This window comes from Cibotium barometz, chromosome 60 (genome assembly GCF_041138505.1).
Source record: "Cibotium barometz isolate CiBa-2024 chromosome 60, ASM4113850v1, whole genome shotgun sequence".
Classification (NCBI taxonomy): Eukaryota; Viridiplantae; Streptophyta; class Polypodiopsida; order Cyatheales; family Cibotiaceae; genus Cibotium; species Cibotium barometz.
The window spans coordinates 28,500,303-28,644,481 of NC_141105.1; the positions used below are offsets into that span (position 1 = coordinate 28,500,303).

The 144,179-nt window shown below is 43.4% G+C and overlaps 2 protein-coding genes across 5 annotated transcripts; one reads left to right on the plus strand and one right to left on the minus strand.

Annotated features, from left to right (window-relative positions):
* The first annotated feature begins 1,039 nt into the window (after positions 1-1,039).
* Positions 1,040-41,432, plus strand: EMB3113 (Ribosomal protein S5 family protein). The gene is made up of 3 exons (XM_086793848.1): positions 1,040-1,726; positions 40,815-41,067; positions 41,162-41,432. The coding sequence occupies exons 1-2, from the start codon at positions 1,146-1,148 to the stop codon at positions 41,062-41,064; spliced, it is 831 nt and encodes a 276-aa protein (XP_086649974.1). The 5' UTR covers positions 1,040-1,145; the 3' UTR covers positions 41,065-41,067; positions 41,162-41,432.
* A 5,352-nt stretch (positions 41,433-46,784) lies between these two features.
* LOC147605210 (Putative thiol-disulfide oxidoreductase DCC) lies at positions 46,785-84,978 on the minus strand. 4 transcript variants are annotated; one of them, XM_086793849.1, is made up of 6 exons: positions 84,644-84,967; positions 66,066-66,123; positions 65,915-65,974; positions 47,807-47,914; positions 47,400-47,492; positions 46,785-47,283 (listed from the first exon to the last, which is right to left on the minus strand). In XM_086793849.1, exons 1-6 carry the CDS (start codon positions 84,846-84,848, stop codon positions 47,166-47,168), a joined length of 642 nt encoding a protein of 213 aa, XP_086649975.1. In that variant the 5' UTR covers positions 84,849-84,967; the 3' UTR covers positions 46,785-47,165. The 4 variants fall into 4 exon arrangements, with proteins under 4 accessions (XP_086649975.1, XP_086649977.1, XP_086649976.1 ...); XM_086793851.1 differs by lacking the exon at positions 47,400-47,492 and having other exon boundaries at positions 84,644-84,978; XM_086793850.1 differs by lacking the exon at positions 65,915-65,974 and having other exon boundaries at positions 84,644-84,962.
* Between the last annotated feature and the right edge of the window lie 59,201 nt (positions 84,979-144,179).

Here is a 144,179-nt window from a genome sequence, read left to right on the forward strand (position 1 = left end):
ATGGCTAAGCAAAGCTGCCATGAAGGATGATAAACCAGCTTTATGGTTGAGCAGCAAATTGGCTAAGAAGATAGAGGCTAAGGGTATTGCCAGATTCAAAGACATATGGGATAAGCAAGCACAACAATGGTCAATCCAGCCTGACAAGTGGAACCTTTTATGTAGCAGGGAGCAGTTACATATGCTGCACATAATGAGTAACATCAAGGACAACTGGCCCACAGCTTCCTTTTGCACAACTGAGCAAACAATAAAAGAGTGGGAGATCAACAAAGTGAGGCTTGACAAGAAGATTAGAAGAGTAAAGCACACTGACAAATGGATAGAATCTTTGGTAGAGAAATGGGACAAGGCAGGATGCAAGCTGACAGCACAATATTGCAGGAAGAGAACCAAGGCTACATGGAAATCCACAGGTTCAAGCAGACTGGACCTGTTATTATGGAGAATTCTTCACCTGAAACTGCCAGTTAGAGAAGTCACAAGTAAATGGAAGGATGGCATTCCATGGTGTCCACTATGCAAATGCTAAAAGGAAACTCTCAAGCATGCATTGTGGGAGTGCAAGGAGGTCCACCCTCTTTGGTCAAAGGTCAAGCAAATGCTATATGAGTGTGGAGTTGTGGACAACCTAAATTAGAAGCAAGCACTTCTTGGGTGTAAAGGAAGGATGAACCCAGCAATGTATATGCTATGTCCTGAATGCCATATGGGAAAACAGGAATGCAAGAGCCCATCAAGGCCCTGGTAGGATCATTTCTAGCTTAAGACCATTTGTGAAAGAGCTCCTTTTAGAAGCTTGCAAGCTAGCCACAGATAATGGTAGTAAGATAAGATTAGTCACTTCTAAACTTCTTGGTAAGAAGCTAAGTAAACTGAAGATGTAACCCTTGGGTGCTGTATCTTATTGATACTAATAATACAAAAACTCCTTGCATTAAAAAAAGCTTCTACAGTTTTTGGCTAGTTGTCTCTCTCCTCCACATTCCATAATGGGCTGAATCTCTCAACACCTCTCTTCAATCAAATTTTGAGGCTTAGAACCCAATTGTACTTGAAGACAGTGTGAAAGACCAATTCCTTGTTTACCAAGTGGAAGCCGGGAGGTCTATCCAGAGGGAGCAGCAACAAGAAGCTTTGTGGCTATGGCGGCCTCTTTCTCCTCTGCGACCTTGGCTCTCTCCTCCCTCACCCTCTCCTCAGCTTCCACATCATCTTCTTCGCTGGCGTTGCCGAAGTCCTCTCTATTCGGCGCTCTGCCCAGCCGCTTCTTGGCCTTGCCTGCAAAACCGGCCATCAACAAGCCCTTCCTCTGCACGCCCGTCGCCTCCAGCGCCTTTCTCACAGAAGAAGAAGAGTCCCCCGAGGAGATCAGAAGGGCCTACGAGGCATTCTACGGGCCTGCATTTTCAAAGCTGTCCGGCAAGAAGACGCCCAGCGGGGGCGAGGGTTTTGGCGAGAAGGCCAGAAGGGGGGCCAGAGAGAGGAATGTCAGAGACAACATGGAGGAGAAAGTGGTGCAGATAAGGAGGGTAACGAAGGTCGTAAAGGGGGGCAAGCAGCTGTCCTTCAGAGCTATCGTCGTGGTTGGAGACAGGCAGGGCAAGGTTGGGGTCGGGGTCGGTAAAGCCAAAGAGGTCATCACTGCTGTGCAGAAGTCGGCTGCAGATGCCCGCAGACACCTCGTCTCTGTCCCCATGACTAAGCACAAGACCTTCCCTCACAGGTAGGCATGTCTCCTCCGATATCTTGCATGTGTAACCATGTATCCTCTGCTCTCTTGCATATACCATGGCTGCTCCATACATGATCTACCAATGGCCTCACAATGTGCTTCTTTGATACATGTTTGATGATACAGTATGTGCTTCTTGATACATAATTGATGATGCCCTCACAATTTGCTCCTTAATACATGATCAAAATGTGCTTCTCAATACACGATCAATCATATCCTAACTATGCGCCTTTAGATAGATGATTTATCATGCTCTCACAATGTGTTGTGTTAACTTAATGTGCTTCATTGCGGGATGGGCGCTGCAGGAGGGCTGTGGGAGTGTGCTGGAGTGGGGGAGGGAGGGGGGAGAGCGGGCTCTAAGGAAGAGGGTGGGGCAGGGGGGGCTGCTACGGGAAGAGTTGGAGGCGAGGATGGGGGATGAGGAGGAGGGGGGGGGGCAGGCAGAGAAGAGTGAGATGGGAGTGATCCATTGGAGAGGGAAGGTGAAGGGAGGGGTTCGCCGGGGGTTCAGTGGGGCTAGTTGGCGTCACTAGAAACTGAGAACCGGAGGAGTTGTCTTGGCGAGGTATCGGCGGCCACCAAACCGAGGGAGCCAGAGGAACCCTCGCAGTGAATGGAGGGGGCCCATCGTTGATTGGTGGGTGCTGTGATAAATGCTTGAAACGGCTCTCTGATAAAACCGAATCCTCTTGGACTCTATCAGCCTTGCGAGCAGAGCGGCTGCACTCAGCTCTGGTAGTCGGTTGACGGCCCTTGCGCAGGCCAACGGTGTGCCACACTCCGGCAGTTGAGTCATTCGCGGTCAGGTCCTGGTGCTCGGCGGCCTGAGAGCCTGCCTCTCACTCTACCCCTTGGTGAAGATCTGAACGGGGATCCCACCGGAGGCGGTCTCCTGGATTGGTGTTGAGGGCAAGCTTTGGCGAGGTGACCCATTTGCTTGCAAATGAAACACTAGCCAGGAAGGCCTGAGTACTCCACTCGTTGAATGATGGGGTCTCCCTGAAGGCATGGAATGGATATAACATGAGGCAGTGTCTCTGGCAAGGCAATACAAATGCGAAGGGATGGAATCCCGGCCGCCCGTGCGAGGGACGAAGTGGCAGGGGGGGTTCCATCACTCTCCCAATGGCTCCTGCGATCATCGGGAGAAGAGGAAGGTATTCCTTCTTGAGGCCTGGGAAGTAGACTGTCATTGGAAAGCCGGACACGCCAGCTAGTGGGTTGGATGCAGGGTTGAAGTTGTGCTGCCACTGCACAAAGAAGGCCTTGGCCGTACGCAATGCAACAGGGCTTAGCTGCAGAACTCAACTTGATGCCGTTGGCAAGTCGAACTCTACTTGGTAGTAACCACGCGCCAGAGGATGAATGTCTATGATCTTTGCAGGCCCACCAACGAGGCTAGCTTGCAGAAGATCTCTGAGTTGTCTGCACACTAGGCGGCTACCGAGACAATCTTGCATACCAGTGCGGATGCCTCTAATGATGCCACCGAGAAAGATAAACAAGCAAGGGCGGCCTCGGTTGGGGATGACGGAGCGGCTGCCTTCTTGGAGTCCTCCTGAAGAGTGAAGACCAGAAGGGGCCGAGGCTTTGCCAAAAAAGAAAAACCCGAGAACAAAGAGACTGCCACTGCCACTGCGAGGCGGAACGGGGGGGAAAGGATAAACCCGGAAACCAGAGGGAAACCCTGGGGGGGGGGGTGCGAGAGGTGAAGAGGATAGCGCTGAGGGGAAGGGGGGCTGAGGGGCAGTGGGAGGGGAGAGGGAGTGGCGAAGGCTGAGCGAGGGGGGGGTGAGAGGTGAAGAGGAGAGCGCTGAGGGGAAGGGGGACTGAGGGGCAGCGGGAGGGGAGAGGGAGTGGCGAAGGCTCGCGGGGGGGGGGGGGGGGGGGGGGGGGGGGGGGGGCGCAGAGGACAACAAGGAGGAGAGGGCGGGGTGCTGATAGAAAAACTGGGATTAACCCTTGTGTACAAGTGTTCAGGTAGCTTATTAGGCCAAGAGTTGGGTTCTAGACGTAGGTGTGAACAAGTCTAGGACCCACAGGACGTTTTGCAAGCTGAATGGGCAAGCTCCAGGCTGGTAATGCACATCTAGCATGTTTGGGCAGCTCCCAAGCTTGATGTAACTAGTGGTAGTTGTCATGTCCATCCTATAAATGGAGGCCGTGGACATACTACACCAACTCAACAGGCATTTTGTGAGCCCTTGTCCAGGGAGGGACAAGTCGTGAGTGTACCGTTTCAGAGTCGTGCAGGTCCCGCACATGGTTGTCATACCCATCCTGCACACCATTGTAACCCTCTTGTATGATGTAATGTGTCGTGTCATCCCGGGCACTTATTAGGCCACTGGTCGGGTGGGTCAGGTGCCCGTCATCATGTCAAGAGTCAAGTGTGTCGTCCTTGTGTGTGCAAACCCATGCAAATGGTACTAGCAACACAAACCATTTGGGGTACAGGGATAAATCCATGTTTGGAACCTTAGGCAGGCCATTGACCACATATTTTGGGTGCCCATAGGCAGGGGCCCATGGCCCAAAGGGCCAGGCTCCTATGGGAAAGGGCGAAAAGAAGGGTTTTCATCCACCATGACCAGCCTAGCAGGCAGTCAGACTCTGTATACAGCAGTTGTCCCCCCCCCCCCTCCCCCACCCGTCCCCCCAGGGGGGCCAAAATTTAAGGGTTCTGAGCTCTAGCACAGTGATCTCATAATCTTGCACCCACAGGAGTTGATACCACTGCCCGAGGTAACCCTCAGCCCTAAATGCGAGCCAGAAAGAGGTCAACAACAATCCCAAATCTGCGTAGAAGCAAAAACGCAGGCAAGGCAGCCTTTAGAAGCAAAATGCAGCACATCAGAAGAGGCAACTTCAAGGGCCAGCATTCAGCCCAAGACACCCGCCCTCTGCAAGTCATATGGTCAGTATTTCAGGCCTACAGGTCAGTCCATTTGCTTATACAACAATACAAGCAAATACACCAATGGGTGGGGGCCATTTTGAGGGTTATTGGGACCCAATACTATGTAATTCTCTCTCTCTCTCTCTCTCTCTCTCTCTCTCCCTCCCAGCCCCTACACGGCAGGGAATTACTCTCCAGAGAGCAGAGACACTTAGAGCCCGCAGGAGACAGAGGACACCTGGCTTTCGGACACCACGCCTATACCAGAGAGAGATGACAGAGATCAGAGCTCAGTTTCACAGAGAGGGTGCGGAGCGACTGGCTCGCTTCAGAGCACACCCAGGCATGTTCTTCAGGGAGCTGTGGACACCCCCTTCACTGATGTATACCATTTTATACCCCCAGTATGGTACAGGATGGAGCTAGCTAGGTTGCATATCATGATTGTATACTCCATGCATATAGCTTTGCATTCTCCTAGTAATAGAGCTCCATCCCCTGCACACCCAGATTCAGCTTTTTTATTCAGTACTTTTTCATTTTGTTGGGATGACAGAATATACCCCATACATGTACTCCGATTTGTCTCATAGGCCGAGTTCGGTCTTTTGGAAGACGTTAATCAAATCTTTCTTTCTTTCTTTCTTTCTCTCTCGCATATAGTCTTTTGAGGGCTCTTTTGTGTCTGTTTACCAGTTTGGTTTTTGGGCTCTTTTTTGTCTGTTTACCAGTTTTTGTAACACAATCTTTGTAATTCCTTATGTCTTATAGACCTTATGGTCTTTGGAAGACATTTAATATAACTTTCTTTCTTTCTTTCTCTCTCACATTGTACCATTGTAGCATTGTACCCGTGGCACTTACGTGGCTGTTTTTTCTTCCAGCTCTAGTTTTATTTTTTTCATGTTTTTTCCATGATTCAGTCTTGTTGTGGACACATTGTGACACCTTTTGTCACATAAACTCTTTGGTCTTTTGTAGACGTTAATAGAACTTTCTTTCTTTCTCTCTCTCTTGCATAATTTCATTTTTGAAGTTCTCCACATACCAAATAGGGCTCCATAAGTGGTTGCATGTAACAGTACAGACCATGAGGGTAGCACACTGATTATTCTCCATTTTTTGACTATTTTACCCCAATTTTCCTTAGTTGTGGAGTGTAAGGCTGGTTGACTTGCACATGGGAGCTCCCAAAATCCATAGGATCAGTGGGTCTCCAACAGTCCTCATCTCTCAAATTTGCAAAACTCAAGCATCTCAAGCAGCAAACAGCAGCCAGCCGGTGTCCAGAATTCACGCCTGCCAAGGCAACCCACCCAAGTGCCACCACAGTCGGGGTGAGCATAGACTATGTTGTCATCTAGCTTGGAACTCAGCCAATGCTCAGTCTACATAGGTTTGTCACACAGTTTTCCATCATGCACTTAATCTCATAATACAAGAAAATGTGCTGCCTGTGGTTGGGGCCCTTAAATGGGTGTAGTTGGGACCATAGTCACATGAAACGGGAAGAATGACCATTCCTTGGAACATAGAATGGCTGAAAACTGGAATGGGTAGGAAACGACAAATCGAACGCCATGTTATAATATCATTTAGAAATAGCAAAAATGTGAAAAGACCAACATTACAGGTACAAGAATAGACAACGTATGAATTCTTAATTGCGTTTCTAAAATACCTCCAAGTTGCATTACTAGAATGAAATAAAAATTACCTATCCTCGGCATAGCGTTAATTTTAGTGGCATCACAGCAGATGCAACTGGTTCTTGATCGGTACAGCTTCAATAGGCCTGGTCTACTGATAGCATCAAATAACAAAGACTCAAGACTAAAGAGGGGGGGTCCAAATGGCTAAAGCACACACTTGCATAGTTGCAGCATGGCAAGAGTAGTAGCTACATTTTTCATGAGGAGAAGCATGTGCTGAATAATACAACATGCATGAGAGAGTGTAATATCAACATGTGGGCTCGAGCTCTCATCTACTGTTCTTGAGGTAGATGGCTGGCCATGACCAAATGGGCTACACAATTACTCAAGTGGAGTGGAAGAAGATCTGTCACGTGCACACCCAGTTGGTGTACAGGTGACATGGCATTCTAGGCACTCATAATTATTAAGCAAAGCATTCTCAGCATGTAGAGCATACTACATAGCATCAGTAGTATCACATAAGCATAAGGAACATCATCATCTTTAGCACCAGCCGACAGCATTTCAGAACCAGCCAACAGCATTTAAAGAGGCCTTTTTGAAGACTTAACAGGGTTAGGGTTAGGGTTTACAGAAAGAAAACAGGCGTGGAAACCAAGGTGAAGGAGTGAACACGACTGCAGTACACTTCAATAATAAAATAGTGAAGTACAAGCCACATGATAGTGACCCCTAAAGGATAAGTGTTCACATGACCGGCCATAAATGTGCTGGGTGGACCAAAACACTTATAAACTGCATATAAGTGAAAATGAACTAAACTGGGGGAAAAAACCTCCACTAACTGAAGTAAAAAGTGCCCCAGTAACCTACTGATGATCACTAGCACTCCTCTGGGTGCATACACAGCATAAAACCCAACAAACCCCCCTGGAGTGATATGTGATCACTGTACATCATCCACCAAAAGGAAACAAATTCAAAGCATTGCGGAATGCTTCAAATTTCGGACGTGGTAATGCCTTGGTGAAGATGTCTGCCACATTCTGATCTGTAGGACAGTAGATCAGACTGATATCTCCTGCCTGGAGTCTCTCCCGAACAAAATGATAGTGAATCTCAATGTGTTTCGTGCGAGCATGAAACACAGGATTCTTGGCCACAGCAATGGCACTCTGACTATCAGTATAGATAGGTGTAGGCTCCTCCACTGAAATATCCATATCAGTCATAAGACGACGCAGCCAAACACACTCAACAGTAGTAGTGTAGGCTGCTCTGTACTCTGCCTCACAAGATGAAGTGGCCACTGTGGTCTGTTTCTTGCTTAGCCAAGAAATGCATGAAGCGCCAAGGAAGAAACAATTCCCACTAGTGGAATGTCTGGTATCAAAATCACCAGCCCAATCTGAATCACTGTAAGCATGTAACTGCATGTCACCCCCCTCAGGATAAAGCAAACCAAGAGACGAGGTACCCTGCAAATAACGGAATACACGCTTCACAGCTTGCCAATGTGACAACCGTGGGCTGTGCATGAATCTGCTCAACTGAGAGACTGCATACTGAATATCTGGCCTTGTATTACACAAGTATATGAGGCACCCAACAGCCTGAGCATATGTAGTGGCATCAAAGGAAACACTGTCATCTTGTAGTGACAGTTTCATCCCAGGCTCCATAGGAGTACTAATAGGCTTGCAATCCTGAAATTTAAACTTCTCCAGAAGTTTAGTAACATAACGTGATTGCAACAACCCAATGCCTTTGTTATCCTGCACAAACTGTATGCCCAAATAGTAATGTACAAGGCCCAAGTCAGACATGTCAAATGTCTGTTGCAGTATCTCTTTAAATGCTGCAATTTTGTCATCATTTGATCCCATGAGCAAGAGATCATCCACATAAAGACTGATGACCAGCAGATCTGTCTCTTCTTTCTTCACATACAAAGTGGTCTCTGATGGACTGTTCACAAATCCCTGAGTGAGTAGAAAAGCATCTATTTTTGCATACCAAGCTCGTGGAGCTTGTTTCAAACCATACAAGGCCTTTTTCAGCCTGCATACTTTCCCCTCATGACCATGTTCTGCAAATCCCATGGGCTGAAATACATAAACTTCCTCCTCGAGGTCCCCATGTAGGAATGCAGTCTTTATGTCCAACTGGTGAACAACCCAACCACGATGTGCAGCCAATGCAATGACACACCTAAGTGTCGACATACGGGATGTAGGAGCAAATGTCTCCTCATAATCAATGCCCTTTTTCTGTGCATAGCCCTTTGCAACTAGACGGGCTTTGTACCTGTCAATGGATCCATCTGCATGTCTTTTCAACTTATAGACCCATTTAGTACCAATGGCTTTCTTGCCTTTGGGCAGATCAACCAAATCCCATGTTTGATTCTTTTTAATAGAATCAATCTCATCCTGCATGGCTTTGTTCCAATGCACATTATCTCGTGCATCCACAAATGAATCAGGCTCATCATCATCCTGTAAACTGGCTGCCATAACCAGATTCAAATCCATGATGTGTGCATGCTCATTGGTCCTTGTCTCCCTACGAGTACGACCAGCAAGAGGACCTTCTAAATGGCTGTCCTGTAATGTCCTCAAATACCATCTAGGTATATGTCTGACCTGTGGTGCCTGCTGTCCCATATTTGGTTAAGCTTCTGGCTCATTTGGCTGCTGAATTTCTGCACCACCTACATCATTTGCTGGCTGTCCAGTACCCTCATGAGTTGGATCACCAACTGTGGAATGAAACTCCATGGGTAGTAGACCTTCAAACACATCATTTTCAGCCTGATTTGCCTCATAACCAGCCATGGATAATTCTGATTTTTCATCAAAAATCACATCCCGACTGATAAATATCTTCCTGGATAGTGGGTCATATAACCTGTAGCCCTTGCTCTCACGGCTATACCCAACAAAAATGCATTTTGTGGCTTTATCATCAAGCTTCCTCCTCAACTCTTTGGGTATGTGTGCATATGCGAGACACCCAAAGATACGAAAATGTGATACAGAAGGCTTGCGGCCATGCCAAGCCTCAAAAGGAGTAATAGAAACCAATGCCTTTGTGGGACATCGATTCAAAATATGACAAGCACACATTACTGCTTCCACCCAAAAGATATGTGGTAGTCTTTTTGCCTTTAGCATACATCTGGCCATCTCCATGAGTGACCGATTTTTCCTTTCTGCAACCCCATTCTGCTGTGGAGTGTAAGGAGTAGTATACTGATGTTTTATACCTCTACTCCCAAGAAAGGAATTCAGCACATGTGACATATATTCCCCCCCTCGGTCAGAACGGAGAGTCTTCACCTTGCATCCTCACTCTGTCTCAGCAAGTGCTACAAAGGCCAAAAATGCATCATATACCTGTGATTTCTGTGTCAAAGGATAGACCCAGCATATACGAGAGAAGTCATCAATAAATGTTGCAAAATAAAAGCAACCACCTAATGACTTCGTCTGCATGGGACCACATAGATCACTGTGTATAAGTTGCAACTTTGCAGTTGCTCTTAGAGCCTGATCACGTGGGAAGGAAAACCTGTGCATTTTTCCCAAAATACATCCTTCACAAATGTGATCTGGAGGCTTCTCCATAAGAGGTAGATCTGTAAACATATTATGTCGCTGCATAAGCATAAGACTGCCAAAATTTACATGCCCCATGCGAGCATGCCATAACTCCGCATCAACCATAGCTGGAGTAAGAGTGAATGCATGATAAGCAGACTGATCCACTGGCTGAAATGCATCCAACTCATAAAGTCCATGACATAATGTACCAGTAAGCATCAAGGTCAAGGCATTTGCTTTGTCTCTGACCATGCATTTATCATCATCAAAGTGGACTTGCATTCCACAATGTGCTAAAGAAGAAATGGACAACAAATTCTTCTTTATCCCTGGTACATATAAGGCATCTGTAAGGCGGAGAATGGAGCCATCAATGGCTGTAAGCTGAATCTCCCCAATGCCACACACTGGATATGAAGCATTGTTGGCACACTGAACAGTTTTGCCAACAGGGGCAGGGCCAACATGACTAAACAAATCCCTGCGAGATGTGATATGCTTTGAGGCACCACTATCAAAATACCAAGTACATGCATGCTCTGTCAAACTGAGTGCCTGTGAAGACCAAGAGGCATCATAGCTGCATGTAAAAAAACAGTAATCCCTGTCCTCAACAAAAGAAGCAGTCTCTGGAGGAGCTTTAGGAGCATCATTAACAGACATCCCAGCTTCCTTTGCCTTCTCTTTGGCAATCCTCTTCCTACATTCCGTGATGTAGTGACCTGGCTTCTTACAGTAATGACATTTGCCCTTCTTCTTGGGCTGTCCATCACTTTTCTTGGTATCCTGTGAAGAACCACCATCACCTGAATTTTGATTTGCACTCTTTGGCTGAGATTTTCCTTTCCCCTTTTGACCTGTAGTAAATGCTTGTTCAGCATTTGTGTTCATATTCATATTCTTCCTCATTTGCTCCTCTTGTAGTAAGAGAGCAACAAGTTCCTGATACTTGAGGGGTTCAACAGCATTCCTCATGCTGAGGTTCAAAGAGGTATGGAAAGCCAAGTAAGATCTTGGCAAAGAGTGCAAGATGGTGGACACAAGCTGTGTCTCAGGAATAATCTCATCCACATTGATGAGTTGCTCTCTCAAATCCTGCAGCTTGTTCAAGTGGCTAGACATATCATCTCCTTCATTCATTTTCTGATTTTCCAGCTCTCTTTTCAAAAATGAGATCCTAGCCTCATTACGAGCAGCATACATTTGCTCCAAAGTCACCCATGCATTCTGTGAAGAGCCAGCTGAACGAATATGAGGTATAATGGACCTCTGAACTGACAATGCAATGAGTGACAATGCTTGTGCATCCCTGGCATCCCATGTCTTTTGAGCATTTGTTCTCTGAACAGGCAATGGCTGTCCTGGAGCCTGTACCTGTTGTCCTCGTCCACGAGCACCCCCTTGGGGAGGAGTCTCTGGAGCCAATGGACCTGGACGTGGTTCATCACCACTAACAAAATCCCACAGACCTTTTGCCACAAGCACATTTTTCAGCATAAAACTCCACAAGGAGTAGTTCGTGCCATCCAATTTGTCTTCCTTAGACAAATATGTGAATACATCACTTTGCTGTTGATTTGCCATTATGCTTTACGCACAATGTTGTACCTGTTTACCAAAAAACCCAATAGCAAAAACCCTGATAACAACTGTACTCCACTGAATACAGTTCACCCAAATCTGCCTGCACTCTCAATCCTCTGAATGTGCAGCTTAATGCACCAATGACTGAGTAGAGCAGCAAATGACGTACACAATGCCAAAATGCCCCAAAAATGCCCAAATTTGCTGCACCCAAACTTCGCAAAAATCTGTGTATTTTCTTGCTAGAAAATCTGCCTGTTGTGCCTGTATATTTTTCACAAAGAAAAATAAGAATGCCCAAAACTCAAAACCTGTAATGCTTACCAGCTGAGATATGAGTTGATTGTTGTACTCTGCAGGTACTTTACGAAACCAGTCCTCTGTAAGCAAGCAGGTACAGTCCTCAAATACACAGCAGTGAATGCTGCACTGAAAGTACACAGTGCACGTTTCTCTGTGCAGGTGACAAAAAAACGCTGACTGTACAGAAGCTAGTCGAAGGCGGCGCTGTACTCAGCTGGTATATACGGGCAGGTACAGTATTGTGTTGGGCGAGCAGGTTCACTGAAGACACGTCAGGTACAGTCGGGCGAGCAGGTTCACTGAAGACACGTCAGGTACAGTCGCCAGGTGCAGTCGCCAGGTGTGTATAGTCGCCAGGTACAGTCGCCTGGTACGGATGCAAGTGTACGGGCGGCAGGTGATGGTGGCTGCGCTTGACTGTACAGTCTGAAGGCGGCGCAGTACTGTAGTTGTAGGCAACGTGCAGTCTGGATGTACGGGCAGTAGGCGCACAGCTGAAGCTGAAGGCGGCGCACTATGGGTGTATGGGCAGCAGGCGCACAGCTGTACGACGCTCAGAAGTACGGGCAGAAGGTACTGAAGCTGCTGTACGGCGCACAGATGTACGGGCAGCAACAGTACTTGTACGGCGCAGTGTACGGGCAGTGCTAAGCAGAGCTTCAACAGCTCTGATACCAATTGAAGACTTAACAGGGTTAGGGTTAGGGTTTACAGAAAGAAAACAGGCGTGGAAACCAAGGTGAAGGAGTGAACACGACTGCAGTACACTTCAATAATAAAATAGTGAAGTACAAGCCACATGATAGTGACCCCTAAAGGATAAGTGTTCACATGACCGGCCATAAATGTGCCGGGTGGACCAAAACACTTATAAACTGCATATAATTGAAAATGAACTAAACTGGGGGAAAAAACCTCCACTAACTGAAGTAAAAAGTGCCCCAGTAACCTACTGATGATCACTAGCACTCCTCTGGGTGCATACACAGCATAAAACCCAACACTTTTGGCGCTTATGAGTCATGGAGGATCAGGCCGACAGCAGTATTCTGCCCGACCAGCAGCAGCATTTCATATATAAAGCATAAGCGCACCATCCATTCATTCATCTTCTTCTTCTCAGCGTTTCTGGCTTGAGGAGCAAGGGCATCGTTGGCAGCATTCAGTCATAGACAGTAGTCAGCATTCGGCCAGCCTCCTGCCTCCTACATAGAGGAAAGCCAGCATCTCAAGGGTGGACCTCAGCATTGGAGAAAGGAACATTGAGTTGTCATCTTCATTCAGCATCTCTCTCTCTTCGCGAGAAGGATATTCATTTAGGACAAGGATAGATCTATTCATAGATCTTAGTTGTAACCATTGCATATAATATAGTTGCATTGCATTTGCATCAAAACCGTTTTTTTCTCTTAAGTGTTTCTAAGTGAAGTTTAGTTTAAGCCTAAGGTTGTTTTACTACGATCAATCCCTTGCATGTCACATTGGTATCAGAGGGTTACAGGGTAACCAGCCTTAGTTCATGGTCATTCCATAAGTCATTCAGTAAGTCAACATGTTAGTCGCTTCCGCTCAGTTAAATCCAGTCCTCAAGATCTTGCAGGCCATCCTTAGGGTTTTCCCCCTAGTCACAAGGGATGGGGGACGGCCATAAGTAGGGAACGGGGACGGGGGAGGGAACGACACTCAAAAAAAAAACTTTTTTTAAAAAGTTTTTCTACTCTACACTTATTCTACTTTGGAAGTACATCAAAATGAGCACAAATTTACACTAAAATGGTAAGCTTTTGAGTCATATTAACAAAATACGCCAATCAAAGAGGGAAGGCTTCGACGGTTGATTGTATTAATAATTAAGTAGATACAAAATGCGTCATGACTCAAGAGTCAGGACTAAGCCTTAAGGAGGCACAATAACAATACATGGAAGGACTCAAATAAGTCAATGACAAAAAGTGCTAAAGCCTAGAGGCTAGAGCTAAGTAGTAAGGCCCATGAATCATGATCCATGAATGATCATCCACGTGAAGTGCTCGCCTCATAGTCATGGGTAGCTTGTGCCCAAGGAGCATCAAGCTCATCCTCACTCTCATCCTCACTGGCATGTTGCTGGTGCACCTCATCCTCTTGTTGCTTTTCTTGTTGACTCATCTCCCATTCGGTGAAGGGATCTGTCTTCTTGGTCACGCTCTTGCAAAGCATTCGCAAGTTCGCGCTGACGAAGACAAGGTCATTGGCACGCTCTACCTCGAGTCGGTTCCTCTTCCTAGAGGCAATGTGGTTGTACAATGTAGGTGCTCCAAAGTTGCTCCAAGCAAAAGGAGTTGACGGCCTAGCTAAGTATATGGATGGCTAGCTACTGTAGCTCTGGTCCATCTGAACTGAAGTCCTCCCACCATAGAGCAGCACCAACTTTGGAGCAGTCAATCTGTGCATCATGACAGCCATAGGAGCCATGAAATGACCTGTACATGGAAAGCTGGTCCCTAATCTTGCGCCTAACTGATGCATCATGCACAAGACGGTCCAAGATGATCCTCCATCCAACGCTCACCTCCCGGTCGCTCTCTTGCTTGTTGCATTGGAATTCTGGGTTGTCCATATAAGCTACTGCAATGGAGAGTAGTAGGAATTCTGGGTTGTCCATATAAGCTGCTGCATGCAATGGAGAGTAGTAGGAATTCCACCTTCCTAGACACAAGGTATGGATCTTCTCGTATTTGTCTTCGTTGTGCACGAAGTCTTTCAACTTCTCTATCATGCGATCCATGGCCTCGTAGACCTTGCCTATGCATGGTTGCATAGTGTCTACAATCCTCAATAGGTGGACTATGGGCCTCACCATAGCATCCTTGGTCTTCACACACTCCCACCAAGAGGCGCCATCCGCCCGTAACCTACACTCTTGGCCAATGTTTGTATGAGACTCTTGCATGTCGACAAACTCGTCGCTAAGGAAAAGCCCCCTCAAAGCACTGTTAGAAGTCATCTCCTGTCCAGTTTTATACACCAGGGCCTTTGTTGTGGGTGTGCCCGCCCTTATGAGGTGTTTTCCCATTTTTCCCCACTCTCCGTATTTTCCCCCTATTTTTTCCCATTTTTCTGAGGCTTGGGAGGGCTGCCAGGTGATGCCAGGAGCACCCTATTGCTGGCCGACTGGATCTACATCAGTCGTGGGCTTCAGGGTTGCTAGCCGACTGGATTTGATCAGTCGTGGGCACTTGTTTTGCTGGCCGACTGCATTTATGCAGTCGTGGGTCTTTTCATCAGTCGTGGGCATTCCTGATGCTGGCCGACTGCCCTCTAGGGGGGTATATATAGGACCTCAGCCCCCATGCCTTATTCTGTATCATATCTCGGGATCTTCTTGTGTATATAGAGCAGAGTTACACGCCTACATCTGTCTCTCTCTTGTGCTGTTTTTCTGCCTGCGTTTTTGCTTTTGCTCTTGTGTTCCCAGACTTGGTCATCATCTCTGCTGCATATTCTGACAAGCACCGCTACAATCCTTCAACCGGCCCAACATGAGGAAGTTGTAGGCAAACCGGGTGTCGGAATATTTGAGGAGAGAGAGAGAGAGGACCTCTTGTTGAACTCATGCTGAAGTCTTTGGTGGTTGAGGACAAATGAGACCATGGTGTTGGCCTCCTCAATGAGCGGGTTGATCCATGGCAATGCCCCTATGTCTTTGAGGAGGTTGTTTAGGCAATGAGCCATACAAAAGGACACCGTGACATGTCCATACAACATACCTGAGGATAGCTCCCGCCACTCTAGCAATTCAAATGCTATGCTGTTATATGCAGATGTGGAGGGTGCTCTCCTTCAAGAGGAGATGAACAGGAAGAACAACTCTGTTGGAAAGTCCAATGCAATGAATGCACGTGGGAGATCCCAGCAAAGGGGTAAAAGCCAAGAACGGGAAAGGAGCAAGTCCCGCTCCAAAAAGGACTTGGAATGCCATTATTGTGGCAAGAAAGGACATTTCAAAAAGCAATGCTACAAATGGAAGAATGATCAAAAGGAAAAGGGCAAAGGAAAAGACAAAAACAAAGATGCAAAGCCAAAGGGCAAAAGTGGAGTCAAGATTGAAGAAGTAAATGTGTCACATGCAGCTGACAGTGAGGATGAAGTCCTATTCACGTCTTCACTTGATGCCCATTCACTCCTTGCAGGAGATGGTCATGGTATGCACTCGTGGATCATTGATTTAGGTGCCTCCTTTCATGTCACAGGTTGCAGAGACTTGTTTGTCAGGTATACTGCTGGCAATGAAGGAGTAGTTTATTTGGGTGACAACCATGCATGCCAGATTCTTGGCAGAGGTGATGTGAGGCTTGTGTTTTCAGATGGCTCACAGCTTATGCTCCACGATGTCAGGCATGTGCCTGAGATCAAGAAGAACCTGCTTTCTACTGGACAGCTTGATGATGCTGATTATGTTACCACATTTGGTCGTGCAAAGTGGAAGATTAGTAAGGGCTCACTGGTTGTTGCCAGAGGCTCTAAGGTGGACACTCTTTACTTCATGCATGCTGGTGTTTGTCACCATGTTAATGTAAATGCAACCGAGCTGCCGGAAATCTCTATGTGGCATAGCCGGTTGGGACACATGAGTGTCAAAGGAATGGAGCAATTGTCTCATTTTGGTTACTTGCCTTCTCTAAAGTTCTCAAGTTTTCAGTTTTGTGAGCATTGTATATATGGCACGCAACTCCAGTGCCCCCACAAGAAAGCTCTTGGACAGAAAGATGCTCAGTTAGAGCTTGTGCATACAGATGTATGTGAGATGCCTCAGCTTTCTTTGGGAGGGGCAAAATATTTTGTGTCTTTTATTGATGATTCCACACGCAAGGTGTGGGTTTATCCTCTTCGTTTGAAGAGTGATACATTCTTAGTGTTTGAGAAGTTTGTTGCTCATGTTGAGAATCAAATTGGCAAAACACTGAAGGCTTTGCGTTCCGACAATGGTGGAGAGTATATGTCCAAACAGTTTCAGGACTTTTGTGATGCTAAAGGCATCAAGAGGGAGCTCTCTACTCCTTATGATCCTCCACAAAACGGGACAGCAGAGAGGATGAACAGGACCATTCAGGAGAAGGTCCGTTCTATGTTGTCACATGCTGCGTTACCTCATGGTTTTTGGGCTGAAGCTGTTATGACAGCCGTTCATCTTATAAACAGGTCACCTAACACGAGGCTTGGTGGGAAAGTGCCAGAGGAAGTATGGACAGGGAAGCCTCCGTCATACAAGCACTCGAGAGTGTTTGGTTGCGTTGCGTACGTGCACATACGCAGGGAAATACGCACCAAACTTGATCCTAAGTCTCACAAATGCATATTCCTAGGATATGGTGACAGAGGTGAAATGGGGTATAGACTTTGGGATCCAATGAATAGAAAGATTATACGCAGCAATGATGTCATTTTTGATGAAACATGCATGTATAAGGAGCCTGCAAGGCAACAGGAGCCTGGCAGAGTCATCTTTGATGATGATGGACATCATGGACAACAACCAAGGGCTGTAAATCAGCCATTACAGCAACAAAACCAGCCCTTAAATGGTGCTGAAAATGGTCCAAATGGACAGCCACAGATGGCAGAAGATATCCCTATGGATATCCCACAGTTAGAGGAGATACCGGGCATGATCTTTCAACCTTATGGCATGGAACAGGAGCCACCAATAGGTGATATGCAGGCTGGACAGCAACCTGCAAATGATGGTCATTGGGTACGGAGGTCCACAAGACACTCCAAACCCCCTGACAGGTTTGTTCCAGGGGTTGACTACTTGATGCTCACTGAATGTGGGGAGCCCTCTTGTTATAAGGAGGCTTTACAGAGGGCAGACAAGGCTCTTTGGGAGCGTGCTATGAAGTCAGAGATGGATTCTCTGCACAAAAATGGAACATGGAAGTTGGTGCATTTGCCTACAGGCAAGAAGGTTTTGCCATGCAAGTGGGTTTACAGGCTCAAAGTTGCACCTGATGCAAAGCCAAGATACAAAGCCAGGTTAGTGGCTAAGGGCTTCAAGCAAGAATATGGTGTGGACTTTGATGAGATCTTCTCTCCAGTGGTCAAAATGACCACACTTAGAGTTGTATTAGCTTTGGTTGCTCATGATGATCTGGATTTGATTTAGATGGATGCGAAGACTGCTTTTCTTCACGGTGATCTCCATGAGGAGATATATATGCAACAGCCAGGGGGTTATGCAGTGAATGGAAAGGAGAAGCTTGTATGCAAGCTGAAAAAGAGTCTTTATGGGCTCAAACAGGCACCAAGGGAATGGTATCATAAATTTGATACATTCATGAAATCCCAAGATTTCAGGAGGAGTGACATAGATCACTGCTTATACACCAAGAAAGCTTTGGATGGCAGTCTATTGATCCTCATCTTGTATGTTGATGATATGTTGATTGCCGGGAAATCTCGTAAAGAGATGGATGCCTTGAAGAAGAGGCTGCATCAGACCTTTGATATGAAGGATTTGGGTGATGCAAATCACATTTTGGGTATGCGGATACTTCGGGACAGAAATCAGCATGTGTTGTATTTGTCTCAGAAGGAATACATTGGCAAAGTTTTGCAGAGGTTCAATATGGAAGGGGGGAAGAAGACTAGTACTCCTTTGCCTCCATATGTGAAACTGAGTGCTATGGACAGTCCACAGTCGGATAGTGACAGGGCTGATATGGCCAAGATTTCGTATGCTTCAGCTTGTGGCAGTCTCATGTATGCCATGTTTGCTACCAGGCCGGACATTGCATTTGCAGTGGGAGTGGTTACTAGATACATGGCCAAACCTGGCAAGAAGCATTGGGAAGCAGTGAAAGGTGTCATGAGATACCTGAAGGGCACACAGGATATGTGCATCTGCTTTGGCAAACAGGATGCATTAGTGCATGGTTACACGGATTCGGATTATGCCGGTCATCCAGATAACCGGAAGTCTACTACCGGTTATGTGTTTACATTCACAGGAGGTGCTGTCATGGATATCCAGGATGCAGAAGTGCACTGCCTTATCTACTACAGAGGCCGAGTATATTGCAGCCACAGAGGCTCGCAAGGAGGCATTATGGCTATCTCGGTTAGTGGTTGATTTGGGTTATACAGGGGATATTCCATTGTTGCATTGTGACAGTCAGAGTGCCATCCAGTTGGCAAAGAACCCTGTCTTTCATGCAAAGACGAAGCATGTGGATGTGAAGTATCACTTCATCAGAGAGGTGATAGAGAACAAGCAGATTCAGCTTGTCAAGATTCATACGGATGACAACCCGGCTGATCTGTTGACAAAGAGTTTGCCTCCAGAGCGGTTTGCTCATTGCAGACACTTGATGGGCATTGGATGAGGCCAGTTTCAGCCTTGATATGGCCTTGTATATTATCATGTACATGCTGATTTTTTCTTTTCCTTCATTTAAGGGCACTTTGCCTTTAAGTGGGAGGTTGTTGGGGTAAAGGCATTATGCCCACCCTTATAGTGTGTACTAGTCCATAAGTTTTATAGTACATAGTACACTTAGTACTTTTAATGTACTAAGTGCACTATGTGTACTAGAGCAAATATACATGTGTGATAGGGGAGTCACACACTCATACTTTGTGAGTTGACTTATCCCCACATATGTCTCTCTCTCTCTCTCCCTTCTTCTCTGTGTATGTCTCCCACATGAAACCCTAACACTCTCCCTTCAGCTGACAGCATTTAAAGAGGCCTTTTGGCATTTATGAGTCGTGGAGGATCAGGCCGGTAGCAGTATTCTGCCTGACCAGCAGCAGCATCTCATCTATAAAGCATAAGTGCATCATCCATCCATTCATCTTCTTCTTGTCAGCGTTTCTGCCTGAGTAGCAAGGGCATCGTAGTAGGCAACATTCAGTCATAGACAACAGTCAGCATTCAGCCAGCCTCCTGCCTCCTACATAGAGCAAAGCCAGCATCTCAAGGGTGGACCTCAGCATTGGAGAAAGGAACATTCAGTTGTCATCTTCATTCAGCATCTCTCTCTCTCTTCCTGAGAAGGATATTCATTTAGGACAAGCATAGATCTATTCATAGATCTCAATTGTAACCATTGCATATAATATAGCTGCATTGCATTTGCATTGAAATCATTCTCTTTCTCTTAAGTGTTTCTAAGTGAAGTTTAGTTTAAGCCTAAGGTTTTTTACTACGATCAATCCCTCGCATGTCACAAGATCCTTGGCTAAGAATACGTATTGCTAGTTGTTGCAGCTCAAGAGTACTTGCACCATTATCCTCCTGCCAAATAGCTCAACCAATTTGAAGCCTACCATTTTGTGCATCTGTGGAGCCAAATCTGCCTTGTCTTCCCCTTTAAAAGGAAAGCTGCTTTCTTGCCATCCTCCTGTGAGATGCATTTGGCACCAGGTTTTCCAAAACCTTGTCCCATCCAGCACATACTTCTTGGGTCTGACTCCTCTGTCCACATCCTTGAAACTCCGGATGTAGCATGTATAAAGGGGAATGATAGCTCTCTCATCTTTCTTGACAAAGCCTTCTCAAGCATTAAAAACTCTGTGCAACCTTCTCCACTTTCTCAATGTGCTCAACCATCTTGTCTAGCATGGACCTTCGCCTTGGCTGCAAGTTCTTTCCATTGTTACTTGTAACCACATAACAATAGCTAATCTCATGCCGTGGCAAGTGAAGAGAGTGTGTGCACACACGCTTACCCCTCCTGTCCTTACAACCCTAATCCTTGGTTAGCACACGTCTGTAGCCCCAGGTTAACCTAACTCTAGACCTGTCAGGACGTAACACTGTGGTTTCTGAACCTGCATTTACTCTGCAGAATCGGACAGCAGGGCCTCTTGGTTAACCTTGGCTTGCAGCATCTAGAATGTCCCATGCTTGTTGCTGAATTCCTGTGATGTTGGTCTTCCATTGGGTCACAATCTTGAATAGCTTCAGGTCTTTGAAGCTCTCTTTGCATTCCAGCTGGTTTTCCCAACACTTCCAAAAAGTGCCATCCCACTTTGAAGCATTGCTTTTTAGATTCCTGCATCCAAGAGTGATGAATCATGGTTGTTTGCGTCCAACTCTCTACGGTTTCCTAGTAAAAATCTTGAGATTTTGTGCCATGTCTGCCATGAAAAACAGTGATTTTGCTGCCTACTAGCTAGACTTAGACTGACTTACTCTCCCTAGCATATATGGCAGAGAACCTAAGGTACATGCGTGATGCCTAAGCTTGGAACTTTCCCCTTGCACATTGCTCCTGAGAGATGCCACTGTTCTCCACTGTACCTTGTGGATGTGTTGGGCCTCCGCCGCCTACAAGAGAGTATGCCAGATTATGTCCACATGCTTTTACAAATGTAGCCAACCAAGGGAAAGAAGACCAGTTTTGAGGTGAAGCAGAACTAGCCCAAAGGAGCACGCGATTGACCACAAAGAGGAGCAACTAATGCAGATCAGTTCAGGGCTTGCTAATAGTAGCCTCCAGAGTTTGATGAAGAAAAACACATACTATTCTCAAAACAGCAATATGCATAGAAAAAGCAGCAAGCTTTTCTAACACATACCTTTCTTCGACCTCATCTTCTCTACCTACTGACTTGCTCGTTCACGAGGCATGCTCTGATACCACTGTCAAAACCCCACGGATCTCCTCGTGATCGTTCTTGGTACGAGACTCGAATCCTGCAAACAAACAAACAAACAAACAAGTAAGGGGGTGCATGCCTGGCTCACCTCCCAACCATGACAGCCGTGGGCAAGCCCACAGTCTTGGCTGTCCCCACCAAGCCACGAGCTGAGCTAACTAGGACGACGTACCGACCAATCTCCTCCTCGCGACGTCCCATACCGCCACGAAGCTACCCTCGCGGGCCTCGAGATTGCTGCTTGCCTCGACTGCACAAAGCAGGTGCACGTCTGCACTAGATCGAGGCTCCAAGACCATAGAGCTCTCACAAACTCGCGAGACTCTCTATATCCCAATAACTAACCTTGGCCACCCTTTTATAGGCTCTTGGCCGGTCATCGGGCGTCCACGGTTGATGGGGATGGTAGATGGTAGGGTCGTTTGCTTTGCAAAGAAGAGGAGAGATTTGTTTGTGCAGTCGCATGAACGTAGAGAGAAAATAGAAACAGAAAAAGCAAGAGAGAGCACGTGTGTGTGTTGTTTGTACTGCTGGCCGGGTACTAATGTACATGTTGCAGGCGATGGGCTACCGGCGGCTACAGTCGGGCAGGTGTCTAGGGCTATATAGCCAGGCGGCCAGGCCTGCGTAGCCAGACAGCCAGGCCTACGCAACCTAGCGCAGGCGCCCAAGCCACGTGGCCTTGTGGCCAGGCCTACGCCAAGCTGGCACAGGCAGCACCGGCCGTTCAAGTGGCGACAGCTGCACGGGTGACGCACACAGGTGCCAGCAGGAAACCATGTATCGGCAGCAGTCGACGACGGCAGCGCAGGTTGACGTCAGCAGACAGCAGCACGCCGGCGGGGTTAATCAAGGGGGAAAGAAAACAAGGAAAGCACACGTCTTTTTTGGGGCTTTCGTTTTTTTTAGTTTTACTTTAAAAAAAAAAAGTTTAAAACCCCCTCCCCTCCAAGGTTCAAAAGTGTTTATTTTTTTTAAGAGTTTAGAATATATATATATATATATATATATATATATATATATATATATATATATATATATATATCTATACAGGATTAACCACAACCCCACCTCTCTCCACATGGGCAAAGGAGGTGGGACTATTTCAAAATAACCACTCCTCCTGTAAGCGTGAGGAGGAGCCAAATCTCACCAAATCTCACATCTTCCAATGCAATTTTGAATTTAAATCTAAGAAGATCTCATCTCACATCTTTCAATGAAATCTTTGTATACATGCTTACATACCTATAGATACACACACTTATATATATTATGTATGTATGTATATCTATAGGTATGTAAAGCATATATATATAAATAGTGTGCATGTGCATGTGCATGTGTGTGTGTGAGAGAGAGAGAGAGAGAGAGAGAGAGAGAGAGAGATTACATGTAAGATGCAGTGAGCACACCTCACCACTCATCCCTACCATTAAAATTTAATTAATTAAAATTATATATGTGTATAAATCTATTTAAGTGTGTGTGTGTGTGTGTGAGAGAGAGAGAGAGAGAGAGAGAGAGAGAGAGAGTTTCTATGTGAGAGAGTGTGCGTGAAGACAGAGAGAGAGTGTGTCTGTGTGTGTGTGTGTGCATGAGAGAGAGAGAGAGAGAGAGGCTGAGAATTTCTATGTAGGAGATAGTTTGTGTGGGAGGAGATAGTGTGTGTTTTCATTAGTGTATGTGCGGTGTGTACATGTGTGTGTGTGTGTGTGAGAGAGAGAGAGAGAGAGAGAGAGAGAGAGTACAGATAATTTCTACGCAAGAGATAGTTTGTGTGGGAGGAGAGTGTGCGTTTAGAATAGTGTATGTGCGGTGTGTACATGTGTGTGTGTGTGTGTGAGAGAGAGAGAGAGAGAGAGAGAGAGAGAGAGAGAGAGAGAGTATATGCATGCATGTGCGTACATCTGCATCTATGTGTAGAATGTGCGAGAGAGAGAAAGAGTGAGATGGGGCAGACCTGGAGAGAGAGAGAGAGAGAGAGAGAGAGAGAGAGAGAGAGATGTAATGAGGGAGGGTGAAAAGTGAATGGGAGAGAGAGAATTAGGGTTAGAGTTCATGTGGGAGACATACACAGAGAAACAAGAAGGGAGAGAGAGAGAGTTGTGGGGATAAGTCAACTCACCAAGATGAGTGTGTGACTTCCCTATCACACATGTATATTGCACTAGTACACATAGTGCACTTAGTACATTAAAAGTACTAAGTGTACTATGTACTATAACTTATGGGCTTGTACACACTATAAGGGTGGGCATAATGCCTTTACCCCAACAACCTCCCACTTAAAGGCAAAGTGCCCTTAAATGAAGGAAAAGAAAAATCAGCATGTACATGATAATATACAAGGCCATATCAAGGCTGAAACTGGCCTCATCCAATGCCCATCAAGTGTCTGCAATGAGCAAACCGCTCCGGAGGCAAACTCTTTGTCAACAGATCAGCCGGGTTGTCATCCGTATGAATCTTAACAAGCTGAATTTGCTTGTTCTCTATCTCCTCTCTGATGAAGTGATACTTCACATCCACATGCTTCGTCTTTGCATGAAAGACAGGGTTCTTTGCCAACTGGATGGCACTCTGACTGTCACAATGCAACAATGGAATATCCCCTGTATAACCCAAATCAACCACTAACCGAGATAGCCATAATGCCTCCTTGCAAGCCTCTGTGGCTGCAATATACTCGGCCTCTGTAGTAGATAAGGCTGTGCACTTCTGCATCCTGGATATCCATGACACAGCACCTCCTGTGAATGTAAACACATAACCGGTAGTAGACTTCCGGTTATCTGGATGACCGGCATAATCCGAATCCGTGTAACCATGCACTAATGCATCCTGGTTGCCAAAGCAGATGCACATATCCTGTGTGCCCTTCAGGTATCTCATGACACCTTTCACGGCTTCCCAATGCATCTTGCCAGGTTTGGCCATGTATCTAGTAACCACTCCCACTGCAAATTCAATGTCCGGCCTGGTAGCAACCATGGCATACATGAGACTGCCACAAGCTAAAGCATACGGAACCTTGGCCATATCAGCCCTGTCTCTACGCGACTGTGGGCTGTCCATAGCACTGAGTTTCACATATGGAGGCAAAGGAGTACTAGTCTTCTTCCCCCCGTCCATATTGAACCTCTGCAAAACTTTGCCAATGTATTCCTTCTGAGACAAATACAACACATGCTGATTTCTGTCCCGAAGTATCCGCATATCCAAAATGTGATTTGCATCACCCAAATCCTTCATATCAAAGGTTTCATGCAGCCTCTTCTTCAAGGTATCCATCTCCTTACGAGATTTCCCGGCAATCAACATATCATCAATGAGGATCATTAGACTGCCATCCAAAGCTTTCTTGGTGTATAAGCAATGATCAATGTCACTTCTTCTGAATTTCTAGGATTTCATGAATGTATCAAATTTATGATACCATTCCCTTGGTGCCTGTTTGAGCCCATAAAGACTCTTTTTCAGCTTGCATATAAGCTTCTCCTTTCCATTCACTGAATAACCCTCTGGCTGTTGCATATATATCTCCTCATGGAGATCACCGTGAAGAAAAGCAGTCTTCACATCCATCTGAATCAAGTCCAGATCATCATGTGCAACCAAAGCTAACACAGCTCTAAGTGTGGTCATTTTGACCACTGGAGAGAAGATCTCATCAAAGTCCACACCATGTTCTTGCTTGAAGTCCTTAGCCACTAACCTGGCTTTGTATCTTGGCTTTGCGTCAGGTGCAACTTTGAGCCTGTAAACCCACTTGCATGGCAAAACCTTCTTGCCTGCAGGTAAATGCACCAACTTCCATGTTCCATTTTTGTGCAGAGAATCCATCTCTGACTTCATGGTACGCTCCCAAAGAGCCTTGTCTGCCCTCTGTAAAGCCTCCTTATAACATGAGGGCTCCCCACAATCAGTGAGCATCAAGTAGTCAACCCCTGGAACAAACCTGTCAGGGGCTCTGGAGGGTCTTGTGGACCTCCGTACCCAATGACCATCATTTGCAGGTTGCTGTCCAGCCTGCATATCACCCATTGGTGGCTCCTGTTCCATGCCATAAGGCTGAAAAATCATGCCCGGTATCTCCTCTAACTGTGGTATATCCATAGGGATATCTTCTGCCATCTGTGGCTGTCCATTTGGACCATTTTCAGCACCATTTAAGGGCTGGTTTTCCTGCTGTAATGGCTGATTTACAGCCCTTGGTTGTTGTCCATGATGTCCATCATCATCAAAGATGACTCTGCCAGGTTCCTGTTGCCTTGCAGGCTCCTTATACATGCATGTTTCATCAAAAATGACATCATTGCTGCGTATAATCTTTCTATTCACGGGATCCCAAAGTCTATACCCCATTTCACCTCTGTCACCATATCCTAGGAATATGCATTTGTGAGACTTGGGATCAAGTTTGGTGCGCATTTCCCTGCGTATGTGCACGTACGCAACGCAACCAAACACTCTCAAGTGCTTGTATGACGGAGGCTTCCCTGTCCATACTTCCTCTGGCACTTTCCCACCAAGCCTCGTGTTCGGTGACCTGTTTATAAGATGAACGGCTGTCATAACAGCTTCAGCCCAAAAACCATGAGGTAACGCAGCATGTGACAACATAGAACGGACCTTCTCCTGAATAGTCCTGTTCATCCTCTCTGCTGTCCCGTTTTGTGGAGGATCATAAGGAGTAGAAAGCTCCCTCTTGATGCCTTTAGCATCACAAAAGTCCTGAAACTGTTTGGACATATACTCTCCACCATGTCGGAACGCAAAGCCTTCAGTGTTTTGCCAGTTTGATTCTCAACAAGAGCAACAAACTTCTCAAACACTGAGAATGTATCACTCTTCAAACGAAGAGGATAAACCCACACCTTACGTGTGGCATCATCAATCAAAGACACAAAATATTTTGCCCCTCTCAAAGAAAGCTGAGGTATCTCACATACATCTGTATGCACAAGCTCTAACTGAGCATCTTTCTGTCCAAGAGCTTTCTTGTGGGGGCACTGTAGTTGCCTACCATATATACAATGCTCACAAAACTGAAAACTTGAAAACTTTAAAGAAGGCAAGTAACCCAAACGAGACAATTGCTCCATTCCTTTGACACTCATGTGTCCCAACCGGCTATGCCACATAGAAATTTCCGGCAGCTCGGTTGCATTTACATTAGCATGGTGACAAACACCTGCATGCATGAAGTAAAGAGTGTCCACCTTAGAGCCTCTGGCAACAACCAGTGAGCCCTTACTAATTTTCCACTTTCCACGACCAAATGTGGTAACATAATCAGCATCATCAAGCTGTCCAGTAGAAAGCAGGTTCTTCTTGATCTCAGGCATATGCCTGACATCATGGAGCATAAGCTGTGAGCCATCTGAAAATACAAGCCTCACATCACCTCTGCCAAGAATCTTGCATGCATGGTTATCACCCAAATAAACTACTCCTTCATTGCCAGCAGTATACCTGACAAACAAGTCTCTGCAACCTGTGACATGAAAGGAGGCACCTGAATCAATGATCCATGAGTGCATACCATGACCATCTCCTGTAAGAAGTGAATGGGCATCAAGTGAAGACGTGAATAGGACCTCATCCTCACTGTCACCTGCATGTGACACATTGATTTCTTCAATCTTGACTCCACCTTTGCCCTTTTGCTTTGATTTTTGGCTTCATCTTTGTCTTTGTCTTTACCTTTTCCCTTTTCCTTTTGATCATTTTTCCATTTGTAGCATTGCTTTTTGATGTGTCCCTTCTTGCCACAATAATGGCATTCCAAGTCCTTTTTGGAGCGGGACTTGCTCCTTCCCCGTTCTTGGCTTTTACCCCTTTGCTGGGATCTCCCACGTGCATTCATTGCATTGGACTTTCCAACAGAGTTGTTTTTCCTGTTCATCTCTTCTTGAAGAAGAGCACCCTCAACATCTGCATATGACAGCATAGCATTCGAATTGCTAGTGGCTGTCCTGAATGTGTCCCAACTCTCTGGCAAAGTGCATAAGAGAAAGGTGGCTTTGAACTCATCGTCCATTGCCAACTTTTGATTTATAACTTGGCTGACAATACCATTAAACTCATTTAGATGGGCTGCCATAGATGCCCCTTCCTTCATCTGAAGACCTATGAGTTTCTTCAACCAATACACTTTGCTTGAGGCACTTTGCTGGGTATACAAGTCCTGCAATCTCTGCCACATTCCCCAAGCTGTCTTCTCTTCACGAATGCTGAAAAGTAAAGAGTCTGACACAGACAACATGATAGTAGATCTTGCCAGCTCATCCATATCTTCCCACTCTTCAGCAGTAAGAGAAGCGGGCATTACACCCCTTTCTTTGATGGGCTTGTGCTGCTTCTTCTGGAGCAACACATTATAGCACTGGGTTTGCCAAATATCATAGTTATGTGAGCCTTCAAGCTTCTTGATGTGAAGCAATGAAGAGCTCTCACCTGTGGTTGCCATAGCAATATGCAACCTGTCAATGCCCGACTCCCTGCAAAATGTGCAAACACTGCACCAAAAGCACACAAAGTGCTCACAGTTGTTCTCCCAAGCTTTATCTCCCACTGCGGAAGCAAGAATGCAACTTTTCTCCCACTGTATGTGATGAAATCACCAAAATCTGGTTGCTGCAGATTTAGGACAGCACCTTAAATGTGCTCTGTTCCCCTTCCAAAGTACTGTACAGCAGTACTAAGTGCTCACCAATGATGTACCAAACCTGTACCGGCAAGTACAGCAGCTGAAATTGAACCTTTTCCTCACTCAAATCATTGTACAACCATGCCAAAACTTGCACAAAGTTGTGCCAAATCTGTACCAGCAGGTACAGTAGCAATAAATGCTCTCCTGGCTGTCCAAATGAGTGAAAATCAGACTTTTACAGTCCCGTACACTGCATACAACAGTCCCGAACAGAAATTGGGCAAAAGCCCTTTGACTGCAAGCTGATTTCTGAGGATTCAAGGCATAAATGTCTTGCCTGCTGCTTTGCCAAGCTCAACAAGCATAAAATCTTGAAAGGCCCCTTGATTTAAGATCAATTGCTGATCATACATGGTACATTGACGCACATGAAGGCATCCAAAGTCTTCACGATGCTTCCCCCTGGCCACATATATATCCAATACATGAAAGCCCCTTGATTTACAGGCACATTGAGTGCTTGTAAGGCATCAACACATTATCCACACCATCAAATGCGATTGCCTGCATGCAAATCAATCCAATCGGCACAAAAGCCCCTTGATTTGCACTGCAATTCGCTGCAATTTTGCCCGAATGTGCGATTTCTCACATCATACAGCATGTATGAGTGCTTAATTGCACAATTACATCAAAAGCCCCAAATTTCGACATCCAATTTCTTGCAAATTGATCCTGATTTAGGACAGCACCTTAAATTTGCTCAATTGATGATTGTACCTGCTCAATTCGGCACCTGACCTGCTCAATTGATGATTGTACCTGCTCAATTGCAAATTGGACATGCAAATTCCAAAAAAATTGAAGCAAATACCTCAGGTTTCTGATTTCTGTTGCAGGAAAGGGGGGAGTCGTATTTACACGTGAAGGAGATGATGCTTCTGTCACTGTGCAGGTACGGATTCAGGTGTGCAGGCTGGGAGCTGGCTGCGCTGCAGATTTAGGTCACCTGCAGGTACTGTACGGGCTGGGCTGCGTAGCTCTCCTCAGCGGGTGACGTGGAGCTGAGCGCCTACTTACGCGGACCAGAACCATGCAGGCGTTGCAGCCTTACGCTCCTTATCGCTGGTAGCGGGGTAGCTGGGTATGCGCCTGGTTCTGGTTCGCAGCCAGTTACGTGTCCACGCTCACGGCACCAGGTATGCGCCTAGTTCTGGTTCGCAGCCAGTTACGTGTCCGCCTGCTTCGCCTAGCGCAGGTAGCCAAGTTTGAATGCGCTGGCCTCCTCGCTACCTCATGTCTTGCTGCCCAGCGCTGACACCTAGTCGATGTATTGCTGCCCAGCGCTGACACCTAGTCGACCTGCTTGCTGGCGGCGTTTAGCTCCTCACCTGCTGCGAGCTTACGACTGGCTGTGGGAAATCCTTTGCACCTTTTCCTCGTGGTTGCTACTTCTCCAGCAACATGGGCCTGCGAAGCTATGAGCACCCTTGAGAACAAAACCCTAAAACCAGGGCTCTGATACCAGTTGAATGGGAGAGAGAGAATTAGGGTTAGAGTTCATGTGGGAGACATACACAGAGAAACAAGAAGGGAGAGAGAGAGTTGTGGGGATAAGTCAACTCACCAAGATGAGTGTGTGACTCCCCTATCACACATGTATATTGCACTAGTACACATAGTGCACTTAGTACATTAAAAGTACTAAGTGTACTATGTACTATAACTTAGATGCATTTATTTGAGAGTGAGCATGTGCATGTGTGTGTGTGTGTGTGTGAGAGAGAGAGAGAGAGAGAGAGAGAGAGAGAGAGAGATTACATGTAAGATGCATTTATTTGAGAGTGAGCACACCTTACCACTCATCCCTACCATTAAAATTTAATCTAAAATTTAATTAATTAAAATTATATATATGTGTGTAAATCTATTTAAGTGTGTGTGTGTGTGTGTGTGAGAGAGAGAGAGAGAGAGAGAGAGAGAGAGAGAGTTTCTATGTGAGAGAGTGTGCGTGAAGACAAAGTGTGTGTGTGTGTGCATGAGAGAGAGAGAGAGAGGCTGAGAATTTCTATGTAGGAGATAGTTTGTGTGGGAGGAGATAGTGTGTGTTTTCATTAGTGTATGTGCGGTGTGTACATGTGTGTGTGTGTGTGTGTGTGTGTGTGAGAGAGAGAGAGAGAGAGGGAGAGAGAGAGAGACGACAGATAATTTTTACGTAGGAGATAGTTTGTGTGGGAGGAGAGAGTGTGCGTTTAGATTAGTGTATGTGCGGTGTATACATGTGTGTGTGTGTGTGTGTGTGAGAGAGAGAGAGAGAGAGAGAGAGAGAGAGAGAGAGTATATGCATGCATGTGTGTACATCTGCATCTATGTGTAAAATGTGCGAGAGAGAGAGAGAGAGAGAGAGAGAGAGAGAGAGGGCAGACCTGGAGAGAGAGAAAGAAAGAAAGAAAGATTTTATTAACGTCTTCCAAAAGACCGAACTCGGCCTATGAGACAAATCGGAGTACCTGTATGGGGTATCCTCTGTCATCCCAACAAAATGAAAAAGTACTGATCAAAAAAGCTGAATCTGGGTGTGCAAGGGATGGAGCTCTACTACTAGGAGAATGCAAAGCTATATGCATGGAGTATACAATCATGATATGCAACCTAGCTAGCTCCATCCTGTACCATATTGGGGGTATAAAATGGTATACATCAGTGAAGGGGGTGTCCACAGTTCCCTAAAGAACATGCCTGGGTGTGCTCTGAAGCGAGCCAGTCGCTCCGCACCCTCTCTGTGAAACTGAGCTCTGATCTCTGTCATCTCTCTCTGGTATAGGCGTGGTGTCCGAAAGCGAGGTGTCCTCTGTCTCCTGCGGGCTCTAAGTGTCTCTGCTCTCTGGAGAGTAATTCCTTGTCGTGTAGGGGCTGGGAGGGGGATGGATCTCTGAAAAAATGTAGTAATCTGTGTCTGTCGCCCCCCCTCTGGAGCTGTCTGAGCCTGAAATAATGTCTCTCTGTGGCGTTGTATGTCTAGAATGTATCTCCCAGTATGCGTTGGTTTGCTGCCTCAAAGATCTGGCGTAGGGAATGTGGCTCTCTGAATAAAATGGGATATCTCTCTCTGATGGCTGTATATGCTCTGCATCTGCATACATAATGCTCCTCACTCTCCACCTCCTCTCTGCACAATCTGCATACCCTCTCCTCTCGGGGGATCCGTGCTGCTCTGCCAGTCTCAATCTCCAATCGGTGTGATGAAACTCTGAGCTGACCAATAGCCACTCGGGAGCCGTGTGGTAAGAAGCCCTCCATGTATCCAGGCCTCTCTATAAATCCATCATCAGTGATACTCATGAAGTGATCTCTGTAGTATAGCATCTTTGGTGGAAGAGGTTGTGTAGGCGATATCCATGTCTCTCGTGTATAGAGCTGCCATAGATCCTGTCTCAATACTCTGTTCCTCTCACTATGAGAGAGACGGATATGTGGTGCATCCCTGTCATACTGGAATGGTGGTAGATGATCCATGTCTAGGCCATGCTGTGAGAACCAATGTGTGACCTGTGCATACCATGATCCTCTGTCTCCTGCCTCAGCCAACTGTCTAGATGCCTGAAAAGCTCTGTATGATAATCTGTCTTGTGGCATCTCTCTGAATCTGTCTAGCAGGCATATAGTCTGAAATATGGCCTCTACCATCATAGGAGGCGCAGCAAACTCTGCTCGGATAATGTCATGAGGTACTGACGGTTTGCTGCGTATCATGCGTGCCATCATGAGGGCTTGTGTCACCAATTGGCCGACCATTTGGTCCATTCCTAGTTTTTGCGTCTCGTTCACTTGAGGCCAGGCCGGTGTCTCATGTGAAGAGGCCAGTATTTTGCTGACATGGACGGGAGCCAGACTGGTGCCACCCGTGTGTTAGCAGGATGGTGTCGTATGGACGGGAGCCAGATCAGTGCCACCCGTGTGTGACCTGGACTGAGTTCGATCCATGGGACTGTCACGCCATGGAAGAACCAGTATTCGTGCCGTGTTTTACCTATGGGACTGTCACACCTTAGGGAAACTCGTGCCTGGAACTGTGTCTTACCTATGGGACTGTCACTCCATAGGAAGACCAGGTTTTTATGTTTTTATGTCGTGCCAGTTTTGTGCCGACAGATATTTTGTACATGTTCCATGAACGGGAGATATGTCCATGTTACTATTTGCACATGCACACATAATTTGCATGCTTGAAACTGTTTTCGCATGACATGTATTTGTGTGTTTGCCTGCCTGACGTGTTACTTACTGAGCGGGGACGCCTGCCAGTGAGTCGTGAAGTCTGCTCTGTATTCTGACAAGTTTCAGTGCATGTGAACAGGTGGTAAGTATGTTGCACATGTAGTTTTTAATATTTAATTCTAACCCCTTTGTTTTATAAGGTTAGGGGTTCACACTTATTTAAAAGTGGGCACCCCCTTTGGGCACCCACTTAGGGGCCAAGGTGGGGAGCCTCACTTTTAAGTGAGTGTGGGGGTGGGCATGGTCACCTACCCCCACTAGCCCCCCACATGCAAACGTGGGTATGACCAAGGTTATCTCCACATGATTATTATTAAATATGGCTCTCTCCATCAAGCGTAAAAGAACATCGCTTCCTTCTAGCGTTGAATCCATCAACCGGCTGCTCTTCCTACGCAAAGGTGGTTGCCATCTCTCCTTTACTACTGCACACACTCTCTCATCCAGGCAACAGCGCTGCAGGCGGCTATCCTCCCCAGGCGGCTGGCTGCAACTACAGGCGGCTGCCATCTCCTCCTGTACTGTTGCGCATACTCTCCCAGGTGGTTGGTTGCATCTGCCCTACAGGCTGCTGCTCATACAGGCGACTACACCTGACTGCTGGCGGCTACTTCTCCTTCCCTGCACAGTGGCGGCACTTCCTCCATACAGGTGGCTGCGCCAGTTTTCTGCAGGCTGTTTTGCCTACACCAAGGCGGCAGCTACCACCTGAAGGCTCTGCTATAGCCGGCTGCTCCTTCAGGCGTATCACCTCTTCAGGCTGCAGCCAGGCGACAGTATCTGCAGGCTGCCCATCTTCTACCGGTTGCACCTTCTCATGCTCCCTTGCAGGCGCTTGTAGTGTTCATCTACAGCCAGGCGACTGTGTGTGAACTCCTATAACCAGGTGGCTACATCCTTGATATCCTCCACTGGTAGCTACACACAGACAGATACCTCGGGTATTGATTTTCTATCAACCATTTACAAGTAAGTGATTTTCAGATTTGAGTAAAGTATTATATGTTTAAATCTGATAAGGGATTCATCCCTCTACGGCCACACCTGTTCGGTGCCGGGTTGTCCAAGCTGTATTGGCGAACCTCGGTCCAAAGGTGCTGAGATCGGGAGAGCCAGGCGTTAGTACGAGAGCGCCTGTTTGTGCGTGGTCTCGGAACACCAGTGAGGCGCTCTCCGCGGAGTCCAGTGAAAGCACAGGACCGTAGAGATTGAACCACACTAGTGGTCGTTCTGCTTCGAGTTTCTACATCGAAATCCGAGCCTATTTGTTTGGTACTGTTTTCATATGTACATGGACATTATCTGGTTCTCAGAACCCATGGAGCATTGTATTCATTAAAATACTCCCAATAAATATATCATATATTGAGGGGGGGGTCGGCCCGTTCCGGCCCCAGTGCTGGTGTCCATCTTTCCATTTCTGTTCATTTAAATTCAAGTTGTTTTAAAGTTGTCCATTTCAAATTTGTGGTTTTAAAGTTGTGCTATTAAGCGTGTGGGTGTCCAACGGAGTCTTTCCCACTTGACGGGATCGGTTTCAGCCTGTGGTCTCTATCTGTGTCCACCAATGGGTAGCAAGGCCTGGCGCCCATACTGCTGCTCCATACATCAATGCCGGTGTGACTAATGTGTCAAATAGCCACCCCTTCGTCCGGGGCTCCTGAAAATGCGCCTGGTGGCACTGTCTCTCTAGCATAGCCAATCTGCATATCCCTGTGTCAATCTAGCTCTGGCTGCTGAACCCATGGTGAAGCGTGTGGCTGCTGCAGAGAAGGTAACCCCTAGGTACACGTATGATGTCTCCACCTCCACCTGGCATCCTGCGAGAGTGAATGTCAGCTGACTCCTGCCCTGTCTCGATGTATGAAAGACCATAAACTTGGTTTTCCCAAGGTTCACAGTAAGACCCCTCTGTGTGCCGAAATCATCGAGTGCATGTAGATGCTGCTGTAGACCACCTAATACAATATCATCAGCATAGAGCATAATATGTACTGAGGTACCTGCTAAATCAACTCCATCTCCGCCTCCCCGTGTAATGAAGTCAGCCACCTCATCAATGTATAACCCAAATAGCGTGGGGGAAAGTGGGCATCCTTGCTTCACACCAATGGTGCTAGCAATAGTCTCGGACATACCTCCTGGACATCTGACTCGCCCAAAAACCTGCTCATATAATGCATAGATGCCCCATGTCATATCTGCTGGTATGCCAAGAGACTGCAGGCGCTGAAAGAGCCTCTCTCGTGGTATTGTGTCAAATGCCTTGCGGAAATCCACAAAGCAGCAATAGAGCTTTCTCTTCCTCACTCTGGCCTGATCAATCATACACCTCAAAGTGAATACATGGTCAGTGGTAGAGAAAGCTCTCCTGAAGCCTGCCTGCCCTGATGAGCGTAAACCTGCTCGCTCAGCATATAAGCTAAGTTCTTGCTCCAGCACTGCACCATAGAGTTTGGCCAGCACGTGGCCAACCATAACCGTCCTGTAGTTGCTCGGATCGAGCATATCCCCTGTTTTGTGAATCGGCACAATGGTGTGCATCGTCCACTCCGCAGGCAAACCCTCTGCTAGTGCCCTGTTAAACAGGTGTGCAAGAAAAGGAGCTAAAGAATCTACTGCATATATGAGATGCTCACCCTGTAGGCCCATACGGTCGGCGGCCCGTCCATGCTGTAGGCGGCGGATAGCTTCCTGTACCATCGAGTGGGTAAAGAAGCTAGCTGTGGTAGGTCGAGGCTCCTGTGGCTGAGGTATAGGTGGCTGCTGTGGGGCATGGTATAGACCCTCTGCATATGTGTGCCATGTCTGTGGGTCTGCAATAGGTGTCGGGGTCCGAGGCTCTCTGAAGTGCCGCCATGAGACAGGGCTATCTCTGCTCATGAAGAAATGAAAGATCTCTAGCTCCTGTATCTCTGCGAAGGCCCGCCTTTTGCGGCGAGTAAGTCTCCTCATCTCTCTCCTCGACTCCTGCTCTGTGATGGCTCCCAAGGCTCTCTGTATGCGGAGCCGTGAGTATAGGGCTCTGCACTCGTCATCATACCATCTGTTCTGGGGCATAGTCCCAGGTCTCACAGGCTCTCCTGAGTGTACACGATGTGGGAAGCTCTGTAATGCAGCCGTGTGTAGGAGTGATGCCAGCTGGGCTGTAATGGTATCCATAGATGCCAGGGGATCCATGAGTAGGAGCCCATCCTCTACTCTGCCAGTGTATATGTCTGCCATGTCATGTGTGAAGTAGATGGTAGTGTGTGGCGTCCGTATGTGGGGGGCTGGTGATACTGGTGATCCAGCTAGTGAAAATGCCAAGTATGTATGATCTGCCCCAATAGGACGAGGTGGAATGGAGAATGAGGTGACAAGTTGTGATGCCTCCAAAGACCCCATAATGTAGTCTACCACCGTGCCTCCGGTCCGTGTATGACCCCCATGTGGGAAGCATGTCAGTCCTCCTGATCCCGGCCACTGTAGCATCCCGTTATAAATAACGAGACGATGCCTGGCTCCCAACTCTAGTAAGTGGTCCCCATAATGTCCTCTGTCTGGTCCAGTGTCCTCTGATGCCCGACTAGCTCCTATCTCCTCTAGATCCACAGGATGGAGGATCTCCATGTTATCATAGTCATACACCTCACACTGTCAGCTCTGTGTATGGGCATTGAAGTCGCCCGTAAGAAATACTTCCCCTAGTGTAGAATAATGCATAATCTCCTCTGACAGACAAGTGTATGGCGAGGCTCTTGTCTCCTCCTCCTGTGGCATGTCCTCTGTAATGACATAGGAGGATCCTGATGGAGAAAAGTAACATAGAGCTATGTATATAACCCTGTCCTGTGAGAGCTATAAGCTGATCCACATGTATCTGGCCTTTGGATCCTGTGCTACCACTCTCAGTCTCCCCTGTAGCTCCCGTTTGAATAGGACTGCTACTCCCCCCGACCCTCTCGAGGTACCCTGGCGTGTGGTCCTCCTGTATGCTGACTCCCACTGGAATCCCTCTACTCGAGGTAGCCCTCTCTCTGGGCTCTGATGTGTCTCTGTCAGAAGTATGATGTCTCTCCCCACCATAACATGCTCCAGTCGTCCAGGCTGCACCCATAGTGAACCATTACAGTTCCATACTGCTATGTGTATCTCTGTCAGTGGCATGGTCTGTGTCCCATAGGCCCCAAACCGCTAATCCATGGGCCGGCCATCAATGATGACCCGACCATCCCGATAGAAGGCCTTCTTGCCTTCTCTCCTCGCGTGTAAGACTCGTGGCATGCAAGTTCTCCTATGCTCAAGCTGCATCCTCGTGAGATCATCATCCAAGAAAATAGGAGCTCCCTCTAAACCCCGTAATATGACCCTCTTCCTCATGAAGGTGACCCTCTCTGTCTCTCCTGCAAACTGTAGGATGAGGGCTCGCTTGCGTGTTGAGTCTTTCCCGGCTCTCCATGCTTTGGTGAAGGGGAGAGGGTGCTCTTCCTTGTAGCCGAGCTTCATGCATAGAAGCTGTCCATCTTTCTTGGGAGTGGAGTCGGGTGTCTCGGCTATACCTGTGACTCGAATGTTGAGGCGGCGGGCATGCCTCATCTTCTCCTCCTCAATGGTGGTGTGAATGATTTGGTGTTCTTCCCTTTGAGCCTCCTCCCTCACTTCTTTACGGATGTTCTTCTTCACCACCTCGACCCATCCTGACTGCTTGGCTTCGAGCTTTCCCTCCATGTCCTTTGTGATCTCCTTGGAGATCTCTTCTTTGATGGCCGTGAGAGTGTTGTCATTGATCTCCCCTTCTTCCTTCTCAGCATTCTTGATGGCTACCATTTCCACTTTCAATGCACTCACCTCCTCCTTGAGTGCCGTGTTCTCTTGTTCGAGGTTCGTGACCCGTGCTTCGAGGGCTATGATGTGCCTGTGTAGTTTGTTTTCCACCTCATTGAGGTTGGAGTCGGATGTCTTCTTGTTCTCCTTGATTAGTGCCTTCATTGCCATCTCGAGGGCCTCGAGTTTCTCTTGGAGACTCGGGGCCATTCCTCCAGATCACTCTGCAGTCCCTTCCCACAGGCAGGGAGGAGAGAGAGAGAGAGAGAGAGAGAGAGAGAGAGAGAGAGAGAGAGAGAGAGTTATGTTGCTGCCTTGGGGGCCTGAGCAAGGGTGGGTGGGCAAACGGCGGCAGAAATGGAGAGAGAGGGGGCAGAAATGGCGGGCAGAGGGGCAAAGTGGAGAGAAAGGGACAGATAGGCGAAATGGCGGGCAGAACAGAGGCGAAAGGGGGCAGAGGCGAGATGGAGAGAAAGGGGGCAGAAATGGCGGGCAGAGAGGCGAAGTGGAGAGAAAGGGGCAGGCGGGCAGAACAGAGGCGAAAGGGGGCAGAGGCGAAATGGAGAGCAAGGGGGCAGAACAGAGGCGAGATAGGCGAAGAGAGAGAAAGAGATGTAATGAGGGAGGGTGAAAAGAGAGAGAGAAAGAGAGTGAGAGATAGAGAATAAAAAGTATCTTTTAATAAAATATAAATTAAATAGAAAACATATATGTATATGTGTGTATACATGTGTGTGTGTGTGTTTTTATTTACATTTATATATACATACATACATATGTATATATATGTATATGTATATATGTATATGTATATGTATATGTATATGTATATGTATATATATATATATATATATATATATGTATATATATATATGTATATATGTATTTAGATGTGTATGATATATCTATCTATATATTTAAAAGTGACCACAACTTATCACCCTCTCCGCACATTAAAATTTAATCAAAATTAATTAAATTATGTCGATGTTTGTATTTATATTTTTAAATACATGTATATATGTATAAGTATATGTGTCTATGTATAGGTTTATGTATCTAAAACATAATATTGTATATACTATATATTTACATATGTGTATGTGTGCGTGAGAGAGAGAGAGAGAGAGAGAGAGAGAGAGAGAGAGAGAGAGAGTGTAAGTGAGAGAGAGAGATTGAGAGAGAGAGAGAGAGAGAGAGAGCGCTTCTATGTGTGGGAGAGTGTAAGAAGAGAGAGGGAGTGTGTGCATGTGTGTGTGTGTGTGTGAGAGAGAGAGAGAGAGAGAGAGAGAGAGAGAGCAGGTGTGTATATGTGTGCATGTGAGAGAGAGAGAGAGAGTTTCAACATTTGAGAGTGTGTGTGTGTGACAGAGAGAGGGAGAGGGCCTGTGTGTGTGTGTGTGTGTGTGAGAGAGAGAGAGAGAGAGAGAGAGAGAGAGATGGTTGTAGAGAGGGAATAGTTCTTTTCTGGAACCTTGGTCGGCCGCAGCAACGCGCGGGTGCAATACTAGTATATATAAATATAAACACACAAAAGCAAAAGCTAAGGATAGCTTTTGGAGATTTTTAGCTTTTGGGGCTATCTTTATAAACCCCTTAAGTGGGCTTCTTGCCACACATCTCTCAAGTTTTCAAGCTCTCAAGCTCTCAAGTTCACTCGCACTTTTGTTGTGCAAAGATCGAATTTTCTCCTCTTACCCTCTTCACGATGTCGACCCAAGAATCGGAGTTGGAGCCCCTTGTGGAACGTGAAGGCTTGTCGGCTACGGAAGATACCCTGATCTTTTTGACGATTTTGTGTCAAAATCAGATTTCCAAGAGTTCAAAGTAGCTCTCGAAGCTTCTTCGTCGGAACGTCAGGCACAAATCGCAGCCCAGATGCAAGCTTTGCAGAACTCCATCGCTCTATTGACCACTACCCTCTCTACTCTATCGGGTATAGATACCTTGGCTTCTGCTTTAGGCTCCAACATTACTCCGGAACCGTTCAGGGGCGAGCAAAAGCAGCGCACCAAGGAGATCGTGGACACGTGGCTACATAAGTGGCAAGTTCACTTTCAGTTTCATCCATATGATGATGGAAAGAAGATCCAGTTAGCAGTTTCCTGTCCGGCAAAGCTTTGCTTTGGTGGAAGGAACTCAACCCTAAGCCAACGACTTGGGCACAATTCGACGATGTCTTCAAGAAAGAATTCCTCTAGAAAGCGAATGATTATGATATTGTTGCCCGGTTTTCACTTTGACCATGACCTCGCAGCATCTCACTTATGAGGTCTACCTCCAGAATTTTAGGGACTTGCAGATGAAAACTACAAAGATGGATCCCACTACTCGTTTTGGGTTCTTCGTAGCTGGTTTACCAGACTCATACCGTTTACAGGTTAAAAATAACAAATGTAAAACATTGGACGAGGCCATTCATTCAGCTCATATCTATGATGATACAATGGTCTCTTCCAAGTCGAAACCTGTTACCGAGCAGGGGAACAAGCATAAAAGAAAATTCTCCGCACTTATGGCTAACACGACTGAAGGAAAGTCTTCGGACCAACCTTCGAAGAAATTAAGTTCGACACCAGCGAAGAAGAAACGACTCCTTAGGGCTTTAAAGCTCAAGAAGAAAGGACGTTGTTTTATCTGCGAAGAAAAAGGACACATGCGTAACGAGTGCCCAAAGCAAAAGGGTACCAAGACAAACGCAGGACCCAAGCCAAAGGCAGCTAACTAGTTGTCTTTGACAGGTACGTCAATTACTGTACTTTCTCGCCCTAGTACTTGTTCTGATTGTCTGTTCAATTCTAAAGTATTTGGCTTGCATGATCTTCTCCGAGTTTATGGAGAAGTGAATGGCCATAAGATTCACATTCTTTTAGACCCTGGCAGCTCACACAACTTTGTTAACTACAAACTTGTGCAGAAATTGAGTCTTGATACGACACCCAGCGATCATACCTATGAGGTACGCCTACCTACGGGAAGGCAAGTATGGGATCGAAAGGTGGAGATGCTTCCAATCCAGATTCAGGACTACAAAGATACTCTGGAATGCTTTGTAATGCACCTAGAGAATGTAGTCTTGTTATTAGGGATTGAGTGGTTTAAGACTCTGCAAGTCCAGATAGATTGGTCTAGTCATATTTTTTCTTTTTAGTATAGGGACACCCAGTATAGTATTTTAGGTGATTGTATTCATCCCTCTCAGGGACCTCTTGTAAATACAATTGATCTTGGAAATATAATGGATTCTTCTTTGTATACCGCTTTCCATTGTGTCTTGATTCCACTTTAATTTGGCCTTCCGTAGACGTTAATATGTATTTTCTTTTATTTCTTTCTTTCTCTCTCTCCCTCCTATTTACAGAGTAGTTTTCTTGATTTAATTCATAGCTTGCTAAGTTAGTAGCTACTCTAGCAGTTGAACCTCAAATTCTCTTAAATTTGTACCTCATCTCCATGTCCTTGTATTCTTTCCAAATCTTTTTCTAATGTTTTCCTTGTTTGTGTTTAGTGGTTGTTAAATAAGTGCAATCATAGGTTGGATACATTCCAATCTTATGAAGTATATAGGATCCTTTGTAATATTGTAAGCTACTGTAAAAATGATCTTTGGGTAACTAAGCTTTTGTGGAACCTGTAGAGCGGAGGGCAAATATGGAGCTGCAAAGGTTATGCTGCGACCTGCTGCCCTTGGAACTGGCGTTATTGCTGGTGGGTCTGTCAGGACAGTGTTAGAGTTGGCTGGAGTTGTCAATGCTATGGGGAAAGAGTTGGGAAGCAAAAACCCATTGAACAATGCACGCGCTGTTGTTGAGGCGGTTTCGGGTATGAAACAGTTCCGTGAGGTTGCTGAGAAGAGGGGTATCCCCATGGAGGAGCTTTGGCAGTAAACAGTAAGTGTGCACCCTTGAACTATGCCCCCTATATGTCGGCTGGTGTCTACTTGTGAAAAGCCTTGACTAAGGATGGTGAAACTGATGAATGCAGGTACCTCAACAATCTTCAAGAAGCTAAATGAAAAGCCATGGATCATGCATATATCTTTTGGTGCACCCTTTTTGCAGTGTGCTAGAGGTCGTCCAGCCACATGTCTCTATGAATGTGTTTTTGAAGAGTCAAATGCCACATGACCAACATGAGGGCCTAGGAAGAGCATTAGATTCAGCCCACCTAACCATGTAATGTTGGAAAATGTGCCACTTTAATGAGAACCTTGAGGTGGTGATTGCATGTGCTCAAGCATATTGAGGTCATATCACTTAAGCTTTGTCATTGTGATTGTTTGCCCTCTCATTTGCTGTGTACTCATGCAGGTGTGAAGTCATTCTTGCAGTGTAACTTTGCTAGAAATTACATGCTTTTTACTTGGATCGCTTGGGTTAAGAAAAGATCTCTTCGGTTCTTGTCCCTATTTAAGGAGTGCTAAAAATTCAGTAACACTAGTCATATGGAGGTCACATTCCTGTAGATGTACTTTTGTGGAGGTCTATCTCGGTTAGGGAATGGATTGCTTGCTTTCTCCATTCTAGCTATGGTCTGTCTACCGAGGGACTTTATTTAGGCTTTTGCTTGTAGGTGAAAATCTCTCTTTCAGCTAATTTTTTGTTGCTAACCGTACAATGCCTTGACTAAGGATGGTGAAACTGATGAATGCAGGTACCTCAACAATCTTCAAGAAGCTAAATGAAAAGCCATGGATCATGCATATATCTTTTGGTGCACCCTTTTTGCAGTGTGCTAGAGGTCGTCCAGCCACATGTCTCTATGAATGTGTTTTTGAAGAGTCAAATGCCACATGACCAACATGAGGGCCTAGGAAGAGCATTAGATTCAGCCCACCTAACCATGTAATGTTGGAAAATGTGCCACTTTAATGAGAACCTTGAGGTGGTGATTGCATGTGCTCAAGCATATTGAGGTCATATCACTTAAGCTTTGTCATTGTGATTGTTTGCCCTCTCATTTGCTGTGTACTCATGCAGGTGTGAAGTCATTCTTGCAGTGTAACTTTGCTAGAAATTACATGCTTTTTACTTGGATCGCTTGGGTTAAGAAAAGATCTCTTCGGTTCTTGTCCCTATTTAAGGAGTGCTAAAAATTCAGTAACACTAGTCATATGGAGGTCACATTCCTGTAGATGTACTTTTGTGGAGGTCTATCTCGGTTAGGGAATGGATTGCTTGCTTTCTCCATTCTAGCTATGGTCTGTCTACCGAGGGACTTTATTTAGGCTTTTGCTTGTAGGTGAAAATCTCTCTTTCAGCTAATTTTTTGTTGCTAACCGTACAATTTGACCGTAACTCGTATCTACCATGTGAAATACTGTATTGAGGCAAGCTGTCCAAGGGCATTATGCTTCAACAGATCGGCATGGTTGTAAGTCAGCAGCGTCGTCTTAAACAAGTGAAGGCAGAAGGTTAATGCATGGGTTTTGAATTTCCATATTTGATCATTACTCATCGTGAAGGCACTCAGCTTCAAGATATAAAATGCTCATTTGGAGATGAATTTGGTAAGCGACAAGATGCTAAGTAAGATTGGAAGTAATTGTTGGTGGATTAGCACTGTTTACTTGTGTTAAGAACCCCTGAGGTTTATCAGGATGTTGTATGTGTGTATCATGGAGGGGCTACATTGAGCAAGTGCTCGTTTAATAATATCCTAAAATTGAGTATTGATCTTCTCTTCGTAAGTATTAGTGTGCATGTGCAATTCAAGAGCTTCCTTAAATTAATAAGAGAATATAAAAACATGATACAGGATACAGTTACACGAACATATCATGTAGCTTGTACATGAAGTACAAAATTTGTTTTGAGCTCATTGGTAGATAGCCAGTGGAAGGTTTAAAGGAAATTATTAAGCCTATTCTTGAAATGCTGTAAAGCATAATTAATGAGTATGTAGCAAGGCTAAACGTGAACACTGAATGGAGAGGACAAGGACGTGTTATGATATGGTAGAAGTCCTTATGAGCGATGAAAGGCTAAACTTGAACAATGAATGGAAATGGTAGCCTATAGTAAAAGATTGAAGGCTACTTAAGGTTATCAAAGATGCAATAAAACATGTAATAGTAGTTATTGCATCACTAGCCCAATTTCTCAACCCATTGCTGCCAAAACGGATTAAATGAAGTTTGAGAAAACGTGCAGGACTGCTCAACAGGTCGATGGTTTTTATCCAAGCATGGTTCCTAGAAAACTGAAAGAAGTAACGAGTGTGTGAGATTCAACAAGGTTGCTCCCTATTGTGTCATGATGTCCAATATGCCTATTTCCTTTTGTGTCACGTGTCCAATTGACAGACCTACACAATTCACGTGCATAGGATGAGAAAATAGTGAAGAAAAATTCGATTCGCCTTGGAGATCGTGCACAAGCTTATGTTATGGGTGGCACGCGGTGGTGAGGAAACAAAGGTTGAAACCTTATAATCTTTCGAATTACTCAGTTTTGTAATGAAAAACCCCACTCCTAGTTAGTAAAGAATAGAAAGATTTCACCATGAAACTCATCGTCCCCATCCACTCGTTTTTAATCTTTCCGAAGTTCTAAAACCCAAAGTTGATAATGAGAATTGATAAAATAATTACCTGGAGGGGAGGGGTGGATTTTGTGCACATTTATATAACGTATGTTTAAAAATTATTTTAATAAACTTTTATTTGTGAATTTTGACATTTTAAATGTAAATTTGAAGATAATAAAAGCACTTCTTTTTGTACCAAATTAACATATATTTTCTCAAAATTTTAAATTAAAAACCTTCTTGTGGATGCAGATCGTTTTGTAAGTCAGATGCCATATGCTTCCCATATTACTAACTACTAGACAGGCTTCAACACACAATTCCCCATTTTAGAGCCCTTTCAGGTGTAAAATCAGGGGTGCTTACAATGCATATTATGCCTATACTCGGATCTTTTTTACAGGATAATCTACAGAAAAGCCCAACTGAAACATTAATAGTTACCTACACCGTAGGACTTCGAGTCCACTACATATCATTGAGCAAGAAAAGGCCAAGGGGTTTTGGCCAATCATGGCGCTCCATCTACAGCACCCTTGAGCGCTTGAGGCTTGACCGCACATCTCACTGAAACCCTGGTGAGCTCCCAATAGTATGGCTAATAATAAAGGAGCTTGATCATGGCTTGATCTGGAAGGCAGAAAAATACAGAACGCATTTGGAGAAAAAGAACTTGTTTGACTATATGATATCCAGTACATAGAGAACAAATCTTTACAGTGTGGCTGGATTGAACCATTAGAAACCTTGAAGGAAGAGGAACGGATGAGCATATGCCACAGACGCCCGTCGTCTCAACACATGCTAGGATTGCTTGCTTTCTCCGTCTAGGTATGGTCTATGGGGACTTTATTTAGGCTTTTTTGCTTGTAGGTGAAAATCTTTCAGCTGATTTATCTACCATAACTCCTATCTACCATGTGAAATACCGTATTGAGGCAAGCTGTCCAAGGGCCTATTATATGCTTCAACAGATTGGCGTGGTTGTAAGTCAACAGCGTCTTCTTAAACAAGTGAAGGCAGAAAGCTAATGCATGGGTTTTGAAATTTCCATATTTGATCATTACTCATCATCATGAAGGCATTCACTCAGCTTCAATATATAAAATGCCCTTTTGGAGATGAATTTTGCAAGCAACAAGATCCGAAGTAGGATTGTCGGTGGATTAGCACTGTTTACTTGTGTTAAGAACCCCGCGGGTTTAGCAGATATGGTGCCGAGCCATTATCAGGATGATTTATGCGTGTATCATGGAGGGGGAGTCCTTGTTTAATAATATCCTAAAATTAAGTACTGATCTTCTCTTCCCAAGTATTACTGTGCATGTGCAAGTCGTGCTTTTCTTAAATCAATAAGCCAACATAAAAACATGATACAGTTACACGAACATATCATGTAGCTTGTACATGAAGAAGCACAAAATTGGTAGATAGCCAGTAGAAAGTTTAAAGGAAATTATTAAGTTTATTCTTGAAATGCTGTAAAGCATTAATTAACTAATGAGTAAGTAGCAAGGCTAAATGCAAACACTGAACGGAGCACAAGGATGTATTCTGATATGGTAGAAGTCCTTATGAGCAATGGAAGGCTAAAAACTTGAGCAATGAATGGAAATGGCAGTCTATAGTAAAAGATTGAGGCTACTTAAGGTTATCAAAAAAGATGCAATGAAACATGTACCAGTAGCCCTTATTGCATCACTAGCCCAAGTTCTCAACCCATTGCTGCCAATACAGATTACATGAAGTTTGTGAAAACGTGCGTGACTAGCTTGACAGGTCTCAATGGTTTTGCAGTATCCAAGCATGGTTCCTAGAGAATCGAAAGGAAACAAGGTTGCTCCCTTCTGTGTCATGTTCAATATATATGCCTATTTCCTTTTGTCACGTGTCAATTGACAAACCTACATGCATATGATGAGAAAATAGTGGAGAAAATGGATATGGAGAAAGATTCTGCCCCTGCCCTATTTGCCCTGGAGATTGTGCACAAGCTTGGTGGTGAGGAAATAATCTACTCTTATCTCGTGGGTTGAAACCTTATAAGCTTTTGAATTACTCAATTATTTAATGAAAAACACCACTAATGAATCACTCCTAGTTATAGTGAAGAACTCACCAATTATTTGATGAATACACCATGAAACTCATCATCCCAACCCGTTTATATTCTTTCCAAATTTCTAAAACCCAAGGTTGATAATGAGAATTGATAAAATAATTACCTGGAGGGGTGGGGTGGGTCTTGTGCACGTGTGCTTTAAAAATTATTTTATTGTGAATTTTGGCATTTTAAATATTTCTTGTAAATCTGAAGATAATAAAAGCACCTCTTTTTGTACCATATTAACATATTTTCTCAAACCTTTAAATTAAAAACCTTCTTGTGGATGTAGATCGTTTTGTAAGCCCATGTGAAAAAAAACCCTTGTGTTTCACGTGCTATCTTATACATTCCTAGGTGAACCTTGCAAACAACAGATGGAATTAAATTTCAAAAGAGGAAGCAGAGGATTGTGTTTAAAATATTCCATAAAGAAATCATATGGAATTGAATTCCTAAAGAGGAAGTGGAAGAGGATGCAAAGAAAGAAGAAAAGAAGAAGACGGTTGACAATCGAAGGGGTTGTTGAGGATATACAACGAAACAAGTTGTACTCTGAGATTATTTTACACCCCTATTGTGACCAAAAACATTAGGAGCTAATATACACGCACAAATGTAAATAGTGCTAAGAAGACATGAGAAAAATACTTCTCCTATGGATACTAGACATCTTACCAACAATGTGTGAGCCATGCTTCCCATATTACTAACTACTAGACAGGCTTCCCATATTACTAACTATTAGACAGGCTTCAACACACAATTCCCCATTTTAGAGCCCTTTCAAGAGAGATCCCAATATAATCAGGGGTGGTATGATGCATGCCTATACTTACCTTTTTTTACAGTAGGACTTCCGAGTCCATTACCTCATTAAGCAAGAAAAGGCCAAGGGGTTTTGGCAAGCTCACCACCCGGGTAATCATGGCTCCATCTACAGCACCCTTGAGCTTGAAGGCAGAGATCGCATTTGCAGAAAAAGAACTTGTTTCACTATATGATATCCAGTACAGAGAGAACAAATCTTTACAGTGTGGCTGGATTGAACCATTAGAAACCTTGAAGAGGAACGGATGAGCATGCCACAGCAGGGCAAGGGCGCCCGTCGTCTGAACACATGCCAATTTTACTTACTAAATATTTTTTGAAGTTTGCTTAAAAATAGATTATTAGGTCCGAACTCACACCCTCTTCTGGGCACGTGCCACAGGCAAGGGGCTTGGCCCAGCCAACATACATATATTTTACATACGGAGATGGTTGATCATGATTCGTCAACGCAAGGAGCACACTAACAGTGGGCAAAAAATCACCTTTGCTTAAATTACATTTATTACTAAATCTGTACACATCTCACTGCTCGATAAATCTCTGCGTGTATGTTGCATCCGACATACGACATACATTTGTTTGTCCGAAAATGGTGTAGCGATTTGTTGCCACTGTATCATACACCGTATCCCTCAACAACCTACACCAAAATGACCCACATGAGTAACAAACTATGCCCTCCGCCACATCGTTTTTTGGGACATTGCCTACTAATAAACACCCCAAAACAAATATGGAAGAGATCCGTCCACATACAAAGGAAATTGGTTTAGAAGAGCTGCTATCAGTGGGAAAGGCACACGCAAATAGGTCGCTATACGCAGCACTGCTTCTGATTTGATATATGACCTGTTATGCAAACAAAATAACTACGCATGTGAGTACATGTGTGTATACACATACATACTTTAACATACATACCCACGCACGCATGCACATACATATATGCATATGTAACCTAAACCTACCTAAATGCATACATATATACATGTGTGTGTGTGTGTGTGTGCGTGCGCGCTTTTATTCACATGCACACATATAGTGTGTGTGTGTGTGTAATGTATGTATATATATGTGTGTGTATGTGTGTGCACATATATATGTATGTATAAAGGTTTTTATCTGATGAGAGTCTACAAAAACATCACGGTGAATGTCCATACCTATTTTTATCGACAAGAACAATACTGGAAATGTCATTTGGAGAACGCCCAGACCTTTGAAGCAATGCTCTCCCTGCTTCGCTTTGTAAAGAAGCAAACCTTAGAGTCCTGCCCATTTGTAATACAGAAAAGCAAGTCTCACAATCGTTTCCAAAGAGGAATAGATGCAAGAAAGGAGGATAGAGTCAACAATAAAAATTTGCGTGCACACAAAAAAGAAGAAAAAAAACTTATGTCCCACCTACCACAAATTGATGGTCTGTTGGACCAGTTAGTAGGTGTGAAGGTGGTGGTGAATTGGATTCGAAGTCACAGTATCATCAACTCGGGCTTCACCTAAACGATATCCAGAAAGACAGTTTTCCTAGATGAAACCCAGGAGAAGCGTGGATTTCCCACTGGTGATGCCATTGGGATTGACTAATGCTCCAGCCACATTCAGCACGATGATGTCTCCATGTATTTCAGCAGGTTTGGGTGTCTTCATCATCGTTGTGCTCTTGGATGACAACTTGGTCTACAGCAAGACTTTTGTTAAGCATGATGCGCATTTGAAGCTTGTCATAAAGTTGATCAAGAAGAGCAGCCTGTTTGTCCATTTTAGCTGCTGGTGAAGCAATTGAGACATGTGAGGGTTTTGACCGTCGTAACCACAACCTTAGGCTGACTAAGCTGCACTTAATGATGCTTAAGAAATAGACAGATAGTGTCAATGCAATGCAATGCAACTATATTAGATGAATGGGTTACAATGAGATATGAATAGATCTATGATGCTGTCCTAGATGGATATCCTTCTCGGGATGAGAGGAATAGGCTGAATGCTGATGCTGAGGACTGTTCCTTGCTCCAATGCTGAAGTCCACCCTTCGATGCCGGCTTCCCTCTATGTAGGAGATAGGAATGATGAACTATATGCTGAATATGCTGCCTATATGCTGAATATGCTGAATGGACTGCTGTCCCACTGTCTTTCCCTTGTCTCCTGGAAGGAAACGCTGAAGGGATAGCTTTGGAACTGATGCTATGCTGATCTGATGATGCAAACGCAGATGCTCTCCTGTTGCCTAGGAAGGAAACGCTCGGGAGATGGATGCGTTGGCTGAACTGAACTGGATTGAACTATGCGCTGAACTGGGATGCGTTCATGGACTGAAAACGCTGATGTGAGATGCGATGATGGACTGAATGGTATGCGCCTCTATTTATATGAGTGCCTGGTGCTGGTCGGCCCGCCTTGCTGCAGTCGGCCAGCCCTGAATGATCACGAATGCATATGAATGCCATAAATGACATAAAATGCCAATCAGGTGGTTTATAAATGCTGTCGGCTGAGTAACATTGCTGTCGGCTGATGCACATGAATGCCTTACAATGCTCATGATGACTAGAGTGCTGATGTTGGTGATAAACATCTCCATATGATGCTATGCCTGAATGAATATCCTGATTATATGCCTGATGATGCCATGCCACTTGTACACCTCATGGGTGTGCACGTGACATTCCCCTTTGCTAAACTGTTGCTGGGTGGTATACCTCGCAACCTTTCGACTCCTCTGGTGATCCTTCTCCACCGAACCACTGCCCCCTTTTGACTTCTTCTGTCGGGACTGAGGTCGTTTGTAGGAGTGAAATCCTTTGAGCCAAAGACTTATCTACTGCGGGAACTGAATGGCAAATGCTGCTAAAACTGCTTGGAAATACCTGAGTCACCCTTAACCTGTCTGTGGAAACCTTTCACCTGCCATCTCTATCGTTCCTAAAGCTTTGAACCTCCCGAGGCGATGTTGGAGCAAACTTCCGTCTTCTTCTGTGGAAGAGAACCCCCTGCTGCTGCCAGTTGAAGCCCAAAACTTATGTCCTCCTTTGATGATGGATGTCATTCTTCCCCAGAGAATGCATGCGTAAACATGTATGCCTTGCAGACTGACTACTAAGATGTGTGCTATGCAAGCCATGTGCAACCCTATATGCTGTGCAAGAATGCACATGGATGGGTTACTAATGCATACCTAAGGGAAAATCCCTAAGGGTGGCCTACAAGATTTTGAGAACTGGGTCTGTGCGGAAGCGATTAACATGATGTCTGACTGAATGACTGATGGAATGAAAATGATCTAAGGCTGGTTACCCTGTAACGCTCTGATACCAATGTGACATGTGAGGGTTTTGACCGTCGTAAACACAACCTTAGGCTGACTACGCTGCACTTAATGATGCTTAAGAAATAGACAAATAGTGTCAATGCAATGCAATGCAGCTATGTTAGAAGAATGGGTTACAATGAGATATGAATAGATCTATGATGCTGTCCTAGATGGATATCCTTCTCGGGATGAGAGGAATAGGCTGAATGCTGATGCTGAGGACTGTTCCTTGCTCCAATGCTGAGGTCCACCCTTCGATGCCGGCTTCCCTCTATGTAGGAGATAGGAATGATGAACTATATGCTGAATATGCTGCCTATATGCTGAATATGCTGAATGGACTGCTGTCCCACTGTCTTTCCCATGTCTCCTAGAAGGAAACGCTGAAGGGATAGCTTTGGAACTGATGCTATGCTGATCTGATGATGAAAACGCAGATGCTCTCCTGTTGCTTGGGAAGGAAACGCCGAGGAGATGGATGCGTTGGCTGAACTGAACTGGATTGAACTATGCACTCAACTGGGATGCGTTGATGGACTGAAAACGCTGATGTGAGATGCGATGATGGACTGAATGGTATGCGCCTCTATTTATATGAGTGCCTGGTACTGGTCGGCCCGCCTTGCTGCAGTCGGCCAGCCCTGAATGCTCACGACTGCATATGAATGCCATAAATGCCATAAAATGCCAGTCCGCTGGTTTATAAATGCTGTCGGCCGATGCACATGAATGCCTTACAATGCTCATGATGACTAGAGTGCTGATGTTGGTGATAAAACATCTCCATATGATGCTATGCCTGAATGAATATCCTGATTATATGCCTGATGATGCCATGCCACTCATACACCTCATGGGTGTGCACGTGAAATTCCCCTCCGCTAAACTGTTGCTGGGTAGTATACCTGGCAACCTTTCGACTCCTCTGGTGATCCTTCTCCACCGAACCACTGCCCCCTTCTGACTTCTCCTGTCGGGACTGAGGTCGTCTGTAGGATTGAAATCCTTTGAGCCAAAGACTTATCTACTGCGGGAACCGAATGGCAAATGCTGCTAAAACTGCTTGGAAATACCTGAGTCACCCTTGACCTGTTTGTGGAAACCTTTCACCTGCCATCTGCGTCGTTCTTGAAGCTCCGAACCTCCCGAGGCGATGTTGGAGTAAACTTCCGTCTTCTTATGTGGAAGAGAACCCCCTGCTGCTGCCAGTTGAAGCCCAAAACTTACGTCCTCCTTTGATGATGGATGTCATTCTTCCCCAGAGAATGCATGGGCAAACATGTACGCCTTGTAGACTGACTACTACGATGTCTACTATGCAAGCCATGTGCAACCCTATATCCTGTGCAAGAATGCATATGGATGGGTTACTAATGCATACCGAAGGGAAAATCCCTAAGGGTGGCCTGCAAGATTTTGAGAACTGGGTTTAACTGTGCGGAAGCGATTAACATGATGTCTGATTGAATGACTGATGGAATGAAAATGATCTAAGGCTGGTTACCCTGTAACGCTCTGATACCAATGTGACATGTGAGGGTTTTGACTGTCCTAAACACAACCTTAGGCTGACTAAGCTGCACTTAATGATGCTTAAGAAACAGACAGATAGTGTCAATGCAATGCAATGCAGCTATATTAGATGAATGGGTTACAATGAGATATGAATAGATCATGCTGAGGTCCACCCTTCGATGCCGGCTTCACTCTATGTAGGAGATAGGAATGATGAACTATATGCTGAATATGCTGAATGGATTGCTGTCTTAGTGTCTTTCCCTTGTCTCCTCGAAGGCAAAGCTCAAGGGATAGCTTTGGAACTGTGCTATGTTGATCTGATGATGACAACGCAGATGCTCTCCTGTTGCCTTGGAAGCAAACGCTGGGGAGATGGATGCATTGGCTGAACTGAACTAGATTGAACTATGCGCTGAACTGGGATGCGTTGATGGACTGAAAACGCTGATGTGAGATGCGATGATGGACTGAATGGTATGCGCCTCTATTTATATGAGTGCCTGGTGCTGGTCGGCCCGCCTTGCTGCAGTCGGCCAGCCCTGAATGCTCACGATTGCCATAAATGACATAAAATGCCAGTCGGGTGGTTTATAAATGCTGTCGGCTGAGTAACATTGTTGTCGGCTGATGCACATGAATGCCTAGAGTGCTGATGTTGGTGATAAACATCTCCATATGATGCTATGCTTGAATGAATATCCTGATTATATGCCTGATGATGCCATGGCACTTGTACACCTCATGGGTGTGCACGTGACATTCCTCTGCTAAACTATTGCTGGGTGGTATACCTGGCAACCTTTCGACTCCTCTGGTGATCCTTCTCCACCGAACCACTGCCCCCTTTTGACTTCTTCTGTCGGGACTGAGGTCGTCTGTAGGAGTGAAATCCTTTGAGCCAAAGACTTACCTACTGCGGGAACTGAATGGCAAATGCTGCTAAAACTGCTTGGAAATACCTGAGTCACCCTTAACCTGTCTGTGGAAACCTTTCACCTGCCATCTCTGTCGTTCCTAAAGCTTTGAACCTCCCGAGGCGATGTTGGAGCAAACTTCCGTCTTCTTCTGTGGAAGAGAACCCCCTGCTGCTGCCAGTTGAAGCCCAAAACTTATGTCCTCCTTTGATGATGGATGTCATTCTTCCCCAGAGAATGCATGGGCAAACATGTATGCCTTGCAGACTGACTACTAAGATGTGTGCTATGCAAGCCATATGCAACCCTATATGCTGTGCAAGAATGCACATGGATGGGTTACTAATGCATACCTAAGGGAAAATCCCTAAGGGTGGCTTGCAAGATTTTGAGAACTGGGTTTAACTGTGCGGAAGCGATTAACATGATGTTTGACTGAATGACTGATCTAAGGCTGGTTACCCTGTAACGCTCTGATACCAATGTGACATGTGAGGGTTTTGACCGTCGTAAACACAACCTTAGGCTGACTAAGGTGCACTTAATGATGCTTAAGAAATAGACAGATAGTGTCAATGCAGCTATATTAGATGAATGGGTTACAATGAGATCTGAATAGATCTATGATGCTGTCCTAGATGGATATCCTTCTCGGGATGAGAGGAATAGGCTGAATGCTGCTGCTGAGGACTGTTCCTTGCTCCAATGCTGAGGTCCACCCTTCGATGCCGGCTTCTCTCTATGTAGGAGATAGGACTGATGAACTATATGCTGAATATGCTGCCTATATGCTGAATATGCTGAATGGACTGCTGTCCCACTATCTTTCCCTTGTCTCTTGGAAAGAAACGCTGGAGGGATAGCTTTGGAACTGATGCTATGCTGATCTGATGATGAAAACGCAGATGCTCTCCTGTTGCTTGGGAAGGAAACGCCGAGGAGATGGATGCGTTGGCTGAACTGAACTGGACTGAACTATGCGCTGAACTGGGATGCGTTGATGGACTGAAAACGCTGATGTGAGATGCGATGATGGACTGGATGGTATGCGCCTCTATTTATATGAGTGCTTGGTGCTGGTCGGCCCGCCTTGCTGCAGTCGGCCAGCCCTGAATGCTCACGTCTGCATATGAATGCTTCAATGCCATAAATGCCATAAAATGCCAGTCGGTTGGTTTATAAATGCTGTCGGCTGATGCACATGAATGCCTTACAATGCTCATGATGACTAGAGTGCTGATGTTGGTGATAAAACATGTCCATATGATGCTATGCCTGAATGAATATCCTGATTATATGCCTGAGCCATGCCACTTGTACACCTGATGGGTGTGCACGTGACAGCAATGGATCCAGCTGAGGTGGAGACATTTTGCTTTGGCAGGTACCAATGATGTGCACGAGCTTCCAGGATTCTTGAAAATGACACTGTTCTACTAGAGGTTTGTGGAACAATATGCACAAGAATAAATCCTCTCACGGATGCAGTCAAGGAACATGGGGTGTTTTTCTAGACGCCAAAGGAACACCATTGCTCATCTTCAAGACCTTGATGAGCCTCTCATTGTGATTGTAATGCAAGTGGAGATGGGATTGGCGTTGAGCTGTACCAACCATGGCCATCCAATAGCTTATGAGAGCATGAAACTCCATGGAGTTAAGTTGTGGCATGCCAACTTTGAGCACAACTGGATGGTTCAACGGGCCACTGGAGTTGACCAGACCAAATGCAAGGGAAGACATCCAAAATTGTCACAAATGGCGGCAGACACTGAATCCGTGTCCCAATCTGTCCTCGGAGAGAAAGGAGAAGATCATCGCACCACTCTTTGGTGTGGAGGGCCTAGAGTGATGAAACACCGCACAAATCCGAATGGGAGCCACCATCTCCTTGAAAATACCAGTTCCTTCGACAGGGAGACACCGGAAGAAACTGTAATCCATTGGTTGCCCCAGGACCTTGGGGAGGCCACCTAGCGACCTCACCGAGGAAGCGGTGATGGTCATCTCTACCGCCTCCAAGAAGCGATGAGTCAAGCAACGGACTGAACTCGCCAGTTGCCTCTTCTCTGGGTTTGGCGCGGCCAAAGGGCGTCGAGAATGGTTAGGAGAGGTGGAGGGAGGGGGGACGGCAGGCTCTGAAGGAGATGGGGCAGGGCGAGCTGCTGTGGGGAGCGTCAGAGACGAAGGTTAGGGAGGGGGGGGGGGGGCTTCATGGAGGGAGAGGGAAGCAGAAGGGAGGAATCCTCCGGAGAGGAAGGGTTCGCCGAAGGCTCAGTAAGGCCAGCAAGCCTCGCTAGAATTTGGGAACCTGGAGAGGAATCATGGTGGGGTAACAGCCTCCAAACCAAGGGGGGCAGAGGTGGGTTCCTCGAGGTAGCACGGGGAAGGGGGGGGGGCGGGGGGGGGGGGGGAGCGGGCCGTCGGGTGGCTGCTACTGTGATAAATGCTGGAAATGGTTCTCTGACAAAACCGTATCCTCTTGTGCTCTGCTAGCTTGCGGCGATTGGCAGCGCCGCTCAACTCTGGAGGTCGATTGGTAGTTCTGTCACTCACGGGCCAACGGTCTGCCACTCTCCGGCATTAGTGTCGGCCGTCACCGGATCCTGGTGCTCTGTGTCAAAATACGCAGTGGAGATGATAACCAAATCTGAGACCACAAGAGCAAGTAGAGTGTAGAAAATAGACAGCACAAGAGAAGGAGAGAGATAGGCGTGTAACTCTGCTCTACACACAAGATCCCGAAGTGTAAAACAAGATACAATGGTGTGGGGGCCATGGGGCCATTTTATATGGCCCCAAACATGCAGTTGGCCTGTTGAAAAGGAAGCCGACTGGACCTAAATGTCCACGACCAGCTCCATCCACCAGTCGACTAGTTGTACACAGTCGGCCAGCATACATGAGAGGTCGGGGACCAGAAGGAGCAGTCGGCCAACATCCAAGACATCCTGACCAGCAGTCGGCCAGTGTCTGGATCAGCCAGGGTGCAAAGAACTGCCTCCCACACCTGGTAAAAATAGGGGAAAAATACGGAGAGTAGGAAAAATGAGAAAACACCTACAAAGGGCGGGCACATCCACAACAGAGGCCCTGGTGTCTGATAAAGACAGGAGATGACTTCTAACACCCCCTCTCAGCTCCTGGCTGTGAAATCAACCCTAGGGAGCTAGAGTGCCGCCTGAGCGTAGCCTGAGGTAGAGACTTCGTGAAGAGGTCCGCCGCACTGTCCTCTGTCGAACAATAAAGTAGCAAGATGTCACCAGCCAAGATCTTCTCACGTACAAAGTGATACTGTATCTCTATGTGCTTAGTCCGGGCATGAAGACCGGGTTCCGAGCAATCGCTATACAACTCTGGTTATCACACTGGATGACTGTGGGCCCCTTCTGTGGAAACCCAATCTCACCTAGCAGCCTCTGCAGCCACACAACCTCGCAAGAAGCACCACAAGCAGCCCGGTACTCTGCCTCTGTCGAAGATAGGGCAATAGTTGGCTGCCTCTTACTGCTCCAAGAAACTGCTCCTGAGCCGAGGGTAAAACTGTAACCTGAAGTAGATCTCCTCATGTCTGGATCTCCTCCCCAATCTGAGTCACTCCAACCTTGGAGTCTGACTCCATCCCCTCCTGTGTAAAAGAGTCCTAGATCCTTCGTACTCTGCAAATACCGCAAGATCCGCAATCATGCATCCCAATGAGACTTCAATGGCGTCTGCATAAAAGAGCTCAATAGCCCCACGGAGAAGCTCAAGTCCAATCTAGTGTTCAGCAACCAGATCAATGAACCAACCAACTTCCGATACTGCGAGCATCAACTGGCTCACAAGGATCATTAATAGTTAACTTTGTATTTGGGTCCATCGGCGAAGTAATAGGCTTGCAGTTCTCCATCCCAAAGGCCTCAAGCAACTCATGAACATACCGCTGCTGAGAGACAAAAAACCCCCTCTGGGTCTGCTAGATCTCCAATCCCAAAAAGAAGTGGAGTAAGCCTAGGTCGGTCATCTCAAACTGCTTTGACAAGGCAGCCTTCGTCACGCCAATGTGCTCCACATGACCGCTGGTGAGAATGAGATCATCCACATAAAGGATGATAATCGTAACCATGCCGCGTTCCCGAAAGAGATGCAGGTTGGGATCTGCAACCGATCTCTGAAAACCAGTCCGAACAAAGAAGGAATCAATCTTCTGATTCCAAGCCCTGGGAGCCTGCTTAAGACCATACAAGGCCTTACGTAACCTGTAAACCATCTCTTCTGATCCTGGAACAACAAAGCCTGGAGGCTGCTCAACATACACCTCCTCCTGCAGGTCACCATTAAGGAACACAGATTTTACATCCATTTGATACACAGGCCATCTCTGAAAAGAAGCAAGGGCAAGAACAGTCCGAATCGTGGTCATCCTTGCTGTCGTTTGCTGTCGTTTGCAAAGGTATCCTCGTAGTCAATGCCTGGCCGCTGAGCATAACCTTTAGCCACGAGGCTAGCTTTGTGTTTGTCCACCGACCCATCTGACGCATATTTGGTCTTAAAGACCCATTTGACACCAATGACTGACCGTTTCGATGGCCTCGGTACCAACTCCCATGTGTTGTTCTTCTCGATGACATCAAGTTCCACTTGCACGGCTTTCCTCCAATTATCCTGTGAAAGGGCTTCCTTAACGGATGTGGGCTCCTTGTCCCGCATAATACGAGACATCAAAGCATAGTTTACCTAAAGAAGCTCTGCTGTATTGCTTTTGTCACGGACTCTGTGCGATCTTCGAGGGCCGTCCTCTGTGGTCCACTCAAAGGGTTAGCTCCGTGACACCTTACTCCCGAAGGGTGTCCATCAACCACCTGGGTACTCGAACAGATCGTGGAGCCTCCTGCCGTTGCGGGGGCTCTACTCCAGCTGCGGGCTCAACCTCCTGTACTGACTGTGGTTGATCAACTGGAACAATGGTTTGGGAATCATCATCAAACTCCTCTGGATCTCCAAGAAGTGGTGACTCCTCGACAATGGATACTGGAACATGCTCATCAAAGACCACATCTCGGCTGACAACAATCTCATTCCTCTCTGGATCATACAATCTGTATCCCTTGGAAAGAGAATTATATCCCATAAATATAAGCTTGCGGGATTTGGAGTCAAGCTTCCCCCTCTGCTTCTTCGGAATATGTACATACGCATCGCGCCCAAAAACACGGAAGTGGGAGACATCAGGTTTCCTGCCAAAGTATGCCTCAAACGGAGTCATATTAGGTACTGAAGTCGTTGGAGACCGGTTGAGGGTATGGACAGCCGTTGCCACAGCCTCTCCCCAAAGTGGACGAGAAAGATCACGATGCTCCAACATGGTCCTCGCCATCTCCACCACAGTCTTGTTTTTGCGTTCTACAACTCCATTCTCTGAAGGCGATCTTGTATTGGCCAGTTCCCTCTTGATGCCATGATCTGCACAAAATCTGAGAAAAACATTCGAAGAGAATTCACCCCCTTTGTCAGCCCTGAGAGTCTTTACTTGCAATCCAGACTCTTTTTCCACCATCACCTGCCAATCCTTGAACCGTGCAAAAGCTTGGTCCTTCTGTGAAAGAAAGTAGACCCACGTGAATCTGGTACAGTCATCAACAAGCAGTGTGAGGATTATGTTGTTAATCCCTCATATTGTGTACTAATTACTACTTAAGTACTTAACTTATAGAACAAAAGACTTCAGGAGAACACTTGAGAGAAGATTGAATTGAATTGATTAAACTTAGTACAATAGGTCTCTTATATAGGAGATGAAGAGACACATTTGAAGAGGCACGTCCTTTGACGAAAGGATACATCTTTAGGCTAAGGGATGTGTCTATTCAATGTAGAGGCACAACCATTCATGAAGGGATACAACCATTCGTCGAAGGGATGTGGCTATTCGATGAAGAGGTACATCCTTTGGCGAAGTCGCAACCAGTCGAGGATAGGGGTTCTCTTGGGGCTGGTTACTCTTTGCATCTGCACAACAGGAATCAGCAAATGAAGAGAGGATCTGATACATACATACGTCACAATCGTGACATTCCCTCCCATTTAAAATAAAACCCATGTGTCAAATGATAGACATCCATTTGTCAAAGAACTCCTGAAGAAGATTAGGGTATTGCTGCATTTCTTCATCTGTTTGCCAAGTGGAATCTTCAAGAGTTGTTGTTGACACCGAAGAGGTATTGTTCAAATATTCATATGCAACGACTGAAGTCATGCTGCAAGAGTCCGCAATATCCATTGTACCATTCAAGGTAAGGTCTTGAGTCTTCAAAGTTGACTGAAGGTTCTCATTCACCACTGCATCGATTTTCTTGTCAGAGACAAAGACTTCAGTTTGTAAGGGCGGTGACGAGGCCATTGTTTTTGCCTGGATCACGGCCGGAGTTGTGCGCTTTTGGGTTGTCACACACGAACCATAATTTCTTAAATCTTCAGCTTTTTCAACGGGTATTAAGGCTTCTGAAGTAAAAGGGCATGGCTCGCGAGGGAAAACTTGTCCATCATCGCGGCCTTCACAACCGAGTACTCGACTAGGGTCAGAAGTTCGTGCCATTAGAGAAGTCCACTTTGAAGAGGTTAAGTGCTCTTCAAGGGGAGACCTTCTGAAAGCTTCATGTTACTGCTTGTGTTGCTGATGTTGATTCGAAGAAAAAAAGTTGTTGTAAATGGTAAGAATGTTGATGTCGAGTCTGTTGTTGCTCAAACAAAGATAATGTGTGTCTGGTTGTCTCCGAAGAACCATGCTTCGGGTGATTTTTATTTATTTTTTATTTTTAAATCGCCAACTTCAAGGCTTCTTCACACACGCGCGTGCCTGAGAAGAGGGTGGGAGGATTTATTTTGTTTGTGTTTTGAATGTGACTGCTCGTATGCATGCTGGAGGACTTTTTTTTTTAAAAAAAAATGACATGTTGCTTTTTTTTTGAACATAGGGCTGGACCCGTTTGTTTAAGCAGCGTACAAATTATTATTTTTTTGTAGTGCTGTTTGGAAAGGGCGCGATCAAGAGAGGGGGATGGGCAGCCATCGCACGAGAGAGAGGGGATTATTATTTTTTTGTAGTGCTGTTTGGAAAGGGCGCGATCCAGAGAGGGGGATGGGCAGCCATCGCACTTGAGAGAGGGGGCTTCACTTGTGGGCATGGAGGGGGGGGGGGGGGGGGGGAGGGGGGGTTCCGCCTAGCAAGGGAGGGGGTACCATCTGCACGCCATAGCAGGGCCAGGCGCGGTCTTCAACGAAGAGGGGCAGCCACCAGTGCAAGGAGGAAGAAGTAGCTCCTGGGTGCGAGAAGGGGGGACCCACATGTCTTGTCCACCCGAGAGCTGGAGGGGGCCTACACATGCGCGAGGCGCGAGGGGGCAATGGCCTCCGGGAAGGGTAAGTACACCTGCAGTGGCCTGGTAAGTGGAAGATCGCCTCTCTGTCTGCGTGAGCGGGGGGGGGGGGGGGGGGGGTTTACATCATCGTGAGGGGGGTTTTACGCCAAGTCCGCCATCGCTCCATAGCTTCCACACAACACACTTGTGGGTTGTCAAGGGGGGAGAACACTGAGCAAAGAGCCTAAGTGGCCCGCATAACCCACGGGGGGAGGGAAAAAAATATTTTACATCACCATGGGCAAAGCTTTACGCCAGGTCCACCATCGCTCCGCTGCTTCCATACAACACTAAGAAGAGGGGTGGACGAGGGAGTGCCGCGGAGAGGGTGAGGGCTTCACAACCCACGGGTAGGAAAGGTTTTAGCTCTGATACCACTGTGAGGATTATGTTGTTAATCCCTCATATTGTGTACTAATTACTACTTAAGTACTTAACTTAGAGAACAAAAGACTTCATGAGAACACTTGAGAGAAGATTGAATTGAATTGATTAAACTGAGTACAATAGGTCTCTTATATAGGAGATGAAGAGACACATTTGAAGAGGCATGTCCTTTGACGAAAGGATACATCTTTAGGCTAAGGGATGTGTCTATTCGATGTAGAGGCACAACCATTCATCAAGGGATACAACCATTCGTCGCAGGGATGTGGCTATTCGATGAAGAGGTACGTCCTTTGGCAAAGAGTTGCAACCAGTCGAGGGTAGGGGTTCCCTTGGCTGGTTACTCTTTGCATCTGCAACAGGAATCAGCAATGAAGAGAGGATCTGATACATACATACATCACAATTGTGACAAGCAGCATGAAATAGAGAGATCCTCCCAATGATGGTGTCTGCTGAGGTCCACACAAGTCAGTGTGAATCAATTCCAATGGTTTTGAAGCCCGCCTGGAGGCCTCCTTCGGAAAGGATTCCCTGTGCTGCTTACCACGTATGCAAGAACTGCAACGTCCTTGCCTGCTGCCAACATCTGGCAAGCCAACCACCATCTGGTCCCGGAAAGCTCGCCACAGTGCATCCACATTTAAGTGTCCAAAACGAAAGTGCCACAGATCTCCGACCTGAGAACCTGCCAATGAGGAGAGTGCAGAGAGCTTGTAGATACCATTCTCCACACCGCCTTCCCAAATAACCTGGCCAGTCTCACGGTCCCGTAGAGCAACCGAATGCTCCTCAAATTCCACCCGAAAGCCAGTCTTGCATACTTCATGCACTGACAGAAGATGAAAACCAAGAGCAAGGACGTAAAGAACACGGGAGGCATGCTTGCCCCCCTTGCCATCGGGAATAATCTCCATCCGGCCCTCACTGTGAATCGGAATGGTGGAGTTGTTGCCAATGAAGATGCGACCTAACTGCCGTTTCAGATCCAAAAAGAAGTCTCGGAACGGAGTCATGTGCCTGGAAGCACCACTTTCAAGAATCCATTCCCAGGTATCCTTTGCGGTGAAGCCAACTGCCTCCTCGCTCGAAGACGATGAAGCATCTGAGTCCATCATCTCTAAGTGCACAAATGCAGGAGTCTTTGCACTGAGGTTAAAGAATCAGCACTCTTCCCAGTCCGCTTAGGACACTTTCTCCAATAGTGGCCTTTCTCGCCACAATCATTGCAGGACCTCTCGGCCTTCAGTTTCTCTCAATCTGTGTCAGGCTTCTTGTCAGAAGACTTCTCCGGTGAAGCCTTCCCTTTGCCCTTGTTGTTATTCCGGCCTTTCGGCCGTTGGCCAGTTAAGGTCTCCGAACCTCCGCTGTGAGGAGGATTCGTGAATCGTTCGTCTTGGTCCAAGACCATGGGCACAAGCTCCTCCCATGTAATGGTGCTGAGCCTACCACTAGTAATCAAAGAGGAGTAGAAAGTGGAATACTGAGCAGGCAAGTGGGACAGCAAAGTAATGGCCATATCTTCTGATGATATCTCCTTCCCAGCCTAGAGGACTTCCTGCTGAAGGGCCTGCAGCTTGTTAATGTGCTCCCACATCGTCGACGACTTTGCAGGGTTCATAACCCGCATCTGTACTTCCAAGGAAATCCTCTTCATGGGCGATACCCTATTATAAAGAGAAGCCAAGTGTTGCCATATGCCTCTCGCCAGCGTCATATGCTTTACGTGATTGATTACTTGCGGTGTGCAGTTGAGGAAGATAAATGAACGGACCCTGGCGTTGACACGGTCCCACATCTGTGCATGTGCCTCACGGTCCTTCCAGGTTGACTGTAACTCCCTTTCCTCTGCTTCCGGTCGTGGAACCCCGATAACGATGAAATCAGCAAGGTCATATGACTCCAACACAGACTCCATCATAACCTTCCAGATGCCGTAATTGTTCCCGTCCAACTGACGGTCCACTGGGAACGTGGGGAGTGTTGGGATCTTCACACGCTTCTCAGCCATCTCTAACAAATCTGCCATCGTGGGATGTAACTGAAAAAGGGTGGGTGGGTGGGAAAAAAAACTTTAAACCTGCAAGTGGCTGTCCAGCAACTCAGCCCGCCTTCCTCTTGCTTCTTCTCTTCCTGAACAGTCCCTAACAATCCACCAATCAACAACGCAACAAACCCCCTCTTGCTCAGAAAACTCTCAAGATCTTTCAAGAGCCTAGGGCTCTGATACCATGTCAAAATACGCAACGGAGATGATAACCAAATCTGAGACCACAAGAGATAGGCGAGTAACTTTGCTCTATACACAAGATCCCGAAGTGTAAAACAAGATGCAATGGTGTGGGGGCCATGGGGCCATTTTATATGGCCCCAAACATGCAATCGACCTGTTGAAAAGGCAACAGACTGGACCTAAATGTCCACGACCAGCTCCATCCACCAGTCGGCCATCATACATGAGAGGTCGGGGACCAGAAGGAGCAGTCGGCTAGCATCCAGGACATCCTGACCAGCAGTCGGCCAGTGTCTGGATCAGCCAGGGTGCAAAGAACTGCCTCCCACACCTGGTAAAAATAGGAAAAAAATGGGGAAAAATACGAGGAGTGAGGAAAAATGAGAAAACACCTACAAAGGGCGGGCACACCCACAACAGAGGCCCTGGTGTCTGATAAAGACAGGAGATGACTTCTAACACAATGTTGCCTAAGGACCAGCTTCCCTCCCCTTGAAGTGGATCTAATCTGGGACGGGGGGTGAGGGGACCACTAGGGGCGATCTCCTGGACAGTCAACGAGGAAAAGCTCTAGCGAGATGCGAAGGGATGGAATCCTCGCCACCCAAGAACCGAAGCGGCAGTGGGGGGGGGGATTCCCTCACTCTCCCGATAGCACCACCTATCACCACGAGAAGAGGAAGGTATTCCTTCCTAAGGCCTATCACCAGGAGAAGAGGAAGGTATTCTTCCTAAGTAGATTGTCTCATGGGAAAGCTTGAAACACCTACCAAAGGGTCAGATGTTGGGTTGAAGCCGTGCTGCCACATCGCAAGGAAGGCCTGGGCCGTACACAGTGTGATAAGGTGTTGGGGTAAAGGCATAATGCCCACCCTTATAGTGTGTACAAGCCCATAAGTTATAGTACATAGTACACTTAGTACTTTTAATGTACTAAGTGCACTATGTGTACTAGTGCAATATACATGTGTGATAGGGGAGTCACACACTCATATCATGAGTTGACTTATCCCCACAACTCTCTCTCTCTCTCTCCCTTGTTCTTCTCTGTGTATGTCTCCCACACATGAATTACTCTAATTCCATCTCTCCCACACAACTGGTATGCAAGCTGAAAAAGAGTCTTTATGGGCTCAAACAGGCACCAAGGGAATGGTATCATAAATTTGATACATTCATGAAATCCCAGAAATTCAGGAGAAGTGACATAGATCACTGCTTGTACACCAAGAAAGCTTTGGATGGCAGTCTATTGATCCTCATCTTGTATGTCGATGATATGTTGATTGCCGGGAAATCTCGTAAGGAGATGGATACCTTGAAGCAGAGGCTGCATCAAACCTTTGATATGAAGGATTTGGGTGATGCAAATCACATTTTGGGTATGCGGATACTTCGGGACAGAAATCAGCATGTGTTGTATTTGTCTCAAAAGGAATACATTGGCAAAGTCTTGCAGAGGTTCAATATGGACGGGGGGAAGAAGACTAGTACTCCTTTGCCTCCATATGTGAAACTCAGTGCTATGGACAGCCCACAGTCAGATAGAGACAGGGCTGATATGGCCAAGATTCCGTATGCTTCAGCTTGTGTGGCAGTCTCATGTATGCCATGGTTGCTACTAGGCCGGACATTGCATTTGCAGTGGGAGTGGTTTCTAGATACATGGCCAACCCTGGCAAGAAGCATTGGGAAGCAGTGAAAGGTGTCATGAGATACCTGACGGGCACACAGGATATGTGCATTTGCTTTGGCAAACAGGATGCATTAGTGCATGGTTACACGGATTCGGATTATGCCGGTCATCCAGATAACCGGAAGTCTACTACCGGTTATGTATTTACATTCACAGGAGGTGCTGTGTCATGGATATCCTGGATGCAGAAGTGCACAGCCTTATCTACTACAGAGGCCGAGTATATTGCAGCCACAGAGGCTTGCAAGGAGGCATTATGGCTATCTCGGTTAGTGGTTGATTTGGGTTATACAGGGGATATTCCATTGTTGCATTGTGACAGTCAGAGTGCCATCCAGTTGGCAAAGAACCCTGTCTTTCATGCAAAGACGAAGCATGTGGATGTGAAGTATCACTTCATCAGAGAGGTGATAGAGAACAAGCAAATTCAGCTTGTTAAGATTCATACGGATGACAACCCGGCTGATCTGTTGACAAAGAGTTTGCCTCCGGAGCGGTTTGCTCATTGCAGACACTTGATGGGCATTGGATGAGGCCAGTTTCAGCCTTGATATGGCCTTGTATATTATCATGTACATGCTGATTTTTTCTTTTCCTTTACTTAAGGGCACTTTGCCTTAAGTGGGAGGTTGTTGGGATAAAGGCATAATGCAAGGAGCTGGAGATCCACTTCTGAAAATGATACACAAGGGACGGTGACCTCAGTCATGGATGACGGAGAGGCTGCCATGGAGTCCTCCTGGGGTAGTAGACAAGAAGAGGCCGAAGCTTGCCGTAAGAAAATGCTACCCGAAACTGTGAACCTGCCTTGAAGCACTAAAGGGGAGAGGTGAGTAAACGGGAGGCCACGAGGGGGAAAGGCAGAAAAACAGCCAGGGAAGGTGGACGAGCGGCGGAGAAAGAGGAAAGAAAAAGGGGGGGGGGGGGGGGGAGGGGGGGGCAGGGAAGGCCAAGGGCAAGAGGCGGAAGGAGACGGGGGGGAGGGGGTGGGGGTGGGCTGGGAAAAAAAACATAGAAAAAGGTTGATATAGAGGAAAACGCAGCAAGGTACTGTTGTAGGAGAAAAAACACAGCAAAGGAGGCGGCAAAAAACAGCCCCGGATCAGTGCCAAAAAAACGTTGATTTGTGCTCGAAGTAGATCTCCAAAAAGCAGCCACCAAGGGAGCAGAAGAGAAAAAACGTAGGCTAAAAACTCTTCTTGCTGAACTGTGGAAGCACAAGATCTCTGATACCATGTGAGAATATGTGAATATGAAGCGGACGCAAATAGAGATCACACAAGAGAGATCCAACACTTGAGCCAGAAACTGAAAAGTATTGCTTAAATTATGAATGAACAATGTCCGTGCTTATATACATATCTGTAGAGCCAGTCGACTGTAGCAAAAAAGCTCCTAGTTTGGACAAATGATAAAATACCTAAAAAAGCCTAAAACTAAGCTATAAAATAGCTGAAAAATATGATATCTAGTGTGATTCCATGATCCAAGTTTTCAATCATCCATTGGCTTCTCAATGAAACTAGATCTACCTTCGAGCTCTTCTGAATAAACATAGCACTCAAATCCTCAAAGGTGAGAGGAGTAGCCAGCATATGCTAGGATACACACATCCCATGTATTGCTTCCTTCCATGGTTGTCCGATCAAACCATATCTAGTGTGGTTCCATGATCCAAGTTTTCAATCATCCATTGGCTTCTAAATAAAACCCACAAGGTTGGAGAATTGAAATTTAAGCAAGAAAAATGATATTATCAAGAATAACATTCATATTTTGTGAAATGGACAAGGGTAAGGTAGCCCCATACTCTTCCAATGCCATTGCGCGACACGATGAGGAAAGGCTGCCCACTAGCCCGACAAAGTCTCTAACAGTCGCATGTGCTATATTCATGTGAGAATCATTTCATGTGTTAATGCCATACGTGCATTTAATGCAAAAAAAAAAACTTGACTCACCCTTCAGGATCATTATCGAGGACCATATTCACACCACCATTACAAAGGTTGCAAACACCTGCTATCAAATAAGCCACAATAAGACACAATTTTGATTCCCAAAACAATCCAAGAGGTTTCTTAAAATGCCTCATAAGGAATAAGCCACAGTAAGACACAATTTTGATTCCCAAGAATCGAAACGTTTCTTAAAATGCCTCATAAGGAATTTTCGTTCTTTTCTTAATCAAAAGCAATCACAATGCAATAAGAATGTGATGCATAATTTCACACATTGATGATGTGCAGGTGAGCACTCAACTTTGCATGATGCTTTGAATTGTTCTAGCAAATACTCTTCACTTAAGCAGCCAAAAACAATAAGAAATTTGTTTGCCAATGTCGGTATTCTTTGAGGGAACATTTCAATGTTAATGTGGTTAGCTAATCATATTCCGTTGTAGTCGATTTACAATACTCAATTCCACTTCTGTTAGTGAGTCTTAATCAACTTAATTGATCCTTAGTACTTTGTTCATTGTGCTCATTTGATTCCATACATTCTATCAGCATGATTCCACACTTCTGCAGTGTGTCTCTCTTCAATCGATATTAGAGCAAGTTCTAGCTTCTAAGATGACCTACGTCTCACTTCTATGGATTCTGTTGATTTAGCTAACCCTTCATTTTGTCATCATGGGCTTTTTGCAAATTTTAGCATTAACAAATAATGTGCTAATTTTAAGTTAGCCGAGCTTTTTTTATATATGAGAAATTGCTTTATGTGATTTTTTTTGAATGAATGTCCCCTTGTTTAGCTAAAAAGATCTCTAGGGTATTTTTAGAGATTTCATAGAGGGATTTAGAAAGTGCAAAGAGTTGCTCTTCATCCCTACATGTTGATTGATTTGAGTTGTTCTTTTTTTATGAGTATCCTCCAAAGATGAGTCTTTCAAAATCTCAATTAAGAAGCTTCAATAGCCATGAGATTTTGTGGGTATTTTGGTCTTATGTAGCTCCTTCACAACAATTCTCAGCCAATTTTGAAATTGTAAAAAAAATGAAAACACACAGAAGATCACACACAAGACACAAGTACTTACTGTAAGAGAGTTGGAGAATAATACTAAATTAATCTTGCGAACCAAAGTTACAAATTCATGGCATTTGCTCACCCTTGCACTCCGGCAACCAAGGAGCTTTGATGGCGATCTAGGTAGACTCTAGACGGAGGATGTCGTGCACAACAAGGATGCACTACGGCAATGAAGATAGATTTCAACCATCTCTCAGGTATGATATGAATGAGAGGATCCACCACTAGACTATATAGTCTCCTACCCTTCTTTAAAGCTACTATCCCGACAATGCTTGTCAGCCTCTTGGACTTGCTTTGTCTGTGCCTTCCGTATTTCTTTCCGAGTCTGTCGCAACATCTGGTTCAAATCCTAAACCACCTAATTTGCACCATAGCTCCCTATGGAAGTTTCGAGACCTCAGGTCATCGATTTAATAATCGAACGACCATATACCACCTCAAAGGGAGTCTTTTTAGTTGACGCATGCATTGTATCATTGATGGCATCATGCACGCTCCATCGATGGCAAGAACTCCTCCCAACGAGTTTGTTCCTCGATAATAACACCATAGCATCGTGATCATAGTCATGTTCATGCTTTTGGTCTAGCCGTCTGTCTAGGGCTGAAAGGCAGTACTAAATTGTAACTTCGTCCCCAAACCTTGCCTTCACCAGCATGAAATAGTCACTATGGCAACTCTCCACGGTGCACCGGATGTGGTCGTTGACTTGTCCTTACTAGACAAATAATCAATCTAAAAGGTAAATTGAGGAGAAAATGTCACCATAACTGGTAGGGAGATGAGTCTTTGTAACATGCAACGGAATTATGTATAATGAAGGATCTTGTCACACAAGTCTCACACCGCCTTCTTTATCCTAAGTTTCGGGAGTCTTTAGCAATCCACTTTTAGCACTTCAAACTTTAAGAGATGAGAAAGAAAGAAAGAAAGCTGTATTAACGTCTACTAGAGGCCGAACTCGACCTATGAGACAAATCAATGTACAACTGTCAATGTCTTTTGGATGTCCAGAAAAAAAAGGACAAAATGAACATGAAATGAAGTATGAAAGTATTGAGCTACTGGGGGGGTGTGATGGATGGAGCACTACTGCTAGAGGCTCAATATGCAACCTATATGCGTAGGGTATACAAGAATGTTGGTCATGTCCACTCTTGGCTAGTTTAGGTGTGAACCTAGCTTACTCACGAGCATTTTTTCCCTGTGACTGGACACGGGTTTTTTCCCGTGTGAACACACTTATGTGTGTTGGGCACTTTGCCCTAGGCCTTTTAGTACTCACTTGTACTTTCATTTCATTATCATTATTGAGTACATCTTTTCCAGCACTCTCACGTTTCTCTGTGCTAGAGGTTGTGTGTGTGTGTGTGTGTGCAGGCTAGCTTCCCTCCTACCCAACATTGGTATCAGAGCGTGGCTAGGGTTAGCATTAGGGTTTGCCCCCTGCTGCCCGTCAGAGCTTGAGCCTATTGCACACATCTAGAATTAGGGTTTTGCCTTCAGCCACCCTGCCGCCGCCCTCAGCCGCCTCTGCACGCTCCCACTACGTTGCCCGTACGCCGTACTATAAGGCTCTTCCGCTGCCGCCGCCCTCTACGTGCGCCACCAGATCTGCCGCTGCCGCCGCCCTTGTGCGCCGACGCCGTCGCCGTCGGCCTGCGTCGCCTCTGCCGCCGCCCTTGTGCGCTGACGCCATCGCCTCTGCTTAGTGCCGCCCCTGTGCGCCATCGCACCCGGCCATCCCAGATCTGCTTCGTGCCGCCTACGCCGCTTCAGATCTAGCGCCGCCCGTCCACTGCGCCTCAGATCTGGGCGCCCAGCGCCAGCTGCGACAGTACTTGTCTGCACCCATACCTGCCTCGACGCCATAGCCGCCCTCGGCCGCCTGTGCGCCGCCTCCTGCGCCTACTGCCCTGAGCACCTATGCCGTTGCCCACCGCCGTACGACCGTACTGCGCCTGTACCGAACGGTTGTACCTGCAACTGTGCCTACTCTGCACTGCCCAAATCAACTTCAAATTCCAGATCTACAAGGTTTGACCTGAAATTGCACACATTGCCTGTTCAAATTTGGGGCTTTTTACAATTGAGCCTGCAATTGCAACATTGGCACACATTGGCATTGATTTCAGCAGATTTGGTGCATAATTGCACTAGAGATTTGGGGATTCTGCAAAAATCGGCACTATTTTGCAGAAATTGACTCGATTTTGCAGAAATTGGCACTATTTGTTGCAGGCAATTTTGGGTATTGCAGGCACATTTGGTTGGCATTGGAGCATTTCCCCCAAATTTTTGGGTATTATAGGCACATTTGGTTGGCATTGGAGCATTTCCCCCAAATTTTTGGGTATTACAGGCACATTTGGTTAGCCAGGATTTGAGCACTTGCAGCTCTTACAGGTGTCAGTTGATTGTGTTTTTCACGGCACATGTATACATTTGTGGTTTGCTGCAGTATATGTATGCCATTGTGGACACTTTGACAGATTTGCATCATCGTGCAGTACACTTGCAGTTTTGGGACATGCATATGTATTTCTCCTAGTGAAGGAGTTCCCTTTCAGTCCATTGGTTATCCTGCTATTTATCTCCCACATTCTTACGGTTTTGCTGGACATTGCATACTCGTGGTGACTTGTGACACATTTGCTGTCCTATCATGGCCAACAGTAATAATGACCTCTTTGGAATGCTATCTCAAGAGGACAAGCTCAATGGGGACAACTACCCTATGTGGGCTTATATGATGCGTCATGTTTTGGTTGCCAAAAATGTATGGTTGTATGTGGATGGCACTGAGGAGCGTCCTCTTGCACCTGCTCCAACGGAAGGTGAAGTGATTCCCGCTCATCCTCCCGCAGGTCCACCTCCTCATCTTCCTCCTACTCAGCAGCAACGTACTAAGGATGCTAGGGATGCTCAGGCCCATGCATTGATTGCTCTCTCGTGCCGCAGGCATATCATTCCGCACATTCGATCTTGCACCACTGCAAAGGGTGCTTGGGATACCTTGGCGGCATTGTATTCAGGTCGCAATCGTTGTAACTATTGTAGGAAAACAGGGCACACCATAGAGGAATGCAGGAAGCGTATTGAGAGTGAAAAAAAGAAGAAGCTGGCATAATTGGGGTACGAGGGCGAGGCTCTCTCATCCTACGCCATGCAGTGGTTGCATCTCTGCTCATGAGTAGGTGGTATATATCCTAGTACTGTGCCTCCTCATATGCACGCCTCTTACGGCGTGTGAGGGTCCTCATCTGTCAGCTCGCCTCTCTGTGTAATGGTCCCCAGTGCTCTCTGAGCACGGAGGTGTCTATATAGCTCTCTGCACTCATCATCATACCATTGATTCTGGGGCATGCTCCCAAATCTGTTTGTGCGCGCAATGTGTGTACGATGGGGGGAGCTGCGGGTGGCGGCCGTATGTAGTAGAGACGACAGCTGGGTGGTGAGTGTGTCTGTATCATAGTCCCCTTAGGCTTGAAGCTGGGCTTTGGGAACCCATTGTTGTCATATTGGATATTTTTTCTGCCCTTTTTGTGGCTTTCTTGAATTGAGATAAGGTTACAAAAGATCCATCTGGAATAGCCCATCATATACATGATGCTCATATATGTCTGCCAAGTCATGGGTGAAGTAGAAAGTTGTATGCGATGCCTATGTGGGCTGTGTGGGTGCTGGTGTGGAGCTCGCCAGTGACATTAAGAGGTACGTGTGATCCGCACCAATAGGACAGGGGGGGATGGTGAAAGATGTCACTGCCTGTGTGGTCTCCATGGACCCCATGATGTAGTCCATTGTGCTACCCCTGCTCCTGAATCCTGCCACTATCTCATCCCGTTATAAATAACGAGATGGTGTCGCCCTCCCAGCTCAAGTAAGTGATGACCATATCTGGTGTTATCCGGCCCCATGTCCTCTGACACCCTGCAAGCTCTCGTGTCCTCCACCAATAGTGTGTGCACATCACCTCGGAGTGCTCGAAATCATAAATGTCACACTGTCGGCTCTGTGTCCGTGCATTGAAGTCCCCCATAAGGAGGACTTCCCCCAAGTTGGAGTAGTGTATAATCTCATCTGAAAGGGCTGCATATGGTGACTCTCCCAATGGCCATGTGTCCTCCTCCCCTCTACTCTCCTCCTCTACTGTCATGGCATATCTCGATCCTCTAGGAGAGAAGTAGCATAGAGCAATGTATAACACCCTGTCTGCTGAGAGCTGCAATCTAATCGACATGTATCTAGCCTCCTGGTCACGTGCTACCACCTGTAGGCGCTCCTGTAGCTCTCGCTTGAAGAGTACCGCTATACCTCCAGATCCTCTCGATGTGCTCTGCCGTGTGCTCCCCCTATATGTAAACTCCCACTGATAGCCCTCTACTTTGGGTAGCCCCCTCTCTGGGCTCTGGTGCGTCTCTATAAGTAGTATGATGTCCCGTCCCTCCATGACCTCCTCCATCCTCCCAGGATGTGTCCAAAGTGCTCCATTGCGGTTCCAAACTGCTATGTGTATTTGTGAATCTGGATCCTCTATAGCCGATGTCCCATAGGCCGCCTGGCGCTAATCGGTGGCCTTGCCATCGATGATGACACGGCCATCGCGATAGAATGCTCTCTTGCCCTCTTTCCAGGCCTGTAGGACTCTTGGCATGCATGTTTTCCTGTGTTCTATCTCCATCCTTGTAAGGTCGTCACCCAAATAGATGGGATCTCCCTGTAATCCTCGTAGAATCACCCTCTTCCTCATGAAGGTGACCCTCTCCGTCTCTCCTGCAAACTGTAGGATGAGGGCTCGCTTGCGTGTTGAGTCTTTCCTGGCTCTCCATGCTTTGGTGAAGGGGAGAGGGTCATCTTCCCTATAACTGAGCTTCATGCATAGAAGCTGTCCATCTTTCTCGGGAGTGGAGTCGGGTGTCTCGGCTATACCTGTGACTCGAACGTTGAGGCAGCGGGCATGCCTCATCTTCTCCTCCTCAATGGTGGTGTTGTTCTTCCCTTTGAGTCTCCTCCCTCACTTCTTTACGGATGTTCTTCTTCACCACTTCAACCCATCCTGACTGCTTGGCTTCGAGTTTTCCCTCCATGTCCTTTGTGATCTCCTTGGAGATCTCTTCTTTGATGGCCGTGAGAGTAGTCATTGATCTCCCCTTCTTCCTTCTCGGTGTTCTTGACGGCTACCAGTTCCACTTTCAATGCACTCGCCTCCTCCGGCCGTGTTCTCTTGTTCAAGGTCCATGACCCGTGCTTCGAGGGCCATGATGTGCCGGTGTAATTTGTTCTCCACCTCATTGAGGTTGGAATCGGATGTCTTCTTGTTCTCCTTGATTAGTGCCTTCGTTGCCGTCTCGAGGGCCTTGAGCTTCTCTTGGAGACTCGGAGCCATTCCTCGAGATTACTCTGCAGCGCTTCCCACAGGCAGGGAGTAGCAAGAAATGAAATGAAATGATATATTAACGTCTCTAAGAGGCCATAATGGCCTATGAGACCAAAACTGAGAGTACATCTGAAGTTGGTGTCTCATCAAAGAGAACAAGACTAACAAGTACAATAAATTGATTGTTCTACAGTTATAAGAACAGAACTGCAAGACTCCGAGATGATACTGAGTAGAAAATACTGGAAAATGTATATCAGGTAGATCCATGTATGCTGATCAGTTGAAGTGTTGTCCTCTCCTTAGATCAAGTATCTCCGCCATGGGGCTGTCTAGAATAGAGAGATCGTAGAAGCGAGGTAGGCGCCTCTGATGCCGAGCAATAATGGCTCTGATCTGGCGATGGTGAGGATGCCGTGGTCGGGATCCTGGTGGGCGTGGCCGACGAGCACGACATAAGATAACTGCTCTATCAGTGGTGACTCCCCGGGAGCGTGGTTGGTGCTCTGATGGCCCAATGGAGGAGGTATCAGGAGGTGTGTGGGCTGGGTTGCTGGTGCTGGTGCCGAAGAAAACTGTCAGGGTCCTCTGTCTAGGTACATCGTGGCTCGGCCTCCTGTCTGCCAAGAGGGTCTCTCTATGTCTCCTGAGCTCAAGTAGAAACAATCCGAGGCATCTCTGATCCTCAAACTCCATGACCCTGCGTACGGCCCAAAACCCTCTCGGAAGAGGCAGTGATATCTCCCTCGGATCTCATAATAGACTGTACATCGGCAAATGTAGTGTTCCTCTGTCTCTACCTCCTGGTAGCATAGCTGACAAATGCGGTCATCCACGATCTGATGCACATATCGCCCTGTCTCAATCCGCAGCTGGTGTGATGAGGTCCGGATCTGTCCAATGGCACAACGTATCCCATGTGATAGGTGTACATCCATGTACGCCGGGCAGGTGATAAAATCATCCGGTGAGAGGTGTGGAAAATGGCTCTTGTAATGAGTCATTTTCGTGCCCAAGGGCTCAAGGGGGCTAGTCCATGTCCTCTCTGTACTCTAATGATATCCATCATGATCACGCGGGTTTTGCTCTGAGCGGGTGAGATCCAAAATGGACAATCCACACTGTACTGAAAGGGTGGTAGTGCCTCTATCCGCAAACCATGTAAGTCAAACCATGATCTCATTTGAGCGTACCAACAATGAGTATCTCCATCCTCTGCCAACTGTATGGATGAGGTCAATGCCAAACGGGAGTACCTCTGCTGAGGAAGCTCCCATAGCCGTTGTAAAAAGGTAACTGACTGGAATAGGACCTCGGTTACTACTGGTGGGGCACCCAGCTCAGCTTGAACAATCTCATGTGGTACTGATGATTTGCTCCGAATCATGCGGGCAATCATCATAATCAATGGTCTCTCCATTTGCCTCCATCCCTCATTTGTCCCTCTCTGAGATTTGTGATGTATACTGGGCCCCCAAATTGGAGCTCCGTACAGAAGGGTCAGTGTGACAAGCATATCAAATAGCCACAATTTGGTGCGTGGCTCTTGAAACTGTATGTGTGCACACTGCCTCTCAAGTGCCCCCAAGGCTGCATGTCCTCGAGCTAATCTAGCTGCTGCTGCCTCTCCTTCAGGGAGAAACGCGGTCCTGTGAAAGTAACTCCCAAGTAGACATATGACCTGACGTACTCTACTGGCTCCCCTCGGAAAGTGAACTGAGGCTCTGATCTCGTCACCCATGCCTGTGTGGTGTTAAACACCATAACCTTGGTTGTCCCAAGGTTCACTGTCAGATCTCTATCCGCACAGAAAGCCTATAATGCATCCAGGTGTCTCTGTAGTCCTATCGGAGAGTCTGAGATTAGAACAATATCATCAGCATATAACAAGATGGGTATCAACACCCTTGTCAGGCATGCCCCTGGGCCTCCCAATCTGTCTACATAATCAGAGACCGCATCAATGTACAATCCAAAGAGGGTGGGCGATAGCGGGCATCCCTGCTTCACCCCTATCGTGCTGGTCACCCTATCAGATAGTCCGCCTGGAGCTCGGACTCTGCCTGTCAACAGACTCATACAAAGCATATATCCCCCACTGCATATCCTCGGGTACCTCAATGTCATGCAATCTGTGCATAAGCCTGGCACGTGGTACGATATCGAAGGCTTTGCGGAAGTCCACAAAGCAGCAGTATATCCTTCTCTTCTGTGCCCTGCCCTCTTCAATAAGTGCCCGAAGTGTCAATATGTGATCCAAGGTAGTAAATCCTCTCCTGAAGCCAGCCTGTCCATGTGCTCGATGACCATGCCTCTCTGCCCATCATCTCAGCTCCAACTCCAATATAGAGCCATATAATTTGGCCAAGTAATGACCAATCATGATCGTCCTGTAGTTGCCTGGTACCATGGGGTCCCCACTCTTAAAGAGTGGTACAATGATATGCTCTGTCCAGCTTGTCGGGAAACCCTCACAAATGGCACGATTAAACACATGTACGATGAGCGGAGCCAAAGTGTCTCGTGCATATGAGAAGTGCTCTCCAACTAGCCCATCATGATCATGTGCCTTTCCATTCTGTAACCTGTCTATCGCATCTAGCACCATCCGCATAGTAAAAAAGGTGCTGCTAGGCGGTCTAGCTCCTAGTGGAGGGGGGGTGGGGGGCTGTCCTGGTGCATCATATAGCTCTCTAGCATAAGTATGCCATGCCTCAGGTGCAGTAATCGGAGTACCAGGCTGTCTCTCCTGAAACATCTTCCATGCCCTCTTGCTGTCCTTCCCCAGGAAGAGTTGGTAGATCTCTTCCTCTAGCTTAGCCAGATAGGCTCGTTTCTTCCTCCGCACAAGGCGCCGAAAGATCATCCTGGCCTGTCTATGTGTGTGAGACCCAATGGCAATCTCACGATGTAGCTGTGCTCGTGTCTCACGACACTCATCATCATACCAACTGTTCTGTGGGGCAGTGCTGCGGGGGTGGGTGGAAGGGATCATAGTGCAAGGAAACGCATATGAGGCGGATGCATGTAGAACACCTGCCAATCCTCTCATGATCTCGTCCAGAGAGCTATGCGGGTCTAAAGCGAACAAGCCATCAGATACTGCATCCCGATAAATCCCAACTGTCTCACATGTAAACTGATATCTCGGGTACCTAGGTAGATGAGTGGCAGGCCCATCTCTCGGGGATCTACCTACTAGTGTGAAACTCAGGTATGCATGATCGGCTGCTATGCCAATGGGCCTACTGGAAATCATGAAACCCCGCACATCAGGTATCAATGAAGGAGATCCCATCAAGTAGTCCACTGTGCTCGCTCCCCCTTTAGAGTTCCAATGTGTGAGAGCATCTGATCCTTGCCATCTCAATAAGCCATTGTATATGACCAACCCATGTGCACTCCCGAGTGTGAGAAAATGCCTGCCATAATCTGTGATCTCCCCCTCATCCTGTGCTGATCTCTGCAACCCTACATCCTCTGCCGTGATCTCCCGGTACATAGCCTCTTGAGTATCATACAACTCTGTCTTGTCTGTGCCTGTACGTGCATTAAAGTCTACCAATAGTAATATGTCTCCCATGCTGGCAAACCTCATGATATCATCATATAGTGGTGTATAGGGCGACTCTCCTGATGGTGCAAACCTAGAGTGGGCTGGGGGAAAGTAGCATACCGCCACATATAGCTCGCCATCCTTTTGGAGAGGAAGGCCTTCTTCTTCTCCGAGAGAGAGAGAGAAAGAAAGAAAGAAAGAAAGTTATATTAACGTCCACGGGAGGCCGAATCCGACCTATGGGACAGATCAGGTACATCCATTTACATTCCACTCTGGGTATCGATGCCAAAGAGGCATAAAACTGGAAAAAAATAACTCAAAATGAACTCTTAAGACTCTTAAGAGTTTAAGTTACAATGGGTTCTATTGCATCTAGTTCGAAATTGAGGTTCAAAATAAAAATAGCTATATTTCATCCATGGATGGATTTGCTCTTGAGGGGGGTGGGGTACGGAATTCTTTAATGATTGGTTGTCCTCCTCTGTATATTGCCCATTTGCCATTCTTTCTTGCTTCTTTAACTTTATTCAGCTCTACCGATTTGTTCTTGAGTTGTAGCGGGGTGAGTTCATCAGCTATCCATACCTTTGTCCCTTGGAGAGACCTTGTTTGCTTCATCACTGCTATTTTCTCATTGTTGTCCATATAGGAGACTTTTGACTGTGTACCCTTTACTATAATAGAGATAGGGTCTCCTAAGTCCACGAAGGGGACTACTTTGCTCAGTTGTGCTGTAAGTACATCTGTATCTAATATGTAGTCTTCTCGAAGCTCTTGAGAGCTGTCTGCCCTATCCCAGCCTTGAGGAAGACCACCGACTCTGATTACCTTTTTGTTACTTTCCATTCGTTCCTTTTCTTTGACCGCTGATATGACTTCTTTGACAAAATCTTGTGAGTTAACTGAATTTACCTTTGAAACATGGTTTGTCGTTTCTGTTTGTAGTGTTGTAGGTATGGGTCCTTCTCGTGCTTCCTCTTGCTTCGTCTTCATGGCTTGCACTTGCACTTTCAGTTCGTTGATTTGTTCATCTTTCTTGATAGTCTCGTGTTTGAGTGCTGCTAATTCTCCCTGGAGTTTCTTCAGTTCTTGCATGAGGTAGGCTTCCCATGGTGTCGGCTTGCTCACGGGTGGAGGAATGGGCGGTAATCGTGAAGCGGTGACTGAGGCAAAAGACTTCTTACTTTCCATGTGTTGCTGCTGATAAAGGAGAGGGCTGTTGGTGGAACGAGTCCCCCCTCAAGGGTACCCTCTCCCCTTTGGGGGAGACTCAGGAAATGCGACCTACAAGATGCTCAGCTAACAGGTGCAGGGGAGAGTTATGTTGCTGCCTTGGGGGCCTGAGCAAGGGTGGGTAGGGAAAGGGGGCGAGCAAGGGTGGGTGAGAGAGAGAGAGAAGAGAAAGGGGGCGAAGAGAGAGAAGGCGGGTGGGAAGAGAGAGAAGCGAAGAGAAAGGGGGCGAAGAGAGAGAAGGCGGGTGGGAAGAGAGAAGCGAAGAGAAATGGGCGCAGAGAAGCGAAGAGAAAGGGGGCGAAGAGAGAGAAGGCGGGTGGGAAGAGAGAAGCGAAGAGAAAGGGAAGGGGACGAAATGCAGGCAGAGAGAGAGAGAAGCGAAGAGAAAGGGGGCGAAGAGAGAGAGAGAGAGAGAGAGAGAGAGAGAGAGAGAGAGAGAGAGAGAGAGTTATGTTGTTGCCTTGGGGGCCTGAGGAAGGGTGGGCGGGATTAAAGAGGCGAAGGGACTAGCGCACAGGCATAAGGAAGGGTGGGCAGGGTGCGCAAGAGAGAGAAAGAAAGAAAGAAAGAAAGATTTTATTAACGTCTTCCAAAAGACCGAACTCGGCCTATGAGACAAATCGGAGTACCTGTATGGGGTATCCTCTGTCATCCCAACAAAATGAAAAAGTACTGAATAAAAAAGCTGAATCTGGGTGTGCAGGGGATGGAGCTCTATTACTAGGAGAATGCAAAGCTATATGCATGGAGTATACAATCATGATATGCAACCTAGCTAGCTCCATCCTGTACCATACTGGGGGTATAAAATGGTATACATCAGTGAAGGGGGTGTCCACAGCTCCCTGAAGAACATGCCTGGGTGTGCTCTGAAGCGAGCCAGTCGCTCCGCACCCTCTCTGTGAAACTGAGCTCTGATCTCTGTCATCTCTCTCTAGTATAGGCGTGGTGTCCGAAAGCCAGGTGTCCTAAACTCTGCTCAGATAATGTCATGAGGTACTGACGGTTTGCTGCGTATCATGCGTGCCATCATGAGGGCCTATGGTCTCTCTATCTGTGTCCACCAATGGGTAGCAAGGCCTGGCGCCCATACTGCTGCTCCATATATCAATGCTGGTGTGACTAATGTGTCAAATAGCCACCCCTTCGTCCGGGGCTCCTGAGAGAGAGAGAGAGAGAGAGAGAGAGAGAGAGAGAGAGGGGGGGGCTGCACACAGAGAGGGGGCGAATGCAGGCGAACTGAGGAGATGGCGAACAGGTGCGATGGAGAAAGAAAGAAAGAAAGAAAGAAAGCTGTATTAACATCTACTAGAGGCCGAACTCGACCTATGAGACAAATCAATGTACAACTGTTAATGTCTTCTGGATGTCCAAAAAAAAGGACAAAATGAACATGAAATAAAGTATGAAAGTACTGAGCTAGTGGGGGGGGGGGAGGGATGGAGCACTACTACTAGAGGCTCAGTATGCAACCTATATGCGTAGGGTATACAAGAATGCAATGCAGATCTGTCTAGCTCCAACCAGTACAATAATGGGGGTGTAATATGTGATATATAGGCGATGGCGAGGCAAAAATACCTTGGAGCATGATCTCCAGGTGAGTGTAAGTGAGCTAGAGAGTATTTCTGGCAGCGCGAGCACAACAGCGCAGTACAGCAAGGGTGCGCAGTGTAAGCAGGGCAGCTCGGGCGGGGTGGGTACGAAGGGCAACGCCACGCAGCACAGCAAGGGTGCGCAGACCACCAGCGCGAGCAGCGAGAGAGCAAAGACGTCACACCATGGACAGCACGAGCAGCTAGAGGGTGACCACCAGCGCGCAGAGCGAACAGCAAGAGAGAAGCAAGGGCCAAGGCAAGAGAGATAGATCGGTTCACCTTATTGGGTCCCAAATTACCCACTAAAGGGCCCCCTCCTATTGCTAGGAGTAATTGCTTTATTATCTTTGAAGAGAATGACTGAGGGACTGACTTTGGACTGTAGATAAGCCAAACGCAAAACCTTTGAAAGACCAAGAGTCGGGCTGAACTATACACAGCTGTAGAAGCACCAATGATGACCGATCTCAAGCTTATGCACTCTTCCAATGGAATGTAGGAAGGCTGCAAATCTGAAGGGGAGAGAAGGGGCTGATTGGGACTGTTCTAGGCTATGAATGTATGAATGTGTTTTACCTTCACTGGAAGGGCTATAGCAAAACGATGATATGAGTGAATGCTGAAAACGCAAGGTACTGTAGTGCTGCGTTTTGATGAAGATATGCTAAATGTGTTAGCACATTCATCCCCAATTTCTGCCCTTTATGGTGCCCATTTGGTCCCCTTTTGTATGGCCCTTGCTTGTGGGCTGGCCACCCCTTCTTTACTATTTTTCTGGGATTTTTCCCAACCATTCTGGCATTTTTTCCAGTCGGCCTGTTTATGAGCTCCAGTCGGCCAGCACTTCCCCACTATAAATAGTGGGTGCTGGCCTCTCATTTCTCATTCAGTCTTGTACATATTTGCTCCCTCACTTATGAGACTAACACTGTCTCTTGCTTGGAACTGTTTTGGTTCAGTATATTCAGCATAGTTTGCTCCATATCTCTCTCTCTCTTGCACTCTCTGTTCAGCACATTCTAGTGCCACTTTGCTTCCGCTCTGTGCACTCTTTCAAAATGTTCAATCGTGGATGCTCCTTGTGCTGAAGGATGAAACGCTTAAGTGATTTGATGATGAATGGTTATGGAGTGCAAGAAGAGATGCTATTTATATGCATATGTTGCTGGTCGGTTGGTTGGCAAACTGGCCGACTGGTTTAATGAAGCTACACGACTGGATAATAGGTGAAAAAATGGTAATAAATGCTGGAATAATATGGGAAATATGCCAAATAAATAAGATAAAATATTGAATGCTATTATGAGGCTTCTGCAATGATCTAGATGGTCTATATGCATATGGGATGAATGTTATCCAAAATGCAAACATGATCTGATGCAAACCCTAAGGCTTCAACTGACTTCTACATGCATGAATGATTCTCTCCAAGTGGGTTAAGAGACTTGATTGGCTGACTCTCTAAGGCTGAGGAGCGACCTACATAGCTCGTGCCTAACATATCTTGGACTGATGATTACAATGGGGTCACGACGTACGACAAATATCAAATCCTAAAGGGTCTATTGTTGTACAGTGTTGCACTAATGATGAGCCATCTTGTCACCATGCACTACAGTGCAGAGTGCATGTGACAGTCTTGATGTGATTGTGTAAGCAAACATATGAGAGATTGGTGATCTATATTTGCCAAGCTCAAACAGGCTCAAGAAGGAGCTTAGTTTGGACACAAATGGAGTCGTCCAAATCTACCTCAGGTCGGTGGAGAATTAAATGATTTTTATGTCCACTGAACCTAGGCGACAGCAACTAACTAGACTGTTAGCCAAAGAGCCTATAAAAATGTCACATGTGGAAGCTCTAAGAGTCTTCTTTCAGCCCTAAGCATTGCATAGGAACTCTTGATGCAAGAACAATTAGCATAGACAGAGAATAGAGAGAGAGAGAGAGAGATGGCTGTCTTTTCAGTATATCATAGATGTATAAAAAAGGTTACAATATCCTTAGCCTTAGGCTTTCCCAAAAGGGGTAAAGAAACCCTAATCTATGACCTACTCCATCAAGTAGTGAAATGAATCAAATGAATGATGGGCTTAGCCTTTTATAGTCTTGCATGTGCATACCTATAGCCATACTTGAGTTCTTAGCCCAAGGCAAAGAAGCTCAGTCTCTTCAGGAGTATTCAGCACACCTACCCTCAGTCTCGGGCTGGTGTATTCTCTTGAAGATCACTTCAAAGTCGCCTAAAGCTTATGCACAGTTCTGCCCAGCGTTTGGTCACTTTGTCCTTGTGTTTGGCAATCAGTCAGTCAGTTTATCCGCTTAGTCTTGTGGACACAATTCAACTTGTGTACAGTTCTCCAGAAGAAGAAATAAAGCAAATACTCCTGCTTGCAGGAGGGGGCCCTTTAGTGGGTAATTTGGGACCCATCTGGTGTCGTCTCTACTACATCTCTTTCAGATTCATGTATGCTGTTTTGAAGGGTTGATAAAGACTCACTAAACTCAGCTTTAAAGAAAGGCTTCGTTGTTTCACACGGTCCTAGCTCGGCGCATGCTACATTGGTATCACAGCTTGGGACGTGATTCAACCAAGCAACCTATGGTGAGGGCATCCTGTGGATGGTAAAGCTGAGATTGGGAAAAACCACTCACCCATCCACAATGGCATCAAGCTCTGAAGACATCACTAAAGAAGAAGAATCATTCGAAGAAATGCTTCCGCAAAAAGAAGACGAAGACAACCAAAAGCTAAAGGAGCAGATAAGGCAACTCTAGATTCAACTCAAAAGCGGGCAGATGGAAAAAAAACTGGCAGAATTATAGGCAACCTTGGCCCCGCAAGCAGGAGACACCTAAAGAACAAAGTTCCTCAATGGAACAATGGTGTTGATGGATGACTAAAAAGGAAGAGCGGGACCATGAAGCAAGATTGGCCGATTAGCTGGCAGAGAAAGCCAAACGCAAGGCCAAAGAGGAGCGATTGCGGGAGGAGCTCGAAGTGAAGGCGAACCATGAGTGACAGGCTCGAGAAGACTTGAGAGACTAGTTCTACCAGACACTCCGGACTCTAGTAACTTCTTTCCGCCCTTCTCAATCCTCCACAACCCCAGCAATAGCCTTGACAACAGTTATCCGTGCCTCACCAAACTTCACCAAGTACGACGGCAAGTGCGACCATTCGGTTGTGACTCAGTTTATTCACTAGTTTGTTGGCCACTTTCCTCTTTCCAAAATCACAGAAACCCAGGACAAAGTCCATTTGGTGACTCCACACCTCACCGGTGATGCAGTCACTTGGTGGCAACATTGGTCCCGTTTGCACACAGATCCTTACACTGGCTTACCGGGACACTTTTGTGTCCGATTTGAAGACCAGGTTTCTACCTCCGCAGTACATGACAAATCTTGAAGATGAATTCTACAAACTCACCCAAAACGGTTCCCCTGTGCTCACCTACTCCAACAAAGTGATCACATCAGCTCAACAGTTAAGGAAGTTCGAGAAGGAGAAGCTCATGTAGTTCATTCGGGAATTGGATCTAAACATTAGGTTCCCCATTCGAAATTTTGAATCTTAGACATATGACAGAGCTTTGACTCTTACGCAAAATCATGAGATGATGCTAAATGGAGGCAAGCCCAAGACCGCTCTAGTCTCCCCTAAACCTCAGCATCAGTAGACGCAGACCACCCAGCACAACCAAGTGTCTAACCAACAGTCAGGTAAGGGGGCTCCCAACAACAAGGATCAAAAGAAGAAGGGCCAAAATAGCTCTTTTAGTGAGAAGGAGCGACAAGATGGACCTAAGAAGACCCATGAAGAAAAGATCAAGGAGGGCTTTACTCGAGGATTCTTCCAGTCAGATGAGAAGGAATGGTACTTCAAAGAGAACCGTTGTTTTTTCTACCACCACATAGGACATGCCAAGAAGGATTGTACCAATGGCAGGCGAAAAAGAGAAAAAAACCAGCCTCTACAATGTTGTTCATCTTTTGCCCGCTTGAATGCGGTACCTGCAATGGTATTCGATGATAAGCATGAGGGCGAAGTTGAGGAGCGTCAGAAAGGTCTTATCGGAGCTTATAAGTTATGGCATAGCGAAGGGGCAACAGTTTGTTGTCCTCTTCGACATGGGAAGTTCAAAAGATGCCATCTCTCCGCAGTTGGTGACCAAGATGAAATGTGCCCTTGCGCCATATCATTTGGACGTGGACGGGTTCACTCCCGACCTACACACTCATATTTCCCAGAAAGATCAACAGTTTGCCTTCACAGTTCAGAAGGCCCAGTTTCAAAGGGACTTCATTGTCTCACCCCTTCTTAGGTGCGACATGATCCTTGGAATTCAGTGGTTCCGCCAATATGCACCTATTCCTGATTGGAGACAGGACACCTTCACGATCATCGAAGGTTTGCCTGAGCCTACTATCATTCGCGGGGATCGGAGCATTCAAGGTATTCCACTTATTTCCCACCTTCAAGCCAGGAGAGCTATTAGAAAGGGAGCTGAATGTGTGATGATCTATGTCCGCCCACGACACAACGACATCCACCGCGACTCCATTAGAACCCCAGATGACCGGCCTCCTCTAGCAGTTTTAGGACATCATGTTGACGGATGATCTTCCACCAAGACCCCCACCCTCTTGTCTTGAAGACCATTATATAGAGTTCGTACCTGGAGCTGAGCCGCCTAGTAAGTTTCCATATCGTCTTTCCAAGGCGTTGGAAGCTGAGTTGGAGACGCAACTAGCGTAGTTGCTGAGGTGTGGTTTCATCAGGCCTTCATCCTGTCATGTGAACATGCATGTACATGCTAATCTCACGACTAATCCTAGAGTGCAGCCAGATAAAGAAGGGTTAAGAACCGGATAGAAGCATGATTTAGGAGCATTGAAGTGCAAGTTATGGCATGGACTGGAATGGACATGTGGACCTGTCGGCTGCGTGGAAAACAGGATAAGGCTGTGTCGGCTGCATCAAATGGGTCGGGTTCTTCGTTATTGATGTTAGTGTCCAGGCCGACCAGTAACCAAAGGGGGTATATAAAGCCCAGCCATAAATTCAGTTCATTTATCTAGGCAACGGTTCCAAGGGCGGATGATCCTCCAAGGGGTGGAGTGACCAAGGGGTGGAGTGAGGGTGCCAAACTCATTTCTCAAGAATGAAGACCAAGACGGTGTTCAGAGACAGGGCAGGAACGGAATGGGGACTGGACGGAACAGATGCATAGATCTTCTTCAGAGTTAGAGTGGATTTGGAGACCGGGCCGAGTATTCAGTGAAAAAGTTGCCAGAGTAGGAAGGATGGCAGACGGACTCTAGGAATAGAACAACCCCAGGCGCTCCCCTCCCCCCCCCCCCCCCCCCAAAAAAAAGTATTGTAAGTGGTATGCTTGGCAGCCCATTGGAAACCCACCTCAACACCCCAAGGTGGTGGGCGAGTGGAGCTGATCCAGAAGCACAATTCTAGATTTAGAGTGCTCACGAGACTCCATATAGCACAAGTGTTTGTCCTCACAAACACATGGAAGTAAACACTATCCTTATCAAACTCGGTAAACCTGAGGTCTGGGATGGTATCGCTTAGCAAACCCCTAAAGCCTTGTATCAAAAGCAAGAAAATTGCCTATTCATGCATTTAGATAACATTGCCGAAGATGATCTATATAACACATACAATTATCGAAACGGTACTTGTGGGTGAGAAAGAGAGAGAGAACTCACCATCAAACAGGATAATTGGGCGCGAATCTGTAAGGAAGTAAGCATCAGCTCGTTCTATTTGTGAGAGCTGGCTGCTGCACCAGTACCTGATGTGGTTCTTGTGGGTGGTTGTGAGAGGACTGCGGATGCGAGAGATGAGGCGACGTGAGTTGAAGCTGGGGGACGGCAGTACGGTAGGAAGAGGGCGAGCAAAGTGCAACGCCATGGCAAGCAGGCCACCTAGCTAGAAGACCCTGGGATTCGAAGTTCGATCCCAAGCCTAGTCAAGTTCTTAACCACTTGCTAGTGAGATAAAACATTCAAATCAAATGGCTACTTTGCGTCGCACTTGAGCCTTACGCAAGGGAAAGAAGGGAAGAAATAAAAGGGTCTATGCTATAGTTTGCACCTCTACAAGTCCAATATTGAACAACTCTCTCAGCTAGGGTCCTCAACCTTGTTGTCACCCCAAGAGAACTAATACAAATGGGTGGGAAGCAAAGAGGGAAGAAGCTATGGAAAGCTCAACCTCCACCTCAATGCCATATGTGCGTGCAAAGAGCTCAACTTCCACCTCAATGCCTTATATACATGGCCTTGTATTTACAAGCACGTATATCTCAATGCACACACCAAAATCCACAAGCAAGTATGCATAAAAGAGAAGAAGAAAGCCATCGCCACAAGAGCTCAAGAACTCAACCTTAAATTATAATAATGGGATCGTCCCTTTTCTCATTATTGAAAATGCCTTATATACATGGCCTCGTAATTACAAATGCCCGAATGTTATGTCTAGGGGGCCAAAAGCTAGTTAAGCTTATGTCTAAGCTATGTATACACAAATTCAATCTTAATTGAGGGAGAACCTCCAGTAGTTCTGACTACAAGAGCAAGTCCTATCCCTACCAATGTGACCATATTGAAGAGGAGACATGGAAAGGAACCAACTCACTGCATCGTCTCATAGAAGGCATGCCCAAGGCAAAAGAAACCAGGATCAAACCCATTGTGAATGAGTTTTGTGATACTATCCTTTTCTAAGGTCATAGGCACAGACTATGTTAGAGTTCCACTTTCAGGTCAATTCAAAGGTCCTAGGTGATGACTCGAGAGTTCCACTCTTGGCGCATGCATATACCATACACCATTACAAGCTAAAAGCGCAAGAGTTCCATTCTCATAGGTGGTAAGAGGAGATGAACATAGAAAGTTAGGGATTTGAGAACACACAACCTGGTACATTTGTCCCATCCGTCTCTTCTATAGCTTCAATCACGATAAGAAGGGCTAAGGCCTCTACCTGAGCTACGTCCCCAATGGCCACAAGACCTAGGGGTGCGGCTCATGGAATCTCAACAACACACATGGCAACATCGAATAGCCCGCTAGACATCCAGCCCTCATCTTACCAGGGCATACAAGAAGTCATCATACCACGAGAAAAGCTCTTCCCCAACGTTAACCCGACTAGAAAAAAATCAAGATCAAGTATTGCAGTCACCCCAATGGAACAAACATTGGTCGAAATAGGGTCTCAGGGTTTGCAAGCCCCCCAGGGAATAAGTGACATATGGCCCTTGCACCTGCAAGATTTCCAAATTTGAATTGGGGGTAGCTGTTACATATGGCTGGTCCGGCCGCTTTTCCATTCCCTCTCTCTAGTTCTCCTTTGCTCTAGCATCCTGCTCCTATCTCGTCTTCTCTATTACCCCAACAAAAATGCAAGTCTCTGTTGCCCCAACAAACGCAAGCCCTCTCATAGAGCTGTGGAAGATTGCCTAGCTGGCACCTCAACGGGTCCAAAGAGCAAGGCTACACTACTTCAAAAGTGCTTGTGTAAGGAGGCAAAGATGTTCTACCCCAACAAGGACTCGGAGTGGGACCACCTAAAGGAGGTGCTACAGAAGCCCCCCTAGCCTTTTCAAGCAAGTGCGGGAGAAGGGTGGTCCATAACATCCCAACTCATGCTTCCATTGTGGGGCCAAAGATCACTTCATACCAAACTACTCAACGAAATCCCCTCCCCAACACCAACAAAATCAAGAGCTCCCCTAAATAGTAAACTAAAAACAAGAGCTCCCCTAAATAGTAAACTAAAAACAAGATAAAAATCAGGGTTTCCAAATGGTGCGAAGAAAAAATAGATACAATAACAAAAACCAAAGTAAAAACAGCTTTAAGAAACAGAAACTCTAATTATAGATACACCCCCCTTCTGGTAGACCTGACGGATCCCCCTCAGGTTGAGGACTTTATGGCCATAGGAAGTGAAGGTGAGGAGGAAATGGTACCAAGCTCTCAACCTCTAAAAAAGAGGTTAGGGAGGGAAATTGAAGAGATGGACTCTCAAGAAGAACCAATAGTTGGCCTTAAACTACCACCTCTCAAGATGAAGAAGAGTCTCTCCGTGTGGAAATAAAGAAATCACCATCTTTGGTAGCTCTAAAGAATGATATGAGGAACTCCATGGTATAAGCAAACCATTGGTGGTAGCCTTCAAGAGAAGGAAGTTTCAGGTTGGGGGAATGTCTTCCCCTTTACCAGTAGAAAAGAGAGCCCAAGACAACATCAAACCCCCCCTAAAAACCAAAAGAAATGAATGCACTCTTATGCATATCATGGATTAACGGATTGTAAGCGCCCCAACAACATTACTAAGGAGTGGCTACATACTACCGGACTTCATTTGCTTGCATGAAGTCAAGGCATTAGGCTCCCAGTTGCAAAACAACCTCAAAAGAGTCTCTAATAAACACTCATGGTTCAACACAGACCATGCACAAGGGAGCATGGGAACCTTTGTGTGACTTCTAGTGAAGCGGATGTATACTATCAAACAAGTTCAAAAGACCCATACAGTGGATAGTGGTCAAGATGGACATTGGATCAAAAAGACTGGCTCTGGTCTTAGTTTATGCCTCATGTCCAACAAGAAGCTCTATGATGAGCCTATGGGCCTCTCTACTTTAGTTCAATGGCCCTCTAATTCTGGTTGGAGACTTCAACATGGTGGAGTCAATATTGGACCGCTACTATAAGAGCTTGGGGCCAATAATTAGAGGTCTAGAAAGAAAACACTGGCTTAGATGCAAGGAGGTGCACTTCCTCCAAGATATGGCATTTTACGCTAAATTAACATGGGAGAATGGAAGAATAGGCACCCACATAAGAAAAACTAGACTTGATGGGTGCTATGTATCCACAAGTCTTAGTAGTAATTTCTTGAACTCCAAGGTTAAGGTAATGATGACAATAGCTCAATCTAACCACTTTCCCATTTGGTATCTCCTAGAAAGATCCACCCAGAGAATTCGGAGCCATGTGGTTTCACTATGACCCTCAATTATTCCATCTTCCCATAGTTGAAGAAGAGATAGGTGCAATCTAGAAGGGTTGCTTAAGTGTTGAAGCCTCGCCTGCAAAAGCATGGGTGAAGGCAATTAAAAACACTCAAAATTTCTTTAAGGGTGTGAAAAGAGAAGTAGGGAGGATAAGACTGGCCAGGAGGGAAAAAAAAATCCTAAATTACAAGAAGTGGAGAGAGGGTAGATGAAGTGAACCAGAACCTCCAAGAAGTCCTAGGAAGGAAGAAAGCTGACCTAAAAAGAGAAGAAGAGATAAGCTGCCAACATCTTAAGCTCTTCCTTAAATAGTGGTGGGGCTAGGATGATAGACAGACCCTCCAAAGATATGTTCAAGCTACATTAAAAAAAATGCTAAAAAGGACCATATTCCTCTCCTATTGGATAAGATAGGTAGTAAGGCAGCTTCTATTTGTTGCGGACAATGTAAATATCGTGCAGGAACACTTCTCTGGAATACTTAGCTCATTATCCTCTCTCATTGGGGAAAGAACGGCTACATGCAAAGTAATTATTGAATGCAGAGCCAAGATCGTGCCTCCTAGACTAGCAATAGCCCTCAAAGTGGAGTTCACCAACACTGAAGAATTGGGAGAGACTATTGACTCTCTGAAAACTGGGAAAAGTCTGGAGATTGATGGTCTTGCCTCAAATTTTTTCCATTAATGAGGAAGTAATCAAGCTAAAACATAAAAAGGGTCCTAAGGAATTGATATCCAAATGGAGACCCATAACCATGCTCAACACTACCTCAAAGTAAAAAGGGTTCATTAAAGGGAGATACATTCTTGATGCCATCATTGCATTATGGGAAGGCACAGAACATACCCAACAAAGTAACTAAGATTACATGTTCTTCAAGATTGATTTTGATAAGGCTTACAATAGTTTGGAATGGGATTTCATTTTACAATCCCTAAGAGACATGGGTATGGGCAAGAAATTCATAAGTTGGGTGCGAATCCTGTTTACCCATGCAAGGGTGCGGGTGTTGCTTAGTGGTCATCTCACTAAAGCCTTTGATATGAAAAGATCCCTTTGGTAGGGATTCCCCCTTGCCCCTTTGATATTTGCAATCGTGTGGCTCCTCCAAAATGCGATAAAGAAATGATCTCTAAAAGGGTTCTCCCTTCTTGGAGATAAGGGTTAACTATGCCTCCGACAATTTGTGGGGATGATACCAATGGTATGGTGCATAATGATGCATTAAAATGTTCTGAGAATGTTTGCATATCTTTTTCATGATATGGATGAAATGTTTCAATTATCTAGAGCCAATGATGAGTTCTAAAGCAGGATCAAAAGCATCCATCAAGACCGCCAAGATAATGGTTTCCAATGAGGAAATTGATTTGATGAGATAGGATTCAAAATTGGCTGAATACATCCAAAGCCTGTTCGCCCAAAAGAGTACATTGAATATGTTCTTTAGTTAGAAGTTATGCTTCTTCGTACAAAAGCATGATGTAATGGAAGATTATCCTTTTTGCTTTGTAGATCTCATTATATGATCTTGGATGGTGTTACTAGAGTCATTATCATCACTAAGAGTTAATGGAAAAAACGAGGATAACCTACCTTGGTTAGTATGAGTTTGATAGTTGAGCTCACTGATGGAGCTGCCTGCAAAGCCTGTGATGGGACTTTTGTGGGATTAAAAAATCATAACATTTGGCCTAAATTTTGGCCACCCTTTTGTGATAACAAACTTTGTGTAGCAGTAGTTGAACTTTGATTACATTACAGTAGTCGAACTTTTGGCCACTCTTTTGTGATAAAACGAACTTTACAATAGTCAAACTCTTACCATTACATTCTAGGCAAACCACCCTACATGAGGGAAGCGAGATTGATTCATGATTGGGACACTGTTAAGCTTGTCTTAACCTACTCTCAAGCGAACACAACTCCCATGAAGGCTCAGCAAAAGAGAAAGCATAAAACTCACCTACAAGTTGTGGGGGAAGCAAAACCAGCCTGTCTTGAGCTTCCCAAGGCAGGCCCTACAACCTCTTGTGCAGAGGCCAGTTCCTTCTCACCTCCCAATGTTTGTCACCAACACTATTTATGTAAGCTTTCTTGGACAGCACCCCTCATAGCTCCTAGCCATGGTGGTGCAACTCAATATCGTGTAAGCACACTCACACACACTCTCTCACACACACACACACACACTAGCAAGAGGATAAGAGAACAAGAGGCACACAAGAGGTCTAAGATTGCACAAGGGAAGTGTGTGTTCTTATTCCTTACATTGTTATTTATACAAAACTTATAAGTGGCTGGGCACCCAAACTTGGGAAGCCATTGTGTAAAAATGAGAACTGTGTCTCTACACCTACTAGTGTACATGTGTGTGTGATGCCGACATTACACTTAGCTTGGCCATCCCTTGTTTACATTGTGATGCGCTCATTTGAGCGGGAAAAATCCTTAAAATGTTACATGAAGTGCTAAAAAAACCGCTCAGGTGGTTCAAAAATTACAAGGGCCCTTTTGAAATAACTTGATGAATGATGACCACTTGCTTTGCTTAGACGGCCTTTGAAAAATATGTTGGTGGGGCCGCCTAAGCCAATTGCCCAGTTAACCACCATTGGAAATGTGGTTAACATCTCCCCCTACCTGAAGTAGATCTATCCTCCAACCTATGCATGGAAAATCAAAGTCTGGGGAAATTTGAAAATCAGCCATACTAAAGAGATCATTGGGTCGTTATAGAGGCCTCAGGGGTTTGATTTTTTTGCGAGCTTTATTTGGCGAGCTTTTTGGAGATAAGATAGTTTTATGCGAGCTTGTAAGAAAAATGATGCATTTTGGTGAGCTTTTATATAGTAAGTATTTATGAAAGAGAAATAAATACATTCACATACATACATACATATATACATGTATATTCTCAAACACACCTACCTACCTACCTACCTACCTATATACATACATATATACATACATACATATATACACACATTTGTACAATACATACATACATACATACATACATATATACACACATTTGTACAATACATACATACATGCGTGCATACTCCCAAACATATACATGCATGCATACATACATACCTACATACCTACCTACCTTCCTACATATACATGCATGCATACATACATACCTACATACCTACCTACCTACCTACCTACCTTCCTACATATAAACACACATTTTATGTCCAATAAACTTAAATATAGGCACAAACATACCTATCTATGTACCTTTCTTCCAATGTTTATTTCAACACAAGTAAAAACAAGTATACCCGGCTCATATTTTCTTACAAAAAGATTGAGTTCACATTTCCTTACAAGAAGATATATGGTTGGTACAACTCTTTTACCATAGCGTCGCAAGCTACCTACAATAAGACTTTAGAGTACGTGACAGTATACTCCATTCCAAAGCAATACAAAAATAATATTGGTTCAAATTTTCTTACAAAAAGATTGACTTCATATTTCCTTACAAGCTTAAGTAGGCACAAACATGAAAGGCTTGATTAAAGCTTAAGTAGGCACAAACATGAGAGGCTTGACTAAAGCTTAAGTATAGACACAAACATCCTTGCTTTGAGGACGTGATAGTATATTGCCCACTTCCTCTGGTGATAGTGTCGGTTGATGCATTACCATATCCTCATTCTTATGTAATCCCAAAACTCGCAAGAAGACAAAATAGATATGCTTACATGCAACGTAAGACTTTCCTCTAGATTCTCTTTGCATGAAATCAGGACATGTACACCAAGGTTGTACCTTTGATGTGTATAAATTAGTCCTCTCCACTCTCACATGCCAAATGAAAAATAGAGTAGGGGGACGGCTGCATTGCACTCTCATTAAGGACTGTCGCTGTCATGGCCTTGACACTACCAATCCTCTTTTTTGCTTCTTTGAAAATCCAATGCCTCCACTTGGTTGATCTCTTTGTATTCTGTGTAGCATCATGTGGCCTCTTGTCACTTTCTTTGTTGCCCGCTGCTTGTGTGGACGTTTCTCCCACCCCCGACACAAAAGGTTCGTCATGAGTAACATCTAACTTGAACCCTGCCTTTACTAATTTCTCTACCTCTTGGCTGGTTATGTTGGTCCCAACATCCACTTTCCACATATCTAGGTATGATGGCTTGTATATTATGTTTGGATCTACATGCCATGTGTGTGAAACATCTGAAGGACAAAACCGCATCATTTGAGTCTTTGGCCCTCTCGGACCTTTTTTGTCAGATGTCCATGAAAGAAGGTGTTGTTATACCTTTTATTGTTCAAGTAAAAAGGACAGCTGAGCCTATGGCACTCCAAAGTACCAACACAATAGCTAATATGCACGGTACAACTTACAGACATATTTGATGTTACTGGATGTGTCCATAGGTGACCATCATATTTTTGATCCATTCCATCCATATTTCCTATTTTGCCATATGTTGGTGGAAACTATAGGATGGAATCACCATCATAATGTCTTGGCACCTCCTCGACTTGGATGACTGGAGTAACTTTTTCCAACAATGAACGTAGAAGAGAAGGTTGCTCCTTCTTATTACGAAGAACTGAAAGTATACTCTCTGAAGCAATACATTCATCTTCAGAGATCTTATGCTTTGAACCTTTTGGATTGCTTGTGCCTTCACCTGGTTGCAAAACAGTTGCTGAGCCATTCAAGTCACTCTCAGAGGAGGAGCTCGAGATATGAACATGGGTGTTTTGTGTCCCTTATTCTTTATCCACTGAAGTCTCCAAATGTCGGACATCTTGGGCAATGTCATTAGCACTAGAATCAAGACTATCAACAGCAGCATAGAGAGGACTACATTGTAGCATATATGTTTTACTTCGAGTAATATCTACGAGGTAGTTTTTATTTCCCTCCATATCATAATGAGCGATGATTTCCTGAAGGCTTCCATCGGTCCTAGTAGCTTTCACTCTAGAAAGGGCGTGTGATGAAGGCAGAAACCCTTGTAGATATCCATGACTGACAAGCGTGGTCTGGTGGAGAAGTATTAAAGTTTGAGATTTTTTGCTGCAGCCATCAAGCACCCACTCAAAGGTGACAGTGTGCTCCATAGGGAAGGCAATACGAAGATGCAGAAAGGACAGGAGAGACGAAAATGTGAAATGAAAATATAAAAACGAAGGAACAGGTGGAGCAATCACGATTGAGAATGAAGGCGGTTGAAATGATAAAACAAGGTGGAGGAATCACGATTGAGAATGTAGGCGGTTGAAATGATAAAACAAGGTGGAGCAATCACGATTGAGAATGGTCACGATAATTTTTTTTTAATAAAAATATAAAAATATATATGTATCTACAAATATATAAAAAAATATACAAATATATACATTTATTGGTTCTAAGTATTATTTTTATAAAAGGCTAGTCTCTTTGTAAATACACACACACACACATGTCTATATTTATATATTATATTGTATATATTTTAGGCTAAGAATCTATTAGGATATATGTATTTTAGTGTGTGTGTGTGTGTGTTTACAAAGAGACTAGCCTTTTATCTATTTTAGGATATATAGATATATTAGACTATATATCTATTAGGCTACACACACACACACCACACACATTTATTAAAATACATATAGCTTAATATGTGTGTGTGTGTGTGTGTGTGTAACCTAATAAATACATAGACTAAAAATATATATATATATATATATACATCAATATATATATATGTACATATATACATAGCCTAAACTATATTCTCTCTCTCTTTTGAGCCTAAATGTTTTAAAAAAGTTTTAAAAGAGCATATTCTCTTTTTTGTAAATCACATATTCTCTCTCTCTCTCTCTCTCTCTCTCACACACACACACACACACACACACACACATTTTTCAATGGTTCAATATGTGTGGCATACTTTTTTAAAACGTTTCTATTATTTAAGTTATTGAAATTGTTTTTCAATGGTTCAATATGTGTGGCATACTTTTTTAAAACTTTTCTATTATTTATGTTATTGAAATTGTGTGTGTGTGTGTGTGTGTGTGTGTGTGTGTGTGTGTGTGTAATAAAATACATATAGCTTAATACATTTTTAGCCATATATATGTGTGTGTATGTATGTATCTATCTTTAGGCTATATATATTTTAGGCCACACACACATATATGGTACACATATTTTAGGGTACATGAAGGAAAAGAGGTTAGGGTGTGGATACTCTCAACTCAGCAAGCAGGCGAATGCATGCAGGAAAAGAGGTATGTTCTTTTTCATTTCATTTCTCTCTGCTATTCTTTTTTGTTAGAGCCGGCGGCGGCTACGTTGGAGGTGGCCCGGGTGTCGACAGACACGGAGAGGTGGAGGAGGTGGAGGCGGAGCCGGTGGAGAAGATGGCCCCGGTGTAGAGCATGCCTTGCGTAGAGCCGAGGGATTGGAGAGGCTAGAGCTACGGGCGCAAGGGAGGCGTGGTTTTGGCACTTTGACAGGCGGTGGTGGCGCTGGAGGCTTCGGCGGGCGGTGGAGAAGATGGCCCGGCTGTCGACAGACAAGGAGAGGTGGAGGAGGTGGAGGAGGTGACTGCGGTGGAGAAGATGTTATTTGTGTGGCTTTTATTTTAACATTGAAGCTTTACCTCCTGTCAATGTATGTAAAACATGTTTCAACCTTATTCGGGCATAGTCTTGCACTGCAGACAAAATATTGAAAGGGGTATATTGCACAATGCTCAGTTCTCTTATGATTTTAAGTTTGTTGCTGTGGCACATGTACAGAGATAGGTATTGTTTTTTTATTCAGCATTAGTGTCTGATATATCCAATAATCATAGCCATGCATTATAAGTGTCGTGCCTTTTTCAACTTGCGTTGAGCACCCTCTTAAATCTAAGCTCCATTGGGGCTGGTTTGGGCATGGTGGATCCAGCACAGTGGGGCCCATTAGAGTTGATGATGGGTGAATGTTTCTTTCCTAGAGGTTTCTTTGAATAGGGCCTATAGTTACGGCCCGATCTTGGTTTTGGTATCTGGCCTTGTGAGCTTACTGATCTACTCTTTGAAGTGTGCTAGCCTCTAGAGCTTTCACCATCCTGAATGTTTTCTTAGACATGTAGTAAGGTTTGTGTGTGAGGTTGATGTTTTCTTACAGACATGAAGTAGGGTTTATGTGTGAGGTTGATCATCTCTATCTGTCATTCAGCTCAAACTTTTTGCTACTCATATTCAGGGCAAAAGAGAGAGAGATGGCTCCAAGAAAAATGCACTCCTGCAATGAAAAGAAGGAGAACTTCGTTGAACAATCTCAACCGACTCCTAAGTCAAATCCTCTATTTTCCTATCTTTCCACCTAATTTTAACCTCAGGGATTAGTCAACTAGAAAGTTTCCTTTCCCTGAATTCAATTACCTTATCAGATTCATGTGGAACATAGGATAATTCTTCGACTTCAACAAGTTCTTGAGGAGTAACTGTGTTATCCTCACCTCCCAGTTTCCCTTTCAATCTATTGATATGAAAGACTGGATGAACTCTAGCAATTGGAGGTAGTTTTAATTCATACGCAACCGTGCCAATCCGATGTATAAATCGAAAAGGACCACAATATCTAGGAGATAAATTCGAGCATTTTCCTTTTGATAAAGTCTGAGAATCTTTAGAAACATTAAAATAAACCAACGCTCCTGGTTCAAAAGACCAAGTTAAGCATCCTCTATCAGCATAGAACCGTGCCCTATCCTGAGCACTCCTAATAGAATCCCGAGCTTTGGTTAGCATTTCCTGCATATCACACAAGACATCCCTCGATGCATCAAGCTCGATGTCCTTAAGACCGACATCAATAGGTGCCTTGGGTTGATACTCATACATAAGCATGAATGGACTAAAACCAATAGTCGTATGTTTAAAACTATTATAGACAAATTCCATCATTGGAAGATATTTTTCCCAATTTGATGCTTTTCTAGAGACTATGCACGAAGCATATCCTCTACAATCTGATTCATACCCTTGCCCATCACACTGTGGATGATCATAGGAATTCATACTCAAAGTAATTTCCTCATTGTAAACCATTTGGAATAAACTAGGAAAACATGGCATTATAACAGTAGGAACCAGGTATCCATCGGCGCCCCGACGTACCCACATCTGCACATGGAATTATCTATTGAAATTTGAGCATAATGATGAGCTATGGTGGATCATACACTAGAATCAACATGATTAACAAAGTGATTAAGAAATGATTAAGACGTAATTAGTGAATAATTAGCAAATAGATTAATGTAGGCATGGATACTCAAAAACCAGCAAATTCTCATTAGGGCTATGCCTCAATTTATAGAGTTTACATCAAGCATCAAATCCCATTGATTTCTCCATGATTCACTCCCAGAATATCTCCACCTTTTGCCCGATTCTCTCCACCTCTTCTCTTTTCCCTGAATATCTCCCAGAATATCTCCACACTCCTAAATTCCCTCATGCTACCCTTTATTCTCTCCCAGTAGATTCTTCTCACCTTTTCACAGGTTCTTTCACAATTACATCTCCTCTTTTACAGCCTCTAACCAAGAGCTTGTTCCCGCACACACCCTATTCACTTGTATATTTCAACACCTCCCCTCAAGTGAATAATCCTAGTACACCTAGACCCTATACCAAGTTTGCCTCCCCTTACTTGGTAGTCCGACCAGTGTCTACTCCTCCCCTCAAGTTATCTCAGCACACTTGGACCCTGTATCAAGTTTCTTTCTTACTTGACAGTCCGCGACCAGTGCCTCTAGTCCCTAAACTCCATAGTCCTTGACACTCTCTCTCTCTATGTGTCCAAGGCTACTATAAGTGCCCGCGACCTTGACTAAAGTGCTCACACATACATCTACCACGTGGCCTACATCATCGGTGGCTCAGAGGTGGTTTTACTTTGTTGGGGCAGGTTACATTGGGTTGTGGGGTCTCTCTCTCTCTCTCTCTCTCTCTCTCTCTCTCTCTCTCTCTCTCTCTGAGATTTTCACATGGCTCCTCACTCTTTGGAGCCTCACATCTTCTCTTGTCTTCAGTCTTCTTGTCGTGGCAGCTTCTCTCCACGCGTCCGTCTCTTCTTTCAGTCTTCTTGGGGCAGCTTCTCTTCTTGTGGCAGCTTCTCTTCTCGTGTCCATGTCTTCTTTCAGCTTTTCTTCTTGGTGTGGATCCTCTTCTTGGGAAGAGATATTCTTCTTCTTTCATGGCTGGGGCCATGAGCTCGTCCGTCAGGTCATTTTGCTCCATGTGAGCAACATGTTTCAATGTTTTGCTGATAGTTCCTTTGGGCTTTTTATGTTTATTTTGTATCATTATGCAATGCAAACCCAAATTTATGCGGGAGGTCTTACCTTTTACCCATGCAAGGGTGCGGGTGTTGCTTAGTGGTCATCTCACTAAAGCCTTTGATATGAAAAGATCCCTTTGGTAGGGATTCCCCCTTGCCCCTTTGATATTTGCAATCGTGTGGCTTCTCCAAAATGCGATAAAGAAATGATCTCTAAAAGGGTTCTCCCTTCTTGGAGATAAGGGTTAACTATGCCTCCGACAATTTGTGGGGATGATACCAATGGTATGGTGCATAATGATGCATTAAAATGTTCTGAGAATGTTTGCATATCTTTTTCATGATATGGATGAAATGTTTCAATTATCTAGAGCCAAAGATGAGTTCTAAAGCAGGATCAAAAGCATCCATCAAGACCGCCAAGATAATGGTTTCCAATGAGGAAATTGATTTGATGAGATAGGATTCAAAATTGGCTGAATACATCCAAAGCCTGTTCGCCCAAAAGAGTACATTGAATATGTTCTTTAGTTAGAAGTTATGCTTCTTCGTACAAAAGCATGATGTAATGGAAGATTATCCTTTTTGCTTTGTAGATCTCATTATATGATCTTGGATGGTGTTACTAGAGTCATTATCATCACTAAGAGTTAATGGAAAAAACGAGGATAACCTACCTTGGTTAGTATGAGTTTGATAGTTGAGCTCACTGATGGAGCTGCCTGCAAAGCCTGTGATGGGACTTTTGTGGGATTAAAAAATCATAACATTTGGCCTAAATTTTGGCCACCCTTTTGTGATAACAAACTTTGTGTAGCAGTAGTTGAACTTTGATTACATTACAGTAGTCGAACTTTTGGCCACTCTTTTGTGATAAAACAAACTTTACAATAGTCAAACTCTTACCATTACATTCTAGGCAAACCACCCTACATGAGGGAAGCGAGATTGATTCATGATTGGGACACTGTTAAGCTTGTCTTAACCTACTCTCAAGCGAACACAACTCCCATGAAGGCTCAGCAAAAGAGAAAGCATAAAACTCACCTACAAGTTGTGGGGGAAGCAAAACCAGCCTGTCTTGAGCTTCCCAAGGCAGGCCCTACAACCTCTTGTGCAGAGGCCAGTTCCTTCTCACCTCCCAATGTTTGTCACCAACACTATTTATGTAAGCTTTCTTGGACAACACCCCTCATAGCTCCTAGCCATGGTGGTGCAACTCAATATCGTGTAAGCACACTCACACACACTCTCACACACACACACACACACACTAGCAAGAGGATAAGAGAACAAGAGGCACACAAGAGGTCTAAGATTGCACAAGGGAAGTGTGTGTTCTTATTCCTTACATTGTTATTTATACAAAACTTATAAGTGGCTGGGCACCCAAACTTGGGAAGCCATTGTGTAAAAATGAGAACTGTGTCTCTACACCTACTAGTGTACATGTGTGTGTGATGCCGACATTACACTTAGCTTGGCCATCCCTTGTTTACATTGTGATGCGCTCATTTGAGCGGGAAAAATCCTTAAAATGTTACATGAAGTGCTAAAAAAACCGCTCAGGTGGTTCAAAAATTACAAGGGCCCTTTTGAAATAACTTGATGAATGATGACCACTTGCTTTGCTTAGACGGCCTTTGAAAAATATGTTGGTGGGGCCGCCTAAGCCAATTGCCCAGTTAACCACCATTGGAAATGTGGTTAACATCTCCCCCTACCTGAAGTAGATCTATCCTCCAACCTATGCATGGAAAATCAAAGTCTGGGGAAATTTGAAAATCAGCCATACTAAAGAGATCATTGGGTCGTTATAGAGGCCTCAGGGGTTTGATTTTTTTGCGAGCTTTATTTGGCGAGATTTTTGGAGATAAGATAGTTTTATGCGAGCTTGTAAGAAAAATGATGCATTTTGGTGAGCTTTTATATAGTAAGTATTTATGAAAGAGAAATAAATACATTCACATACATACATACATATATACATGTATATTCTCAAACACACCTACCTACCTACCAGGCATCCAAGGGTCACACATGGGAAATGGAGAGTCAAGAGTCACTTGAGGGCCCTCCTATATAATAGGGGCACAGGGCACACTCAAGGGAGGCTTGGAGGCTTGGAGGCTTAGGCTATGGTCTCTTGTGTAGAGGATCATATCTACTCACCTACCATTTCACACTATAGCTACATGCTATTGGATTGGAGTTATACCTCTTGATGGTATGGGACATCAAGGTAAAGGTATGATGTACTTCATTATAATTCATGTGTGCATCCCTTGGGCTCGGGGGTGGTCGGGTGAATGAGTTTATGCCTGATTTATGCATGTTTATGCATAACAATTATCTAGAGAGATCTTAAGGTTTTAACAGTGGTATCAGAGCAATCTCTAGTTAATTGTTGTTATTTTTTCTTTTTTATTATAAAATTTTAGTATTTTTTGAAGTAAATTTTAATATTTACTAAATAAAAAATATTATTTTATTGATTTATGTTTATGATTTGCACGTGGATCGTTGATATGGCGATTGAAACGCGTGTTACTACTCTTCAATGGAACGAATCGACGTTGCGGAGAAATTTTGTGAGTTTAATGCTATTTTTTATAGTTTAAAATAAGCATTAATGAAAATTTTTATGAAAATACCACATATTGTACTGTGGATATTTTTGGTAGAATGGATTCCCTAAATTTCTAGAATTTTTTTCTAATTTTTTGAGCATTTTTATGGTTAACAATGTATTTTTAATGCATTTTACGGGTTTTTCGCGGTATGTTTTTGATTTTCTGCCAATTTTTTGCTGAAAAGCAATAGAGAGGAAGGAGAGAGGAGAGTGGAGAGAGAGACACTTCTCCCTCTCTCTCATTTCTGCGCGCAAGCGGGGCGAGGGGGCCTGCGTAGTAGCCGCCGGGCAAAAATCACCCCCCCCCTTAGAAACTTTTTTTTATTAAGCTTAATTAAGCTTATTTAAACTTTTTATAAATTAAAAAAGTATTTTTTTTTAATTTTAAAAAAGCTTGGAAAAAAGCCGAAAAAAAAAAGAAAATATGAAATTTGGGATAAAAAATTCTCTAAATTTTTATGAGTTTATTTTCTTGAAACCCTTTGGCTTTCCGCATTCCCGGGAAACCTTTTGGCTTTTCGAATTCTGGAAAATCTTTTGACCTTTCGGATTCCGCAAACTTTTGACCTTTCACATTCAGATTTTTTTTGTCTTTTCATTTTCTTGAAACTCTTGGCTTTCCGTATTCTGAGAAAACCGTTGGGATTCCGAAATTTTTTTACCGTTCGTATTCTAAATGCGTTCGAGGTTAATTAAAAATTTTAAAATTTTTCTAAAAATTAGTAAAAAATTAGACAAAGGTTATTATAAATTTCTGGAAAATGTGGGGTTGGTGTTTGGCATGTGGTGTGTCCATTCGAGCACCCCCGTGACCATTCAAATTCCTTTAAAAATATATTTTTTGACCCAAAAATTTGGAAAATCCATCAAAATTGTAAATTTTCATTGGATTTGAGAATTGTCGGGCGGAATTGGAAATTTCATGAACGATGGGATTCTCAAGAAAAATTAGGAATATTCTAGAAATTATTTTTAAAAACCCTAAAAATTGATATTTTTAAAATATCAATGGTATTTTGCAAATCTAAATTGCTAAAAATTTTCTGAAAAAATATAGGTTTGGAATGCCATAAGATAGGTTTGGTGGAATTCAAAATTATCGTATTTTGAGGCCCTATTAAATTAGAGAAAATTAGAAAAAAATCATGATGATTCTTTTCTCGAGAATTTGATATTTTCAAGGATTATTTAATGTTGAAGTACGTTTTCTCGTGCTAACATTAGATTGATACGGGTTATTCGCATATTATTAATACGATTATATCTCGTATTAATAGTTGTTTATGTTTGGATTAATTCTAAACGATGTTTTCATGATTTTTTACCATTGTTTAGTCATTCTTTTTGGACATGTTCCTTAATTTCTTTTGATGGCTATAATTTGCGTTCAAAGTGTGTTTCACCTTTAACACTTGTCCATGATAATTTATTTGCACTTGTCTATGCTTAATTTCCTAAGCTTAAGATAATTTCTATCATGGGTTAGTTGATCGTCGGTTTGTTTTGGTGGATTTTATTGGATGTTTTCCAAGTTTTATTTAGACTCATCAGGTTCTACCTAGATCACTTGTGTGTCTAGGGGTTTTTTATTGAGTGTTACACACGTGTTTCACTTGCTTACTTTGGAGTTTTGCTTGAACAACAACACGTTCATATACTCTGGATTGATGAGTTGGCCACCAACTTTAAATGCTTCTTTTGGCATGATTAATGATCATCATGCATTGATTTTTGATCAACTATGGTTTTTATGGATTTGAGGAGCTTTTATCCATGGTTTTATAAGGATATTTTGATCTTTTGGATAATATCATGTGCTTTGAAGGTAGCATTTGCCTTCGTTTTTTGCACATAATTTTCGAGTATATTGCTTGTATTCTTGTACATATTCCAACTCGGATACCTAGTTGCTTATATATCTAGGTGAGTTATTTTTCTACCCTAACTTTATTGTGTTTTAGGTAGTTATCATTAGAAAGGCGCCAATGATTCAAAATTATTTTCTAATGATGTACTCGATAAGGGTTATTCCTTGATGTGGTCTCGGGTATATAGAGACAGATTTGAGTATGTGAAAGTCCAGGATAAGACTATTTTATTCCTTTTATACAAGATTTTATTCATATTTTCTAGACGGCATACTAGGGAGTTTCAAATTGTTAAGGTATGTATGGGTGGTATCATGGTGGTATGGGATACTAGCAATCTCTCACATATATTATCTTATGGTGGTATGGGATACTAGCAATCTCTCACATATATTATCTTATGGGATAATTTGGGCTCAAGATTGTTGCTTTGCTTACATCACTTAGCATGTTGACCTCAACATTCAAAGACAATCTCATTTTCTGAATTCATTTAAAGTTATAGTGTAGGCATTCTCTCTATATAAACTTATTTTATCTATAGCCTGCATGTATTGATGAGTGTTATCTCGTCGGTATTTTCATTTGTTGAAATCTCTTTCTTTAGAGTTCAACGAGTTTATCTTGTTGTGTTTGGATTAAGGAAATTTGGATTTTTCCTTTGTTGGCATTTCTTTCTCTACTTTCGTACTTTAGGTGATTTATACAATCAACCTGATGGTTTACGGATGTACATATGTGACTCATCGAGACGTTGATGACTCTTTATATTGATATAGATAACTCGGGACGTCGATAATGTTGAAATATACAAGTGAATAGGGTGTGTGCAGGAACAAGCTCTTGGTTAGAGGCTGTAAAAGAGGAGATGTAATTGTGAAAGAACCTGTGAAAAGGTGAGAAGAATCTACTGGGAGAGAATAAAGGGTAGCATGAGGGAATTTAGGAGTGTGGAGATATTCTGGGAGATATTCAGGGAAAAGAGAAGAGGTGGAGAGAATCAAGCAAAAGGTGGAGATATTCTGGGAGTGAATCATGGAGAAATCAATGGGATTTGATGCTTGATGTAAACTCTATAAATTGAGGCATAGCCCTAATGAGAATTTGCTGGTTTTTGAGTATCCATGCCTACATTAATCTATTTGCTAATTATTCACTAATTACATCTTAATCGTTTCTTAATCACTTTGTTAATCATGTTGATTCTAGTGTATGATCCACCATAGCTCATCATTATGCTCAAATTTCAACAGATAATTCCATGTGCAGATGTGGGTACGTCGGGGCGCCGATGGATACCTGGTTCCTACTGTTATAATGCCATGTTTTCCTAGTTTATTCCAAATGGTTTACAATGAGGAAATTACTTTGAGTATGAATTCCTATGATCATCCACAGTGTGATGGGCAAGGGTATGAATCAGATTGTAGAGGATATGCTTCGTGCATAGTCTCTAGAAAAGCATCAAATTGGGAAAAATATCTTCCAATGATGGAATTTGTCTATAATAGTTTTAAACATACGACTATTGATTTTAGTCCATTCATGCTTATGTATGAGTATCAACCCAAGGCACCTATTGATGTCGGTCTTAAGGACATCGAGCTTGATGCATCGAGGGATGTCTTGTGTGATATGCAGGAAATGCTAACCAAAGCTCGGGATTCTATTAGGAGTGCTTAGGATAGGGCACGGTTCTATGCTGATAGAGGATGCTTAACTTGGTCTTTTGAACCAGGAGCGTTGGTTTATTTTAATGTTTCTAAAGATTCTCAGACTTTATCAAAAGGAAAATGCTCGAATTTATCTCCTAGATATTGTGGTCCTTTTTGATTTATACATCGGATTGGCACGGTTGCGTATGAATTAAAACTACCTCCAATTGCTAGAGTTCATCCAGTCTTTCATATCAATAGATTGAAAGGGAAACTGGGAGGTGAGGATAACACAGTTACTCCTCAAGAACTTGTTGAAGTCGAAGAATTATCCTATGTTCCACATGAATCTGATAAGGTAATTGAATTCAGGGAAAGGAAACTTTCTAGTTGACTAATCCCTGAGGTTAAAATTAGGTGGAAAGATAGGAAAATAGAGGATTTGACTTAGGAGTCGGTTGAGATTGTTCAACGAAGTTCTCCTTCTTTTCATTGCAGGAGTGAATTTTTCTTGGAGCCATCTCTCTCTCTTTTGCCCTGAATATGAGTAGCAAAAAGTTTGAGCTCAGATAGAGATGATCAACCTCACACATGAACCCTACTTCATGTCTATAGGAAAACATCAACCTCACACACAAACCTTACTACATGTCTAAGAAAACATTCAGGATGGTGAAAGAGTAGATCAGTAAGCTCACAAGGCCAGATACCAAAACCAAGATCGGGCCGTAACTATAGGCCCTATTCAAAGAAACCTCTAGGAAAGGAATCAAGGCCTCTACATGGAGATAAGGAGACTATTCAACGGAAGAGGGTGAGGACAATGGAAGTAGACCAATGCTCACATCGTCCAGGTTATGTCATGCAAAGCAGACATCGTCAAAACCGGGGAACAACAAGAAGAGTAAGTTTTGGAGATAGATCTAGAACAAACAGCGCAGCAAGTCACGCTTCAAGGGGAGGACCCAAAAGTCCAATGACTGGAGGAAACAAAGATGTCGGACATGAAGAGCCTAAACAACATTATGGCACAATGAGTAGAGGACAAATGCATGTAAAGGAAAAGGCCATTGGACGCACAATGTGGGCCATTAGACGAACCTCATTGAACTCAAAAGTCAGATGCTTTGGGAGGCATTGATGGAAGACTTAAGTGCAACTCATACATACAGGGAAGCTCTATTGGAGTTGTTGCCCCTAGCTTCTACTCAGAGCGACGACATCCTGGTCCGGGAGGGCCAAAGACTCAAATGATGTGGTTTTGTCCTTCAGATGTTTCACACACATGGCATGTAGATCCAAACATAATATACAAGCCATCATACCTAGATATGTGGAAAGTGGATGTTGGGACCAACATAACCAGCCAAGAGGTAGAGAAATTAGTAAAGGCAGGGTTCAAGTTAGATGTTACTCATGACGAACCTTTTGTGTCGGGGGTGGGAGAAACGTCCACACAAGCAGCGGGCAACAAAGAAAGTGACAAGAGGCCACATGATGCTACACAGAATACAAAGAGATCAACCAAGTGGAGGCATTGGATTTTCAAAGAAGCAAAAAAGAGGATTGGTAGTGTCGAGGCCATGACAGCGACAGTCCTTAATGAGAGTGCAATGCAGCCGTCCCCCTACTCTATTTTTCATTTGGCATGTGAGAGTGGAGAGGACTAATTTATACACATCAAAGGTACAACCTTGGTGTACATGTCCTGATTTCATGCAAAGAGAATCTAGAGGAAAGTCTTACGTTGCATGTAAGCATATCTATTTTGTCTTCTTGCGAGTTTTGGGATTACATAAGAATGAGGATATGGTAATGCATCAACCGACACTATCACCAGAGGAAGTGGGCAATATACTATCACGTCCTCAAAGCAAGGATGTTTGTGTCTATACTTAAGCTTTAGTCAAGCCTCTCATGTTTGTGCCTACTTAAGCTTTAATCAAGCCTTTCATGTTTGTGCCTACTTAAGCTTGTAAGGAAATATGAAGTCAATCTTTTTGTAAGAAAATTTGAACCAATATTATTTTTGTCTTGCTTTGGAATGGAGTATACTGTCACGTACTCTAAAGTCTTATTGTAGGTAGCTTGCGACGCTATGGTAAAAGAGTTGTACCAACCATATATCTTCTTGTAAGGAAATGTGAACTCAATCTTTTTGTAAGAAAATATGAGCCGGGTATACTTGTTTTTACTTGTGTTGAAATAAACATTGGAAGAAAGGTACATAGATAGGTATGTTTGTGCCTATATTTAAGTTTATTGGACATAAAATGTGTGTTTATATGTAGGAAGGTAGGTAGGTAGGTAGGTAGGTATGTAGGTATGTATGTATGCATGCATGTATATGTAGGAAGGTAGGTAGGTATGTAGGTATGTATGTATGCATGCATGTATATGTTTGGGAGTATGCACGCATGTATGTATGTATTGTACAAATGTGTGTATATATGTATGTATGTATGTATGTATGTATTGTACAAATGTGTGTATATATGTATGTATGTATATATGTATGTAAGACCCTGACCTTAACCCTTAAGATTAGTCCTAACCCATGCTCCACTAGAGCTTGTTCCCATGCTCCCATGCTGCTCACAAGTCTAGTATAGCCTCCTAGTATATATACACATAATGTGCATATAACAATAAGGATAGTGAGGATCAAAGGTTGTTACTTACATGAGTGTCTCAAATAGAAGCTGTGGTTTCAACCAAGGCTTTCCCTCCTTGATTACTTCTAAATATGTTTCCTCCAACAACTGCTCAAACATGTCCTGCTTTGCAAAAAGTTCAGCCACCACAGAGTCAGGAGACATGGGTGCTATGTGGTAGATATTATACCTGGGCCACTCTTCAGCTTCTAAATTTTCAATAAGATCTGGAAAATCCCATGATGATTCAGCTTCAAAGGTTAAGTCCTCTAGTAGACCCACTTCCATAAGTTCCCCTTCCTCAAAAAAATCTTGAGGATTGAGAAGCACCCTAACCCATGCCTATAAATTGATTACTGTAGGATGTAATAGCTCATAGAAAAGATCACTACGGCTTTGTAGACTAATGTCTCCATGAAGAATGGCCATTACAAATGTAGGAAATTTTGTCAGGATATCTTTTGAAAAAAACCAATGCATTACCTCACTTGTCAAAGGAGCCTCAAAATCCATGTCTTTTATAGTCATAGACAATAAAAGGGTAGAGGTGAATTTTTTTGGGGTTTTGCTAGAGTTAGTGGGGAAACAGCTCATGTAGCTAGATCAAAGGCATGGTTAGAGATGGTGGCAAGAAATGTACATGCCCCTTGTTCTACTAGAGAAATCTCCTCCTCTTCGTGCAGATTTTGCTGTTGGAGAGTAGACTCCAATCTTGGCTTTGTCCATAGCTTCAGCATGATACTTTGAGCAATCTTCTCGTGCCTTTGCAGCAGCTGCTGGAATAAGCTGTCCTTTTCTACCTTATGCTTGAGGTTCAGCCTAGTTGTCTGAAAACCTTGCCCATTCAGTGGGTGCATGTGTATGGTACATTTTGGCATCCGACACCTCATTCGATAAATAGACAGTCTAATTGCCTAAGGGTAGGCAAGCTACGAATGTATGAGCTTTCCATTAAATGTCCAAGACATATCTGGCCATCCAATTTCCACATATTATGGCTTCCTCTTTCATTTCCCCCGAATTCATGACATGAAAAATACCTTCCACAAGATCATTGTTGATATAATAAGACACATTTAACAAGTCGAGGCACTTGGAGACACAACCATTGAATGAACTCAATGCTAGGCGTGAATCTTGAAGTGTTCGTTTACCCATTCTAGCCTAGGTTTCATAAGACATGAGGCTTAACCGTTGTCAAGTAAACATAATGAAGGATACAGTGTGTTCATGGCACAAAATCCGAGGTATACATGTCCTGGTGGGATATAATCATCATTTTCCCAGTTATGGCTAGCCACATTGTAGTTTTGAATAGATAGCCTATTAGATTATTGTTTTCTTTTCTCGGCACGAGACTTAGCTTCCGAGCGAGCTTTTGTTTCTATCTCCTCAAGTTTCCAATCTGGTTGAGGGAGAATTAGTGAGTTTAGAAATTCTAAATGGACCCATGCCTAGCATCTTGAGTTTCCATTTGTTTCGTTTAACTGCGTACATCAGTACTAAGTCACATTCCTTGAAGTCTTTTTTACTCAAGTGGTTGTCAAACCATTTCTTTCTTCGAAGCTTTTCTTCATATAATCCATAGGCTGCATGAAGTCTAGTCTCGTCAAGGTGTTCTAATTGGAACAACCTCTCGGCGGATATCTCATTTCCCTTAAGTTTTTTTGAAATTGCCACTCTTAAAGAGGGCACAATATATTCCATATGCAACCCATACACCATATGAAAGGGAGTCATTCTAGTAGTAGTCTTATAGGCCCAAAGAGCAGCAGGAAGCTTTTGTTTCCCAATCGTTTCTTCGTTCATTTACTATTTTGGTCAATATGGTGCATAAAGTCTTGTTAGTACTTTCTGCTTTCCCATTGGCTTGAGGATAGTATGGCGAAGATTTTCTATGAACCACCATGAACTCAGCTAGGAGGAAAGTGATCACCTCATTGATGAAATGTGTTCCTCCATCACTTACAAGTTCCAATGGATAGCCATATCGAGTTATGATATTTTCATATGAGAATTCGGCAGTACTTTGAGTGTCAGCTTTCACAGTGGCATGGGCATCTGCCCATTTCAAAAAATAGCATATTGCCACTATAATGTACCTTGCCCGAGATGATTTTGCAGTAGGATTGATAGGTCCAACAAAGTCCATTCCCCACTTCTAGAAGATTTATATAGAGTAGACTCTACAGTCAAGGGCATACGATCCTTGTTTATGAGTTATAGTGAATCTCTGGCATTCTTCACACCTTTTGACAAATACTAAGGCATCCCCAAAGAGTGTTGGCCACCATAGGCCTGATTGAAGCACTTTTCGTGCAGGGGTTTCCATGGCAAAATGTCCACTACCTAGTCCATTATATTATGAGCTAGTCCAAGGAGACAGCTACATAGTCCGACTCAAGCACGCATTTATGAAGAACACCGTCCTTGCCTAACTGATATAATTGTCTCGCCAACAATTAGTTGATATGACGCTGCCAACTTTACCAATCGTCTTGCTTGTTCTTGAAACAGTTCAGGGTTTATTGGTAGTCCATTTGTTAAAAAGTTCACAATGTCTAAGCTCCATTAAGGAATTATGTCTATTTGAAATAGACATGCACTCTAGATAGATGATCTGGAAGCACATGTGATGATCCTTTCCTCATAGTAATAGAGAAGTCAAATTCCATGAGGATCAATAGCCACCTAGTGATCCTTCCCGTGGTACAAGGTTTCTTAACCAAATAGAGAAGGGCTTGATGGTCTACAAAGAACACAAATTTGTTTTGCCAACAAATAGTGTCTAAACTTCTTGACTGCATAAACCATACCTAGGCCTTTCCTTTTTGTGGTCGTATAGTTTTGTTCAGCCTCATTTAATTGTTTACTTGCAAAGCTTATAGGGAAATCCATTTTGTGCTCACCTGGTTGGGCAATTATACATCCTATAGCATAGGCGGAGGCATCAATGTGGATGTGAAAAATCACATCCCAACAAGGAGTTCAAAGAATTGGGGCTGAAGCTAGCGTGTTTTTCAATTTCTCATAGGATTCTTGGCATTCTTTGGTCTAGACAAAATTATCAATAGTTTGTACAATGATCGGGCTATATCAGCATACATGTATATAAATTGTCGGTAATAGCCAACATGACCCATAAACCTTTGTACTCCCTTGGCATTTGTAGGAGGAGGTAATTCTAGAATTACTTTGACCTTGCTAAGGTCTGTGGAGATCCCTCTCTTGGACTCAATATGTCCTAGGATTACGCCATATTTGAACATAAGCTGACACTTTTCAGGGTTGAGAGAGATTCCATAAAGTCTTCATTTGAGAAAAACTTTACGTAAACAATTCAAATTCTCCTTCCAAGATGAGTGCGCCCTAAGGTCATCCATGAAGATTTCAAGAAATTCCTCTAGGTAGTCCTTAAAAGCCGTACACATAAGTCTTTGGAAAGTTGTCAGAGCATTGGTTAAACCAAAAGGCATGACTTTATAGGCATAAGTTCCCCATTGTGTGATAAATGTTATCTTATGCTAATTGACAGGATCTATTTTGCACCTGATTATAGCCCGAGAAACCATCCAAGAAGCTATAGACTTCTTTTCCCGCCACTCGTTCTAAGACTTGTTCAGTAAATGGTAAAGGATAATGATCCTTAACCGTTGCAACATTGACCTTTTTCATGTCAATACACACTCGAAGTTTTCAATTCTTTTTAGGGATAACCACAATAGGAGAAACCCACTCACAGTGTGTTCTATCTCATAAAATAAAACCCGCATTGATCAATTTATCAATCTCCTCTCTAACCAATTTGGCATAATTAGGATTCATAGGATGAGATCTTTGTTGCACTGGTCGTGTTGCATCATCCATGATTAGAATAGTATGCTTGCAGATTTTAGGGGGAACCCCTTTCATGTCTGAGGATTTCCAAGCAAAAACATCCTTGAATTCCTTAGGAAGATCAATGAGATCCTTCTCTTCTTGTTTAGGCAAGTCAGTGGGGCGATGTAGACTGGTTTGGAATCCTCACCAAGGTCTACGATGTCCACTTTCTTAACTTCGGTGGGGCCTCAAACGAGGATTCAGAAACCTCACCCTTTGTTCGCCTAGTTTCTTCACATTGTACGAAGCGTTCATCCAATTTGTAATCCTTGAAATAATCAGGAGTTTTGGAAGCATCTTCTTCCAACTGTTTATCTTCTTAATTCTTTCGTTTTGTTTCTTTTTCAACTTCCTTAAGAAGCTTATTCCTTTTCTTTCTAGGTAGACCTTGACATTTTTTGTGAAGTTTGGTCCTCAGACTCAAGGCTATCTTTCAAGTTTAGAGGTTCTGCCTTCATTTTATGAATTGAAACAACCTGGTTAAGGTCATCACCCAAGGTTTCAGTCAACTCATCAAATGATGCCATTGCCCCAACATATTGAAGGAAATGTTTTTCATTTTCTAGCTTAGGATGGGGTATAGGGTTTATAGTGTCCCAACAAGGTAGAAAGCAGTAGGGTCACCACTTTGCAAAAAAGCGTTAAACATGTAAAGAGATATCTCCTCATTATTGGCATTCATGAATTTTTCTCCTATTAAGTTTAGAACTATATCTATTATAGCCAACAGTTGCATCTAGTTCTCACAGTAAGTGGGGTCTGGAATAGATGCAATCTCTTTTTGTTGTTCGGAAACTTCCGCTTCAACTTTTCTTAGACTAATGTCTATTCCCTCATCAAGGAGATTTTTCTTTTCAGACCCTGCTTTCTAAGGTTGCATCCTTATGCCTGCACACCATACAGATGCTTCTTTCGGTCTGTATGAGATGTGGTATCTGAATTGAGCTCCAATGGAGTTCGACTCATTGGATGGGCTTTATGACTAACCAAATCTACCCTAATGATTTGTTCATTCTTCTAGAGGTAAATATGGTTCGTACCCCAGTTATGTATCATTTGTAATTTCCTCATAAATGGCCTTCCCAATATTATGCTGTATCTAGTAGGATGCTAGAAATCCATGATTACAAATGTATGGGAAAAGTGCATACCGTAGGTATCCCTAGTCTTAGGATCGTCTTTTACACTAAATACTTCACTTACCTGCTCGAAAGTTTCAATATGACCATGGACATCACCTGTGCCACTAAACTTGGTCATTGCCTTTCACACACTCCAAATCTTGGATGTTGTCCTATCTCGCTCACGTTCTTGAGGTAAAGGAATGCGTGAGTGAAGTTCGGTAGGTAGGTTCTCTATTGCCTGCTCTACTGCCCTAGCAATAGCTTCGACCACATAGCATCCATGCTAGAGGAGCTGTAGTGCCCCTAGAAATTGGTGCATCTAGTCCCTCTCATGCATGTACATCCACAATTTGAAAACCACCTGTTCGAGTAGTATGGACTCTTTGGGTAGCATATAATGGGTCTATATTCCCACTCCCAATAGGTTTAGCCATATGGATTGGTCCAGATGTGGTAGTAGTCCCGTGATAGTTGCAAAGGTAGGGGCAAAGGTAAACTCACCATATGAGAAAGGAGGTACCATTGTGTGAACATAAGAGTATGGAACAGGTCCATTCTCTCCCTCGATATGAATTCCCTTTTCTCTTACCATTTCGCTAACTAGCGGTGTAGATGCATACTCAGGGTTGATGCACCCTGGAGTATATGTAAACTTTGGAAATCCACTGGCTGAACCAATACCCTAGGTGCCTTTGGATTGTGCCTCTTGCACAACTTCTTTACCTTTGCTAGTTCCAGGTTGAAATCGAGAAAGTCACGGTTAAGCTTATTGCCAAAGCTCGTGAATTCTCAGTTGTACTTGACTCCGTGCCAACAAAATTAGTATTTGGTGAGGAAGATACATGTTGTTTTCCCAAACATCTTTGTAAAAATAGAATCCCAAATCTGGATTTTCAACCCTAAAAACTACAGGATTCAAGGGGTTTACATTGTAAGATCCTTCACAAGGTACTAGATTAAAAAGCCTATGGGCTTCGTCCATATACACATGATTGCTTAAGAAATCCATGTAGTGTCTTTTCAATATTGTCGTGCTCTCTAGGACTCTTGCCCAATCTCGTGGCATTGGCTTGCTTAGGGTTTTTCGAGCAGGCTCACCAGGGATCTCAAGGAAGTGATTCAAGCGTTCCTTCAACATTTTGTTTCCTTTTTTGGAAGTCTTAGTTTCTTGACTAGGAATGAGTTCCTGGAACCAAGAATCGTCACTTGAGAAGGAAAAGCAATCCAATTCACTAAGATCTTCCAAGGTTAGTCGTGGCCTCAACAAAGCTTCTTTTAATTGATTCTTGCTTGCACTGCTAGCTGCTGTAGGAGCATGTGAATCTTTGTCTGATGCGCTTCTCAAAGAGCCAGCAATCACTCGACCAATTCTTAGGTGCATAAATAGCTTTTTAGATGTGTACAAGGATGACTGGCTCTAGCTTGGACAACAGTTCGAAATCAGTCTCTTTTTTTCATTTTATTTTTCTTAAAAAGAAATTTCACTAAAAATAGCAAGTGTGCTTTTGGGGTTCTTATGGGCTTTAAATAAAAAAGCAAGCATGCCGGGGCAATTCTTGCATCAACTTAAACCTATTAAACCTAGTTTACTATTTTTAGCAGGGGATGCTAAAAATAGCCAGTTATTCTTTTTGGCCCAGATTTCACACACGGACGCTACCTACGCATGGGTATGCTGGGTTTCTCAATCCGACACCAAAATAGAAATTTAGGTAAGCGCAAGTGCTAAACCCCTATATTTAGCGCCACCCTGATTCCACTTCGGTTGTCGGAATTGAGTTGCGATTGGACAACGTTGTAGAGCTCCGTCTAGGACTACTTCTATGCAAATGGTTGAAAATGTGTTGCTTCTAATAAGGGTGAGTGAAAAGAGGCCTCAATTCAGGCCGGAATGGCTAAAATTTACAGCCAACCACGTTGGCGCGCAACCCTTTTCGGGGGTCTTGAAATCACCTTGAGAAAAGTCCACTTTTCCCGTGGGTTGGTATGAGGGTAGTCCTACTTGTGGACTACAATCCTGGCACTATAGGTCCCCTTTATCTTAATTCCCTTGCTATTTCAAGCAAGGCAAGTTTTGAAAAAAACTTGATTTTTGCCCAATTCGGCAGAATTTGAACCTACAACGCGCACTCTACGACTGTGTCACAAGTATGTTAGGTTTTTTTGGAATTTGACAAAATTGGACCGGTATATCCAACGTGTACATGACACATTTGCTATGTCAAAACCAAGTTATCCCTCAAAAACTGCTAAATTTATCCCAAAAAGTTTTTTACGCTTTTAGGGCATGCTTCTTAAGAGCTATATGGCGAGTTTGGTCCGTAGATAGGTTGAAAAAGCTCGAAATGGGATGAAACTAGGGATTACATATATCCTAGGGTCAAGAACACGATGGATATGATAAACCTAGGTTAGCTCTGAAAAACTGCTAAATTTGGCCAAAAAAGTTTTTTGCATCCACGCTCGTCCCAAAAAGAGGTTCAGGACCAAAGTAGTCTAAATCGGCTCAAACTTGGTAGTTTGTATATTCAAGGCGGGGTTAATCTGCCTAATGGTATTAGATTTCAGCTAGCTCTCAAAAATTGCTAAATTTAGCCCAAAAAGTTTTTTACGCTTTTAGGGCGTGCTTTTTAAGAGCCGTACGATGAGTTTGGTCCATATATAGGTCAAAAAGCTTGGAATGGGACGAAACTTGGGATTACGTATATCTTCCCAAGTTTCATCCCATTCTGAGCTTTTTGACCTATATACGGATGAAATCCAGGTTAGCTCTGAAAAATTACCAAATAAAGTTTTTTGTGTCCGCGCGCTCGCCCCAAAAAGAGGTTCAGGACCAAAGTAGTTTAAATTGGCTCAAACTTGGTAGTTTGTATATTCAAGGTGGGGTTAATCTGCTGATGGTGTTAGATTTCAGCTAGCTCTCAAAAATTGCTAAATTTAGCCCAAAAAGTTTTTTTTAAACGCTTTTAGGGCGTCCTTCTTAAGAGCCGTACGACGAGTTTGGTCCGCATATAGGTTAAAAAGCTCGAAATGGGATGAAACTTGGGATTACGTATATCTTAGGTGTCAAGAATACGATGGATATGATAGACCCAGGTTAGCTATGAAAAATGCTAAATTTGGCCCAAAAAGTTTTTCGCACCTGCCCGCCCCAAAAAGAGGTTCAAGACCAAAGTAGCCCAAATTGGCTCAAACTTGGTAGTTTGTATATTCAGGGTGTGGTTAATCTACTAGTGGTGTTAGAATTCATCTAGCTCTCAAAAAGTTACTAAATTTAGCCCAAAAAGTTTTTTTATAACTTTTTACGCTTTTAGGGCGTGCTTCTTAAGAGCCGTACGATGAGTTTGGTCTGTAGATAGGTCAAAAAAGCTTGGAATGGGACGAAACTATGGATTATGTATATCCTAGGTGTCAAGAACACGATGGATATGATAAACCCCAGTTAACTCTGAAAAACTACTAAATTTGGCCAAAAAAGTTTTTTTTTTGCGTCCGCTCACCCCAAAAAGAGGTTCAGGACCAAAGTAGTCCAAATCGGCTCAAACTTGGTAGTTTGTATATTCCAGGTGTGGTTAATATGCTGGTGGTGTTAGATTTCAGTTGGCTCTCAAAAACTGCTAATTTTAGCCAAAAAAAGGTTTTTTACGCACCTTAAAGTACGCTTCTTAAGAGATAATAGGTTCCAGCGGCCCACAAAAAGCCTTATTGCAAAGCTGGAAAGTTACCAAATTAGAATTCTTGTATATTCATGACGTGTACAACACCAAGGTAATGGTGGATCCACGCTCTCTTGAAAACTGCTAAATATAGCATGAGACGGATTTGGTGCGTAGTTGGTCCGGGAAAAGAGCACTGGGCTAAAATGGTCCTTTTGGGCTCAAATTTGGTGTGAAGATAGACCATTGCAAAAATATGGATATCCTATACTTTCTTTCCTAGAGCAGATTCCAAGCGACCTAATTACGACCTCTCAAGGTGACAAATCACACGTATCGTTCGAACCGTAGATAGGGCGTAAAAACTCGGACTGGGACCAAACTTGGTAGAATCCAAGTCCCTATGGTCAAAAACACCAAGTAAAATTGAGAAATCAATTTGGATTTATGGTGTGGGAGTTAGAGCCAGGGGTGGGTTCCCCAGGCTCCCACTTGGCCAGTGACCTTTCGGACAGGGTCACTTTCAACAGATTATAACTCTTGACTCCGATCTCCAATTAGGGTGATCAAATAGTCAAAAGTTATCTGAAAAAAAAAAAGAATCCAAATCTGTAATTACAGTGCAGAACTAGATTCTCTATTAGAAGATATTACAGTTCAGGGAACTGTAACTTTTCCGGCCGTTTCCACTTGTCTTCTGCAAGGTTCTACTTTGATAGGTAATTCGTGGGTACTTGAATTGAAGATGGCCTACTCTAGACACACCCTAGGGAAGGCCAATCAATGGTCTTTAACCCCACCAGCCCTATATTGAATTTGATAAGTGGTTTGGCCGGTAGAGTCAACACAAAAACCCCTTGAATAGAGGTTTCTTAGTACTTTAAGACTAGCACTACGCAAACGAGCATGCAATTTGAGATCTTTGGATAATGGTCTTGACAATTCCAATTGCCACGAGGTCTGGTATGGCCATAGTACTTTGTGAGATCTACAAATCTAGCACCTAAGGCTAAGATTTTGAGCTCTCTATGGCTCTTGACAGTTAGCCCGAAAGTCCAACCTACCAAGCCTCACTAAAAATAGTAAATTTTTAAATTTGTCAGAACGGGGTGAAGCTTGGTATGAAGCAAGAACCAAGTATCCTTAGCAAGATCCAAAAGTCAAATTTAAGATTGGATACCTAGAGTGACTGCTAGAGCCAGGCATGGGTTACCCAAGCTCACCTACTAGTGTACATGTGTATGTGATGCCAGCATTACACTTAGCTCTGACATCCCTTGTTTACATCGTGATGTGCTTATTTGAGCGAGAAAAATCCGTAAAATGTTACATGAAGTGCTAAAAAACCCGCTCGGGCAGTTCAAAAATTATAAGTGACTCTTTTGAAATAACTTGATGAATGTCGACCACTTGCTTTGCTTAGATGGCCTTTGAAAAATATGTTGGTGGGCTTGCCTAAGCCAATTGCCCAGTTAATCACCATTGGAAATGTGGTTAACAGATACGAACCATATCTATATCAAGAAGAGGGACCAAACCTTAAAGGTTAACTGTGATATGTGCTTTTAATGATAATTAATTATAGGATCTAGCTACCTCTTTCTGATGTAGATATGATCCCTCTTCCTGAAGTAGATATGGTTCGTGTTGTTCATGATGTAGTTATGCCGCCTCTTTTTGACATAGATACGGTCCCTCTTCTTGAAGTAGATATGGTTCATGTTCATGATGTAGTTATGCCTCTTTCTGATGTAGCTTCCTGAAGTAGATATGATTTGTGTTCATGATGTAGTTATGTAGAGAGACTAGATCCCATAATTAATTATCATTAAAAGCACATGTCATGGTTAACCTTTAAGGTTTGGCCCCTCTTTCTTGTGTAGATATGGTTTGTGTCCCAATCATTTAAGATTTAGTCACTCTTCCTGGTGTAGATATTGTTTGTGTCCCAACCTTTCTTCCCTCATATAGGGTGGTCTGCTTAGAATGTAGTCGTAAGAGTTTGGTCTAATGTGGGAATTTCATTACTGCAAAAGAGTGGCGGAAACTTACGACAAATGTTATGATTTTATATCTTGCAAAAGTCCCATCATAGGCTTTACAATGGCTCCATTAACAAGCTTAACTATCAATCGTCCTAACTTAATTATCAATCATGCTAGCTAGGGTAGGTTGTCACCAGCTTTCCCACTAGTGCTTTATGATGTGTTGACTCTAGCACCACTATCGAAGATCACTTGAAGTTCATTGTCACTCTCAAAGTGACCTTTTTTCAAATGGGAACCTCTTTGATTTCTTGACTTCCCAAGCACGCTCATTAACTTGAGACTCATCAGACTCATGGTAGTTGTTCCTCCATGCATGCTCTCAGTCTCCCTCCATCTAGTCCTTTAAATCCTTCCATAAGCTCACGGTGCCTTAGAGCCAATAGGGATCTTGACTTAGGAGGATAGGAAATTAGAGAGACCTACTGTGTTTCTTGGAGCGTGAATGCTTTTGCAAACTATCAAGGCTTGTAATCGATTTAAAGGTCTCGAGAGTTCCACTCTTGGCATATTCAAATACCATACACCATTTTCAGGTTAATTCAAAGGTCTTGGGTGATGACTCTTCGCACATGCATATACCATAACTATTACATGTCGATTCAAAGGTCCCGAGTGATGACCCGAGCATTACAATCTCAGGTTAGTGCCTATGACCTTAGAAAAGGACAGAGCCACAAAACTCACGTGCAGTGGGACTGATCCTAGTTTCTTCTACCTTAGGCATGTCTTCTACACAACGATGGAGTGAAATGGTTTCTTTTGTTGAAATTATCCAAGCCTCAATGGTGTGGGTTGTGTCTAGGTTATTTTGGTGTGAACACCCTCTAGGTATGAATGCCCCTTATTAAGGGTTAGGTCAAAAGATAAGGATTTAGTGCCTATAATTACATTGTGCATGGTGTGACTATTATCATTCATAATACAATCATTGTGTTCATAAATACATTGTACATGGTGTGAGTATTATTATTCATAATATAATCACATTGTGTTCATGTGTAATCTCTCGCTCACTGAGTTCTATTGCATCTCTCTCTCTCTCTCTCTCTCTCTCTCTCTCTCTCTCTCTCTCTCTCTCTCTCTCTCTTCCATGTCCATGTATATGCTTTCACACACCACGGCTTGATCTCTCCACCTCTCTCTCTCTCTCTCTCTCTCTCTCTCTCTCTCTCTCTTCTCTCTCGGGATAGTTTCCTACGATGTTAAAAAGTTCTCTTCTCTCTTCTCCTCTCTCTCTCTCTCTCTCTCTCTCTCTCTCTATCTATCTATCTATCTATCTATCTATATATATATATATATATATATATATATATATATATGTATGTATGTATGTATGTATGTATGTATATATAGATATATATATACATACATATATATATATATATATATATATATATATATATATATATGTATGTATATATATATATCTATCTATCGCTCTTTTCCATGTCCATGTCTATGCTTTCACACACCATGGCTTGATCTCTCAAACTCTCCTTACACTCTCACTCACTCCCTCCTAGGCCTAGCCATGTTTCTAACATGGTGTTAGAGCTACATTTGTCAGAACGGGGTGAAACTTGGTATGAAGCAAGTACCAAGTATCCTTAGAAAGATCCAAAAGTCAAATTTAAGATTGGATACCTAGAGTGACTGCTAGAGCTAGGCGTGGGTTACCCAAGCTCACCTACTAGTGTACATGTGTATGTGATGCCAGCATTACACTTAGCTCTGACATCCCTTGTTTACATCATGATGTGCTTATTTGAGCGGGAAAAATCCGTAAAATGTTAAATGAAGTGCTAAAATACCCGCTCGGGCAGTTCAAAAATTATAAGTGACTCTTTTGAAATAACTTGATGAATGTCGACCACTTGCTTTGCTTAGATGGCCTTTGAAAAATATGTTGGTGGGCTTGCCTAAGCCAATTGCCCAGTTAATCACCATTGGAAATGTGGTTAACAAATATGAACCATATCTATATCAAGAAGAGGGTCCAAACCTTAAAGGTTAACTGTGATATGTGCTTTTAATGATAGATAATTATAGGATCCATCTACCTCTTTCTGATGTAGATATGATCCCTCTTCTTGAAGTAGATATGGTTCGTGTTGTTCATGATGTAGTTATGCCGCCTCTTTCTGACATAGATACGGTCCCTCTTCTTGAAGTAGATATGGTTCATGTTCATGATGTAGTTATGCCTCTTTCTGATGTAGCTTCCTGAAGTAGTTATGATTTGTGTTCATGATGTAGTTATGTAGAGAGACTAGATCCCATAATTAATTATCATTAAAAGCACATGTCATGGTTAACCTTTAAGGTTTGGCCCCTCTTTCTTGTGTAGATATGGTTTGTGTCCCAATCATTTAAGATTTAGTCACTCTTCTTGGTGTAGATAGTGTTTGTGTCCCAACCTTTCTTCCCTCATATAGGGTGGTATGCTTAGAATGTAGTCGTAAGAGTTTGGTCTAATGTGGGAAGTTCATTACTGCAAAAGAGTGGCCGAAACTTAGGACAAATGTTATGATTTTCATATCTTGAAAAAGTCCCATCATAGGCTTTACAATGGCTCCATTAACAAGCTTAACTATCAATCGTGCTAACTTAATTATCAATCATGCTAGCTAGGGTAGGTTGTCACCAGCTTTAGTGATGATGTGTTGACTCTAGCACCACTATCGAAGATCACTTGAAGTTCATTGTCACTCTCAAAGTGACCTTTTTCAAAATGGGAACCTCTTTGATTTCTTGACATCCCAAGCACGCTCATTAACTTGAGACTCATCAGACTCATGGTAGTTGTTCCTCCATGCATGCTCTCAATCTCCCTCCATCTAGTCCTTTAAATCCTTCCATAAGCTCACGGTGCCTTAGAGCCAATAGGGATCTTGACTTAGGAGGATAGGAAATTAGAGAGACCTACTGTGTTTCTTGGAGCGTGAATGCTTTTGCAAACTATCAAGGCTTGTAATCGATTTAAACGTTTCGAGAGTTCCACTCTTGGCATATTCAAATACCATACACCATTTTCAGGTTAATTCAAAGGTCTTGGGTGATGACTCTTCGCACATGCATATACCATAACTATTACATGTCGATTCAAAGGTCCCAAGTGATGACCCGAGCATTACAATCTCAGGTTAGTGCCTATGACCTTAGAAAAGGACAGAGCCACAAAACTCACGTGCAGTGGGACTGATCCTAGTTTCTTCTGCATTAGGCATGTCTTCTACACAACGATGGAGTGAAATGGTTTCTTTTGTTGAAATTATCCAAGCCTCAATGGTGTGGGTTGTGTCTAGGTTATTTTGGTGTGAACACCCTCTAGGTGTGAATGCCCCTTATTAAGGGTTAGGTCAAAAGATAAGGATTTAGTGCCTATAATTACATTGTGCATGGTGTGACTATTATCATTCATAATACAATCATTGTGTTCATAAATACATTGTATATGGTGTGAGTATTATTTATTATTCATAATATAATCACATTGTGTTCATGTGTAATCTCTCGCTCACTGAGTTCTATTGCATCTCTCTCTCTCTCTCTCTCTCTCTCTCTCTCTCTCTCTATATATATATATATATATATCTTTTTTCCATGTCCATGTCTATGCTTTCACACACCACGGCTTGATCTCTCCACCTCTCCTTACACTCTAACTCATATATATATATATATATATATATATATATATATCTTTTTTCCATGTCCATGTCTATGCTTTCACACACCACGGCTTGATCTCTCCACCTCTCCTTACACTCTAACTCCCTCCCTCCTAGGCCTAGCCATGTTTCTAACATGGTGTTAGAGCTACATTTGTCAGAACGGGGTGAAACTTGGTATGAAGCAAGTACCAAGTATCCTTAGCAAGATCCAAAAGTCAAATTTAAGATTGGATACCTAGAGTGACTGCTAGAGCCACGCGTGGGTTACCCAAGCTCACCTACTAGTGTACATGTGTATGTGATGCCGTCATTACACTTAGCTCTGACATCCCTTGTTTACATCTCGTGATGTGCTTAGTTGAGCGGGAAAAATCCGTAAAATGTTACATGAAGTGCTAAAATACCCGCTCGAGCAGTTCAAAAATTATAAGTGACTCTTTTGAAATAACTTGATGAATGTTGACCACTTGCTTTGCTTAGATGGCCTTTGAAAAATATGTTGGTGGGCTTGCCTAAGCCAATTGCCCAGTTAATCACCATTGGAAATGTGGTTAACAGATACGAACCATATCTATATCAAGAAGAGGGACCAAACCTTAAAGGTTAACTGTGATATGTGCTTTTAATGATAATTAATTATAGGATCTAGCTACCTCTTTCTGATGTAGATATGATCCCTCTTCCTGAAGTAGATATGGTTCGTGTTGTTCATGATGTAGTTATGCCGCCTCTTTTTGACATAGATACGGTCCCTCTTCTTGAAGTAGATATGGTTCATGTTCATGATGTAGTTATGCCTCTTTCTGATGTAGCTTCCTGAAGTAGATATGATTTGTGTTCATGATGTAGTTATGTAGAGAGACTAGATCCCATAATTAATTATTATTAAAAGCACATGTCATGGTTAACCTTTAAGGTTTGGCCCCTCTTTCTTGTGTAGATATGGTTTGTGTCCCAATCATTTAAGATTTAGTCACTCTTCCTGGTGTAGATATTGTTTGTGTCCCAACCTTTCTTCCCTCATATAGGGTGGTCTACTTAGAATGTAGTCGTAAGAGTTTGGTCTAATGTGGGAAGTTCATTACTGCAAAAGAGTGGCGGAAACTTACGACAAATGTTATGATTTTTATATCTTGCAAAAGTCCCATCATAGGCTTTACAATGGCTCCATTAACAAGCTTAACTCCTAACTTAATTATCAATCGTGCTAGCTAGGGTAGGTTGTCACCAGCTTTCCAGTGCTTAGTGATGATGTGTTGACTCTAGCACCACTATCGAAGATCACTTAAAGTTCATTGTCACTCTCAAAGTGACCTTTTTTTAAATGGGAACCTCTTTGATTTCTTGACTTCCCAAGCACGCTCATTAACTTGAGACTCATCAGACTCATGGTAGTTGTTCCTCCATGCATGCTCTCAGTCTCCCTCCATCTAGTCCTTTAAGTCCTTCCATAAGCTCACGGTGCCTTAGAGCCAATAGGGATCTTGACTTAGGAGGATAGGAAATTAGAGAGACCTACTGTGTTTCTTGGAGCGTGAACGCTTTTCCAAACTATCAAGGCTTGTAATCGATTTAAAGGTCTCGAGAGTTCCACTCTTGGCATATTCAAATACCATACACCATTTTCAGGTTAATTCAAAGGTCTTGGGTGATGACTCTTCGCACATGCATATACCATAACTATTACATGTCGATTCAAAGGTCCCGAGTGATGACCCGAGCATTACAATCTCAGGTTAGTGCCTATGACCTTAGAAAAGGACAGAGCCACAAAACTCACGTGCAGTGGGACTGATCCTAGTTTCTTCTACCTTAGGCATGTCTTCTACACAACGATGGAGTGAAATGGTTTCTTTTGTTGAAATTATCCAAGCCTCAATGGTGTGGGTTGTGTCTTGGTTATTTTGGTGTGAACACCCTCTAGGTGTGAATGCCCCTTATTAAGGGTTAGGTCAAAATATAAGGATTTAGTGCCTATAATTACATTGTGCATGGTGTGACTATTATCATTCATAATACAATCATTGTGTTCATAAATACATTGTATATGGTGTGAGTATTATTATTCATAATATAATCACATTGTGTTCATGTGTAAGCCTATTGAATCTCGTTAAAGTCAATAAAAGGTTAAACACTGAAAAGAAGGTGGCCAAGTGGACCGGAGGTTGTAGATGCTTTCCAAACTGAAACAAAAAATTATATATAACATAGAAACTTGAAAATTTTTGGGAATTAGATTTAGATTGTAATAATTTTTTTTGTGGAATCAAGGTAGAATAGTCATCTCCATAATCGAGGAATAAGGCGTGTTGAGCCCACGGGATCTATCGATGAGACTCTTATTTATAAAAATTATAAAGAATACACTTATTTGGAGGAATCATACTATTGTAATGTCTATTCTAGTCTGGCTAAGTTGAGAAAGTTTGTGGATAGTTGAGTGATAGGATATTGATGTATGGAGGCCCTGAGCGAGTTGCTCTACCCTTAGAATAGTCTTTCGATATATTTATTTAGAGTTATTAAGGGTAGGGGTATCACATTGAGAGAGAGAGAGAGAGAGAGAGAGAGAGAGAGAGAGAGAGAGAGAGAGAGAGAGAGATAAAGCTTATCACACACACTCTCTGCATGTGTAGCACACACACACACACACTCTACATGTGTAGCACACACACACACACAACACCACACATAATAGGGGGTAATGTTTGATACATGTGTTACACATCGCACACATGTGCATGCACACACACAAACACACACACACACACACACACACACACACACACACACATGCACAAAGAGAGAGAGAGAGAGAGAGAGAGAGAGAGAGAGAGAGAGAGAGAGAGAGAGAGACCTTTAGACATTTGTTTCTATGTAGGCAGCTCCCACCACCTCAGGTGCTATGTAGCTTTCAATCCCTACTCAACTTCTGTGTAGCTCTGTTTCGCGATTGGCTAGCTATGCTAGAAGGAAGGTGGAGATGGTTAGGAGCATGCAGTGTGTGTATGTCCCACCCACATAAAAAAATAAACAAAAATGATATCCTTCTTAATCATGAATTCATAAGGAATTAACTTTATGTGAGCACTAGAAAAGTACATCATGGATATTTAAAGGTGCTATTAGATTACATGTAAAACACATGATTTTTGGCACTAAAAGCATTCCACCTTAACATGAATGGGACTGGCTATTGGATTACATGAAAAGCACATAATTTTTGGCACTAAATGCATTCCACCTTAACATGCATGGGACTACTAAAGCTACCCCTCTTCCTACACATATGAGCACATAACCTTAAGTGGAATTGCCGTATCATATTGATGATTATGGCTAAATCATTGAGGATATAAACGAGGTAATGTGTGCTTCACAAGAATATGCCAATTCAAGTGCTATTTCCTAAACATATCTTGAAATATTGGTGCAAGGTGCATGAAGCAAAGTAGAGCTATGTCATTTCGCACACCTTCATCCTCATATGAGTTCCCAAAGGTTTCATCTATGGAAGCTTAACGGATGGGTCAAGTCGTGAGCCATTGAATGTCTAACATTAAAGAAGGTATTAAAGAAGGAAAGCCAAAGCCCCCACATACGTAAATCATACAGATCGAAAGACCAAACTTTTTTTTCAATATTGAGAGGTGGCTCATAGGAGGCAAGAGACCATAGGACCCTCTCACCTTTATAGTAGAAGGTTGCTTTGATGCATACTTTGTGAATATTCTCTCTCTCTCTCTCTCTCTCTCTCTCTCACACACACACACACACATGCATACTTTGTATGTACTTATGTAAAATTGCATGCATACTTTGCATATACTTATGTAAAGTTCCATACATGTAGAATTTGGTAGTCTGTAGTGATCCAAGAAGGGAAGAATACATGCTTTAGGGGAAGGCACAAATTCCCTATTGGAAAACATGGAGAGGGAAGGTATTGTGAGCTAGATTGGACTGTAACTATGTAAGTCATTTTTAAACTCCTTCATTTTTTGGGTATGCCCTTAATATCTAGTGGGCTTAAAAAGAATGCAGGGGAGAGGGAGAGCTTGAGTTCCTTGTTGTTGAAGCCAAACACACACACACACACACGCACACATGCACACAAGAGAAATCAAGACACATCCATATATAAATAAAAAGATAAGAGTACATACTATATGGGAAAGTACTCTCCTACAATAGTATACAATGGTCGGTCCATAGTGTGAACTCAACTATATGAGTTGGTGCTATAACTATGCCATAACTCTAGTACTCCAAAGTGGCTTCCACACAACCTTTCATCCACTGGTGGTATATTAACCATAATCTCACCAACCATGCTAGTGGCATAAGTGTGGAAGCTATCACCCAGGCGGGTCATCAATGTTTGCAGCACTAGTTGAGCTCAATATCTCAACACTCCCCCTCGAGCTCAACTCCACACACTGCACTCCAAGGAAGCTCCTAAACTTGTGGAGCTTCTCTATGCCCAATTCCTTCATGAAGATATCAGCCACTTGATCCTTTATGCTGACATATATCAGATTTACTTTACCTGCTAGAACCTTTTTCCTTACAAAGTGATAATACACCTCAATGTGCTTTGTTCTAGCATGGTATATTGGGCTACTAGCCAATTGTATGCTACTCTTGTCACAATATATGACAATTGCCCTATCCACGGGTTCACCCATATCACCAAGTAGATTTTAAAACCAAGCTATCTCACAAGCTGCCATAGTAGCAGCATCCTTGTACTCTATCTGTGTACTCGACAAAGAAATTGTTGGCTGTTTCTCATTACTCCAATTGATATAGCAGCACTCCCAAATGAAAACATACAGACATTGAGATCTCCAATCTGTGACACTACTAGCCTAATCAGCATCTGTGTACCCATGTAGTTGTATCTCTGCACCAGCCTCATAGAAAAGTCCATAATCAATTATGGACTTTATGTACCTAAGAATCCGTCTAGCCACATCCAAGTGTGTCTTCCTAGGAGCTTGCATAAACTGACTCACAAGTACAATAGCATAGCTCAAGTCTGGCCTAGTAAAGGTCATGTAGATCAAGCTACCCGCTATGCACTTGCATGGAATGGGGTCCTATAAAAGCTCACGTATTTGTGAAAAGCTTTGTGTTATGCTCCAATGGCACTGAAATAGGCTTACCACATGTCATACCATACTTAGACAACATGTCCAAGCCATAATGCCTCTGTAATAACAAAATGCCATGAGGTGATCTCACCATCTCTATGCCCAAGAAATACTATAGCTCACCCAAATCCTTCATCTCAAACTTCTTCTTCAAAGGCCTCATGACATCATGTATGTCAACATCACTATCACCAGTGATAATCAAGTCATCCACATAAATAACTAATAGCATAATCCCTCTATTTGTCTTTTTCACATAAAGTGAAAAATCTACATTGGATATCTAAAATCCACAACATACTCCTTGATCTTGTTTGACCATGGTCTAGGTGCCTGCCTTCAAGCTATACAGGGCTTTGCATAACCTGTACACAAAATCTGGGTGTCCATCACTCTGATAACATGGTGGCTGCATCATGTATACTTCTTCTTGCAAATCACCATGCAAGGGTTGGTCTTTACATCCATCTGATGTAAAGACCAACCCTTTGCTGTAGCCATAGGAATGACAATTCTCACAATTTCCATTCTCGCAATTGGGTTGAATGTCTGCTCATAGTCAATGCCATAGGTCTGCGCGCATAGCCCTTGGCAACCAATCTTGCCTTATACCTACTCACTGAACCATATGCATTATGCTTGACCTTACCAACTCTTGTAGTGCTTTAACCATGTAAGCACAATGATGGATTGTGTATCCATCATATCTTAACCTATCAATAGGGTATCTAACTCTTGTAGACCTACATACATGTGGATCATTGCCAGGTTTTCTTAAAATAGCCTTGGTTCTCCTTACACCAAGAGTAAGCATAGATGGAATACCAAGCTCCTCATCAAGGCTTTGCTCAGAGCCACTAGAGTCAGTATCCACATATGAGTGACCTGCTGATAGATTAGGCATAAAAGGTTGATCTACCTTTTCCTTCCCCTTGCATGATACATGTATACCTACATTTGTCCTCAACTTGCCTGACCATGGACTAACATTGGATCCACTACTAGAGGACTCTCCAAGTCCACTAAGCACATGTGTGGTTACTGCTCTACATATGGTGCAACATCAGTACTTCTTACCTTTGCATCTTCTGTTGCCTTCACTGTTGGTGCTCATCTCATCAAAGATAACATCTTCGCTTACTCACATCTAGGGTTATAACATCTATAACCTTTCTACTCCAAAGCATAACCAATGAATATACATTTCTCTACCTTTGTATCCAGCTTTGTTCTCACTGTAGCATTATATGGTAGTGATGTGTGTGAACACACTTAGGACCTCGGGCACTTTTTCCCTCACTAGGAGGTTTTTCCCTGTGTGTATGTATACCCTCTTATATAATCATTTTGGGGTGTGTACTTATCTTTTGTATGTGGCACACATTTGTTTATTCTTATCTAGTGAGTTTGTGTGCTCTCAAGCTTCTCTATTTTGTGTGTGTGCATTGTTGCAACCTTGACCCTAATTTCAACAATTGGTATTAGAGCCACCTTCCTTGACACTTGATCTAGTAGTCTGCCTCCCTCCTCATGATCTTGTTTTTTTGTCTTCGATTGAGATACCCTCTTAGGAGAAGAAGGTATATACTGTAGTGTGATGTATACAAAGTATACAAAGTTTTCGAGGTCCGCGACACGATTCAGGTGTGTTTTGGGCACTGCAAGGTTTCCGTAGATGTTTTAGAGGTGCCATTTTGGATTGGTTCTGCTCGATTTTGGGTGTTTGGGATGTGCAGCGGGGCAAAGATTTAGTGTGCAGCAACATCTACAGTGTCTTCAACAACATCGACCATCATACTTTCACCAGTAACACTCTATTCTCTACTTTGTGTTATTTTTCATACACTTTGTAGGTGATTCAGTTAGTTGGCAGCCATCCGCCGGGGTTGCATTTTGAGTACTTGTAGTGTGTTGAAAGATTTTACATTTGGTAGACAGTCATGGTTGGCAGTAGTGATGTACGCTGAGGATAAACTTGATGGGACTAACTACCCATTGTGGTCCTATATGACGAGGCATGTACTGGTTGCTAAAGGTTTGGAATGTGGCTAGTGTTGTAGTGAAACTCGTCCTGTTTCACAACTACCAGTGCAACCAGGTGCTGCATGTACATTTGAAGTAGAATCTGATACAGATGTGGCTCCTCCACCACATACACCACCAGTGCCTCCCACTAAAACGAGATGGGATGGAAGAGATGCACATGCATTGCTTGCACTTTCTGTGAAGCGAAGCATTATTTCTCATATTCAGCCATGTAAGACTTCAAAACAAGCATGGGATGCACTTGCTACATTATACCAAGTGTGCAATGAAGCACGTGTTACATATCTATGCAAACAGTTGGAGTCTAAGCACATGAATGAGGGCATTAGGAAAAAGGGGAGCTCATTTTGGGGCCTTTTAGGATTTGGAGAAAATGTCTCTCAACCAATCAGGAGAAGGCCAATGTAACATAGAAAACCCACAAAAAAAGAGTGAAAAATCGAAAATAGAATAGTACTTTATGGTGGCAGAAGCGTGCGAGTTGAATAGGGAGATTTGTTTTTGATTCTCTTCTCCAGCATGTCTCTATCATGAGATTTTAGTCCATCTTTGAGTGTAAGAGTCTGTTTGAAACTTCCTGCTCGTGACAATCCAATTTCCTTTCTTCTCAGACTTTCGAGGGACTATTCCATCTTCGACAAGCATCCCTCCTTGCCATAGCTTTGTTGTAATTTGCTCTCTTTAACATTTCACCTGTTGTGGATATCTTTTTGTTCTTTCTTTTAAGTCGATCTGCATTACTGAGAATGTTAGGTTAATCTAACATCATACTATCTTTCTTTTGTGTTGGTTTCTATTAGGGATGTGTTAGATTTGGAGCCTGAGATGGCACCCAGAAGTAATGGACGCGGCATTAGAAAACGTTCGGTGGGTTTAGATGGTGAAGACTCTATTGATGTACGAAACATATCTTTGCCACGAAGGCCTATCACACAGATTTCAAGCATAGAGGTTTCCAATATTGTAACAGCAAATGCTAGTTGGAAAATGTTCAAAGTGGGAAAAGGAGCTTGGGTACTAATGCAACCCAAGAGGATCAAGAAGAAGAGCAAAAAGCAACAATCAACGAGTACTTTCCTGACATCCTGGAAAGGTAGAGTAAAAGGTTTTAGAGTGAAAGAAGGTAGAAGATGCGTAAAAGAGATTCTAGTGCAACATGTTTATATGCATCGAGAACTTCAATTGCGAGAATATCCAGCTTATCTTCCACATCATAGACCAAATTGTAAACACATAATATAACTTAAATTATTTTCAAGGCACAATTGTTTCTCCCTTCTGCATTCAGAATTTTATCATATTTGTACCTTACTCTCACTAATGTGTTGATATCCTTTTTTATTATTGTCACCCTGTGTGCATGGGCAGCAACTAGCATGGTATCCTGGAAGAACTCTATGAGAAAATCTTTTGCTGCCTCTTGTAGGGTGAGAAGGTTGTTCTACTCCACCTGAATTCGACACCCCAATAGTCACATATTTGTCTCACGAGTCTCTGGAAAGGAGCCATGGGCATTGCAAAGCCTACAGCCTTTTGTGCCTTCTTGATCTCCCTGAGAACATTGGTTCCCTGATTGATTCTCTTCTTCTGGCTTTTTTGGAGCATGTGCATGGGCTTGCCCTTCTTGGAGGACTTTGACCTCCCCTTTGAAGCACTTTGACCTCCAGCCCCATTGCCAAGTTAGGCCCACTTCCCTTTCTACTTGCAGTTTCCTTGTTCTTGCCAATCAGAACTGAAAGAGAAATAAGAAAAATGGTAAATTACCTTTAAAGATGACATCCAAGCAAGGTAAGCTTCCACTCATAAATAGGTACAATGATGAGAATTATCATGGAACAGAACATGGAAGAGGATAGGAAATTCCTATCTGTCATCAAAATCAAGTAAGATATGGAATAGAGAACACTTTTAGCAGCTCGAAATTTGCCGTCTCCACGAGAGAGCATGTCAAGGGAAGAGATTTGCCGCAAAACGTGATTTCGGAACATTTGCTAGGAAAATTGCATCATATCGCGTTTTCCCACTAAAATTCTAGTACTATCTATAGACACATATTATCTCATCACGAATTATTCCATGTCATTGCAGAGAGATGTACGATACATGAGTGATCCAAGGTGAAAGAACAGAATCTCATTTCGAATACATAAGCCAACATATGAGTTCGAAAAGCTTAAAGCGAAAATTTGCAATGAAACACGATTTCAAGATTCTCGCTGCAAAGACATATCGAAATCGCGTTTTCTGACAAAAACGTGTTTCAACACCGAAACTTGTTTTAACATGGCTTAGCTTATCTGCTCTTCGATGCAGATGCAGATATCTATTTTCTAAAAAGATTCTCGAAAACTTGGACTAGATATCGAATATATATAAGGAAGAAACAAGACGAGGTTTTAGTTTTGCAGGAGTATCACCTCTCAGATGGTACAATCCTTTCAGAAGGATCTGCTTTCTGAAGTATTTGTACTTGGCTTTGGTTGAGCTGGGGATATGCTGATGGTTATGGTCAAGGGATGGGGTTATCCTTCAGTCGGAGGATGCCTTTTTGTGGAGGAGATGTTTGTTGTTGTGCTGATGAACAGAGTTGTGGGGAGGGCAAGTGTTCTAGCACATTGTATACTTTATGCCTCAGAATTTACGCCCACATGGCACGTGGCACTCTAAATGTCACTTGTGTGTGCAACGGTACCTGCCACATGAATCATGATGATGTGCCCTCGCTTTTTGTGCAGATTCTTTAATCGTGTCCTTTTGTGTTTTCCTCCACACAAACCATCTAGTGACCATGTTGACCATCTAGTGACCATATCAAGCACCCAGCCAATGCTTTCCTCATCAACCATCTAGTGACCATGTTGACCATCTAGTGACCATATCAAGCACCCAGCCAATGCTTTCCTCATCAACCATTATCCTCGGACCCTGCAATACCAAATAGACACAGTTCATCTGCTTCAACCCTTTTGTGTTTTCCTCCACACAAACCATCTAGTGACCATATTAAGCACCCAGCCAATGCTTTCCTCATCAACCATTATCCTCGGACCCTGCAATACCAAATAGACACAGTTCATCTGCTTCAACCCTAAACCACCTTCCTGCCGTCTTGATATTTCTTTCCAAAAAATTGCATCTCCTCGCAGGCAATCTTGGTACACCTATTCAAGGTCCTGCATACACTTTTGTTCAGAAAGCATGGACAGAGGAAAAAGAGGTACTGTTCAAAGTGATCTCAATTTTATACTTTTTCTGAAAGATCCATAACAACTGTAATGTTATATTCTGTAATGTCAGCATCTGAGAGGTGTAGTAGTTCCCAAAGTAAAGTTTGTGGGTTTTGATGGAAAACGCGATATAGGGTGGTTTTGCATGAGGGATACACAATATCGCATTTTCTAGCAAATTTTGTGACAAGCCATGCTTTAAGCATTTTCTTGTATATCCTTTCCCTGAACTCATCCCGGGTCTCCACAGAATGGTTTGACAGGAATAGAGAACATGTCAAAGCTCGAAATTTGCCGTCTCCGGCGAGAGAGCATGTCAAAGGAAGAGATTTGCTGCAAAATGCGATTTCGAAACATTTGCTAGGAAAATTGATGCATATTGCGTTTTCCCACTAAAATTCTCGTACTATCTATAAACACATATTATCTCATCTCACGAATTATCCCATGTCATTGCAGAGAGATGTATGATACATGAATGATCCTAGGTGAAAGAACAGAATATCATTTCGAATTGTATGTCCTGCAAATGAAATGAATATGCCAGAGACATTTCGTGTCATTGGAAAGGGAGGAAGATGATATTTCTCACTACATAGGCTAGCATATGAGTTCTAAAAGCATACACAAAAAATTCGCAAATGAAATGCGATTTCAAGATTCTGGCTTCAAAGACATATCAAAATCACGTTTTCCGACAAAAAAGTATGTTAACACCAAATTCTACGATATGATGTATTTTGTGATGAGAATCGATGCATATCTCGTTTTCCAGTTAAATCTCCAGAATTTTCTTGCCTTTTTCGATATATTCTATAATGATTTTCTTCTCATCTCTCTGTGTTTCTTTATGTGCATGTACAGTTTTGGATAATGCTCCTACTACCAAGAGAACATTGGACCTGTCCAGATACTCTATCAAAGCTGAGGAAGGTGGTCTAGGTGAGCAATATTTGGATTTACTCTTCTTTTTATGAGAAAATATGAATTATTTTTTATTTTTGCTATGATATTTTTCATTACAGAATACCAGTAGCAAAGGAGTAATCAAATCAGGTGAGCCAAGGAAGCCTCTGGAAGAGCAAAAGTCACTAGACCTACAACTTTTTGAGTTTCTCCAAAAGTCCAATGCCCAAAAGGAGTATCCAACATTTCACAGGATGTTCAACACTCCTTTCAAATTGACTGACACATTAGAACATAGTATGTCATTGTGGAAAGAGAACTTGCTTGAGTAGGATGAGAATATGAAGGTAATGGCATCTTATTTGTGTACTTTTGTGATATTTCAATCCTTGCTTTTAAGTTCTAATTACCATTTAGGTAATCTAACAATAGTGTCTACATGATTTTCCAGTTGGATATTGAAGATGAAACCTTCCTCTTGAGGTCCAAAGGAAGCAGAGTTGCTGGCTTGGGTAAACTGTCAAGTCTTTCCCATTTCATTGCAGACTTATGTAATGCCAAATTGTTAATATACCATGGGACAATGAGCAACAATGGGGAAGCAATAATTCTTTTTTTCAAGTGTATGTCAGAGGCCCTGGGTGGCCATTCCCTTTCATGGTCTATAGACAAAGTGATATTGATAGAGAAGAGGTCTGCCTTACATATTTTTGGCTATTATTCCGGAAAACAATGCTCTAGAGCAGGATATTTTTTATCATATACTGCCTATGTGCTCGTTGCTGGTGTAAAGAATCCTCTCAGGCTTCGAGCCTTATGGTGGCAAGCACAAACTTATATGGAACCGAGAGCCAGCACTATTGGGATCACCAGAGAAATTGGAGGAAGGAGAAAGTGTTCGAGAACCAACCTCACCAGAACAAGGAAGATCTCAGAGCACTCTGGTTTCATTGAAGAAAAAGAAGTCTCCAAGTAAAGTGGAAGGGAGGGTTCCCATTGGTAGACCTTGGGAGAAACCCTAAGGCCATTAGCTATAAGAACATTGTCATTGTATATTTAGCTTTAGAACAACAATTTATTTCTGCTGTATCTTTTGTATCCACCACAAAAAATTTGTAAATACACATTCTGTATTTTCTATGCATCAAAATTTGAGAAGTGTTTTCAACTATGAGATACACAATTTTTACACTTGTATTCTTCTGTATCCACCACAAAAGAATTGTAAACACACATTCTGTATTTCTATGCATCAAAATTTGAGAAGTGTCTTCAATTATGAGATTATGAGATACACAATATTTACACTTGTATTCTATCCACCCATTTGTTATCTACAAAGACCTTTGACTTTCTCCATTCAGCATGTCTTTCTGCTGCATTCGAACTCTCTAAAATTTTCTGTCTTCTCTGCTTCTGAGCTACTTGAAAGGCTATCTTGACTTGAGATGCATTGACCTTTCTCTTTGTTTCGATCTTTTGAAGTACGCCTCGATAAAACCATTGAAACACTTCCTTTAAACTGTTACCTTTTTGTTTTCCTCCAAAATGTTTTGTATGTCTAAAGAAAGCATTACGGGCCATGTAGTGTGATTTTTCCATTCCTTGTGTAGACCAAATTGTAGGGCATCCATACTTTTTTACAAAGAATGGAAGATGGTTGTAGATAATATGCTGTTTGGACACAGAAAGAGTCTAGCATTAGAAAACACTTAAAATACAAATCATTTTGTTCTCAAAATTGAACAATTGGGTGGAAGTTAGTGTTGTCACCATTTAATGGGTTATGTTGCAGGTTTTCCATGCTTCCTTCATTGCCTTTCCGAAATTCTTAACCTCTTTCTCAAATGCCTGTTGATCATTTTTGTTCCAAGAAACTTTGTCACAATAAACAAATAGCTTGTCCAACGATTTCCACACCTCAGCCTTCACATCTCGTGCCATCCCATCTGCCTGATGATCTTTTACTACATTGTGGACTTGCTTCCACACATTGTATTTTATTCTGGATACATATTGTGATTGTCTACCCTGTTTTCTTGTTGTATTTTGTGGACGTGATAAAAACCTTCGGGCCTTTACTCCACCAATGGATGGCTTGATAGGTACCTCTTTACCATTTGTAGATTTCTTAAGATCTTTTGTTATATGAACATCTCCACCATGTCGACCAATTTCTGATAATACCGCTTCCAATGATTGTATTGCCTCTTTTCTTTTCACCTCAGGCCGAAGTTTCCAGGCAAATCCAATATATAGAAAAACAAGTTTCTCAATAATTCTACACAATGCATGCAATGTGCAAATGTGAACATTGCATAATGGAATATCAAGAACTGCTTTAAAATTTGGATCTTCCTTGTCCCTATTGGGTGCTCTTCTCCACCATTTGAAATCGAAGACATGGGCTGGTTGTTTACAATAAAAGCAAGGAGATTTGGAGTTACCCCCTTTACTGATATTGTACATACACTTCAATGTCTTAAGATCACCTGCCATATGCCATTCTACTTGAAAATCACCTTTGCCTGGAACATGAAGATGACCCCCTAAAATTTGACTCCTTATAGTTGAGGGTATATCGGTCTGGTGAAAAACCTAGTTAAGTGTTTCATGGTCCTCTGTCTTCACCTGCCATTACAATAGAATGATATGGTAGAAGTTTATTAAAAAATATACATGTATATTCAACAAATACTAACACCAAAATAAGAAAATCCATACCTCAAATGATCCCAACCACCATACATGTTTTTCTGATTGGACGCTAAAGTACTTTGAACTAGTCTTTTTAATGGATCAAGTGCTCGATTCATCAAGGTAATAGTCACTCTTTCTATCTTCTTTTCCTTTACAATTTCACATTCGTCAAGCTTAACAACAAACTTTAAAACTCCTTTACATTCCTCAAGTGTGATGTTATAAAACTCCACCATTCTTCTCTGTAATTGTTGCAGCTCCACAAAAATATTATTCAAAGGATCATATACAGTCCTTCCTTTGGCCCCTTCATATACATTTTCGATATGTAAATATTGTCCAATGAAGTCATCTATTTCCTGATTTAGAAGACCTCTTTGGTGCCACACTGCTGCTAGGGTGGGTAACAATACATGTTTTATCCATTGATCTTTGAGAGTAGAAGAAACGATGTTAAAGATTGAAGCATATCCTTTTCTACTCACCCCACTCATATCAAGAGCTTCTTGAATTTTTTCGACATCAACTCTACTTTCTGATATAAACTTTTCGACAACATCACGTTTCACCCTTTTGAACTTTTTTTCATCTATCAAGCTCTGCATGACAACTTTAGAGACTAAACCTTTTATTTGCTTCATTGGAACAAGATTGGAATTTTCATTTACTTCACCAAGCCTTAAAATTTCCCAAACAACAAGAAAGAAACACATCTACAATTATACATTTTTAAATATATATAACTCCTCTACAATGAGACACTTATAACTCACCTTTAAAAGTTCATTGATTTACATTGAAATTTTTTGGTTACAGCATGGATATATTTATCTATGAAGTCATAAATTTTGGAACTTCCTCATTCGTTTAAACAATTTGGATGCAATAAAGAAATAAACATGCAAATACTTACATTTCTAGATGCTCATTAATGGAAGTTAATAATAAGATATCGTCATACCTTGCTTTTTGAATTCTGCGCTTACATCCTCCAGAGCCAGCCTTCAACTCTGTAATGTTACGGATTTTTCTATGCCGTAGTCTCTCTCCTAATACAGTGCCTTTTCTCCTCGCTTTCAGTAGCATTGCCTTTGTCTTTTTATGTTCTTCCTTCTCATTTTCTAGAAGTTGCTTCAATGCCACACACTCTATCTTATCTTGCCTTCTGCTTGCCTCCTCTCGTAGTAGATATAAATTCTTGTACATATTTGCATTAGCACATTGAGCTGAGACGTATCCATACAATCCATTTACTCCATCGCCTACAAACTTCAATAGAGTTGTTGGATTAGAGAATGGAGGTGTTGAATTTCTAATGATGCATGTTGGATAGATGCTTCCGTCACACCACAAGTCTATATGCTGCAAACCTCCTTTCCGCAGCATGTCTCTTTGCTCAGTGCATAGATGCAAACTCTTTTGGCGCTTCAATATTAGTGCATAGTGTTGTTCCAAGTCGACATGGAAATGATGAAGTTGTTTCCTACTGGTTTCTCCTTCTGCCATGTTTTGCAACAATGCGATGTATTCTTTCTTACTATATATTATTTTGTTTGAGAGTTGATGAAGGCGCTAAACATTTTTAAATTCGAAATGAGAGAGATTAGTTATGTAATACTGACAGAAGAATCACTCACACGTGTGAGCCAAACCTATGAAAAAGGTATCTTTTAATGATAAGACCTTGTTGTTTGTGAGCAACAGTATATTTATGCCTCAAACTGACAGTTTTGGACTTGTTGTGACTATTTTACGTAGTTTAAGTGCAAGATAAATAAGAAAATAGTGAATTTCTTACAGGGCCCCAAAATGAGCTCCGAGTTCTTCTAATGGGGAGACTCAATGGATAGCTTCTTGACCAAGATCAAAGATTTTAAGGAGCAGCTCACTAGTGTGGATGAGATATATCTTGATAGTACATTGGTGCCCATAATTCTCAATGCATTGGCGGATTCTTATCAGAGTTTTTTCTTTACCCTGAGACTCATGATGAAGGGAAATCCAAATGCCCTTACATTTGATGAGTTGGTTTCAGTACTCTTGCAAGAAGAGTAGTCTAGGCAAAATAGATATGTTGGTGAGACCAAGCTTTTGTTGCCAGTCAGAAAGGCAAAGGTAAAGCTTCTTCACATGGTGGCTATAAGCCAAAATCAGAATCCTCAGGTAAGGATGCAGAGAAAGAAGGTGATAAGCCTAAAAAGAAGGGCAAGTGTCACTATTGCAAGAAACTAGGGCACTACATAAATGAGTGTAAGAAAAAGCTAGAGAAGGAGAAAAAGAGAGAATCGGGCATGGCTATGGGGCTGATGAATCTCCACCAAGTGCAGAGAAGAAGGAATCTGCAAGTTTTGATCAAGATGATTGGGCATGGACTGTACATTACAGTTATGACCCTTCTATTCATGATGTATGCATGTCAGTGGACAAAATCAGATGCTTGGTACTTTGACAGTGGTGCTAGTAAGCACATTATTTCACAAATTTTTTTGTTCTCTACTCTGAAATCTGTCCCAAGTGCAGGAACTGTCACATGTGCAAATGGTTCCTCATATCCTGTCAAAGGGGTTGGTAGAGTTGTGCTCACTGCTGCAAATGGGGGCACATTTACTCTTTCTAAAGTTTTATATGTGCCAGGCATTAAGAAAAACTTGCTATTAGTTTCAGCCTGAGCCTTGTCAGGCTTGATGGTGAAATATGTGGATGACACATGTACAGTTCAGGATAGAAATTATGGTTATTCTATCATTACCTCAGGTACCTTTTTTCATGGCCTATACAAGATGGATGCATTTGAGAAGTTGCAACATGATGCTTGCTCAGTCTCTACGACTCGTGCTATGAGTGATGCAGAATTACGGCAGTTTGTGCCTTCAAAGGCATGATATGGTGTCTGAGTTGCCAACTCTTGAGACCCCTACTAGACATGTATGTGAGGGGTGTATTCTTGGTAAAATGCATCGGGCATCATTTCTAAAGGATGGATCTGTGAGAGTTGTTAAGAAATTACAGCTTATACTACATAGTGATCTATGTGGTCCTATGAGGACACCATCTATTGGTGGATATCTCTACTTTGTCACTTTTATTGATGATTACTCCTCCAGATATAGCTAGGTGTATCCATTAAAGCAGAAGTCAGAGGTTTTTATGTGCTTTAGGAACGTTGTATCCATGGCTGAAAATGCATGTGAATGTAAAGTTGGCACCCTTAGTTTAGATCGAGGGGGGGAGTATAGTTCAGATCGAGGGGGGGAGTATATGTCCAAGGAATTTCATGCATATATGGTTGAAAAAGGCATAAGGCATCAATGTACAGTGCCATATACACCTCAGAAAAATGGTGTGGCTGAGAGGAAGAATAGGTCTCTCATGGAGATGACACGATGTATGGTGAAAGCCCAAGATTTACCTCATGGTTTTTGGTTAGAGGGCAATTATGTGCGCAAACTATGTGTTGAACAAATGCCCTACCAAGGCCTTGTAGTCTAAAACTCCTTATGAAGCTTGGCATGGTAAGAAGCCTTCTGTGTGGCTAATTTGCGTGTTTTTGGTTGTCTTGCTTATGCTCTTGTGCCTAAGCAACAGTGCAGTAAGCTTGATGATAAGGCAATTAAATGCATATTTGTGGGATACAATTTAGAAAGTAAGGGATATATACTCTACCACATCCGGCCTCAAAGCGGATTTTGGTAAGTAGAGATGTGTTTTTTTCAAAAACTCAGTTCAGTCCATGCTTTCATGCAAAAAATAGCAGAATGTATGCTCACAAGATATGTTTGATTCGCTCCTAGCTTTGTTTAATGGAGGGCAGCCATATGTAGAGCAATTGAATGCTCAACCAAAAGTGCTGAAATTCAACCTTTGCAGGTGTAAAATCAACCTTTTGATGAGGAAATTATTGAGGATGTAGTGGGTAAGGAGAGAGCAACCACCATAGAAGAATCTAGGCGTATACCAAAATGGCTTGTGCAGATGTTGAGGGATAGTAAGTTGGCAGCTCCTTTACCTACCAGAACTCGTGCAAGTTCTCGTCATGTAGATTATTCTCATGTGGATCATGTAGATTATTCTCATGTGGATCATGTTCTCATTTATACTTTATGTGAGGAGGAACCTGTTTCCTTTGAGGAAGCACAAGATGATGATCATTGAATGCATGCTATGTAGGATGAGTATAACTCTATACTCAAGAATGACACTTGGTATTTGATAGATCTACCTCATGGCAAGAAGGCCATTGGTACTAAGTGGGTGTACAAGTTAAAATGCAAAGCAAATGGTAGCATTGATTGCTATAAGGCCAGACTTGTTGCAAAGGGGTATGCCTAACAAAAGGGCATTGATTATGAGATGAGACCTTTGCATCCACATCTCGTATGACTACCATTAGGAGTCTCATTGCTTTGGTAGCACATCATGGGTGGAATGTACATCACTTCGACATTAAGACTACATTCTTGAATGGTGATTTACATGAGGAGGTGTATGTATCACAGCCTGTGAAAGGAGAAGAGTCTAAAGTATGCAGGTTGAAAAAGGCTCTTTATGGCCTTAAGAAGGTTCCTAGAGCACGGTATGAGAAGATTCATGCATACTTGGTTGCAAATGATTTTTGCAATAGTCCAACAGAGAGTACCCTCTATGTAAAGAGGAGTAAGGCCACATTTTTGGTCATCGTTCTATACGTTGATGACATGTTGCTCACCGACCCGGTATAGATTAGATTTCAGCCTTTAAGGTTGAATTGTAGTCATCGTTTGAGATGTCTGATTTGGGGCGGGGATTCAATTTATGCAGTGCAATATATATACAAAAGCTATTGAAGAGGTTTAATCTTGAAGACTGTAAACCTATGGAGATAGGTACTCGACTTAGTCTTCAGGATGCAGGAGACTCTTTTGATGCTAGTTTGTATCAACAAGCTGTTGGATCCCTTCTTTATGTGCGTAACACGAGGCCAGATATACAGTATGCGATCTCATAGCTGAGCAAATTTATGCATAGCCCAGGTACGTTTATCCAAAGGGGGGTGAGTCACAGTTGCATGCTTTCAGTGATTCAGATTGGGCTGGATGTTATGACACACGAGTGTCCACTAGTGGGTTTTGCTTTCACACCTTGGTGATTCATGTATATCATGGCTCAGCAAACAAGAAGTAGGCTACAGTGGCCACTTCTAGCTGTGAAGCTGAGTATAGGAGGGCAGCTTTTACAGTTGAGTGTGTTTGGTTTAGACGTTTTATGGTTGATTTGGGTGTTGGACAGTCATCTAGCACTACGATTTTCACTGCCAGAGCACATTTGTAGTTTCGAAGGAACCCAGTGTTTCATGCTCGCACTAAGCACACATTGAGGTGCATTACCACTATGTCAGGAGAAAAGACTCTCTACAATAGATTTATTCACGACGAAGGCTCTTCCTCATGAAAAGTTCAAAGCTTTTCGTAAAGCTTTGGGCTTACTGCCTTTTCAAGATTGATTGACCATACCCTGTACATGTTCACATCATCACTCCAGGAGGGATTTGTAGCATTATATGGTAGTGATGTGTGTGAACACACTTAGGACCGCCAGGCCCTTTTTCCCTCACTAGGAGGTTTTTCCCCCCGTGCATATGTACACCCTCTTATCTACTCATTTTGGGGTGTGTACTTATCTTTTGTATCTGGTACACATTTATTTATTCTTATCTAGTGAGTTTGTGTGCTCTCAAGCTTCTCTATCTTGTGTGTGTGCATTGTTGCAACCCTTACCCTAATTCCAACACTCACTTCATCAAGAACATGCACATATGCAGTACGTCCAAACACTTTCAAGTGAGACACATCTGATTTTATTCCTGTAAACTTATGTTCAGGTGTCATACCATGAACAAATGTAGTGTCCTATTCATAATGTACACAACAGTTGCTACTACTTCTACCTAAAAATAATATGGCATATTCTTTTCAGACATTAAGGCACGTGCCACTTCTGCAATGTGCCTGTTTCTTCTTTCTACAACACCGTTCTATTATGGAGTGTACGTACATGTAAACTATCTCTTGATTCCCTGCTTTCTCAAGAAATCATTGAACTCATTGGAGAAATACTCTCCCCCACCATTTGATCTTAAGCATTTTATTTGTATGTGTTTTTCCTTCTCGACCAAGATTTTAAATCTCTGAAAGTGAGCAAACACCTCACTTTTCTCCTTCATAAAATAAACCCACACATCAATGAGTGTAACATAATACTTGCAACATGAAATTATTGCAGTCTTGGTCGGTCCCCATATATTTGAATGTATAACATTTAATGGCCTTGCACTGACATGCTTTTCATGTGGGAAAGTATGTTTGGCCTGCTTCACATAGTTTATGCATACCATCAACCTTAAACTTTGGCAAACCTGCAATAATATTTTGGGCTTGCATAGACTTTAGTCTTGTTGTATATTCACATGACCAATGCGCTTGTGCCATATGCCAATACCTATAATGACACCTTTTTTATACGCAAACATGGCTGCCTTTACCTAAGGCATGTTCACATCCAAAGTAAACAACCTACCATTTTATTACCCTTTACAACCAAGCGACATTGATTTTTGAAGTCTTCCACAAAACATCCTCGAGGATTAGACCTCACATGTAGACCTTGCTCAACCATCTATCCAATAGAAACCAGGTTCTTTATGATATTTGAAACATGATGTTCATCTTCCGTACTTGATTTTTCCATCCTACACAGACAATAGCACTTTATTGACATGCACAATGGAATGCAAAGTATCATCACCTGTTTTTACATAACCTAGTTTTTTCAATTTTTGCATGTCTCTAAACCACTCACCATGACTGGTCATGTGGTTAGAGGTGATAGAATCCATATACCATATATCTTTAGATCCTAACACATTTCCTATTTATGGAGCTAAGCATATGCTGCTGACACATCTCCTATTTATGGAGCTAAGCATGTGCTGCATCACAAATAGCTGCTCACTTTTGTATCGTCACTACTCTATTTATTAGATGATACATAGTTTACTTGCTGTAACTTTTCACTTTTAATGTCATTCTGCTTTTTAAAGTAGTCCTTTATCGTGTGCCCTAGTTTGCCATAATAATAGCACTCTATGCTATTTGCACTCTGATTTCTGGCCAACCACCTTGGCCCCTCTGGCTCCCCCTGCCTCTAAACTGGCCTCTTCCACATGTGTAGGACTGCTATTGCGCTACTGTGAATCATTGGACTGTTGTTATCCATAATTCTAGTTTCTATGTCGGCCCCACCACCTTGGCCTCGACCACGACCTCTACTTGAATTGGAGTAGAAGACCTGTTCTAATGTGTTCTTTCTTTGTGAAGAAGAGTCCTCACCTAGAGACTTTTCTTCTATGATTAGCATAGACACTAAATCTCGAAAGTTGGGAACATTCTCTCTGACTGCAATGGAGGTCTTGAATGGCTTGTACTCTTTGCCAAGCCCATTTAGACAGATGCTCACTAAACCATCATCTTCCATTGATATATTGATAGACCTAAGGGATTCAACAATATCCTTGATCTTTAAAGCATACTCATTGGATTAAAATGCTTTTATTCTCCACAAAATGTATCTCTTGTTTTAGATGTAGTTTCCTTGCCTTTGTGTTGGTTTGGAACATCTGCACACGAGGTTCTGCCATGCAATTGCTTGAGTGTTGGCATCTTGTATGTGTCCTATCATTGTGTTTATGATACTGATTGAAAGCGAATACATGGCTTTCCTTGCACCCTGGTTCTAGTGCTTGAATGTCTTTATATCTATTGGAGTGGCATTCTCTTTAGACAACTTTGGAGGCTCCTCATCATTGTCTCCTTTTCGACATAGTCTCAAAATCCTTTACCCATCAAGAAATTGGTCATTCTGAACTTCCAAGCATGGAATTTGTTATTGTCTAGCTTCTCACTAACAATCTAATTGAGTCCGACAGACATGTTTACCTACAACAACCAGAAACCTACAAACAGATAATTTATGTATGCAACCTTTAATACAACAAAATCTTTTATGACTGTTGTAGCGGTACTTCAGTACAACCTGTATGTCACCATATGTTCCCGGAGTACATGTACTTACACCCAAGACTAACAAAACATATGCAAACATTGTTTGCACTCCCAAAATGCACTTCTACATTGCAATAACTAGATTTTGACTAGAGACAGTTCTCAGCCGCCAGAACTTCTTGAAACTTTTGAAAACACCTTGCAGTGACCAAATGGAGACCAAAGCACGCCCAAAATGCGATTTTGGCCTTTAAATTGTAGTACAAAGTACTACACACCCACCTTACATGCACCTCCACACCTATGAAGATAGCTTCTCAATTGGAGATGTGTAGATCTAGATTCTACCCAGAGGGTGTCATACCTAAACAAGAAGGGGAAGAGATGATGATGCTCTTACTTGTGTACTGCTTCCTTGCTTGCTTTGTTATTGTCTCTTGCTTGATCCTTGCTTTCCTCCTTAGCTTACACACAAATCAGAGCTTTGATACCATAAAGAGAATGCAGGGGAGAAGGAGAGCTTCAGGTCCTTGTTGCAAGCAAACACACACACATAAGAGAGAGTAAGACACAAGAGAGAGGGATGGCTGAATTTTTTTCTATCTTCTTCTCTTCTCTACAACCATATATAACTAAAAAGATAAGAGTACATACTATAAGGGAAAGTATTTCAACCATAATCTCACTAACCATGCTAGTGGCATAAGTGCGAAAGTTATCACCCAGGCACATCATCAATGTTTGTAGCACTAGTTGAGCTCAATATCTCAATAGGGCTGTCATGGTCCTTTGTTTTGCATTATATTATGGTGTCCCAGTTGAGGCTCATGATTGGGAGAGGAAGGTGGAGGAGATAATGAAGATGATGAGCAGGATAGCTTGCATGATTAGGAGGAATACGGAGCAAATAAAGAAGATGATGACAAAGAGGATAGCTTGCATGGTAATTAAGCATTAATAAAATATTTTCCAATCACCTTAAGTGTTCCTCAGGTACCATTTTTAGTAACACTCCCTTGAGAGTAGAAAAATTGGGGTTTCCATGGCCATTATAGCACTCCATTTCCATAATTCTTGTGAAACTCCACAAGTTGAGACTTCATCATTAACTTATAAGATATTTAATAAGAATGATATAATAATTAACTTTGTAATCATCCCACTTGTGGTCATTGGTGATGTTTAGTGGGGTGTGAACAATGGCAATTTATAGATAATAAACTCTCAAGTGCTCCTAAAGACATATCCTATATGTTAAAACCATTTAAAAATAGTTTCAATTCCTTTTCAATACAAGTCACATGCTATTTATAATCTCATGACCTAATCTAACCTACTCACATTCCAATTTAGGATAGAATCAAGGATGACACCATGTTTTGCTCATCCACCTAGCCTCTATATGGCTACTAATCACATCAAAACAAGAGATTTTGACACTAATGACAAAGCATATATATTTTAATCTTTATTGATGCTTTCTTTTTCCAAAGAGATTAAAGGTTTAGTACCCACTCTTGAGTCTTTTGGCAACATTGTGAGATAAGATAAGTAATACTACTAATTATATACAAACTATTTTCGTATCAAATTAAATTTTTACAAGATTAAAATATACATTTTGTACAAAATA

What these genes read in the sequence shown, in the direction of transcription:
- EMB3113 (XM_086793848.1), top strand. Translation starts at nt 1,146, where the DNA reads ATGGCGGCCTCTTTCTCCTCTGCGACCTTGGCTCTCTCCTCCCTCACC. An exon ending in CACAAGACCTTCCCTCACAG is followed by an intron (nt 1,727 to 40,814) that starts GTAGGCATGTCT and finishes TGGAACCTGTAG; the next exon opens with AGCGGAGGGCAAATATGGAG.
- LOC147605210 (XM_086793849.1), bottom strand. Translation starts at nt 84,848, where the DNA reads ATGGCGTTGCACTTTGCTCGCCCTCTTCCTACCGTACTGCCGTCCCCC. An exon ending in CGCGCAATGGCATTGGAAGA is followed by an intron (nt 47,915 to 65,914) that starts GTATGGGGCTAC and finishes ACAAATGGGCAG; the next exon opens with GACTCTAAGGTTTGCTTCTT. An exon ending in CTTCTAAACCAATTTCCTTT is followed by an intron (nt 47,284 to 47,399) that starts GTATGTGGACGG and finishes ATTTTGGTGTAG; the next exon opens with GTTGTTGAGGGATACGGTGT.